The sequence below is a fragment of the Lipophrys pholis genome (genome assembly GCF_963383615.2).
Source record: "Lipophrys pholis genome assembly, chromosome: 23".
Taxonomy (NCBI): Eukaryota; Metazoa; Chordata; class Actinopteri; order Blenniiformes; family Blenniidae; genus Lipophrys; species Lipophrys pholis.
The window spans coordinates 949768-1093946 of record NC_137645.1 but is presented as its reverse complement, the minus strand read 5'-3'; the positions used below and the strand labels follow the sequence as shown (position 1 = coordinate 1093946).

At 48.6% G+C, this 144179-nt stretch overlaps 1 protein-coding gene across 1 annotated transcript; it reads left to right on the top strand.

The window, feature by feature from the left end:
• Positions 1–23397: 23397 nt before the first annotated feature.
• Positions 23398–143320, top strand: pard3ba (par-3 family cell polarity regulator beta a). Its single transcript, XM_080493013.1, has 23 exons — positions 23398–23804; positions 30749–30850; positions 46448–46625; positions 53409–53515; positions 57618–57700; positions 61676–61762; positions 61972–62097; positions 63708–64171; positions 65380–65519; positions 65768–65896; positions 71039–71224; positions 73007–73177; positions 77925–78027; positions 78996–79146; positions 80532–80626; positions 82859–82903; positions 89956–90171; positions 90545–90740; positions 105505–105615; positions 105947–106195; positions 114050–114161; positions 129274–129341; positions 141976–143320. Exons 1-23 carry the CDS (start codon positions 23688–23690, stop codon positions 142298–142300), a joined length of 3561 nt encoding a protein of 1186 aa, XP_080349139.1. The 5' UTR covers positions 23398–23687; the 3' UTR covers positions 142301–143320.
• The last annotated feature ends 859 nt before the right edge of the window (positions 143321–144179 follow it).

The following is a 144179-nucleotide window of genomic DNA, read 5'->3' as shown; positions in this document are numbered from 1 at the left end:
AGCTTCTACCTCCACACACACACACACACACACACACACACACACACACACACACACACACACACACACACACACACACACACACACACACACACACACACACACACACAGCCCCTCCCCTCAGCGCCTGCTTCCAATAACCCTGCTGTGTTTTTCAGAGGAGGGCAGGACGATGCAGGTGAAATCTCCCGTGTTTAGACAATAAACACACATTTTCACACGTGTACATATATCTCACTTCTGCCAGATGGAAAATCGTCAACCAGGATGGCACAGCGACGACGACGCAGATGCTCAGTGACAGTAACACACACACACACACACACACACACACACACACACACACACACACACACACACACTTGCGTCCCTCATCACATTTTGCTGACAGCACAAAGTGGTGGAAACAGCTCGACTTGGCCTGCGCCGCTCCGCACCATACGGATTACGGTTATGGAGGCTCATTAAAAACATGTAGTGGGAGATGGATTAGCTGCAGCCTGCTGTTGTGGTGGGCGAGCCGCGTTCGAGATCAGCGGATTTCTCCACATTTTGTCGGCTTTGCGTGGGATGGGGACACTCTTGCTTTTGGCCACGTGCTCCTGGAGGCGCTGCTGAAAACTACTACAACTTTTAAGCAAGAGCAAGGGGAAATATGCAAGAAAGTGTGAGAGGAGAGGAGTGTTCTGGGGGGGGGGGGGGGGGGGGGGGGGGGAAAGTGAAAACAAAGAAGAAAAATATGGCCGGGGTCAGTGACCCTCGGGGTGAGGATTAACAGACAGCAGCTCGGCGCGTCCCGGTGGGAGCAACATGAAATAACAACACGCTGGGCTTTGATTCACGGCCCATCAGCGGCCACATCCAACACGTCTCCATACAAGGACACACACTCTGGTCTCCACACACACACAGGGAGCTAATGGACTGTTATTAAAGGCATGCATCACACCGCGTCACCCACCGACCACACACAAAGCCACACACACACACACACACACACACACACACACACACACACACACACAGGCGGGATAATGATCTCCCAGCTCTGCAATAACCATCTGATGTATCATTTAGTGACACGGACGCACTCCGTACTGCGACACCGTGCTGAACAAAACCCTCTTCCCCGCCGCCGCACACCCTCCACACACGGCCCGGCGTTTTTGAAAAATAATTTTTATCACAACATCCGTGACATTTCTCATGGAGGCGTCGCCGTCTCGCTCAGTAGACCGAGAGTGGCCTTTGACACGCTCATAAAGGTCTGTAGCGCCGCTTGATTGACAGGTGTCATCGCCCCGTGCTGGGGAACAATGCTGCTGCAGGAGAGGCGGGTGGTGACCTTTGACCTTCGCACCGCCCCAACACCACCGACTGCTGAAGTTTCTCTCGGGGGAGAAACTTTTCATTTCTGCAGCTTTCTGGTCTGCATGAAAAAGAAAAGATAATCTGATGACATTTCTTCTGTAAATCTTGATCTGTCTTGGTGAAGTTGTGACATGTTGTGCTTGAACCTGAACATACGGGTTCACATTGGCTCACAGGTTGACGTTGCAAATAGTAGAAAGAACAAATGAAGCAGTGATATAGATTTTCAAATTAAAGTAAAAACTGTCTCGAATGTGTTTACTGGGATTACACTGTCTAATAGCATAATATTCATCCACGTGGGTGAAATTTCGGTCTGAAGATAAAAACTGTCGGAGTTGCCCTGGTAGGAACCCTTGTTGTCTCTCACAGCAGGACAACCGGACACTTTACCTGCCGCACCACTGTGTGCCACATAGTCAAATAATATTTACAGGTAAGATGTAATATTTGAACAATTCCACACATTTAATCATCATAAATATCCCGCGACTGTATATATTTAGAGAAATTTAATATGTCTAACTGACGTTATGTCAGTGATTATTATTTTAGCATTAGCTAACCTATTTAGCCCACGTCATAAACTCCGCTCCAGTATAGAAACGTCTGTCGTGCTTTTTATCACGCGATAAAGCAATTTCATTAAAGCCTGCTATCAAATAATTTGGTTTGAACTCGCGGTGAAGTGAATATTATTACGAATGTTGTGTTGTACGTCAGGTTAACAGCTAATTGGAAACGGAGTGCTGCAACGGTGTTACGTATTAACTGGTTCCTTTGTTAACTAGTGACCTGCTTCCTGTAGGGTCCTGTTGCTGCTTGTAAATAAAAAAACATAATTTCATGAATTCACAGGTTTTTATCATTAGATTTTCTTCAAGCCGCACTTTCTCATAATTTCCTTCTTGCTTGCAATCAACTGTATTTATTTTATTGTATTTTATTTTTTATTTGTATTTTTTTTTTTACCAGATATTTATCATTCTGTGAGCATTTCCTTTGGGGATTTCATAAAGATATAGGATTAAACAGCTCTCAGGAATTTCAGATGCAAATATTTATCTTAATTCTTCGCTTTCACTTTCCCCAAAACTATTCTTTTCTGACATTTTGAAAAAAACAAAAACAAAAACATGAGATCGATCCACTTTAAGATGTCCACAGTTTGACGGAGGAAAATGTTTTAAACAAATGACTCTGCTTGAAATTAGTTTATAAAACAACATTTTTATTTATTTAATTTTTAAACAGACAAAATCGAGACAATGATGGAGCATCCAGCCGGGACTGAAAGTTTACCCAAGGACACTCCAGGCTGTCGGCAGACAAACTGGAGGACGCATTAGACTGTTACACCTGCAGGTATTGCCTTACCTTTTTGAGTTTTTACAGATTTTACTTGAACGTTTTAACTTGTCTATGTTTAGGAAACAGATATTTAACAAATATTGACTTTTTCAGGGTTTTTTCATTGAGTTTTTTCTTACCCGAGCAGTGCAACATGCATCATGTGAGTTTTCACGTCTTTCCGGCCTCATCCTCACACTCAGAGTGAAGATTTATCCTGACGGGTTATGTGCACCGGTTTTCATTTGTCCTAGATGATTCAGACACTTTTTTTTCCCAGTGGTAATTAAATGTTTGCCTGTTCTGTGAATGCGTCTCTCAGGGTGAAGCCTTCCTTCGTTTCCCCGAGTCGATCATTATCAGGCTTTTCAGCCCCCACCTCCCCATCTCTGTCCTAAACAGCAACGATTCCAACCTATAAACTGTGGCTTGCAGCACCTTTCAGCTCTCCTCCAATTATATTTTGAAAACTTGTTTTCCATTGATTTTTTTTGAAATCCACTTTTCGAAAGAAAAAAAAAAAAAAAAAAGGACAAAAAAGTCACTTGTTTTTTTATTGTTTCCTCGGTTTCTTTCCACAACGATGAGCAGAGTGGGACTGCAGCGGCGTTGTGTTTACACTCTCCTCCCCTGGAGGCAGCGGCTCTGCGCTGATCTTTAACATTTCAGCGAGATGTGGCTCACTCCGCTCGCCGCCATTGACATTTTGACTAACAACAGTACTGTGATTTACCGCAGCAAGGAACCGACTGTTTCAGTCCGGCTGGACTATTTATTACTTGTGGTGGACTTTCAAACGAGACTTCTAGCTGTTTCATCTCAATCTCAGGCGGCGTGACGCTACTCGGCATGCAGGACGGCGTTCTGCCCCGGACGAGGGAGACGAGAGGCCACAAGTCTGAACGCCGACATGCAGACGGTCACAAGTTACAGACAGGAAAAACTTAGTTCCGACCTTCCAGTAGCAAACCAACCCGACCGCTGGCACATCCCTCCAGTTTAAAAACAATTCTGTGAGATAACAATCTGTGGATTTTAGAAACGGCACAAAGGAATCTCTGTCATGGGAGATTATTTTCATACAAACCAATTCAACACAAAGAGCTTTACAGCAGGAAACAAACACATTTCACTTCAGGGGCCACGTGCCTCGTCTTGAGTGGTGAAATCGCAGCATGATAATCTTTAAATTTAAACTTTAGAGTTTTTCATTGATGAAAACATTAAGAAACTCCACAATCTGAAGATAAAGCAGATTTTAATGAAACCTTCTGGCGTCACTGTTGTGAAAAAAATGTGTGTTTTCTTTGAAAACTGTAGAATTTTCTTGGAGATTCAGGCAGATTGGAGCCTCTGACTGGACGGTTTTGGCCCACTGGCCTTTTGTTTGCCACTCCTGATCTACACCGTTAAAATGAGGATCTCGCTGAATAAGAAGCTGAACGAATCGTTGCTTCGGCTCCATATTGTCCAGACAGGTCACGTGACTTCTGCCTCATTTCTAACGACTGAACTCTACGTTTCACTGAAAATAGCGGCACTTTGCTGCATGATGAAGGTTGTTTTCGTTAAAAAAATCCTTTCCAGTGACATGATTCCGACTTCCTGTTTGGCCGTTTGGCTTTTCTTCACTTGACGACGGAGGACGTTTTTACCCAGAGTGCCTCGCTGTGCCGCGGGAACGTGGGTGGCCCTGCCGGGACTCAAACACTAGCGGTGTTAGCGGCGGTCTGAGGACCGCGCTCTGCTGGCGACCTCGTTGACATTGTTTGATTCCAGTGTTTATTTCCTCGCAGAACATTTGGAATGATGGCGGTGACTCAGGCTGCTATTGTAGCAGAGAGACATAAATGGTGTGTTAGTGAGGAGCATAAAATCTGTCTTCCTTACATGGGCACAACACACACTCACATTAACCCCCCCCCACTTCTCTTTGTCTCCTGAATCTTCCTCAGTTATGCTGCAATTCAAGCCTTTTGTTTAATAAACAATTTGTCAGTGATGCATCGAACGCCAGCTCTAATTTGATTGTCTGTGAAATGTGCATGGAGGTGGCTGCCTGCTCTGTTTCTCTCTCTCCGTCTGCACAAGCAGCACTGATATCCTCCTTTCTTCCCCCTGCAGGTGTGTGTGTTTTTGTTGTGTGTGTGTGTGTGTGTGAGAGTGTGTGCGTGTGCAGAGATGAGGATGGAAGAGCAATCCTTGAGGGTTTGCAATTACATCTAAACGGCATAATCAGACATGATGGATGGACGTTGCCTTTGCACAATGTCTAGACCTCGGCTCTGCTGGTGCAACCAGGTTATAAGAAAGTGGGAAATGATGGAAGATTTAATAGTTTTCTTCTGTTTCTCTGTGTAAACCCCCCCCCCCCCCCCCCCCACCACCACCACCACAGACAAATCTGCTGCTTTTCTCTGTAAAATTGCTTGAATAACTTAACTGTGACATTTTACTGCAAATTCAAGAGGAAGCTTCAACCCTTGTTTTTCTCTCTGAAGGAAAAGTAGTGCAAGAATTAACCTCTGATTTATAATCCAGACGAATGTGCCTGGAAAGGCGCCGTCGTGTGTCACTGTAAGTGGTTGTGCTCGTTTCTGTCAATAGGGGGCACTGTGGGAGCGAGAGTTCAGGAGGACAGACCTGGTGGCAGTGACTGCAGGGCGGCGGGAGGCTGAGGATTCATCTCCAGACAGAACGACACCGTCCACTCACACACTCACTCACCGAGGATCCCTCCAGGACGGCGAGGTAAGAGTCACAGTTCTCGTCATGTGACCTTCCGGGAGGAAGGATGGTACGTACCTGGCAGCGGGCGAAGGAAGCGTAGAACCTTTACAAACTGAGAGGTGAATAAAGAGGTAGGAAAGCCAGCAGGCAGGAAGAGCAGAGGAGCGACTGTCTCCCTCCAGCCGCCGTCACTCCTGACGAAGACACGGCGCTCCGCGTCCCGTCAGACGCATCTTGTTCGCTTTGGAAGCGTGACATCGCCGAGACGATGGCGCTCCCGCGAGAGCCTCGTTACCCACAAGCCCAGAGGTTGGCGGAGTCGTTGTCACCACGTGAAACGCCGCCGTCTCTCTTCTTTCTCCTGCGAGTCTCTCTGCTCCGCCGAGCAGGCAGGCGAGGCAGGCGAGGCGAGGCGAGGCTGTCGCTCGGCGGCGGCAGATGTTCTGTACGGGAGGGGAAAAGAAAAGGATTGAAAAAAGACCCGATCCTTGTGGAAACGCACACTTTTGTCCTCGTTTCACGGTGGAACGGAGAACAAGATGCTCCGAACCGACCGGCGCTTCCTGCCCGCACGCCGGCCACGGGCCTCTGACCAGAGGTGCAGATTTCGTGTGTCTCGGCTCAGACGAGACGACGCGGCGGCGGTTTGACCCCCGGCGGCCCGTTGAGCCCGTTGAGCCCGTTGAGCCCGTTGAGCCCGTTGAGCCCGTTGAGCTCACCTGGAAGGAGAAGCAACGTTGTCCTGAGGCAAAACGAATCCGGTGGTTCTTGATCTCGGGTCAGAGAACATCGACTCATAGAGTCTGTGCTTCTCACGTGTTTCGACTTTTTGTTCTGAGGAACATTCTTAGTTCAAACTTCCAAATTTCTCCGATCCATCAGCTGGGATCAAGATGAACGAAGATCACACTCCAGAGTTTGAACGCATTGAGTTTGATCAGTGGAACAAACACATTCCCATCAACCTCAGCAGCTGATCTGCGAGTAGCTTTTAAGACGAGACGCTCTGGCTGTTCAGGAAACACGTAGAGAAGTGACGTTATAGGCCTATCAGCCTTTGTTTCCGGGGGACGATATTGTCGGACGGACCACTTTAATCACAGGGGAGTTTAATGAAGAGCTTCTTTTGTTCCGTCTGCACACTTTGTAGTGTGTTAACTGACGTTGTGGCTTTTGAAGTTGCGTTGCCTCTTCTGGGCCACCGTAGGCCGGCGACACATCGAGATCAAATCCAGGTTGTTGTTGTTTTTCTTTTGGATTGTTCAGGCGGAAGGATGTCAGAAGTTCAGCCGTGAGCGGGCCCTCTGCTCACACTCTGGTTTAATGTGTCGCACAGTTAACCGGCGCCGCCCTGACGTTCGTCCTATTTATTCTAAAAGTTCCTCCGGTGTCGTGTGAGAATACAAACACGTTACATCATTGGAAACGCGGCAGAAACAAACGACTGTGCGAAATAGCCGGCGGCCACGTCGGCGGCTCTCGACTCTTGACAGTGAAAAGCAGAGCGGGGAGGAAAAGTAGTTTCACCCCCCTCGACTCGCCCCGTGACATTGGCAGAGATATTTACCTTGTAACGATCTTGACATTTGGCTGCGTGCTCTAATAACGTCCTGAAATATGAATCAGAGTGCGGGGAGCGGCGTGGAGCGGCGGGGAGCGGCGGGGAGCGGCGTGGAGCGGCGAGGAGCCCCGCAGAGCTTTTGTTAACAGGTATTGATTGGTACTGAAGGGGAGGAAGGAAGGAGCGGGGCCGCGGGGAGCCGCCACTCTTTACTGATCATCTCTTAACCTTGTCAAAAGATCTGCGCCGCTTACCTCGCGGCCTCCCGGGGGGGGGGGGGGGGGGGGGGGCGGCGGCTATGGTGGTCATCACAGCGCCGCTGATTTCATCCTCAAAGCAAAAACCCGGCTGGAGCATTAATTCTCGCGTCAGGCCGAGGATGTCGGGCGGCTCGATATCCTGACGGCGGCGAGGCGAGGGAGGAGCAGTTCATACGTCTCCTCGCCAACACGGGACTCATTACTGCGGGAGAGCGAAGGTTTGTGATGCGAACACAGCGTCTCTCTACTCAGAGAAGGGCTCGTCGTAGTGACGCGTTGGAAGGCTGCCGATCAGCCTCACTCATTAGGATGTTTACGCTCCATCAGGGTCAGTGACCTCCGTCTGGAGGCTGAACCTCCCCAGCTGCTCCGTAATTCTGTTTGGATGAGTAATAATCCCCCCAAAAAAGGCCTGAGACTGGATAATCTGATGATTTTGTGAAGGTGTGTTTGGAGTGGAGTTCTTTATAACTTCATTTGTTTACGAGGGTCGTTGTTTACCTGAGAAGTGAATGTTGATATTCGATAGATAAATGGAATCGAATGTCACCAGGTTCATTCACTTCACTTCAGGTCATCCAGAACAACCTGAGGAGACGTTGGTATTTTATCACTTTTATAACTGCTGGAATAATGCAAACAGCTCACATGTCATCATCAGAGGTCTTCAACGTGTGACCGATGTGTCGTTTGGTTAAAGTGTGTTGTGTTTGTTGTAGTTTTATTTGGTCTGTGAGGACGAGTTAATGAAACATCTGGAGTTTAGTTTCGTTTATGGATCGTCGTGCTTTCATAATACTGGTGTGGAAGAACTTCATATAAACGGGTTGGAGAAAACCCTGATAGAAGAATTGTAATGAACTCATACAAACTGGTTAGAGACAAGTTTAGGCTGTTTAAGTCGGGTGATTAACTGGTTGTACCGATAGTTAATTATAGGCTGGTTTAAGGTTGAAGACATGTTATAGACCAGTGGTTAACTGGTTAAAGACATGCGATGGACTATTTAAAGACCAAATATGAGCTGGTTCTGGATTAGTTAAGCTCTAGTTAGAGACTGGTTCTGGATTAGTTAAACTCTAGTTACAGACTGGTTCTGGATTGGTTAAGCTCTAGTTAGAGACTGGTTCTGGATTGGTTAAACTCTAGTTACAGACTGGTTCTGGATTAGTTAACCTCTAGTTAGAGACTGGTTCTGGATTGGTTAAGCTCTAGTTAGAGACTGGTTCTGGATTGGTTAAACTCTAGTTACAGACTGGTTCTGGATTAGTTAACCTCTAGTTAGAGACTGGTTCTGGATTGGTTAAACTCTAGTTACAGACTGGTTCTGGATTGGTTAAACTCTAGTTAGAGACTGGTTCTGGATTGGTTAAACTCTAGTTAGAGACTGGTTCTGGATTGGTTAAACTCTAGTTAGAGACTGGTTCTGGATTGGTTAAGCTCTAGTTAGAGACTGGTTCTGGATTGGTTAAACTCTAGTTACAGACTGGTTCTGGATTGGTTAAACTCTAGTTACAGACTGGTTCTGGATTAGTTAACCTCTAGTTAGAGACTGGTTCTGGTTTAGTTAACCTCTAGTTAGAGACTGGTTCTGGATTGGTTAAACTCTAGTTACAGACTGGTTCTGGATTGGTTAAACTCTAGTTAGAGATGGATTAATTAATCACAATAGATTTGTAAAGGTAGAAGTTGTATTTATCTATTTGTCCTAATCTTATACCGTACTTTTGTACAATTTTTTTTTTTTAATTCTTCACTATAATGTCACTAGTTCATATTTTCATCATTTATTTATTTATTTTTCCGAGGACCACAACAGAAATCCGTCTTATTTATGACTTTTTCTGTGTCATCCTCTGTTTTTTTCTACATGTCATCAAAATGATTAATATACATTTATATGTTTTATATTTTATGCACGAGTAGAAAATCCAGCTAAATGCATCCAGTCGTTCTGAGGCGTGTGCTGGACGGGTTGGAGACGTGGCTCGGTAGCGTAGCTCCATTCCTCAGGTTGGACCAGAGCAGATGACGGATGAAAAACCCGCGCGGAGGACAACATGCAAATTCCTCACAGAGACGCCCGACGCCCCGGACTCGAACTACAGATGTTTCCAGCTGTGAGGCGGGAGGGCTCTCCACTGCACCCGCGTCCACGCGCTTCTGTCTGACGGTGCTTTGAGATGCGAGCCGCTCCGCCTCTCGCTCACACGGAGCCGGGCGGCTCCGTCCGACGGTGATGATCGCCGCGATGAAGAAGAAACCTCGGGGAATTCAAGCCGAGCGCATACATTATACTGCGCTTTATTCAAAAGCTGCGGCGGCTCGGCGACGAGTGCATACATTAATATATTTTATTTTAATGACATGTAATTTGTTGCACACAGCAGCTCGGGATAATCTCCCCTTCCATGCTACTAAAAACCAGTTGAAGGTAATTAGAAGAGATTGTTTTTAATGGAAGATAAATGTCTGACTGCAGGCTGCAGCTGAATCAATACTTTACTGCAGTTTGAGACAGTGCTGCATCATTTGCTGAAATTACCACCATGGATTGGTTGCGATCAGTCATTTTAATTTAATTTGAAATGACTGGAAGCAAGGTTGGGAATCTGACTGGGACATTTCCTCATCTGCTCGTCCGGCGACGGAAGACGGAGACAAACAAAGTCTCATTTCTGAACCCGAAGCGTGAACGGGGGAAAAGCGAGCCTCGGCTTGGGTTTCTTCGCCGTAACGTATCGACGGCAGGGTTGGTTCTCCTGCTTCTCCTCAAGCCGTGTCGGGTTTGATTTACTGTGCCGCCGTGTGGCGAAGGTGTCAGAAACTGCTTTAATGAACCGATGAGTCGGTTCAACCAAACAATTTCTCCGGAGCTCATTACCCGTCGGGAAGTTTTGAGCGCGCTCTGGCTTAAAAAAAAAAGAAAACGGGGGCGAGTGGGCCTGCCGGCCAAAAAGGTCAAGCGCCGGAGTCAAGCGCTGTGCTAATGAGCTTGAATGGTGCCACTGACCACCCACACACTGTTGACTCTCCAGCGCTTATTGATTCCTTTGGCTCAGACGCGCTGCTCGTCCTCTGCCCACCTTCCACACTCGTCTTCCTCTTCATCCTCCTCTCATGTTTCCACTGACCTCACTCTTTTTAAACCCCGGGAGTGAGGGGAGGGGGTCAGACAGCAGGAAAGCTGCTGATTCAGCAGTTCAGTCGGGGATCACCTGCAGGCCAGTCGGTCTCACCGCAGCACTGCTGAAGTAATCAGGCGTAGCAGGGACGGTTCCTCCAGAGCCTCGGCTACACCCTGACCTCTGACCTACAATGAAACGAGTGGCACTGAGTGTCCCCTCCTGTTAACCACTGCACAGCGTCTCACGCTCCCAAACCACAGCCGGGTCTGATGATGGGGAGTTTTCATCAGGAGGGAAGCAACGGAGCAGCCGCAACATGTGACGGAGACACAAACACAAACATTTGGACACGCCAAACGACCTCAAACACGTTTTTAGAATCCATCAACTCAGTCAATCACTCAGATACAGGAAGAACATGCAGACGCCACATCGGACAGGAAGCTCCGAAGCCTGCTGCTGATGATACAACAATTTAAAATACCACAGATTTTACCTCTGTCTCATTGCCTCGTGTGTGTGTGTGTGTGTGTGTGTGTGTGTGTGTGTGTGTGTTGCTGTGACAGCCTGATTTACAAGCCACTGGTGTGTTTAATGGAGCCGATGAAGCAATAATCGCTCTTCCCCCCCCCCACACACACACACACACACACACACACCATCTATGTAACACAAGAAGGTGGTCCCCCCCCCGCCCCCCCCCCCCCCCGCCCAAAGTCTCCCCACACACACACACACACACACAAATCCTCCTTTATAGGGGATAATCCAATGACAGCCAATTTGCTGGAGGGATATACTTTTTTTTAAAATTTCATTCTTTATTTATCCATCGCTTCTGCTTTTACAAGGCAATTTGTTAGGTGGCCAGCTGGAGGAGGAAAGTATTAACCCAGCCTTCCATTACCATGGTGCCCCCCCCCCCCCCCCTCCTTTCTTACTCTCCTCCGCCCCCTCGCTCGCTCATCCTTTTAAGATTAAGCCGCCACCCCCCCAAAAAAAACGGTCCGGTGTAATCATGAAAGTGTCACATTTCAGCTGAGAGAAGAGGAACCGGTGGCTTCAGGGTCACTCCAGAGTCCTCCACTGCTCACTCTCGCCTCCCACTCTTTTCTCCATCTCTTCATCTTCTCCCCCTGTTCTCACACCTCTTCTTTATTTATTCCCCTCCGAGTTGCTCCTTCCCTTCCCCGTCCCTTGATTTTTTTTTTTTTACTCTTCCTCGCCGGGCCTTGTTATGCCTCCACCTCCTCTCCCTCTGACGGTGGTTCAATACGCTGGTCTCGCTCAGTCAGCGGCCAATTACCCAGTCACACCGCCCGTCCTCCGGGACGGACAGGATTAGCTGGATCTGTCGTCTGACCACACACACACACACACACACACACACACACACACACACACCTGGACACCTGTCACTTAGACATGGACAGACAACCTGTGGGTTGTTTTTTTGTCCTTCCAAGGGGAAAAAAAAATAAAAAATCCCAGCCTCTGCCATCTTTTTTCTCCAACGGCCAATTTGACAGACCAGTGAAGAGAAGCACAGGGACGCTGTGGAGAGCAGGAAATATCCGCCACATCAAATGCATAAAGGCTCCACCGGTGCCGCTGCTCGACACGCCGGCTGCAGAGCGGTAAAGCAGCACTGAGGGACGGCGCCTCACCTGGAGCGGCTCTGCAGCCTGACGGCCGCGGCAGTGCCGCCGCTGAACCTCATGTCACCCACCGCCTCCCCGCCGAGGCTCAGCTCCTTCCTGCTCGTAAGCGTTTCACTGCTGTTCAGGCGTCTCACTTCCTACCTGCGGACCAACAGGCTCATGGAAACCCAGGAAGACTGACGATTGGTTGGTTGGCAGGAAGGCGAAGCTCACAACACATAACCTTCTGTTTCGTGGCCTCGTCTCGGTACCTTGATCTTCTCTTACAGAAATAAAGAAAGACTAAACACCACAGCACCCTCTTGTGGTAGAAACCGGCACCTCTGAGTTTATTTCTAAGCAGAATGGGGTCAAGGATTGAGGTCAGACGCCGTCATGGAAGGAGACTCGTAATGGTTTTCTAAACACTGTGAAATTAAATCGAATTCATTTCCCTTGAAACACGGCGGAGGAATAAAACACTCCCGACACGCAAATAAAACAGCAGAAGACAGTGCAGGTGTTGGTTTTTTCTATTCTAAATTGGGTGATCTGACTCTTTAAGATGTACCCTTGTTTAGTTTTCCCCGTAAATGATGAGTATCGTCAGATCTGGTTCCGTGGAATATCTTTGTTTTATAAAAGCTTCTTCTCTGAATAATGGCTGGTTGATACAGTACCGTGGCAGCGGAGCAGCAGCCCATTCTTCATCGCAGATAAAATCACAGCTTCGTCTCCTCCGTGACCCCGAGCTTTCACGCAGTATCCGTGCCCCTCAAACCTTCCCAAACACTTGTGCGACGGTTGTAATGTTTTGTTTCCAGCAGAGAAGAATTGCCAGGCTGCCTCTTGGCTTAACCTCTTCAGCCCACACAGATTTTGCCGGAGGGAATCTGCGGTTGAAGCATATGGTGCACAGCCAAGCTTTGTTCAAACATCCTGGACTTCATTCCGAATTCTGCTTGAGATTCCCAAAGTTTCCAAAGATACCAAAACATGTCGGGCTGAATTACGGAGAAATGTGCTCCACAACGATCCTCAAGGCAGTAAAACTTTAAGCCCTCGTGTGTATTTCTTCTCCTGGATATTAATATTTCACAATACTTCTTCCACCGTTTGGTTTTCTGACTTTAAAGGAGGAATTGAGACCAGAGTTTAATAATCTGATGAACATGTCCAAACACCTGTTGGATTGTGAGCTTCCGGTGAGCAGGACTGTCCTGTGATGTCCTCCAGAGACGTACCGTCTCCTCGTCCTCGTCCTCACTGGCATCCAGACACAATAAATCCCTGAAGTTCACTTTGCCCTGGTGGGGATGTTCCATTCCTCTTTCTAAATTCTTCTTTATCACTGCAAGCTTGAGAGAAAATTCAACTCAAGCTTGTGTTTTTTTTTTTCTCCTCCATTTTAAGAACTGCCTGCTTCTTCCTGTAAAAGCATTACCATATTCAAACTCCAGGAGTGCACCAATCTCCCTCTTCTGTCTGAATTTCATTTACAATTTAGCTTTTTGAATCCAATGAATGTAAAGTAAATTGCAGCCATCACAGGTCTGCACAATGGCGGAGAGACGTTAGACAGGCTGAAAGATGGGATCAATATTAGCTATTTGTACTATTAAGGGATGTAAAGTGTACTTTTACTGAAGTCCTCACTTCTGAATCACTGTCACTGAGTGAAAAAGGCACAACAGACGTATCTGACAGCCTCTCATCTATAATCAGTTTATTGCTCAGGGGAGGAAAAAAGAAAAAGCCGGGCCTCTTACGAGCATCGAATGGGAACCAAACAGCCTCAAAATTACTATCATTGCCCACCTCTCTTCCAGAAAAGGCTCTTTTTGATATCGACTGAATCAGAGAGGCGTCTCTGAGTAATTAAGTAAATTATGGCTCAGCAGAATTGTAGACTCGCTGGAGAAACGACGGCGTATGGATTCCTCTCTAATTACAAAGGAGAGCGGGGCAGAAATAGCTCTTCCTTTCATCCTCAACCTTGGTGCAGTCTACATGAGGCGGCTGTAAGCCCGGGCTTAACCCAGCCATCGACCTGCGAGCCCAGAGACGGGGCCAAGAGTTTATTTCCATGCTCCGGCTGCTTGACTCCATCCATATTTATACCTCCGCTTGGGAAAGTCTGCTTCGGATTTAGAGCGATGAGAAAAAGGGAGATGGAGGACAGAATATGATTGAATTAATGGGGATGCTTGAGATTGGCGGGGGATTGATAGTCACACGGCAACATGTAGCCTTGACTTTACTGGAGGAGCAGCAGAGATTTGAAGAATTCCTGGAGCTGCGATCTGAGCTGACCTCGGATCAGAGGCTCCGTTTCATTCAGAAAGTCTAGCCGTCATCTTCCATCATGGTTTTAGGCAGAAATCAGTGTTTTGGGTGTCCCATCCCCCAAAAACTAGGTGTCCTGTACCTGTACCTGTACCTGTACCTGTACCTGTACCTGTACCTGTGGCTGTGCCTGTACCTGTACCTGTACCTGACTCACCTCCCTCCTGTAGTATCACATTGCTTCTATCTTCACCCTAACCTGAGCAGCTGGAGACTCTATTCTCCTCTCATTAGTTTCTAATTGAATCTTAGATCTTATTTGTTCTCTGCATTCCTCCTAAAGCTCATTAATAAACTGCTGAGGGAACAAGCATGATTGTCAATACTTATAGAAAAATGACGGCAAAGAATATTTTATTCTTCAGTGAAAAGCATGAATGATGTGCAGTTATTCAAACACGTGTCAACATGTTGGAAATGAAAGATTAGATGGATCATAGATCTATAGAATTAAACCACCTGTGTGGATTCTGCAGATAGAATTCCTCCTCTCTGCTTCAGCATTTGAAGGCATGAAAAGGTATAGATCACATGGTATCAACTGACCAATCACGTTGCTCGTTACTGGGCCTAATACAAACAGGAAGTCAGTTGTGAGTTGTTCGCGCGAGACGATAATTCGCTATATTTTGACGAAAAAAAGATAATTTCAGGCAAAATTACACGGTGACACATAGAGATGAACGTTCTAAACATATTTTAGAGGCTTTGAGTGACACGTCCACTGACGGCTGGACGGCTGGCTGCCTAAAGCCGTGTCTTCCATTCTGCTTTACCAAACTGACGTCAGTTCACCTCAAACCCTGGAGATCAGCCGTGCATGCACAGGGAGAACATGGAAACTCTCCACAGGAAGACTCAGACCGGAGGTTTTCTCACTGTGGGCTGCTAAACACCAGTCCGCCGTGTCAAATTGATTTATTACTTCAATTTATTTCTGCAGGGAAAACACTGAAACAGCTATTTATTCCTCATACACTCAGATTTAAACGTATTGAGAATAACCACTGGAAACCTGAAAGGCCCATCTCCTCAAACTTATGTTTATGTTCCTTTAATTTCAGCGCTAAACGCACTCCGACGTCCCACTTATTTAATTATTTACTCATTTCAAGAAAGATTTCTTTAATGACAGCCAGTGAATGTGTGTCTTCCTGGGTATATTTAGGCTCTTAAAGCCGCGAGTTAATCTCCTGCCCTCACAGTGTGTGTAGGTGCACAGCTCTGCAAAGCTTCTGCTCTGCAGCCTCCAGCATCCGTCGTGATGAGCCGTGTTTCTTCAGTATTTACGATTCAAAGCATCTCAGCAGTCTGACGCGTGGCCTGCACACCGGACATGGAGGGAAAATGTTGTCCGTTCCCACGGAATGATGTCGTTTTTACGTTGGTTGGCGGCTCCAGAACTGCCGTCACGTAAACAAGACAGAAATGTTAACGGCGATCAAACCGGGGATCTTGTTGCTGTGAGACAAAAGTGCGAACCACTCCACTATCGTGCAGCATGTTTTCACCCCCCCCCCCCCCCCCCACCCACATCGTACTTTACACCATGAGGTGGCGTAGTGAGTCTGATCCGTCCACAGTGTGGAGAGAAAAAAAAAATCAGGTCAACAGAGTAAATGTGACTAAAGATGCTCTTGTGACACACACACACACACACACACACACACACACACACACACACACACACACACACACACACACACACACACACACCTCTTTAACCTCACGCGCTGCACCTTTAAATGTCCTCTTTTCCTGTGTCTAAAAACAGAAACATGTTCCTGACAGCCCTGAAACGAGCGCCGGTGATGAGATTACTCCCCAAATAATCGAATATTGTGTCAACTGATTCATTTATTTAGCACAAATTTACTTTTAAGTTGATTTTTAGATCCACTTCTGCTCCAAATTAGGTTAAATTAAACGGGTTTCACAGTGGATGAGCCTCTTTGCCGTTAAATAATGCTTTTCCCAGAATCAGGAAAATGTAAATTAGCTCCCCCCCCCCCCCAAAAAAAAAGCATGGCGCCACTCAAATAGTGCGGTTTCCATGGCGACGGTCTCTCCGAAATCAAATGGAGTAGCAGCGAGCGACGCAGCCACTGCTGGGTGGTGTCTGTCAGCGCACACAGCCATTACCTGTGCCCCCATCTCTTTGTATGTCATGCAATCACAGTCTATTCGCCGTCTGCAGAAAGCAGGATTTTCTGAAAGAAACCCAGCGTGACGCTCTCCCCCAGCCACAAGTTCACGCCGCTCTCCTCCTCCTCTTCCTCCTCCTCCTCCTCCTCCTCGCCATTGATCAGGGGCTTCCTGTCGCCTCCTCGCTGGAGAATCAGGTCCGGGCTGGTCAAGTGAGTAACAGCCTCGGTCTGGCAATCAGGACGCCGCTCTGTGGCGGCGGCAGAGACACCCTCATATCCCAAATCTACACCCGTGGAGGAGGATTCAAATTGGGGGCGTTTAGGTTAAAAAGAGCGTTATCGCTCAGCGCTGGGCCATAGCTGAAGGGATGCAAAAGTAATTTCTCCACTTCCCGAGCCTCCATCTTCCCCCTGAATCTCCCCGCTAAAGTTCCAGTACCTGCTGTGATTGAACTCAGACGTTTCTCTGTCATCTCGGCCTCGTCGAACCGCTCCTCTCACCTCCCTGAGTGTCCGACCTGCGGGAGGTTTCCTGCTCAAACCCGGCTTCTCGCCGACCCAATTCTGCATGCAAATCGAAGTTGGATCAATCTGGGATTGTCTGATGATCTAATTATGTGGTAATTGTTCTGGTCTAGACCAGTGATCCATTGTATGGGAGGGAGTCTTTGTGTCTTTCCTGTGCTGATTTCGAATGATAATTAGCTTTTTTGATTGGCAGAGGGGCAATTTTGATCTCGCTTTTCTTCTTTGCCATCTCCACATGTACACACACACACACACACACACACACACACACACACACACACACACCCTCCCTTTTCACGCTCCCCTCTCATCACACCCTCCCTCCATTCATCCTCTATTGAATGCCGGAGACGGATCCATCCTGCTACGTGGGAAACCTTTCAGCGGGTTAAGTGATCAGGACGGACCGTAACGCGCACGCAATTAGCACATTTGCATAATTTAATTGAGAGCGTCTGCAGCCGGGACGGCGGCGGCGGCGGCGTGTCCATGCTTCATGGCGTCCTTTACCCAGAATCCTCTGGGTCATTGAACAGCAACGAAGTCCTAAACAATCGCGAAAGGTGGTCATACTCTGTTTGACCTCTGACCTCAGGGCCAGTGAGGCAGCAGCATGCGGCGGCGGTTCATAAAGCTCCCCTTACACAAGTCTCACTCACATTTCCAGCCACACGGCGTCTTTTCTAGCCACACACTCATTCTGTTACTCTGAACTTGGAGTGTGTGCGTCCCACGCAGACTAAAACGCCCCCAGCAGAAGAATTTTACATTTGATGCGCTTGGGAAAAAAAAAAAAGGCTAAATCTCCTTTTTTTGAAATCCTCGACGCAGATGTGTTGGATTTGAGGACAAGGGAGCCTGAACCTGAGGTTACAGATGACTCACTGTTTTACATGTGCATAGATTAGCTCTGCATATATTGTTTATACGTGGAGGTTTTGGGGGAAAATAAGCTGTTATCTAACGGCTTTATGCGTTAAGAAGATCACATATTGTGCCTCACATCCTGGCTGCGTGATTCTGTCCTTTCAGAGGAGAAGATCTGCTTCTCTATAACCAGTTCAGCTGAAAATAATCGGCACACTGTAAGAAATGAGCTCATTCTCAATTGGCTCATTTGTAAATGACGTTAAACTGCTGAAAGCATCAGACGAGGCTGCGTTTAAATACTTTTTGCTCATGTTGTTAGGATTTGTGTGAAGAATGAGTCAACAAACACAAACTGATGCATTTTGTGACGAACTGTCACATTATATTTAATTATACTGCAGTAAAGTAATGCTCAGTAACATCCAAACACATTTTCAAGCTTAGAATGGTAAAATATGTATAATTTTAATATTATATTACTATCAAACTGCACAACATTATGCAAATTCTTCCCCCAATTTTGTGAGATTAGTAGAAAATGGAAGTTTTGAAGTATCCAGATTACAGTTTTTGAGTTATTGTGAGCTGTGGTCAGCCGGCTGTGGTCCAAACCTGAACAACGCATGAACAATATTTTACAGTGGATGGAACAGACACTCCCTGCACGTGTGATTTGGATAAACGGACGAACAAATACTGACAGGGGAGCGAGTAATTCTGCTTACTGGTGAGTGTGGAAGTCACCAATATGTAGAGCAAATCATCACCTTGAAGAAATGTGCTTCGATGTCACTCCCAATGAAAAATAATGACATTTTACAAACTACAAGACAGGAAAAAGGGACCAATTTGGAGCCATTATACCTTTTTCGAAAGACTTGCGGCCCCCAAGCCGCCTCTTTCCCCCCCCCCGGAAGCACTTAAGTCTCACTTAGCCTCGGTCCCAGGCTCACCTTTCCCCAACATTTCTTCTGCCTTGTTTGCCTTTGTCGAAAATGTAGCCCCATAATTGTCCAAATCAACGTTCAGCAGTCTCTCTCGCTGTGATTAGCTGGAAAATGAGTTTATGCAGCAGTTTCCATGGTTTCAAGGCGGGTGAGTTTCTCTCTTAAAATAAAAAAAAAACACAAAAAAATAAGAAAAAAGGAAAAACCTGGCGACCGGCACGGTGTAATGAACTTAAATTAAAGCAACTTTTGTCCAGATTTTAATTACGCCGCGAATCGTCTCTGACAGAAAGAGAAAACGAGAAGAAAAGGGAGCGAGAACAAGCGAAGGGGGTGAAAGAACGAGTGGAGAACAGGGTTTATGTGCCAGAACACTAATGTGATCCATTAAGAAATGTGTGTGTGTGTGAGAGTGTGTGTGTGTGACGTGCTACTACCTGCCTGGTGAATATAAAGTCTCATTCTCACGCGGGGCGAGAGTCACGTCTTGTTAAACGTCCAGCTTCAGCTGAGAAAAATCTAATTAGTCTAATTAGGTGTGAGCAACCGTCGCAGATGAAGCTCCTGCGCGTCGGGAAAAGTGATAAAAAATAATGTTGTAACCCCCCCAGATCGTGGCTGTGATCACCTGCTCAGGAGACACTCACACACTCCTTGCTTGTCGGCGGCTCGTCACGTCAGGATCCCACCGTGCGCTGGTTTGGGGGTCCTCTCGTCCCGGAGCTTGCAGGCGGGGTTAGCGGCAGTAAGCCGAGTGCTTCCCGGGTCACTTGTCGGTATGAAAAAGGGTTTAAGAGATCACGTCCAGCGCGCCGCAGACAAATCCTGCTGGCAGGCGTGAGACGTGAGCGTGACGCCGGGCTTTCACCGCTCAGTTCTCTAAGTGATGCTGCAACACTTCAGGAATGGGATTGGAGCTTCTCACCACCGCAGCTCACTTCCTATAAATCACCTGCTCACTACTTCTTTCTTCTTCCCAGCACTCTTCCACTTCCTGTTTCCTGTGTGCAGATGTCATGGTGGATGTATTTAACACTGAAGCCTCTTGACTTAACGTAATCCCGTATAATTGACAACCGCCGCCAACGTTTCAGTCTAAAGAATCACCAAGTTGACTTTTATTGAAATTCCCTTTTTGTAAAAACCTCAACTTTTCGGAATTTGCACAATTTTATAGAAATATAAGTACAACTTCTTTTCTTTTCGTCGGAAAATACCCAAAATATAGATACTTACAAAGAAGAAAAAAATCCCCCAACTCACCCAAACCACCACCAAAATAAGAATAAAATAACTGTGACGCCGCTTTTCTACATTATTAAAAAGGAAAAACCTTCATTCTGTTCAACCAAACAAATGTAAATACATCTGAAGTTATTAAAATGTTATTTTATGTTAAGGTTATTAAAATACCTCCTCTACATTATTCTTGAGTGTAACACACACACTCTGCTGCTCATGCCACAAATGCAGGTATCATACAAAATACGTCAACATTTAAAATATATAATAATGAAGTGAGGAAAAAGTTCACGAATAGAAAGAAAAATGTGACGTCTGAAGTTTCTGTATAGTTTGATGACACTATGAGGGGGACTGATGATGATGATGATGATGATGATGATGATGATCACGACGAGCTCTTAAAGTGTGCAGTGTCGGGCTGCGTGCCCGCCGCTGATCGCTGCGATTACTCCAGACAACAATTACTTTTTTTTTTTTGTAGTAATCCACAGGCCTTCAGCTGCTGATTGGAGCTTTTTCAGCACAAAAGAAATGCAATTTTTGCTCAGTGAATATTATACCTGAGGTCTGAAATGAAATCCTCACGCTGAATGAAAGTCACATTTTGTGATTGCAAACACACACACACACACACACACACACACACACACACACACACACACACTGGAGAGCAGGTTTTTATGGGTAATCCTTGCTCCTGGTTCGGGGCCGGTAATTGTAAGCAGCGCAGCAGGAAGTGGAGCAGGTCTGGGTTATTGAGCGGCTGCAGTCTCACACTGAGCTAAAACACAGGGGTGGTGGCACCGCCGCTGAGAACATGTCAATTCTGCTCTTTAGAAAAGGGGCACTGCTTGAAGACTGAAAGCAAATCAACACGGCGATCGACCCAGACAAGCCAACCCTGTAAATTGCACTCAAAGAGACGAACAAAGCAACAAAAACCATCAGTGGGCTTTATTGACGACCGACTCTCGCTCGCTTTACTCCCAGACGAGGCTGAAAAGGCTTGACAGGGCGTCGGGAGGCGTTACAGTATGCCGCGGCTCAAAGGTGACCGCAAGACAAAGGAGCTCCAGTGGGGGCGCGTGCTCTGCTCAGACAGGAAGTGACATCACAAGGTGTTGCGCAAACGCCGTTCGTCCGACTCGTCCTGTGGAAAGTCTTTGCTTGTGGACTTGCGGCGCCGCATTCCCCCCCCCCACCCCCCACCCCCCCGTGACGGCTCATCACGCCGAGTCCAAACCTCCGGCACGGCGACAGGAAGTGAGCCGGTTGAACCAACAGAGCAGCTTCCTGTCGTGCTGCAGGTGACGGGAAGGAAGAGACGAACCTGTGTGCTCACTTTAACCGTCCCCGTCCTCGGGAGGAAAAGATTTACAAACCTTCACTCTCACTCAGGATTCTTTCAATGAGACGCGTCACCTTTAACCACACCTGTACCGTTTGTCATCGGGTTTGTCGTTCCAGGCGTGGAGACGAGTCGTACAGTTGGAAAACCTTCAGGGAGTTAATTTATCATAAAATGACCCTTTAAAAGTCCAGATTCATCAAACCACATCTGATGTTTGAACACAGACTTTTCTATGACCTCACCAGGACTTTTTCGTCCAATCATGGAAGAATCATCAAGATTTGCCACGTATATATATATATATATATAATTGTATACCCGAAAGATGACCCTCAAAGGGTTAATTCAATTCATCTTAACTTTATTTCAGTAGCGCCAATTATTTTGAGTCCCTTTCACAGAGAAAACCCAACAAAGCGAAGTCAGTTTGGCTAAAATAACAACAGGATAACAAGGAAAATGTTGTAATTTCCACACGCAGGCCAAAGTTCCAGTGATGAGCGAAGCATGAAACGACGTTTTGTCCTCAAGGCGCGAGGATCATGGACACTACTGAGAGCTCACCTCATCCTCTCCCCGCTTGCTTCATCAAACTCCCCCTGCTGATGAGCGGAGATGAAACGAGAGGCAAAAGAGACTGTCATCCCCTCATCGTTACGTCTCCTGCATTCGGGATGGATTACAGCAGCGCTGGAAATGATTGCTTGTCCCAATTATGAATCCATCTGCCGCGCCGGCCTTCTGATGTGACGGGGAGGAAATTCCCCGAGAGCCGAAAGCAAACAATGCGAAGGAATAAGGCAGGGGAGCGTGTCGGCGGCCATTAATATCCATAAAGGCAATTTCACAACACACCTAATGACATAAAATGACAGACAATAACAGTTGGGTAATTAGTATGTGAGGTGTGTGAGTGGAGGTGAGGCGGTGTGTGTGTGTGTGTGTGTGTGTGTGTGTGTGTGTGTGTGTGTGTGTGTGTGTGTGTGTGTGTGTGGGTGTGGAAGTCGAGCTAATATATTTCTCTGTAAATTCATGCAGACAGTTTACATCATAGTTCTTCTGTATTATCCAGTGAAACGACGGGAGTTTAAACGAGCGTGCAGCACTAAACACTGCCCGCGGGAACAATATACATGATGGTGGTTGGGCAGTGGTTTGCACGCTCGTCTCACAGCAAGAGTACCCTGGTTCAATTCCATTCAAAGCTCAAGATGTACTCAGTACATTCAAATATACTTGCATGTATGCAGTTAAACTTTCTACTTATTCTAAAACAAGTCAAATCCTGACTGTATTATTGTCTTAGTCCTGTTAATCCTCGAAATCACTGCAAGTAAATATGATAGAAAAGCACAAACATGAGAAGTAAATATGAGGATTTGTTTCTGCCTTAATATACAAAACAGTGATTTTAATCCCAGAAGTTACAAACAACAAGGTGTTGAAAATACAGGCTAGTTATACGTTAAAAAAAAGAAAAAAATATATCAAATATATGCTTTAAATGTGTCATAGTCATGTTACTTTTATGCAAATTTAGGTTCCCCTCATCACATTAAAGGTGTGATGAGGGGAACTGGCCATGCATGATGTTTCAGAGATGTTTTAAAGTGATAAAATCTTTATGATGTTGCAGAGATGAGCTGTGGATGAGGGGAAATACTCATTTATGATGTTTTAAAGGTGTTTTAAGCTCTTAATGTGTGGAAATGCTGAACCCTCGGCAGTCTGGGACTGACTATGTGACGCTTTAGATGTAAACTGGAGGTTTTGAGGGGTGGAAATGCTCATGCATGATGTTTTAGAACAGTTTTAAACTCTTATTAAGGTGAATATTCTCCAATGGGCTGGACTCTGGCTGCCTGCAGCGGTTTCCTGGAGAGAAGTCGTGATTCCTTCCGGGTTCCTGCGTCGGTTTGTTTTGTTTGGGAGAATCAGCGATCAGCTCCACATGACATTAACTCTCCTCCTGTGATCTCCTCGTCGCCTCCTCTTCATCAGCCTCCTGGGTGAAGATGTTCGGTGTGTTTTAGACCGGGGGCTGCGCGGTGATTTGACCGACCGGAGACACCTGTTGCTCCGGTTCCTGCGGGCGGACAGGTGCGTCTCTGCTCGGGAGCAGCTCCGCGCCTCCACCGGGGACTTTTGGACTTTGGATTATTGTTATCTGAATTACTTTTGAGAACTTTGCGGGGAGTTTTGTTGAGCAGAAGATGAAGGTGACAGTAACTTTCGGGGACACCTCGGTGGTCGTCCCCTGTAAAGCCGGCTGGACGGTGCGGGATTTATCGGAACAAGCCACGCGGAGGTACCGCAGGATCCTGGAGCAGGTAACGTCCCCCGCAAACTCCACAAAACGGCACCTTAAACTCCGTTCTACACACGAAACGACCTCTTTTAGTACTTTATTCGGCTGGGGAGGCATGGGTCACGTGACACGGCTGAGTTCGGGGTTTGTCTCTCGTGACGTCACACCGAGATTAGGGTTTTTTTTGTAAATAAATGGTTAATAAATACTTTATAAACATTTAAAATCTTCGATTAAGTAAAAGTAAGAAAGCACAAAAGCAATATGTGATTTCACGCATAAAAACAGCTTTGTGGTTTCCATGGTAACAGCAGTGCCATTATCAGTAGTGACAAAACGTTTGAAAAGTCACCGGCTGAAATATATAAAAATAAATACTAATATTCCTCCAGGTCTTTCTGTTTAAGGTCTTTTATGTTTGAAAAGTGCTATTTTATCATTTAGGTAAACAACTGATAACAGGAGACAAGTTGGAAGCTATTAAATAGATTGAAGATATAATTAGAACAGATCAGACAGTTATAAGTAATTATCAGAATAACAAAGAAATATTCATCTGCCACCTCTGCAACTTTATAATGAACAAGAAGTGAAGAAAGTCTACTGACATTAAAATGTTGACTCGGCTTAAAATATCAAAAATGGAAGAAAATGTGAAGAAAATTGGAAATATTAAATCCAAAATACACAGAATGAAGTTAAAAGTGTAAATCCAAATAGTTCCTGGAATAAGAGATGAAAATAGAAAATTCTGTCATAATTACATAATTATGACATAATTACTGCTACAAAGGTTTTTTTATTAAACTTGTTTTTAACTGCATTTTTACCAAATAAATAAAAAATTATAATTATTATTGTAACCTCAAAATGTCAGAAATACAAATCTAGAAAAATAGAGATACTGATATCCTAAATAGGGTTGAAATGTCTAAAAATGTAACCAGCATCCAAGAAAAATAGGAAATGTGAATTGCTTTGACTGTTCCTGCCACATGAATCATAAAGCGTTTCAATCAAATGATAATTAAAGCCATCTGAACCTATGAGGTATTAGAACGTTATTACACTGTATATTTGACTTTTATGACATAAAGGCCAAAATTAGGAAGAATAGACGTGTAATACCAATGTAAGTTTCATTATTTGAGGTATATTATGGGAGAATAAAGTTTTACACACATGGTTTGAGTTGTACATTGAAAATTAGTGTTTGATGAACGTTTTTTTAAGTAATTTTGTTGCTCACAAGACGTTAGAATCCAGCTGTTCTGTTGTGTGAGGTTCAAGGTTTTGGTTGATATTTGTGAACAGGTGAAGGATCCACCGGTGGACAAGTGTTTTCTCACGACACGCCGTTAAAACCTTCATGTACACGGAGACGCCAACCCCCGGCTCCCCGATGCTGCAATCACTCCACCATTAATCATCCTGCTGAAGTGACCTTTTTATTAATCAGCTGCTGGTGCGCACGCTGTCCCGCCGTGATAGCGCGCTCGTCAGGGTTTCGTCTCTGAGCGGCGCCGGCTCCAAGCCTGGGCTGTCTACCTGTACAAAAGCTTCCTGTTTAGGGCGTCGTATCTCGGCCGGGCAGGTGGGAGTTTACTGTTCGACGTCCTCCAACGTGGACGGCGGGCTTTGTCCTGTGACTGATTGGGGATTAGGATTGGTGACAGGTCCTGGTCTTATCAGTGGGCCTCCCCCTCCAGAGGCAGGCAGGCAGGGATGGATGGACGGATGAGTTCCCCTCGGGGATGAGGCCCACACGAACCACACAGAGGAGCTGCTCTCACTCGGTCACCTGAGTTGAGCCGTCCAGCCGCCGGGCGGATTCCCAGGAGGCCTCGGAGGCTAAATGTGTCTGGTGATTAGAGTGCAGCTTGATTGCTTTTCACAAAGCGTGTTAATTAGGAGCCGCCGTTGGCCGCCGACTCAGCAGTCAGACTCTGCGGCCCTCTCCTTGGTAATGGCGGCGGCTCGTTACGAGGACTGTCCAGCTCCCGCCTCTGCCAGAAGAGACCCGATGGATCCGAGCGGAGAGGCTGGCCGGCCGCTGCCAGCACGTTCCACTTATCGGCCACATAAACCACACATTTCTCCTCCGCTGACAGCAGCGACTCTGTCACACACCGGACGGCATTTTACTTCTCGCGGCGTGTAGACCTTCCTAATTAGCATTGTTCATCTCCTCTGTGGACAATTACCAACAACATAGCATTGAGCTCTCGGAACCGACTGCTCGATATGTGAGTGCACACTTTACTATGTTGCACTGAAGAAGTTAACGTTATTATTCCTTTTACAGCTTCCAAAGTCAGCAAATTAACCGTTCAGCTCCAGCCGGAGTAGACTTGCATTCCTAGTTTGCGCCACAAGATGGTGTATTGAGTCACATAAAGATTTTACCCACCAAAAGGTACAAACCCATTTCTACCAATCGATGTACTTTGATATCTGCAGGGTTTCCACATCTGGATGAAAACTCCAAGTACCAGTTGTAATCCAAAGATAATTCAGAAAGTTTGAGTGACGCCTGAGCACTAACTTACCACTACCACCACTCGACAAAGTCATTTTCTAAACTGCAATCATTCCAAAACTTGGGTCTGATGGTGCCGAGGTGCAGGAGTGGAGAGTCTTAATCCCAGCTGACTGACTCCCTGTTGTATCTCCCAGTGAGTCTATTGGAAAAGGCCCGTAGCCCCGGGCGCCGCCATGGAGCCTGTGAGTTTTGTGAATTCTCAGGGGAAATGGGAGCTGCTGTCGCTGTGTCAAGTCTCTCGTGGTCCGTCGGTGCAGGTTCAGCTCAGATTACCGCCCGTATGCCCACTGAATGCTGACAGCTCTCCAAACAGAGCTGAGAGCACTTTGCCCTCTTCGTGGACTGTGCAGGGTGTGTGTGTGTGTGTGTTGTTTGTGTGTGTGTGTCACCAGGGGTGTGTGTAGAGACTCGGTGGGCCTCGAGGAAGAGGCACCCTGAGGGACTGCCAGCTTTTTATTCAGGCCTACAAATGAAAATTGGTCCCACAAACATGGTGCACACACAGCAGACATATAGTGATAGAATATAATGCTGTCACCTTTTACGTAGAGAAGCTTTTCACTCTGTGTCATTTAGATTTTGTCAGTTGAAGGTGTGGTCAGGACAATCATAGACCGCCACGAAGTGACGTAACCACATCTTACAGCCAGCAGGGGGCGCTATGAGGGGTTTCAAGCTGTGTCATATTTGATTTATTTTACTAGAAGTTAGTTTTATGTGTTGCGTATCACAGCACCGTGTTTATATATTAATACATCATCATATATTTTGCAATAAAACGCACTTTAGTCTGTACTCTTTCTACCGATGTACATCCAATGCTCTCTTCCTCCCAGACGATCGTGAACGTGAGAAGGAACTTAATTTATATCCGATAGTGTGCATTGTTTTCACCCGTTAATTTGGCTCGAAACGCAGGTGAGAGCCAAGTGGAGACGTTCACAGCTTTCCTTCTCTCCTCTCACCTCCATCGATAAATCCGACGTGATGACAACGCCTCATATTTTTTTGGGCTGTTGTCACAGTTAAATCCACACTGTGCAATTACACTTTCTTCCCAGGATCAGAGTGTGAAATGTCACCACCCAGCTCCCCCCCCTCGCTGAATTTATCTTTTCTAATCGACGGCTCTGGAGGGGCGGGAGAGGAAGAGGGGGGGGGGGGTGATTTTGCTGTCAATGATTGGAGACTTAATAATGTAATTTTCAGGGAATTTGCTCTCCTGACTGTCACGGTAATTCTGCGCCGTTGACTGACTGACTCCCAACTCCTTTTGGTGTTTATTTCACATGAAGACTGAGAGGGAATTACAACCAAGGACTTCAGAGGAACTTCTTCTCTCTTCCCCACAGATTACTTCCGCTCTGGAGTGTCCTACATTCATCCCCGTTAGACTGTGTGTGTGTTTCTCTGTTGTGTGTTCAGGTTAAAGCGTGCCACGTTCTCTCAAGCTCATTAACATTCGGGTGTTCTTGTGTTGGCATCCAGAGGAAATCTTATCTCATGTAGGAGGTATGTGTGTTCATGCTGGCGGCGTGACATCACCTCCACCGGCCCGTCCGCCGCCGTCCTTCCTTTGACGTCTGAACACACAAACAGCGTGAGTGAGAGGCAGAAGAATGTGTGCGGTGGCTCCGGTCGGACCGGTTCGTCAGGCCACCAGTAAATACTTCATGCTCGGTGTCTCCACGCCGCCCGTGTCCACGGTTCAAACTCCTGTGGCTTCGCCGCTGTGCGAGCTCATGATGAACCGAGCTCATGTGGAAAAACTTGAATATATGATCCAAAAAGAAATGCAAAACAATCTGAAGTAATCCCCATGAAATGACCAAACTTCATGAATAATGACCAAATGTTACAGAAGGAGTTGATGAATGATGCAAAACAATCAAATTCAAACTAAAATAAGATGCAAAACTAAACTTCTAATCACCGAAATCTCAAAAAAAGGTTGTAAAAACCTTTAAAACATGTTTTATTATACCAATAATTTAAAGCACAGTGATGTAAAATGGCCAAGATATCATTAATAACGTCCCATACGTATTGAAACGTGGCTCATATGTGCTGCCTAATGACCAGAATGTTATGAAAGGAGGGAATTAATGATGCAAAACGGTTAAATTTCAGTTGAAATGACACAAATCTAAACAGGTGTTGTAAAAACCACCAAATTATGTTTCATTTGGGCAATTATATCATAATATTTCATATAAAACAGCCAAAATGCAGTGAAATGTGATGATTAATGTTGCATTTGTTTTGCAAAATGACCAACATTTCATGAATAATATTCTATATTAGGGTTCCACTGATTGGCTGATACTAGTAAGCAATATTGACCAGTTTCTATATATTTTAAGCATTTCCAATAATCTTTTGTAGACATTTTTTCACTGTTTATTATTATTATTTTTTTGTATGGTCGATTGATATATCGTGTATTTAATCATATCAATTTAGTCTATATTCATTAAAAAATTTGGCTAAATGTGACGCCAAATAATCAGATTTAAAGCCAAAATGCTCCAATTGTGATGCAAAATGATCAAAAGTGAAGAAGGTGTTTGTGCATCGAGGCGTCGGCAGCAGAAAAGTGTTCAAATGTTTCCTCGCTGGTGTGAAAGTGGGAAAAGGAAGCGCCGCGCCGCGTTGCCATGTTGTTCAGTTAGTCTCCTGCAGTGGAGCGCGGCCAGCGCTGGGAGCAACAGACAAACTCTCTTTTATAAAAAAAAAAAAACAACTTTCCTCGTGTGCAGCTTCAGAACGAAACACACTCCGTCTTCATTGAGGTGCAGAGGAGGGTGTGTGTGTGTGTGTGTGTGGAAGTGAAGTGCTTCCTCCGACAGCTCGTGTGGTTTCGTTTCCTCTCAGATCGTTGCGTCGTTTTGCCGCCCCGTCTCTCTGGCGCTGGATCGTTTGTGGCGGTTCTGAAGAAAGTGAGGCTCAGACTTTATTCCTCTGAGTGAAATCCCCACCACTCGTTTCAGGAGAGTGGACTTGGTCCCTTGTAAAAGGCAGACACCCTTGTCTTTATTTCTTTATTTCTTTGTCTTGTCTTGGTGCTTGCCATCGGGATGCAGCAGAGCGGGACGCAGGCCGCTGGCGGTGGCTGATCCAGCAGGAAGCTGCTCTCTGGGTCTCAGCCAAACTCATTCCAGCCTCCCAGGCTTACGGCCTGTAGTTGGTAATTCCGTGGGTAATGTAGTCTTGTGTTGCTGTGGACAGATTGCTGATTGGTGTGGGCAGCTCCTAATGGGCCATTTTCTGCTGCACACGTTGTTAGGGACGATAAGACTCGTCAAAGACTCCCCGCCTCCGCCTACCAACGGCTCCTAATAGAAACCGCCGCTCGCAAACCGCCAGTGCTTCTCCCAACAGGACCGATTCAGCCCCTGCAGGAGGTTTAAGTTCTGTTGCATGCAAGTAGTTGTCTGCAGCTCCGTGTGTGTGGGGGTAATGGGGGGGGGTAGTGGCTCGGTGAAAAGTCCTCGTGGTGTTTGGGAGTGAGAGGAAGCTGCAGGCTCCCGGGGTGAGGGCGGTTCACTCTGACCTCTGACCTCTTCATGCTGACGGACCAAACCGGGCTGGAATGTGCCCACCGCTCCCCGACCAGCAGACAAACTGGAAACGTTTCCACACACACACACACACACACACACACACTGAAGCTCCACAGAAACCTCTGAAGACAATAAAACATGTCCAAACAGCTGAAAACCACGACTGGACGTAATGACGTCTGATATGGAAGTGAAACATGTTGTATCTCAATAACCGATGGAGACTTTGTGATTTATAAAACTTCCTTTTCAGAGCAGACGTAAGAAACAAAACACAGAATAGAAACGTATGAATGCTGAAGAACTGTGTGTTTTCATTTTCCTCACAACAATTCCTCCTATTCCGTTGAAAAGTCATTATTTTCTTTTTAAGTAGCGCCAAATCTCTAAAGAACATCCAAACAGCTTTTTCACCTGTTTTTCCATCACCTCTGCTGCTCATCCCACAAATGCATGTTCCTGAAAAATAAGAGTGAAAAACGTTGACTTGGTTACACCAGACACACGCCTCCTTATTCTGTGGTGCTGTAATCCCAGATTGTCCTCAGGATAATTCAGATCCGAGGGATATTAATGTGTTTGTCTCCTTAAATCTAGACGAACTGTAGTGGGGCTCATCGTGTGATCAAATCAGATGTTGTGTCTCCAGGCGCTCGGCGTTCACACCAGGGGTTCACACCGGATTGTGTTTGTGCACTTTTCCCCTCAATAGCTGCTAATTAACCCCGCCGGACGCCCTGCTGCTTTCTGCTGCTCCAACCTCGCTTCACTGCGAGATCGTCTGACATAGAGCGAATCCAGCAGCTCGGAGAGAGTGTGTAATGTGTGTGTGTGTGTGTGTGTGTGTGTGTGTGTGTGCAGACCGGGGGCAGCCAGGTGAAGACGCACCACTTGGAGTACAGTGAAGGAGGCATCCTGGACATGGACGACCTGCTCGGTGACCTGGTGGAGGACCGAGACAAGGTGAGGAAGAGCTCCTTTTACTCCAACAGGAAGTGAGGGACTAATAAGGTCAAAGGTCGCCCGCATCAGCTCACACTATAGTGAGCGTTGTGCAACATGTGTAAAGTTGATATTGCAAAAGACTGAACCGCTTTAAATTCTGCCTCCATGAGCTGTGTTGACGCTCTGCATGTGTACCTGAATGGGTTAACAGCAGTAATCATCTAGTGCTGCTTCTCTGGTGGGACGAGATGGGAAATAATTCAGACTACAATATTCAGTGACCTCGCACTGCGCCGCAACAACCGGTGAGCCAGTTTTTAAAAAATCCTCTTTGTGTGAAGAAAACATGGACCGAGCGAATAATAGACGTGAGAATCTCCAGTAAAGAACAGAGGCTTCGTTTCCCGGCGATGATGGAAGAATAATCATCCGGTCGGCGTCTGATTAGTGCAGAGGAGCTGTTAGCGACGTGCCGCCGCGGCGTCTGTCCCGGACCGGGTTGGCTTCACTGGAATCTGCGTCACCTCAGTCCTCACTTAGGTCCTCATTTGGGCCCTTTTGTTTTTCGCGGCCGATTGAAAGATAACGTGCCGGTCGCTCGACTTATCTGCAGGCCTCCAAACGCCGGCGGCCGCGGCGCATTAATGAGCCGTGCCTGGCGGCGGTGATTAGTCCGACTTCCCTCCGTCGGCGTCCTTATTGCCTCGCCGCAGCTGGCACCGTCTATCTTTAGCCTCTTTTTGTGTTGTGTTATTGTGGCCGGCGCTGTTTCACCATCAATCATACAGGAGTGGTCCCATTGTGAGGCCCTCGCCGCACCGCGGGGGGCCGTGTTAGCCACGGATGCTAATGAGAGATAATGGCTAGCTATTTGTCCGCCTAGTGGTTAGCCTAGCCGCGAGTCCAGACCTCTTTATCTGGACCGGCCCCCCGACTATTATTCAACACTAACACACACACACGCACGCACGCACGCACGCACGCACGCACGCACGCACGCACACACACACACACACACACACACACACACACACACACACACACACACACACACACACACACACACACACACACACACACACACACACACACACACACACACACACACACACACACACACACACACACACACACACACACACACACACACACACACACACACTTCACCGGGGCCGGTTGGTGTGCTGAACCGCAGGCGAGCGTGTAGCAGCGTGGCGTGTTGGCGCGTAGGAAAGGAGCGCCACTGGTGGTTGATGAGAGCGGAGATGAGGGGGCGGCTGTGATTTGATTACAGTTCTGCCCCCCGCATCTGCGACGCCGCGCACGCCAGCGCTCACACCAACACGCGTTCATTAGCCCCCCGTCTGGAGACGCCGGCCACCAGCCTCCTCATGAATATTAATGTGGGGCTGATGAATGTGGGGGGGTGGGGGGTGGGGGGGGGGGGGGGACCCCCCCATAGTGCAGAGGCGACACTCAGACACAAAGAGTAGAAGTAGTAAGAGTCACAATGATCCCGCCTCCCTGATCGTGCACTCTGCTGGCTGAGCCCTGCAGCGCCCCCGCCTGGACAGGTGGAGTCACGTCGTGATGCTCTGCTGATGGTGGAACTCAACTTCCTGCTTCCTCCTCTTCATCTTCATCATCGATTACATTGATTATTTTCCTTTATTTCCTTCTTTCCTTCTTTTTTCTCGTCAGTTTGTTCAATCGTTTGTTCCTTTCTTTCTTTCTTTTTCTTTCCTCTCTTTCTTTCCCTCCCAGTGTTCACTCATTCATTCGTTCCTTTCTTTTGTTTGTTCCTTATTCTTTGTCTGTAATTCTCTCTCTCTCTCTCTCTCTCTCTCTCTCTCTCTCTCTGTCCTCACACTGTGAAGTAGTCAACCTTGCTGTCCTCTGCACACTCAGCCCTCCTTGCAATACACACTATACTGACTATACTGACTATACTCACTATACACTCTTTACACACTTTACAAACTGTACAAACCACGAACACAGCTGCTTACAGACACCGATTGACAAACCTCATCCCCCATCATGCACTGCTTCGGCCGCACGCAGCCAAAACGTGAACGTTGGCCCGGCACCATCACGCCCGTGTTCTGCACAATGGGAATTAAATCCAGAGAGCATAACAACTCCTCAGGAGTGGACTGTCAGTCCTCGTCACACACACACACACACACACACACACACACACACACACACACACACACACACACACACACACACACACACACACACACACACACACACACACACACACACACACACACACACACACACACACACACACACACTCCATCCAGTGCACGCAAATGAAAAATCTAATTTCATGGGAAATTTAATAGGAAAAATAAAACTGGAATGATTTCCTCCATCTCTCTTTAATTAGCCCTTTTTAATCACTGTGCCCACAAGGCGTCCGTAACCCCCCCCCCCCCCCACACACACACACACACTTCATCCCCTGGCTTCATCAGTGTAAATGTTCGCCGTTCATCCCAGCTGATGTCCTGCTGAAATGTCAGCCGCCAGATTAGGAGGCCATTTTCCCATGGTGCACTTCTGCTCGCCGCCGGGCAGCAAGTGGTCTTCATACGTCTTTGAACTGACGTCCGACGAGTTTTCCCCGAAGTGAAAACAGCTGATTTCCTTTCCCTGCGCGTGGCCGTGCGTTGGCGGCGTGCAGACGGGCAAACACCTGAAGTGGCGGCGGCGGCGGCTATTTTAGGACCTGCAATATCTCCTGCTCAAATTAAAAGCGGCCCGTGAAGATTGTGAACAACAGCCTTTAGCTCCTGCTCTCAGGAGCAACTATGAAATGAGATTTTCTTTGCGGCGGCTGCAGGAGAACGCTCCAGTAAATTAGGTGTGGAGATTCACTCCCAGTCATTTATAGCCCGTCAGACGTCGGCCCCTGCGACAGGCCGCGGTGAGGCGTTACTGAAAACGTGCTAATCCGCCGGAGGAAAAGTTCCGTGAATGGGACGTGATTGCGAGGCGCAGACGTGGTGATTAGCCTTTGACGCCCGGTGACATCTCGCTCCCTCGCCGGCTTCTGATTGGCGTCTGAATAGTGGCGTCGCTGTGCTCGCCGTCTGAATGGCCGGTGATGAGCGGGGAGCATGAGGTTCAAGTGTGCTGATTAGAAAATGTCACCGGCCTAATCATAATCTAACCCTCCCCACTCCCCCTCCCCCATCGCCCCACGTTCTCATCATGATCCTAACCTAAGAATACAGATACTTTGGTGTTGTTAAGTAAAAGCAGTGAAGTACTGGGTACTCTGGCTGCTTTCATTTCATTTATTAGCCGTGCATATTAATGAACAGGCCATCTCTTCACCAGGTCACTGTTAATCTGCTGGATTTAGCACAAAAGGCTCATTTCCGTAACCTTCCATAAAGTGATAATATTAAAGTGCTTACTCAGCAGTCTGACATAGGTAAAGTGATTGAAGTGCATGATAGTCCTAATGATCACAAGGTTGGTTGTTGATCAGTCACATCGTGTACAGTTTTTTTTTTTAAACCGACAAAAGTGTGTTGCAATAAGTATTCCCATGTTTGATTTTTTTCTATGCCCTTCATGACATCATCGTCATGTGATTCGACTCCTGCGTCATAATCTACAAACTCCGTGGTGTAGTCCAGGGAACACAGTATACCGTGACGCACCACTCGGCAGAATATACGAGCCAGATTGAATATTTTCTTTTCGAGAGGATGATGAAGCCATGACCCGCCCTGCCCTGCCTCTTGGCTGACGAGCCAATCAGAGGCAGAGTAGGGCGGGACAAAAGAAATTATACCACAATTATGTGACAATGGGCAAATTAGGCAGATAGTCGTCTTACATGTGACCACCTGTACCTGTATAACCTCTGTAGGTATGTAGACCCAGGACCGGAGGTTAACCAAGCAGATTTTCTCTGTGAAAATGATCAAACTTTATCTTATATCTTCTTGCCACTGAGTTCTTCCTGTTTGATCTAATCTGTAACTTGACCACATCTTTAAAAGTTCTCAGAACAGAACAAATACTGCATCAGCTCAGCTTGGTAGAACCTGATTAACGAGGTGAGACAGGTGAAACGTCCGTCCTCTGTCATTAAACCTGGTTTCTGGATGCTGCTTTGTTGTTGTTGTTGTTGCTTTACACATATGAGAACTGGCTGTAGAGCAAAGTGCCTTTTTCCCCATGAACTTGAGTAAAAGATGAATATATATTCAAATATATGCAGCAGACCTAAAGTACATTGAATAAAGTTGGATTATCTCTGTGACAGACTCTTGCCTGCCGATCAGATGAGATCAGATGAGATCAGGCGGCGACGCTTCGCCCGACGGGATTCGGTCACTTGAGCTGATTTGATCATATCTCATCAGCCTCGACCTTGATTCAACCCTCCCATCCGAGCGCCACAACAGCTCTTCATCTGATTATATTCAATTAACAATACCCCCTACACACACTCTCGCATGGCGCACACTCACACACACACACACGCCGCAGCCAGACCTGGCTTGATTGTAATTACGATGAGGAAGCTCGACGAAGGCTTAAGGAGAAGTGATTCTCGCTGTGCCCGTCTGCTTTTCATTTAACTGCACGCGTGTTGATTTTTCTCATAAAGTTGCACTTTGGAATTTTAATTCCCTCAGATGATCCATTGCTCTACCTTTTGACGTTGAGTAATGGCACCTCTCCAAAGTGATTTGTCAGTTCAGTGAAGCAGCAGACGGGGATTCGGCGAGGATAAGGCCCCTCTCTTCTTTTCTTTGCATAAGTTTGTGTGACCCTCCGAGTCTGCAGGAGGTCATCGCCCCCTCGGCTCTTGTTCTGCTCTCCCTCTGTTAATCACAGATATTCAGTGTTGCCCTCTGTGTCGCCGTCACGCCGGCCATTAGCGTCTAACAGAGCGAGGCGGTCGGAGTGTAACCTGACCTTCCTGCGCCTGCCGCGGTCACCACCAGAGGGCGCCGCGGCTCAGCGCCAAGTCAGCGTTCCAATGATGTGGAAAACTCTCACGTTCAGGATTTAGACCTGATGTGCAACAGTTCCTCAGTGTCGGGATTTGGTTTGATCGCTGTAATTGCATTTTTTTGGGGACAAGAATTAGGGACGTACCGATACCAGTACTGCATCTGATACTTCACGGGGTACTCGTACTCGTGAAAGCGTCCCGACACAACCGGCCAGTATTACGTGACGTCATCCGTCAGCAGCAGGTAGACAAGATATGAAGAGGAGGAGGAAGATAGTTGGTGCAACACGTTTCCACGTACTCAGGTATTTCACACTGCCCCCTACAGGTGGGATGGGATAGTAGGGGTTCAGACAACCGTCTAGTATTGAAACTCCTCAGTATTCAAACGAGTACGTTCAAAATATCTGTACGTGGTGAGTCGTCGTCCTCAATGCTGCTCGCAGAGATTTGTTCCATTATAGATCAACTTGTTTACAGCAAATCTACCGTCTGACCTCACCGGACCCACTCCATCTGTTTACCACCAGACTGTGTGTGTGTGTGTGTGTGTGTGTACTCCGCTCAGAGTCCCTGCTAATAACTCAAATCAGCCGAAAGTCACACTTGCGTGTGTGTGTATGTAGTTGTGTGTATTCATGTGTACTTTAACTGGAGGATAAATGCTTGCAAATGCAGAATCCAGCTCATTGAGGTTAAATATTTATTGATCCCTGCTGCGATTACACAGCTGTAACCACGTCGTCGGTTGCCACGCACACGCTCTCCACGCACGCGCTCTCCACGCACACGCTCTCCACGCACGCGCTCTCCACGCACACGCTCTCCACGCACGCGCTCCGTTGTTGTTGCCACGCGCTGCATTTTGGCTGATTGGCCTAATGAATGGAGCTGGGAGGACGGTAATGTGTCTGAATAGGCCACTTGAATTATCAGCCTGACTCTATGTGACACCAGAGGAACATATGGGGAGCAGCAGGGGGTTTTATCGTCTTCACAATGAAATACTTTCATCGGTAAAGGTGGAGGAACAATGCAAATGTTTGTTTATTATTCAAACAGGAAGAATAACTGTAATGAGGAACACATTTACAACAGCTCACTTCTTATTTAACGGAACACGACTCCGGCCAGCTCAACATAGATTTATCAGGTAAAACACGGGAGTTTCCCTTTTAAAATGCAGACAAGGCCATTCATTTTAATACCGCAGATATGAATTATAAATACTGACGAGAGAACATCTCAGCTGGTTTTTAATCTTGTAATCCCCACAAAGTTGCTTTCGGATGATTACAATCTACTTTTCTCTTGGTTCTATATTCTCATAAAAATAAAGAATTTCTGTATAAGTGCCTTACATTAACATATTACAAAACAACAAGATAAAGACAATTGAAAGTATGAAAACAATAAAGATGGTCACTATGTGAATTAGTCGACTGGTTGAGACTATCCTATTGTATTTACTGACTTTACTGACTATAAGTGCTGTACTACAACTGACATCTTCAAAATTGCGATATAATTGAACTCAAGTTTTTTCAGAAACACAATGAGTTGGTCAGCGAGCTTAGTCTTGCAGTACCACTTTGTGCCACAAGATGTTGTTGTGAGTCAGTGTCAGTGTTTTGAGTGTCCTCAGATTCAATGAAAAGACGAAATCCATAAATCGGAAAGTCCACCAGTGATGGAAGCCCGATGACTGAAACTAAAGCTCACTGCTCCCCCTAGTGCTCAAAAGAGGGAGAACTTCCTTCTTATTTCTCGGCGCTGCTGTCCTCTGGTGTCTTTTGTTGACGTGGTGAAAGTTCTACCGTCGGTGTCTGTCGTGTAATTAAAGGGAGAATTGTTAATAAGTTTGCCATGCATTGTTAATCAGACGCTTTTACACACTGATTTAATAAGATGAGTGTTCTCGTGTCAGACGAGTGCTCCTTTACATGCATTAAACAGCACGGGCACACACACACACACACACACACACACACACACACACACACACACACACACACTGAGGCCAGCAGACGTATCATGCTGCACAAATCACACTTTTCCCCCTGCAGGGTTTCATGTTGCGTCAATAACTATCTAATAAGGCGTGTTGGTGGGAACACGCATGTTGATGGGTGGAAGGAGGAGAGAAAAAAACAAAAAAACTGCAGGTGAGGCTTTTTTTTCTTCTTTCTTTCTCGTAAACACCTTCGGGCTGAGTGATGCTGGCTCTCCATGGCAACAGCCGGCACCAAATGTCAGCGACGTATAGCTCATATATCCATGATCCCGGCTCAGCAGAGGGAGGACAGAGGGAATCGTGGGACTTTTCACGTTTTCAAAGAGCTCAGAAATTGAAAACGTGAACCTGAAAATGTGTTGCGTAATAATAAGAACCGTGGAGGTGTTCTTCTGAGAGCATCCACTTCAAAGCTGTGTGTGCACAAAGAGGGAGGGGGGAGGAGGAGGAGGAGGAGGAGGAGGAAGGAGGGAGGGGGAGCCACAGGTGAGAGGGCGCCGAGCCTCGCAGCTCCCAGTTAATCACTCCTCCTATTTCTCCGTCAGATCTCCGGAGGGAGTCGAGGCGGGAGGAGGTTGGCGGGAGCAGCTGGCCTCTCCGTGGCCACGGGGAAAAGAAAGCTGATTATGAGCCTGTGATGCAGACGTTTTGGGGGGAAAGAGAGCTGGTGTGTTTGTGTGGATGTGTGTGGGGTTTTTTTTTTTTTTGTTTTTTTTTGCACATTTATGAGGAAAAGGGTTCTGACTTTGTGTGCGTGAGACTTCCTGTGTGTGTGTGTGTGTGTGTGTGTGTGTGTGTGTGTGTGTGTGTGTGTGTGTGTGTGTGTGTGTGTGTGTGTGTGTGTGTGTGTGTGTGTGTGTGTGTGTGTGTGTGTGTGAGATGGTGTCAGATGCAGAGCAGTGTATCCGCTGCTGGTGTGTTTGGCGCTGTGGGAATGATGAACGAGCTGGTTTGATATTTGTGTTGCAGACCTGAGAAATACGAGGCCCGGAGCTCCCTCGTCACCCGCCTCCCCTGCACTCCCTCCTCCCCTCCCTCCTCCCCTCCCCCCTCCCCCCTCACTCCATCTTTCTCCCAGCCTTTCGGGCATGTGTGATTTATGAAGAGTTTACCCTCTCCCTTTATGAGTGTGCATAAATAATAATGTGGCCTGTCACTGAGCACAGCCAGCAATGCAATCCCTCAGCTGGTGGCGGCTGCGCTGTGTGTGTTTATGAGTGTGCACGCTCTCACGTGCTCCATCACTGCGGCCGAGCAACTCAGCTTTTTCCTCCCCTCGCTAAAATTACCTTTTCACCTTCTTAAAAATGCAGATCTGCAGAGCTTCACCATTGTCCTGTGTGGCCTGCCATGCTTACACTATTCCAGTGCAGCGGTCCCGACCACTTTGGGAGTTTATAATCTGTGAGTGTCGTCGGAACAGTCGGCCACTCGTATGCAGCTCATGTCTCCTTTAGTTCCAGGGTTACGCAGAGGCTCCAAAATGCTCAATAAATCATCACTTAATGCTTAAAATCGCACGTTTTCAAGCTAATTTGTGAATCTAAAACTCTCATACTGCTTTCTGAGTTATGATGCTTTAAAAAGGGTTATCCGTGTCCGTTTAGTCCAGCAGAAAACAATAAAAGCCTCAGAAAGCAGCTATTTAAAGTCGTGAGTGTGAGGTCAGTACCTGGAACCGAATGACGGTAATTCAAGTTTCTAACTTGGGGTTAAGGTTTGTGTTTGTTTGGGCCTTTTCCTCGGCTGCACGGCTCAGGACCGCAATTAAATCAGCTGTAATTTCAGAAAATGAAATGTCATGGAGAAGCGGCGTCTGTTTTAAGGTCTGTGTCGAACAAATCCACTCGTTTGTTTGGAAATACGTTCGACACGTCAGAAGTGATGGTGGAAAGCCACAACAACAGTCATTCTTCTAATCATCTTGTATTGTCAAAGGCTCCCAAAATAAAATCGAATAAGAAATAAACAGCCAGCTTTCTTGTGTAAACTTTTCAAAAACAATATTTGGGGGAAATTCTGGAGCAGCGCCACAAAACTTTACTGAGTTTTACTGTGAGCAGCGACATCTGAAACGTCTCGGTCACAGTCGTCTGAACTCCGCTCTCGCCGTAATGCAGAGTTCGGTCCCACGGCGTGTCTGTGAAGCTCCGGCCACCGGGGACGTCTTGTATCTGGACGTTATTCTTCAACTTTCCTCTGATTTCTGAGCTCGACCTGCTGTGATTCACACCCGGGCCGAGAAACGACTGAGTTTCTGCACGGTGTGTGTGAACTGGGTCACCGTGTGTGTGTGTGTGTGTGCCGCTGCACGAGCACTCGGAGGCTTCTGGCTTTGGTGTGCGAGTGTTCAGATCCGTCTGTCAGAGGCATCAAAGACACATTATGTTCAATGTGGACGCCGCCGCCGCCGCCGTTCGGAGCTGCTGGCGTCTCTTCAAACAGGAAGAAGGAAACATTTAGGGGTTCAAGTAGCGACGTGTCGGCGTGTGAATCATCATTTTTAAGGAGTCTCTTTACACAGACCTGACTATTTCAATTATACATTTGCTTTCTGTGCTTTAGTTGTAAGTGGGAGATGTGTGTATATGTGTGTGTGTGTGTGTGTGCCAGAGGCCCAGAGCCAGGTGTGTGTGTGTGTGTTTCTGAGTGGTAATCCCCCCACATCTGGTCCGTATGCTGTATAGATGGAACTGAAGCAGGATTAGCCCGGCTCTCACCGGTAATACAACCAATGTTCTCCTTGTTTAAATAACACAGGCCAAACATTCCTCTGATGGCCCCGACGCTGCCCTGGAAATATAGGAGTGTGTGTGTGTGTGTGTGTGTGTGTATGTGTGTGTGTGTGAGCGCATGCATTAGAGTGTATCTGAGTGATGCGGTCCTCTTGTGTGCAGCGAGTCCCACAGCAATGTGGGCTTTGAGTTAGAGAGAAGACCGAGGTGCAGTGTGTGTTACATTCAGCATTGTTGTTTGCTGATGTGGTTTTGTAATCCTGTGCTTGACTGACCAGTCATAACAACGCCGTGTCGCCCAGATACTCCAGGATGACAACTGGAATAGAGTCTGAAAGCAATCACGGGCAGGTGGTCCTGCAATCAGGCTGCATCCGTCCTCAGTGTTTTCACCCTCGTCTTAAACAGAAACATTTCAGTCGGTGCTGGGCTTCCCAACCGTTTGGCCCCTGATTGCCTCTCCAGCTCTGATTTCACAGAGTTTTACAGTGAAGCCAACAACAAGGTAGCAGGAAGGCTGAGAAATAAAATCTGCTCCTCAGTCTCTCTACTGGAACAATTCACAGCCTCACTATTACGACATGACCTTGTTCAACATGAAAACTACATCGTTTTCAGTGTTTCTGCCAGTACTGTGGGAAGGGAGATTGTTTGTTGTTGTTTTCAAAGCAAGATTCACCTCCTAAAGGTTCTCCAGCAGTACTAATCGTCCCCATACCTGGACTGACGTCCCAGAAGTGAAGACAGTCTGTCCTCTCTGTCCCTGGCTTGTTTCAGGTTTTAAAAAGTGTGTTGCTCCAACCAGCCAATCAGAAATCAAACCCTATATAGTGTCATCGGGGGTTTAGCCAATCCCAATCAAGGTAGGCCCTCCCTTTGACTCCTCCCACAATTAGGCAGCTCCGCTCTGGCACATGGCACCACGAGAGGAAGTACTTCCTCCTCTTCCCAAGATGGGCACGTGTGGGCGGAGCCAGTCCAGCTCACACTGACACAGCAGATTCTGAATGCAGCTCCTATGATCCAATATTCAAATGAGGAAAATCAAGAAGATAGAAACTTAGAATACTGAAGGTTTAATGAAAATGTGAAAGATTTGAAAAGCTGGATAATATGACTTTTGATTAATATCCATGAACAAATCATCGACGTTCAGATTGTGATGGTGATGTTCCATGTTGTTCCTTGTTAGTCATTAATTAGTTTGTAGGAATCCTGTAGGAATTGGTACATTTCCTGTGATCTGTAATCGCGGTTCCCTTCAAAAACACCATGCGAGCGCCTCGTTCCTGATGGATTGCCATTTCCAACAGGATGTCATGGATACGAAGAGCCAGACTTCCGCTCAGCCGGTGACACACTTCACCTCTCGGTACCTGCACGCTGTCGGTATTCATCACACCTCACAGCCGTGGAGAAAGACATTCTCTCCGCTCTTTGTTGAGCGGCGTTTAATTCATACTCGGAGCAGAAACTGCTGCTGTTGCCAACCTTCCACTCTCGGGCGTCTTCGCACCTCCAAATTAAAAAAAACCCAAAACAAACGAACAACGGCAGACGCAGAAACGCACAGATCGGGAATAAAGTGTTTGTTTTGCCTGCGTCGTTCCATCGGTTGACCGTAAACTGTGGTTTGAATCCTTTCAGCGCCGATCATAAACACACACCTCGAGTCGGCTTGCAAGGTGGCGCAGGCTTTCATTTCCCGCTCCGAGAGTGGGAGGATTAGTCTTTGTGATTCAGGTTTTTAGCTCTGAAAAGAACAGCACATGTCTAAAATAGTCTGTATAAACCTGCACCTTAGTGCAGAAAGTGTGAATCAGGAGGCGTGTTAGTGTGTGTGTGGGGGGGGATATATATAAGTGTGTGTGTGTATGTGTGTGTGTGTGTGATGATTGGGTTACTACTGTCAGGATGCTGCACTCCCTCTGAATTATGCATCCCTCGTTCAAAGACCGAATGAAGAAGAGCGCGAGAGGAAGAAAACGCAGGGTGGGGGGGCGGTCGTAAGATAAATGACAACGGCACAAAGAGTCTCAATAGGCTGGTGCCACACACACACACACACACACACACACACACACACACACACACACCCACCCACTGGTAGACAACGATGAGAGAGGAAAAGAAAAATAGGTTGATTAGTACGAGCGGATGGAATAGGGGAGTGTGTGCGGGTGTGTGTGTGTGTGTGTGTGTGTGTGTGTGTGTGTGTGTGTGTGTGTGTGTGTGTTTGTGTTTGTGATGCTTATGTAAAGGTTGGGGGCTCCAGTGGGACTGGCATGCAGCAGTAGCGGTGGAGTAAAGAAAGGTGGCAGTGTTCATCCTCTAACTGCAAGCTTGTGTGTGTGTGTGTGTGTGTGTGTGTGTGTGTGTGTGTGTGTGTGTGTGTGTTTCACAGTGTTCTAGTTATTGTGATGTGTGTTTTTGAAGGAGTGTGTGTGTGTGTGTGTTCATGCTTATTACTCTATAATCTCCCCGTAGGCTCCATAAAGGACTTCCTGGATTAATTAATTCTTGGAGGGTAGATAAAATATGAAAATGACGGAGCTGAACTGTGAGTGTCAACATGTAAACATGGCGGACTGTTGACAGCTGATAGATAATCTCTTAACTCGGCTGTTCGGGCTTCAACGCGCAGCGACACTCGTGTAAATGAAGTCTCAGCAGCAGTAATGGTCGTCGGAGTGTGAAGGTATCGATCGTCCCGGCTGCTGTGAGGTCAGGCTGGGTGTCGGAGCGCAGGGCGGGGGGGCCCGGCGGGTCCAGGCTCCGGTCACTACTCACAGTGATGTAGTACATATGCCAGGCCTGTAAGTGGCGCTGCAACAATGAAGACACGGAGCAGGCAAAAATGGAGAAATCAACAAATCTACATCGGTTTCAGCGTTTCCATGGAAACCGACATCGTTTTCTTAGAGTGGCCGAGAAAAGTCTCTGCAATGAGACTTAGTGGTGTGAACGTGGTCTTAGTGAGTTCTAACATGTCCTCCATGTTTTACCGTCTTCTTCTCGTCTCTTACGGAGGCGTGACGCCACCTCGCTGAGCCGAGTGAAGTCACAATCAAATGTAATGATATCGTCTTAACCGAGTCTTGTGTGGGTGGATTCACGCTTGCTCGTCTCTTAATTAGAACCGCGGTGAGCTTTCGTCCGCCGCCGCCGCCGCCGCCACAGAGATGGTAACACTGGGTAAGCCTGAGCCGGAGGCTGGAGGAAAACACACCGACACAATGCTTATCTCTCGCCGGGCGCCACGCTCCGCATCCTATCTGGCTTTCATGTATGTCATGGTTATTGCTCAACGGCTGGCCGTACTACACACACACACACACACACACACACACACACACACACACACACACACACACAGGCTTGTCACGTTGCATATGAACACAGTAGTGATTTACAGAATATCGTAACATGACAAAATAAAGAATTCAGCTGAAAGACACTGTTTGTTTGCTCAGTTAATTAACTGTAGGTGCAGCGACACACAGATGACGATCGACTTATCGCTCTTTATTCTGGTTTTGTACCATAACCTGGTGAACAAGCGCAAGATATTGATAATCCACATCCAGTTTGGTGATCACATGATTTTATTTCATTAATAAACAATTAAAGAAGATAAAAAGATCTTCCAGGTTCTGATCTGAACCAGAGTGCGGTGTGGTGCCGGAGAGCAACGACACCTCCCTCAACCAAAACATGCGACCACTCATTTAAAGTGACAGACTAAACATGCAACGATATATATATATATATATATAATAATTATTTTTGATGTGGATCAACACCAGAACGATCGAAATGCACCAATTTTCATGACGATCAGCTCGTTAGTTTTTGAGATATCTTGTGAACAGATACAATGCAGGTGATTTTATAACCTCCGTGGCGGAAGTAAATATATCGTTGTAGGTTTCAGGTCGATTTCAACAACCTCAGCTGTGTGTAATTTGACACCAGCGTCGCCGCCTTGCTGGGTGCTGCCGTGTTTACAGCAAACCTCATAACACAATCTGTGATTGATGGTTTCTTTTTAAAGGATCTACAAAAGTAACTTCGGATTTTGTTGCTCATCGTTCCTTCACACCGCAGATTCTGACATTTCTGTGTCGATGTCAGTCTTGATGACTCAATGCGCCACCCTGTGGTAGATATTCATATTACAAGGCCACACAGGCTGAAGCACACAGAGATCAGGATTGTTGCTCTGAGCCTGGAAAGGTCCAGTCTTCTGTACGTGAAGTGACACGTGATGCGTTTTGTTGATCGTTGGTGTTTGACTGAGTGACGAGTGGAATCAGCAGGATGGCCTTCATCATCATCATCATCATCATCATCATCATCATCACTCCACAGAAAATAAACTCCACCAAAAGCAAATCATCATCACCTCCGCACATTAAAAGAAGTTGTTGTTGTTCATTACGGATAAACCATTTCTGTGTGTGTGTGTGTGTGTGTGTGTGTGTGTGTGTGTGTGTGTGTGTGTGTGTGTGTGTGTGTGTGTGTGTGTGTGTGTGAAGACTTCAGCTTTGATTGATGCTGTCAGTGAGTTTGGAGAAAGAAGCGGCGGCTCGGGAGGGAAGGCGATAAGGAGAGAAAGAGGAAAGCAGATAAAGAAGAGAGAAAGAGCTCGAGAAGCATCCATCAGCCGCCGCAATCAGATTGTTTTTCCTGGCGTTCCGTCTTTTCCTCTCTCTCTCTCTCTTCTTTGCGTCTGCCAGCCCCTCCACTCATCTCCGCCGCGCGCTCGCCCGCTAATGCTCGCCCGCTAATGCTCGTGCTCGCATGAACACCGTTGACGAATCTGCTGCGCGGCGTTGGCCAGGTGTCGGGAGGATATTGAATCACGGGGGGGCGAGGCGGCGTCACCACGTGATGGATGATACGTAGCTGTCCAACTTCCTCTCTCCTGCTTATTGTTTATACAAACACACACACACACACACACACACACACACACACACACACACACACACGGCCTCTGCGCCTCCTCCTCGTTAATTGACGTTCTCAACTCGTCCGTTGTTTTATTTCTGTCCCTCGTTCCATTGCTGTTATTGCTTTTCATTAAGTGGTCATTTCCTTCGCCGGCACCGTCTAATGAGAGCGTCACGCCGCCACGAGCCCATTTATCAAACCAGGAAGCCCCGATGGCGTGACCGAGAGTCCACACACACACACACACACACACACACACACACACACACACACACACACACACACACACACACACACACACACACACACACACACACACACACACACACCTTTCCTCTATCTGCCATCATGTCCCTGTCTCAATTAGGACTGTTTGTCGTCCCTCCTGCCCTCCATCCCCTGTTCATTTGCCCCCCCCCCCGTCTCCTCCCGGCCGCCTCATCCTGGCAGCCGTGACATTGTGTTTGACAGCTTCTCATTCTCGTGTCGGATCTCATTTGACTGTTAATTTCGTACATGCACACACCTCGCCTCCTCGGGCTTCAACTCGTCTGGACTCCGCCCCTTCGGCAGCAGGTCAGGTTTTTCCTCCTCTAAAGTTCTCATGCAGCAAGAGACTCGTCTGCACTGAGAGCTTAGAGAGCCTGAATCCAGCAACACACGCACGCACACACACACACACACACACACACACACACACACACACCTGCACAACTTGGCAGAACGAAGCAGGTTGCATCCTCACTTCTGGCAAGATAAATCACATAACGCCTGGTGTTGATGGCGTCTCAGAGGAGACGCTCTGGAAGCTGAGGTGTGTCTCCAGCCCGCTGGAATGAGGGGAGTCAATCTTCATCTCAGCTCCTGTACATGTGACATGTTTGATGCCTCGCTCTCACGCCGTGTGTCTCTTCCAGCTGGTGGCGGTGGCTCAGGAAGCCCAGTACGGCAGGACGGACAGTCCCAGAGAGACCATGTCCAACGGGTTCTCCAGCAACGCCCCGAGTCCAGAGCCGCTCCACTACTACCCCCACCTGGAGTACCAGAACCCCAACACCGGGGAGATCGAGGTCAACGAGGCCAGCCTGAAAGCCAGTACGTCTCCATCCATCCATCCATCCATCCATCCATCCAATCATCCATCATCACATTGAACTTTAGGTTCTACATACAGATCAATTTCATCTCGAGATAGATAAGATAGATAGATAGATCAACTTTATTGTCTGGCCCAAGCGGTGACAGAAATGTTTCTATTAACAAGGCCCCAAACAATATAATACAACATATATTTAAAACACACTTAACACACAAGTACACACATAAAGGAAATGTTAAATGGAAACATGAAACTGTAGCTGATTTGAAAAAAACGTTCATAAGGGCAGGACAGACCAGTAAAATACTGCCACAATAACCTTTATTTTGAAACTTCAGAGTTTCTATTTGTTGTGGCACGCAGGACACGTGATAGAAATGTTGATATTTTCACAAAACCAAACAATAACAACAGAAAGACAATTTTAATGATAACTTCTCTTGCAAATTTAAAAAAAAAAGAATGTTTTCTTTGAAATTTTTACAATTTTCTTGGTGGTTTGAGGTTTAGATTGGAGCTGAATGTTTGACTGTGTTTTTCACTGCAGTGGTAAAACACAGCACCCAAGTAAAATAGTGAAGTACAGTTGATCCATCCATTACTGTTGCAAGCCGACTCAAAGCAAAGCAACTAAATATTCAGTGATTCAGGACGACGCTGGTGACAAATCTCAAAGGAACCTGTGAGAAAAAAAAACACCTGAGGAACGAAGGCTGCGCTCAATCAACACATTTTTCATGCATGTGAGACACATTATGGTGAGGTGTGTGTGTGTGTGTGTGTGTGTGTGTGTGTGTGTGTGTGTGTGTGTGTGTGTGTGTGTGTGTGTGTGTGTGTGTGTGTGTGTGTGTGTGTGTGTGTGTGTGTGTGTGTGTGTGTGAACTGTACATGATGTAAAGCGAAACTACTGTACAAAGAGAAAGTTTGCAGCGTGTGAAAACAGATGTGATGCTGACGCAGCGTCTCTCTCTCTCTCTCTCTCTCTCTCTCTCTCTCTCTCTCTCTCTCTCTCTCTCTCTCTCTCTCTCTCTCTGAGTTTCGTTCTTGTTTTCACACGTCAGTCAGCGTGAGAGCCACCAAGTCTTTTTTTTTTTTTTTAATCCCCCGGATTAGACAGAGCTTCACGAAAGTGTAAATTACACGTCCGTCAGTTGTTTATGAAGCCCTGCTCACCTCCGTCCTCGTGTTTCACCATGAAATTACATTTTATTTTGAAGTCTTTTTGTGCGGATGGTAAAATGTCATTTCTCCTCTCGATTTGCTCAAAGCCATCAAGTGACGGCGAACAAACAAATCCAGCTCGTATGCTCGTCCATGTTCTTGACGTTGCAGCGATAACTCGGATAAGATGACGAGTGAACCCGGTAAAAGTGACGAAAGTTGACCCTGATGAGAGCCGACAGCTGACTAAGTTCACTGCAGGTTCAGAATCTCATCAGAATCGTGATGTGGAGAGAGTGAGGCGTCAGGAGGAGGACGTGTGCCGACGAATCCCAGAATATTCCAGCAAAGCAGCTTTAATCCGCATCGTTTATCTCCTCACTCACGGTTCTGCGTTTAAGAGTCACCGTGTAATATGTTTACTTCAAAACTTTAATCATGACTTTGTCTTGGCATGTCTTGTAATACCACTTCACACCAATAGGTGGTGTTGTGAGTCCAAATCGCCAGCAGCTAGACTATGAGTGAACAAGTCGGCCGCATGTTGTAGAAATCCAGAGAAGTGATGCTTTTCGTTGAGCTTCTGCTGCGGATCAGAGAGAGAGACTCTTCCTCTGACCTTCCTCGCTGGTTATAGTCCGACCCTGAGGGACTCCTTCTGGAAAAATCTGTTTTTCTGAATGAAATACGAGCTCAGGGACAGTTGTGAAATACATTCCTACCGAGGTTGCTGGAAGTTCATTGTATGTGTGTGTTTGTGTGTGTGTGTGTGTGTGTGTATGTGTGTGTTTGTGTGTGTGTGTGTGTGTGTGTGTGCTCTGTGCAGTGGACGATGTACAGCGCTGCATCCATGCAGTTGGAAAATGAAAGTGTGAAAGTTGCAGGGTCAGATGGCAGTGTCTGTATCAGGAGCATCATAACAAGAGTGTTGAGTGAAAAGCCCTGGGGGGCCCCGGGGAAATCTGGGCTCTGTCTGCTCCTCATGTAGAGTGTGATGTCTGTCTTCCTCGGTGTGATTATTTCTTGATTGACCAGAATAACTAACGTTAAATAAGTCAGATGTGATTTAAAAAATGTTTTTTTTTTTTTTAGCAGCAGGTCACCATGTTGCCCCCTTTCATTTCCCTCTTTCCATCTGTTGGCCAGTGAAGAACAGTCCCACACCCGTCTCACCTCGTGGCCCATCATCTGCCCCCTACTCTACTATTCAGCTTCTACCACCTGTCCCCCCGCCTCCCGCCTCGTGCCCCCTGCCCCCCACCCCCCGCCCCGTCGACCTTCCCCACTTTCTCCGTCTCTGCATGGCGTCCACCTCTAACCAGATTAGCCTGTAGCCTGTTAGCATGCCCACGACGCAGCCAGGCGTGAGCGGGCTGATTGTAGCCCGTCTTGAGCCTAGTGGGACCCTCTACCCCCCTCCCTCCACCCTCCCTCAACCCTCCCTCCACCCTGCTCTCCAGCCCTGTTCAACCCTGACTAACCCAGTTATGAAGTGACCCTGTGACGCCCCGAGACTGAGCCAGACTGATGCAATAAAGGCTGCTTTTGTCATCTGGACATGCAAGAACACACACACACACACACACACACACACACACACACCCACACACACACACACACACACACACACACACACACTGAAAAGAAGCCCCATTGCAAGTTAAACAACCGATTGCACTCCCATCATTCAGGAGAGTGTGTGTGTGTGTGTGTGTGTGTGTGTGCTCAGCTGGGTGTTGGATTACGGCAAGTTGTGTTCCTCGCCGGGTTTCCTGCGGCGGCGGCAGCCGCACATCACTCGGCCTCCCGGGTGTCCGGCAACACGATCCCTCAGCATCGGTCTGCACTGACACGGCGCGTGATGTTTTACTGGAGCGACGATGTAATGCAGCGATCTGCAGGAAGTGCCGACGATCCCGGGACAGTGGTGGAGAGTCACGGCATCTGGAACCGACGGGACCTGAGGACCAGACCGCTGGCTTCTCTGGTTACGACCAGACGTCACGCTCCCGACTCTCTGCAGCGTCTCTGGAGACGAGCGTTCAGGCCCCGCTGACACGTGGAAACACATCGTTCTCGTTGGTGTTGTTTGTTTTTGTAATGAAACCATATAGAGCTGCCAAGTCCAGGAGAATATGGACTGGAGGAAACGTTGAAGCGACTGAGCATGTGCAGAACGACCAGTGGCGACCAGTAGCAGCTTTTCCTACACGGAAATGGCGTTTAAGAGAACAAGTGGCCTTGCTTGCCTCTTTAATGAGAGTTCATGTTGTCCAGCTTCTTCACCAGGTTGTTGTGAGGGTGCGCCGAGGCTTCAGCTGGAAACACATTGTGTGGTTACTGCAACACAACTGTAGCTGCCACACATTAAGACCTTTATCGGCAGCATCATGTAAACTATGGTTACTGCAAACCACGTGAAGGGCTCAGGCTGTTCCCTTCCTCGGAGTCTTGTCAGTAATCTGGTGGCGGAGTGTAATCGCAGTGAGCGGCGGTGGACGGGACGAGAAGTCGCTCAGTAATCAGTCAGGCATCAAAGTGCTCCTGTGTCAGGTCGAGCCTTCTGTTTGAACGGGGTGATTGGACTCCACACTGCCCCAGTGGGATGATTAGACCTGCATTGATCGCCCGCCACACTTCTCACACACACACACACACACACACACTTGGAGGAAGAGAGTCCTTATCGCGTCCTGAGCCGGGCGTCCTGATCGATTGCCAGAGAAAACAAGACCACCCCGGCCCAAGGCTTGAAAACACACAAGTATGAATGAAACAGGAGCAGAGGGCCGTCGCTGACGAGAGTTCCTGCAAAGAAAAGACTGAAACATGGAGCGTCCTCGTTTCCTCCGGCGCTGAACTGAGAAACATGGAGCAGGACGAGGGGGCGTGGCTCCTGGGTGTGCTTCAGTGTGTCACTGTTTGCCTTGAAGTGGGCGCCGAGACCAGTTTAGTAGGCGGGGTCTATTTAAAGTACTGTGTGGTTGTGGGTGCAGGGTTCAGTCGACTCATCAAACTGAAATACATCCAGCTGTTTGCTGCTTCTGCCAGCGGGGCTGCTCTTTAAAGTGCACAAGTTCAGTTCAGTAACCCTGTTAGTTTACGTCTCGTGGCGGCCGATGCCACGCCGCCGCCATATTTATCTTTATTTTAGATTCAGCCAGGAATCGGCATAAAGTTAAAAAGCAAAGTTCTGCTCTGACACAGAAGCTCTTTGCTCTCAGGTCGTCGGCATAGATCAGTGATCCTCCCGGCCATCGGGTTTATGACCTGACAGAGTCACAACTGTCACTCCCATCAATTCCCCCCACCCTCAGTGACGCCGCTCCACCCTCCGGGGGTCGCGGCGGGTCAGAGGTCAACGCCGGCGACCCTCAGGTTCCTCCATGTCGCCGGGCCGGGCTCGAGGAATCTAAGTGGTGTGAGGATTGATGGGGTCAGATTAGTGGGTGCAGGAGGAGGAGTTATGGGCGGAGCTCCGGGTCACGGAGCAGGACCGTGACCGTGGAGCCGCCGCCGCTCACAAAGAGCCGACTGTGACATCGTAGTGACGCATCAGTGTGTGTGTGTGTGCGCAGAGTATGAGCTTAGGCATGCAGCAGTCAGGTGGGTCCAGAAGGGCGAGCGAGGAACCCCGTCATTAAAGTTTACCAGCTTCTATACACGGCTGCAGTAAAGTTGTAAACTTTACGAAGGCGTGTGCCGGAATAGAAGAAGAGAAAGAGGCGGCAGGAGGATTTTCTCTGTGGTTCCACAGTTTAGATGAACGTGTCCTGATCCTGGTTGACGGACGCTGCAGCTGAGTAGTGATGGAAGTAACTTAAACAATTCCTGCAGTTGTTCAGAGTCCATGTGGCATCTTGAAAATACTTTAGAATATATATTAGTTTAAAATTGTTGTTGAACTATATAAAGTAAATTCCACAGATTGATCCAGTTTAAATCAGTGATAAAACCGATGTTACTTCCATGTTTATTTCTTAATTAACAACAATGACCAGCAGCTTTTCATTTGTCCACATCACATCTTTAAACTGTGTGACTCAGTGTGAGCGGCGCTGTAAAGACGCTTGCATGTTGTTGTTGTTTCTTCCAGAGTGGCTCTGCCAGCAGAGACGTATCAGACACTGTGACCTAGTTTAGATGCTACAAACCCAACAGATAGTCAGACACGGAGAAATAAAGAGGAGCATTGATACTGTGGAGGTTTTTTTTTTGTTCTTCTTTCTTCCTGATGTCTTTTGATGCAAGAGGAGAAATGTTATTGTTTTCCTCTGGTTGTTTCTGTGTTCAATCGAAAGACATTTCATTACTGCAAATCACACCGTTTTCTGTTTGGCTTCACAGGAATCGAGCTTTTCTGAATAAGATGAGACGACGTTGTGTTTATTCCCCCAGTTCAGTCAAAACAAAGTGAAGGGAAACTTGAGTTCTTATCAAAAGAAGCAAACGTCTCGGAGCTGTTTTGTTGGAAGTTGTGGCTCCGGTGATGGTGAGTCAGGTGGAGGTGGAGTGAAGGTGTGAATCGGTGACAGATGGAGGATGAGACCGAGGCAATAACTGATGACTCGTGATAATTATTAAAAAAGATGGGAGGAACCCGAACACAGAGTCGGAGGGCCGAACATGTGTGTGTGTGTGAGATTTTTTTAATTTATGTAGATATACACACATATACAAACTATGTACATACATATACACACATATATACGTACATGGATACATGTAGGGTGGCAAAGGACAAATCAGGGGAACATTTTAATAAAATAAAAATAAAACATACAAAACAGAAATAAAGAAACAAGAACAAAGAAAAGCTTCCTCCTCCATCACCATTTCTGTTTGTTTATCTCACACTCTTCCTCTCCTCCTCTTTATTTTCTCCTCCGTCCAGTTAAAGTTGAGAACCCCCCCGCTATGGGTTTTACTCCCACAAACACCCGCCTGCTCCCGTTGAAATTAAAAGTCATCACGAGGGTCCGAATGAGGTTGTTTTGAATAGTTCTTCTGTGGGTTTTCCCTCCATCGCCTCGGCTGCTCTGATTGGCTGCGGGGAGGAGTCTGTGGTGAGGCTGTGCATCTTGACATGTTGGCTTCAGGAGCGTGGAGGCAACAGCTGCTCATACGTACCCAGTGGGAGGGGGTCGGGGGGGGGGGGGGGGGGTTTGGGCCTACACCCCCTAAATGATGGGGTGGATGCTTGTTCCCTCTCAGGATCTTTGACTCAGACTTTAAGTTTCCCGCCAGACTAAACCCGGTCCTAAACTAGTTTAAACCCAGTCCTAAACTAGTTTAAACCCAGTCCTAAACTAGTTTAAACCCAGTCCTAAACTAGTTTGAACCCAGTCCAATATCAGTCCAGAGATCAGTATAATCCCAGAGTAAACCTTGTGGAGCTCGTCTGGAGTCTGTTTAACTCTGAGTTTCATGACTTGTTATGAGTCAAAGTTCATATTGTCGAGACGGAGGCGAACATCACAAAAACAAAAAGCCTTCCAGTCTCCATTCTTCTTGCGTTCTCCTCTCCATCCCGTCAGGTGTGGAGTTTATAAAATGGATTTTTTCCATTAAACTTGTGACTTTTGACACTTCACGTTTTTTTTCCTTTCACCCTGCAGATACACCGCTGCTGGTGAGAAGCAGCAGCGACTCTGCTGTGGCGCCGCCCTTCCAGATGACCGCCACACGTCCAGCTGATGACCGGCGAGATGCGTCTCCTGATCCGGTGAGTCGCATTGTTCCGTCATTTCTGTACCGCCGATGGAGACCGGAAACTCAATACTTCACAATGGATGCCTCGTCATTTTCCCTTCTTAAACTCTTGCTCCAGAAATGTCCCGTCTTGCGTCGCTGTTCTTCCGTAGACATTGATGTTTGTGCGCCGGGTGTCTCGGGCCTCGACGTCCGTCCCCCATCGACCAGCCTCCTGCTGCTCTTTCGGTTTGGACTGAATGAATAGCAGAGATAAACGTACAGCATTTTCAATCACGTGTGTTTTTGGAAATGTGTTGTGCTGTTCCCTCTTTGGAAAGGCTCCTCTCCTCTTCCCCTCCTCCTCCTCCTCCTCCTCCTCCTCCTCTCCGCCCCGGGCTGCACTCTGAAAGACTCGGCCTTTAAAGTGCTCCCCACCTCTTTCAACCACAGCCTCCATTAAGCAGGACTTTGTGTGCTGCTTTTCTTGTCCCTCCATGGGAGATGGTGTGTGTGCCGGGCATGGCCGAGGCGGCGTAAGGTCACACCAGTGTGCGTGTGTGTGGGCAGTGTGAGCGACGGGGAAGTGAAGGAGTCCTGCTGTCGGCCCCCCGCTGTGTCGGACTCGGCGGTGACGAGGCAGAACAGAGGCATCAGCAGGCGACATGTAAACACAGTGACACAGCAAATATTCCCCGTCCAGGAAACATCAGGACTCGAGGGCTTCAAGCGGCGAGAGCAGAGCGACCGGGCTCAGCGCCGACGCTGTAAAACATCCACATGACGTCGCCCTGCCGGCTGACAGACGAACCTTTACAAACTTAATGAGACCTAAAGGTGTGATGAGTTCCCAATATCATGTTCCCGTCATTCCTGACACAGTCCTGACATTCTCCATGTGACGTCATGCGTCTGATTAAGGTTCTAAAATGGTCGGTGTGCGCAGAATTCCTGATGCCAAAGAATTATACAAAGTTCTCCGGAGTTGCTGGATTCCTGACAGATTAATGAGAGAAGGTGACAGAACAATAATGGCGACGGTGGGTAATGACTTCTGATGATCCGCCACCGTTTTCTGCTCTTACTTGGAACTCATGATAACAGTTACCGACTGTCAGTGACAGCGTGACGGCGTGACGGCGTGACGCCGCGGCCCTGAATCCTATCATGTAGTGCAAAATAATGATCCGCGGCCACAAATTGAGATTCAAGCATTTCGTGATTTGTCTTTATGTATAAACGCACCTATCAAGAGACATTTTTCACTCTGAGAAGGTTTTTGTCTCTGCAGAATGAACGTTACAGTTGAATAAACCAGTTTGGTCCAGGGTCAGTTATTGACTCGTAGCTGCAGACCTGCTGATCGGCGGAGTGGATTCGGGTGACGCTGAGGATTGTGGGTCTGATTTGAGGTGCAGCTCCTGTTAAATAACCTCCAGCCGACTGTCCTCCTGGTGGGTGAAGCCAGTGACGCTCTGAGTGTGACGGTGCTGACGTGGTGGCCGTCACACCTCTTTGCCTTTTTGAGCCCCGTTCCGGATGGACTGCTGGTCACTCTGCTGGCCGACCCGAGCCTCCTCCAGCCCGAGCCTCCGTCACCCCGAGCCTCCGTCACCACACACACCCGTCAAAGCAACGCTCTTTGGTTTCTTTTTATCTCTTGAGTTATTGAAAAGTAGATAAAGTGTAATTCGGCCTGATACGGCGATAAATAAGCGTCCTGGCCTTTAATTGATTTCCCCGCCTGCTTTGGGGAAGGCCAAGGTTCTTCCACTTCCCTCTGCCTTTGTTCCACATGTAATCTATGCACCAGCCTCACTTCGTCTGCCTTTCTCTCTTTATCAGAGCGGCTAATGAAACTGGCAAAAGGCTGAGCAGTGCTAAACATGCAGTCAGCGCTTTAATTGATTTTAGCCTCCTGCCACGTTTGAAGCTAATAAATGAGACAATTATTGTTCGGCCCCTAACTGCACAAGCCGCCGCCTCCTTTTCCATCTCCCCGTTTCCTCCCCGCCTCTCACGCGCCCGGCTGATATTTCCAGCACCTTGAGCTGCTGTGATGCAATACGTGTTAACACGGCGGGAAGTTGTGACTTTAATATGTTGCAGCGTGTCCGGCGCTGATGGCTCGCTCAGCTGGAAGGGAAAGAGCTGTCGCCTTCGCCAGCGAGACTGCATTTTACTGGTTTTCTGCCTGTTGCAGTTCATTTCCCCCCTCGCTGGCGTGTGTGTGTGTGTGTGTGTGTGTGTGTGTGTGTGTGTGTGTGTGTGTTCCTGGAGGATTCGATCGTGCTTTCCTCACCAACATATGTGAAATCATGTGAGCACGGTGGTCAGTCCATGTGATGAATACGACCGAGGTCAGGGAGTAGCAGCCACACACACACACACACACACACACACACACACACACACACACACACACACACACACACACACACACACACACACACACACACACACACACGCACGCTATGAGGATTGCAGTGTGTACCTGTTCCCTGTACAGATTTTCACACAGGTTTCACTCGTTATTTGTGTTAATAAGCCTCGTTCACGTCACGCAGTAAATAAATAAATGACACGGTGCAGTTTGCGAGTGACGAAAGAAGTTTGTTCACTAAAGCAGCGAATACAGAATTTATATCACGCCTCTATATACATATATGAACTGTTGTGTGCAGTTTGAAGCAGCGTTAATATTCTGATACGTCTTCAGAGTCTCAGGAAGTTTGCATTGACGTGTGCACGAAGGTATTCCAGCAATATTCAGCAATGAGAGTTTGGTAATAATAATAATAATAATCATAATAATAATAGCGATCATGCAGTGAACAGGAATGCACGGCCATGCTGACTCACATAACCACAGTTAACGCTCTTCTCATATCTGATGTAGATGTGTCACTCTGTTTGTTGGGAGTGTGTAGTGATACTGTGTGTGTGTGTGTGTGTGTGTGTGTGTGTGCTGATAATGCCTTCATAAAGCTTTCATTCAGAATGATGTCGTGTTCCATCGATGGACAGATCCCGGTGTGTTTGTGTGTGTAGCTCCTACATAATACATGAGCTCCTCCTGTATAGAAGCAGCCACACAGCAGATTTAGTGTAACTGCTCGCGCCTCCTTCGGTTTCACGCCACGATCACGCTGCACAACAAGTGCGCCTGTGTTTGTGTTACATGTGTTCACCTGCCAGTCGCGTGTCCACACAGGCTGCGTGTGGCGGCGCCGCGGCTAATGGCGTTGCAGGAAGATGCACAGCGACAATGGAAGCCTGGAGCCTGCCTATCTGCCCCCACACACACACACACACACACACACACACACACACACACACACTCTCCATTGTGGGGTAATCTCACGCCGCCCAGATAAGTGGGTCACTGTTTGTGAGGCAGTGCTTGTGTGTTGTTGTGGTCTTGAATGTATGGTCTGCAGATGAAATGTGCAGGTAATAGCAGGGGGAATGTCTGCGCCCGTGATAAAGCATATATTTACCCAGCGTGAGGAGGAGAGAGGGTCTGCGGGGGGGCTGGGTGTGGTGAGGGAGGAGGGGGGGGGGGGGGGGGTGAGGAGCGGCTGGTGGGCGGGGGCTTCTGAGCCATTAGTGCTGGTGACACAATGAAAGTGACGGGGCAGAAGGACCTAATTGTCCCCTTCTTGTCTTCAGTGATTTGGGGCAATCTCCCGATCGCCGCCCCTCCACGGCGTCCGTCGCAACAGTTTGAGGACTCGGTTCCTCTCTCCCTGCTTGTCTTTGTCTCTTTACTCGTTTGCCCCGAGGTTGTTGATTTTTTTTTATTTTTTTAAATAGAGCCTTGGCTGACACGGGGCCGGGATGGAGGGAGGGGGAGGAAGGGGGAAGAAGGGGGAGGGAGGGGTAGATAGATAGAAACATCCACAGAGTGAAGGACGGGACGTGGGCGAGTGGCGGCGGGAGCTCGGCGTCCGGCGGCGATCCTCTTGTCACTCTCGGGGAAAGGTGATTGACGGCGGCGGCGGCGGATCGGGCGGCTAATTGGCGAAGGGGCCTCCCGATGCCGTCTGATACCGACGTCTGTTTGCCGAGTGTGTGTGAAGGTAGAACGATTCTCTCTCTCTCTCTCTCCAACTACTGTGGTTGTTTCTCTCCAGGATATCAGCGATGAACTGAAAGGAGCTTATGACCGACTGTCTGACGGGCAGAACTCTGAGAAGATGAGCCAGGTCAACTTCAGGTAGGTGTGTGTGTGTGTGTGTGTGTGTGCGCAGGTGTGTTTCAGTGTATTATGATGGTTCTCATGGCGGCAGACAGATGGAGGCTGGGATTAATATTCAAGTCTTTGTCTGACAGCCTGACAAACTGCCGGGATTAAACACCGGTGTGTGTGTGTGTGTGTGTATGGATACGTGTGTGTGTGTGTGTTGATGTACTTGTTGTTTCCTGGACACTTGAGGTGACTTTCCACTAGAAGTTGAGGGTGGATCTTCCAGCAGTTTCCCTCACATCCCTGCTTCATTAGAACAGACGTTAAGACGTGAGAGAATAAAAGTGTCTAATTTCAGATTTGTAGTCGTGGAATCATCCCGGAGCGCAGCGACACAGCTGTGTTCTCCAGTCCAGATGATTCAGGCACGGGGACGTGTTCCACCCCGGGCTACACTTTGAATTTAACAGCAAATAATCCACATTCTTCTTTAATTTCACCAAAGTGATTTCACATCGCGGCCCGAGGACGCTTAACTCGGCTTCGCCATGCGGATCCGGGACGTCGTCGGCGTTTCACTGAACCTTGTGTGTCACGTCGCATCATCAACAGGAAAGATTGATTTAGAAGACAATTAGATGAAAACAAACATCAGCGTCCACAGTGGGATTAAAAATGTCAGTTATTAGCAGAAAGTCCTGATATTGAATTTCTTATCTTGACCAGAGCCTCAGTAAACACTAATCTCCAGCTGCACAGTTCATCCTCACATTCCTGCCCAGCCGCTTCAAATTGACGTCTTTACTTCCCCTTCCTAACCCTTTTGAAGCGTGTCGACTGAAAGCTGTGCAGCAACTCCAGTGGCTGCTGATTAAAGGTCTGCGTTTGAGAAAGTTTGGGGGTAAAAAGTCAGATAGACCAATCAAGAGTTTCCATCGTTGCCTCTCTCAAGGTTCTGCTCCGTGGATTTCCTCCACATTCAGGAGGGAAAAAGGAAAAGAACTAACAGAGCTTAAGATAAGGTATAATGGCATGTCATGACACTTAGAGGGAAATATAAGGGAACATAACATGATGGAAGATGACAAGCAACGACACAATGTGACAAAAACTTCATACAGTAAGATGATATAACATGTCATATAATGTTGTGACATAACATGATGTAAAATCAAAAATAACATAACGTACAATGATGTAACGTAACCTATCGCACAATGGCCCAGATTAAAATAAGGTACAGTCACATAATACAACAAGATATGGCACAACACAACACGACACAACACGACACAACACGACACAACACGACACAACACGACACACGATAGTGCAACATGACATCACGATGTCATGTGTTGACGGAGCTCAGAGTGACGTTGATTATAGTTTTGCTGTTTAAGATGCAAACATTTCTGCAGACTCAGCAGAAACCGACCCGTTGGAGCCGGAGAGTCGATGACCCGACGGGCGTCTTGGTCTTTCTCCAGGACGCCGCCAGCCAGTTAAACGCTCCGTCAGACTCCTTCACCTGAGCCGTCCAGCGAGAGACGGCGGCGGATAACTTGAGGAAAAGAGTTCTTTTTAAGAATAACTCCTCAGAGAGTCGGCGCCGCGGCCGCGGCTGCGGCGACAGATGGTGATTCTTCAGCGTTTCACAGTACAGTGGTGTCTTGACAGCGCCGTGATGCAACGGGGGCTCGGCGCTCACGCGTAGTTTGCCATGGTAACAGATGGTTGGCAGTGGAAGAAACGGCGGTGAGCGAGCGGGGGCACGTTTTCAGGAGGCCGGGCCGCCACTTTGTTCAGCGCTCGGCCTCCGTTGATGTAGAGGAAGTCAACCAAGAGTGGGAGCTCCATCTGTCTCGCTCCTCGTTGCTCTTTTCATCCGTCCCACTGCCCCCCCCACCCCCCCACTCCCCCACTCCCCCACCCCCACGGAACCGCTGTGTTTGTTTGTTTGTGTCAGTGAGATGCTGAAATGGGTGAGCGGAGCTATTCTGCATATTAGCGTGAGGCGCTAACAAGCTACAGTTGCCTCTGATGAGCTTGTTTGTGCCGCTGTTTGTTTTTTATGTGTGTGTGTGTGTGTGTGTGTGTGTGTGTGTGTGTGTGTTGCACATGGCTATACATCATTCACTAGTAATTTTCTACCTGTGTGTTTTATGTGTACGTCCCGCCCACATCCAGAGGACTGTGTGTGTGTGTGTGCGTGCGTGCGTGTGTGTGTGTGTGTGTGTGTGTGTGTGTGTGTGTGTGTGTGTGTGTGTGTGTGTGTGTGTGTGTGTGTGTGTGTGTGTGTGTGTGTGTGTGTGTGTGTGTGTTGACTCGATGGTTTCATGTAATTTAGATGTAACTGTATTCTCTAATAGATGTAAATGTGATGCATGTGTGTATCTGTGAATTTTCAATTTGGAGGAATGTGACTGATGGTGTTGGTGAGCGTGCAATAGGCGCAGCAATAAGAATGCAAATTGGATGTGTGTGTGTGTGTGTGTGTGTGTGTGTGTGTGTGTGTGTGTGTGTGTGTGTGTGTGTGTGTGTGTGTGTACAGTACGTGTGTGACCCTGGCAGAGGTTAACGAGAGCCTGGTGACAGTGACAGAGCAGCGGTGGATAATGATCCCAGCGAGTCCTTGGGTTGGCGTGTGAAGCACATAAACCTTGAACTTGTTTTCTTTTCATGAACTCGTCCCAAAGACGAGTCGTCACTGTACTTTGGTTGCGTCGCGGCGGGAAAACAAAAACCCACACACACACACCCTCAGTGTTATCGGCCTCCGACTGCGCGTCGTCTTTTTGGATCATTTTCCTCTGTCCTGCAGTTGAAAGGATGAAGGAGAAGAGGATGACGATGCTGAAAGGGAAGGTTCTTTTCTCCAGATTTCAAACCTGCAGAACTTCTTGATGCTGCAGCTTGCATCACTTTCAATCGTCTGGTGCGGCACTGCAGAGCGGCGAGCTGCTGCTTCTCCTCCCGTCTGTCGCCTGATGACTCGGGACCCCCGGGGCGACTCGGACCCGCAGTGACGGAATAATCCAAGTGGAAAGACGAGCAGCGTCACCGGTCGGCTTCAGCCTCCGGGATGAAAACTCCTGGAGGAGGACGTCGGCTTTAGTTCAGAACTGCGTGTTCATGTTTTCACTGCTGCTGCTTATCGCGGAGCGACGCCCGAGTGCCTCACTCAGCTTGTTGTTTGTCCGTGTTGACGCGTGTCGAGCTGTTCCTCAGCGGTAAAGCAGATCGTTGTCCAATCCCGAGGTTCAGCGGTTCGATCTCGTCCCGGATGTGTGTCCAAGCATTCTTGTGGAAGACCTTCGAAACACAGAACTGCAATTTAAGGACACATTTTTCTTCAGGTTTTCCTGAAGCGTATCGTTCCTCTCTACGTCCAAGCTGAAGGATCATTTGTCCGTGTGCGTGCGGTTGATATTTGGTTGCATGTATAATAGAACATGGCTGGCTTCACAGACACGATCCATAAAGCAATCAGCCAGAGGTCTGCTGTGATCGTCCTCCAGCGGCCGGTCGTCTCGCCGCCAGCAGCCTCTCCCCCGCTTATCATCCAGCAGGATTGTCCTTGTTTATCTGCTGGTAAAGCCACAGTTCAGGGCTGCTCACAGATTATTAGAGAAGCTCATTCTGTTTCATCTCTATCGGCGCCTCCATCTGCCTCTTTTATCTGCCCTGCTCTTCTTTTGTCCACCAGCTCGATTGGCTAGTTGAGACGCAGGTAGATAAGAGGTGAAGTAGACACCTGCGTCCCAGTCTCACACACACACATACATACACACACACACACACACACACACACACACACACACACACACACACACACACACACACACACACACACACACACACACACACACACACACACACACACACACACACATCATCTGCTTTCGGTGCAGCCGAGAGGAACATGAGGATGTCGTTTGAGAAGCTCTCACAGAAATGTTTTGAATATTCATGTCATCAACTGTGTATTTATTTTGTTGGCAGAACCATGACGAGGTCGGTTGAAATCCCCGCTGACCGGGGGCCGCTGGGCATCCACGTGGTCCCATACTGCTCGTCCCTGAGTGGACGGTAAGCACACACACACACACTGAGCAAACACACTCTCCGTCCTCCTGCTGCCACATGCACTTCAATCAGCCACACAGTCGTGAGGAAAAGGCAGATGGCAATGTTGACTCATAAAGATGCAGAAAAGGTTCAAGTGTTGGTGTGTAATCATATACGTGTTTACCTCGGTGGATTCATGTTGACTCTGCTGTGTGTGTGTGTGTTGCAAGAACCCTGGGCCTCCATATTAAAGGCATCGAGGCCAACAGTCGCTCCAAGAGAGAGAAGCTCTTCCAGGAGGACGAGTGCATCGTCCAGATCAACGACGTGCCGCTGCAGGACAAGACCTTTGCACAGTGAGTGCAAATATGGATGTGAATCCAGGGTTTAAGATCATTTTCCAGATCTCAATGTGGCGTCGGTGAGGGAGGATGCAGGAGACACGGGATCTGCTGTGGAAACAACGAACAGAAAACTGCCAATAGAACAGGAATACTTTAGAAAAGTGTTTTTCCAGGTCAGAATTTTGTGCGACCTTTTAAAAAGAAAACCTCATTAAATATGAAAACAGACAATGTTCCTGTGAAACAATCGGGCAATTTAAGTATTGAGGCTCAACATGTAATGCTTTAACTCCTGAAACTTTCACTTTTAATCAGTTAGAATCGCAGGAGGCAGGATCGCAGTGTCTCTGGGGGAAACCATATGGGATCGGCTGCGCTGCAGTTTTCTTCTGACACGGCCTTGTTTTCAGTTTTTACATGCAAATCCTAACAAACCACATTGGTTGTGTGAGAGAACATCTCTACACCTTCCCTCTGAATTACTTTTTTGGAAAAAGATGTAGAAATATCTCATTTTATTGAGAATTGTATATGTCAGGATGAATTCATTCCGTCATGTATTGAAAGGGTTAATTGTTCAAACAGGGTTATTTCTCCTCGATTGTTCTCTGCGTGAGTTTATAGAGCATTAGCAGTTGCTTTAGATGTTATTAGACATCATTATTATCATTATTAGTGAGCAGGGATCTATGACTTTGTAATCATGCTTAGGTGACTCACGACACCATCTTGTGGCACAGAGCGGTACTGCGAGACATTCCATCACAAACCAATGAAATCGTTTTCTAACTTTTACATCACAACACACAGATATTGTTGAGATGACAACTTTGTTCATCTTTGCAATTATGCACCAGAAAATCAAAAAAAAAAAAAAGTAATGTCAAACCTGGAACAGTTTTTGGTGAAACCAGTGCAAAATGGCCACGAGCCGAAGTGTCCGATTGTCTGCTGTGCATCCGCCCACTCTCCCCGTCACGTCGCTGCACTGTGGAGATACCCCACCTGTCACTCACTCTGCTTCCTCTATCAGCCACACAGATCCTCCACAGTCTGTGCCATCCTATCTCTGCAACACATCTCCTCTCCATAAAGTGAATTTCTTCTGTCTCTCGCTCTCCTCCTCGCAGACTCCTGTCCCCGTTCTCTCTCCGGCCCCTTCATCCCCTCTGCAGCTGAATAGGTCCATTTAACTGCCTCCCCGCCGTCTGTGGGTCTGTTTAGTGTGGCTGTTTTGCTGATGGCGGTCTAATAAAGCTCCAGTCGGCGCTCGCTGTAAGGTCGCTCCATCTGACGGGGACCGCCGTGTCCCAAACCAGCTGGAGGAGTCGCTCTGTTCTTGATCCAAGCTGAAATACGGCTCCATTAACGACGCACAAGCCTCATTCGCCCGCCTCATCCTCCGGCTTTCCAATTGCCTGTGTTCTCCGCCTGTGTGCTGCTGGAGTGCGGTGGCCGCTCTAGCTGGTTTACAGTTTAGCGGCGCTCCAGCGAGCAGATTGGCTCAGGATAGACTGATCAGATTGTTCTACATTTGGAGGAGACATGATGTTCTCCCCCAGATGTCTTCTTCTGTCGGTGCCAAAAACCTTAAACTGATGGTCTGTCTAATCTTTGCTCAGGTCTCAGGAGGTGTTTCGCCAGGCGATGGGCTCTTCCTCGGTGCGACTCGAGGTTCTTCCTGCCGCCAACAAGTCGCGCTACGAGAAGAGCGTGATCGGCCAGCTCTTCACCAGCGACCTCAAAGATCCCAACGCCAGGACCAAGAGTCCCCTGCTGACCCGGGCTCAACTCGACCTGCAGCCTGAACCCAAAGTCGGGTCCAGACCGGAAGTGGTCCGACCGGGCTCCGGAGCCAGGACCCCCGAGCCGGTCCTGCAGGAGGCCCCCCCAGCAGACCCCCGGTCTGGACCCGGCGCCATCGACAGATCTTCTCCCAATGATCCTGCAGGCGACGCCCGCTCCTCTCCCATCCTCACCAGCAGCAGCCAGAACCAGCCGGACAGCAAGAACCCGGTTCTGGCTGCTCTGGCAAACCTGGCCACCAAGAAAGGCGGCAAGAAGATGAAGATCGACCTGAAGAAAGGTGAACGATTTATCACGTGTCATCCTGTTGGGTCGTAGCTCAGACTGACTCACTCGTGTCTCTTGATGATAAAGATGGTGTACACACACACACACACACACACACACACACACACACACACACACACACACACACACACACACACACACACACACACACACACACACACCAGAGAGAAGAACCGATGGAACACGAGGACTTGTTCAATTTGATCTTAAAACACAGTTCACTTCCTGTCTTCACCTCACATCTTCCTCTCCGCCTCTTCCCTCCATCCTGCTTTTTGTTTGAGTCTTTTTCTTTCTCTTCCCCGTCTCCCTCTATCCCTTTCACCTGACGCAAGATCAGAGCCGAGGATATTATGGGGTTTTTAACACCGTCTCCCCCGGCAACAGACTCTTTCTCTCCCGTGATTGACAGGCGGCGAGGTTTAAGGTGCGCTAATGTAGGGCAGGCAGGGGCTTAGCTCGCCGACCAGATAGCATCGCTCACCGCCTTTAGTGCGCCACGGCGGCTTTGCCAAACTCCCCCCCCCGCACACACACACACACACACACACATACACACCCACACACACACACACACACACAGAGCGTGGCACATTTCACTCATGGCTTGGGGCTTGTGAGGCTGTGAAAAAGGGAGAGGGTGGAGGCTCTGGGGATTGATGGCTCATGCATGCAAGTGTGTGTATGGGTGTGTGGTCTCAAAACACACACACACACACACACACACACACACACACACACACACACACACACACTTGTAAATGAATACACATAGAAAGTAAATGTAGGCTCACAAGCAACAGTAAAATCTTAGAGAAGGGAATGATATCTCTCAGGTTCTTCTCTCTCTCTCTCTCTCTCAGCCCCCCCCCCCCCCCCCCCCCCCCCATCAGCCACCGCTCGGCCTGCTCACACGTGAAATTAAAGGCAGAGTCTGTCTAATCCGGCTCTGAGAGAAGCCCTGAGCCAGGCAACCAGCCCCCAGAGGAAAACAGACACTTAACAGTAGTTAATGTGGAGGATGATGCTAAAAGCAGCGATCGGCTTCAGCAGGACAGGACAGGAGAGGAGAGGGAGGACAGCAGAGAGACCAGGGGGAATTCAATTAAAAGAAGTTGAAAAGTCATAATTAAGTCTTGTTTTTTCGGGGCTTGAACGTCCCCGCGGTGCAACGTGACTCCAGCCTCTCTGCTCCCGCAGGCGCTGAGGGTCTGGGCTTCACCGTGGTCACCAGGGACTCCTCCGGCAACGGGCCTGGACCCATCCTCGTCAAGAACATCCTGCAGCGCGGCGCTGCAATCAAAGATGGCCGCCTGCAGCCTGGAGACCGCATCCTGGAGGTAAGAGTCACCTGAGCCACTGAGAGGAGGTGTAATCGAGGCAGGTGGATGTGTGTGCCCCCCCTGCTGGGCAGACGGAGTAACACACCGCCGACACCAGGCTAGATGGGATAGGCTTCAGCCCAGACGACTGTAACCTGGATAAATCCGGGATAGTAGACACAAGTCGACTGTTCTGACGTGATTCGTGTTAGCGGCACGCAGCCCGTAGACTTAATCCACCCCCGTGTTTGTGTTTCCGGGTGCAGGTGAACGGAGTGGACATGACGGGCCGCAGCCAGGAGGAGCTGGTGGCCATGCTGCGCAGCACCAAGCAGGGCGAGAACGTGTCGGTGGTGGTCGCACGCCAGGAGGACATCTTCCTGCCCCGGGAGCTGGTGAGCGAGCCAGAACACACAAACACTCCTGGGTCTTTCTCGGCTGTCAGGGACGGGTTAGTGCCCCTCTTCATCCCCGCCTCTCCTCTTCAAACTTCCTCTTCACATTGTGTCCGCTTTCCCCTCAAAGAAGAGGAACCTCTTCATTCCGATGCCCTCTTGCACCGCACGCTCACAAACGCAGTGCGAGCACGCTCCGGCCTTCCTGTCGCCGCTCTGCTTTGTTGACACAGTGATGCCAGAGGAAGTCGCACACACAGCGGCGGCGGGGCCCCGCAGGAAAGCATGAGAGGGGCCCTGTCGACATGCCGCCGGTGGTAAGTGACCATTTACCTGCGGCAGGGGTCACGAGACGGAGTCTAGGCCGTGAGGCTAACACAGGCTGACTGCACCTCGCGGGGGAGCCACATCTCATCAATACACACACACACACACACACACACACATACACACACACACACACACACACTCACACACACACACACACACACGCGCGCAACAAGGCTGCTCTTTGGAAGTCACTCACTCGGTAAATGATGTTTTCGCCGGCGCACCTCTGTTGTCTTTCTTCCGTCCTCTGTGGTCGTTCACGTTATTCCCTCTTCTTCTCTTCAAAGCGCCGCGAGAAAGACATGCTTTGTAGTGAACGACGCATATTCACACCCTCAGCGACCGCCTAAACACCGAGGACTTGATAAAAAACCTCGAACATGAGGGCTGAGACACACACACACACACACACTCACACACTCACACACACACACACACACAGCTCGGCACGCCTTTAAACAGCTAAGTTACTGCTTCCGAAAATAGTTTGCCCTCATTAATGGCCCGGCAGTCTTGGCATAACAAGCACACTTTGAAGAGCCTCTACAGTCTTCATCTAACACTTGCTTGTATTTGTGCTTTAGAGAGAGACTTAAAGAGGGGGGTGGGTAGTGATGGGGGGGGGTAAGAGAGAGCCTTCGCTCCTGTCTCTCTATCGCGGCTGTTGAAGTTGTTGTTGCCCCCTGAGATCTGGCCCTTATCTACAGCACAGTCCTCCAGCTCAAAGGACGTTTTGATGTCCCCTAAACACTAAACACTACACACACACACACACACACACACACACACACACACACACACACACACACAGGAGACTGCCATTTCCTTCTGTGTAAACCAACCGACAACCCAAAGTTCTCGCTGAAGGTGTTTTGTCCGCGTGTGTTCAGAGTTCTTCCATATACGACACACACTTCATTATCACTGTCACCGCTGCACACTGAGATGAAAGAGGAGATTAGTGCTCACAGCGGTTTGTTTTGTATCCAAAATAATTATGAATCCAAAGTCTGACAGTAGCTGACACCAAAATAAACGAGCTCACGCCCGGCCTCGGCAGGATGACGCTCTCCTATTCAAAGTTTATTTCTTCTCCTTGATTTTCCTCCATTTGAATATTGGATCATAGGAGCTGCATTCAGAATCTGCTGTGTCTGTGTGAGCTGGACTGGCTCCGCCCACACATGCCCATCCTGGGAAGAGGAGGAAGTACTTCCTCTCGTGGTGCCATGTGCCAGAGCAGAGCTGCCTGATTGTGGGAGGAGTCAAAGGGAGGGCCTACCTTGATTGGGATTGGCTAAACCCCCGATGACACTATATAGGGTTTGATTTCTGATTGGCTGGTCGGAGCAACACACTTTTTAAAACCTGAAACAAGCCATGGAGAGAGAGGACAGACTGTCTTCACTTCTGCTGCCGGGCTGCAGGATTCATTTTCTGTCCTCCAGCTCTCAGATCGTCCTTTTTATCTCCCGCATACAAGTAAAGTGGACTTCTAGAGAAGGCGATTGATTAGTTTCAATAGAGAGACATTGATGTTTGGTGTGGTTCTGTGGAGGCAGACCGCTCTCCTTTCAGTCAAGAGAATAACAATAAAGCCTCATTATCAGGATACAAAAAGACGGTGATTTTCCAGCCCGTCTCCTGCACCCTCTCTCTAAGTAATTAAAAAGTGATAACTTCTAATCACACTTTCATTCCTGTCAGCATTTCTGTGTCTCTTCCGCCCGCCGCTCTCATTACTTCACAGGGCCTCGTTTTTGTTTCGGGTGCAGATTAGAATTATTTAATTTTTTTTGATTTTGGTGTGTGTGTTAGTGTGTGTGTGTGAGAAAGTGTGTCTGTAGCAGAGTTATTACAGGATGGAGGGTCAGTCTGCACATGGTGACCCGCTGCCTCCGCCAGCTCGCAGGAAGAGGAGTCGTCCAGCAGAGAATCAGTCCTCCGTGTCGTCTGTTTACTTTCTCCCACCCCGAGTTCCCCTTCAGTCGCTCACTTTAGTTCCCCCCCCCCCCCCCCCCCCCCCCCATTGCGAGGTAAAGGTGTAAAGCTGCGAAGAGCCAGACATTAAGGCGATTAATTGGCAGCTCCGTCGCCGCCGCCGAGCGCGGCGAGATCTCATCTTAATTGAATGTCGCTCTCACCGCTAATCCCCCCTGCTTTGAAACCCCCCATTTAGAAATCCTCAGCAACAAAAGGCTCTGTGTGTAATCGCTGCCCCCCCCCCACCCCCCATCGCCACCCACCCCGGGGAGGGAAAAGGCTCCTTTTTGTCTGCTCATTTGGGTGTTGAAGAGGGTGGTCTTTCCCCCGGCTAAAAGCTTGTTAAAGAGCCATTGCTGAGGGCCAACAGTGGGGGGTGGGGGTGGGGAGGGGGTCGCAGACTGGAGCCAAGGGGTCTCAGTTGCCCCGAGGATGCAGCTCGCTCCAAGGAAAGGGCATTAGTGAGATATCTGAGAGTGTGTGTGTGTTTGGACCACCGCTGAGATTCACTTGGTTGTGTAAATACATGCAATAGATGCAAATCAGCAGCCAGATACCATAAATAAACATGCTGCTCTTCGTAATAGCTCCCCGCGTCTCGTCTCTCTCCTCTGATTTGGCCACCTTCACCTCGCGTGTCGCTGCAGCTTCATCACTGAAGTATTTCAAACCTCCCAGGTTGCCACCCGACGCCTCTCAAGTGTCTCTCAAGCAGGAAGTGGCAGATTGTCTTTGTAAGTCCTCTGGTTTTGAGTAACGGCGCTCCGAAAAACGCCTTGTTGATAAAAATAAGCCTCGACTGAATATTCTCAAATTACACTGAAGTAGGAAATAGACTCGCTGACTTTTGAAGGACAGCTCTCGCTTCATTTAGCTCGTCATTATCACGCCGTGGAGCTGAGGGAAGAATAGACAGTCATCTGGAACCTGCGGAGAATAAAGGAACCAGTCACCTTAGCTTCATGTAAAAATCCCCGTTTTAGAACATTTCAGTGCGGCGGCTTGGAGGATTTTTAAATATCTCCACCACCTGCGCCTGACGAGTGTTTAAACTTTAATCCCATGCCATCAAGCTGAATGAGAAAGACACTGAACCCCAGCACCTTGCATGGCAGTCGCCACCATTAGTGTGTGAACGTGTGTGTTTGTGTACAAGCTTTATACAAACAAGTCCATTTACTCTTGAGCATTTTTTCCACGAAGCTGCAGCCCATCCAGCTTCCCTCCCACAGGATGTAACGACGCTCTCAATAGCTTTCATCACACTTCTGGACTGACAGGGGATTCCTGGCTGACAGTAATTACTGTTACACCGTCGCTTGTTGACGGTGCTGCAAGAAGAAAAAAGCATGAATTTTTCATCGTAATAAATAAAGACTCGTGGCACCGAAGCAGCCACTGTGGGCCCTGGATTCAAACCGGCAACCCCCCAGTTCAGGCAGGCTCTTCCGTCCAGGCCGGAGTCACTGCTGTGAAAGCTGGAACCGAGGTCACGTCATGATGTCAGTCGTTGAGGAGGACAAGCCGCTGTGTGATGAAGAGGCACTTGGGTCGGACGGAACCATGGATCCAATGTGCTGCTGCTCCTCCAGGTTCCCAAGGCCTCAGAACACACACACACACACACAGACACACACACACACACACACACACACACACACACACTGGAGGACTCATTCGATTGCGGCGGCAGCGTGCTGCGGAGGAAAGTGTTCCCCGACTCCTTGAAGGGCAAGGCGCCTGATGTAAGGCCCCAGCAATCCCAGTGCGTAGCCTCACATCTCCGCCGCCGTGACAAGTGGTATGGCCGCCATAATGTACATGCAGATTCCTGTAAAATTCTCTTTGACGTTCCCTCACTTTAATGCGTCGGAGGGGAACCGGAGCCTCTGTTGTCTTTGTGGTTTTGAACCTCTGAGGTTCTTTCACAGCGAGACGAGAAGGATTGTTGAAAAAAAGATAAGATGTGCGAACACGTCACACACTCACACTCACACAACCCCTCTTAACCTTCCATCCCTGCTCTCAAAGAACCCCCCCCCACCCCCCCACCCCCACCCACCCACCATAGGCCCTCCTTTCCCCGGGTGACTGAACCTGGCATTTCTTCTCTCCTGCTCCGTTCTTCCAGCTCATAATGGCAGGTGTTCTTCTTTTGTTGCCTCTCTTACCTCCTTCTTTCTCTCTCTGCTCATTCTTTAAGGTCTGAGCATCACCGTGGTCATTTCTCTCACACCAGACGCCGGGTGGGTGGGTGCGCTTTGGTGGGTGGGGGGGGGGGGGCAGAGCAGCGACAGAAAGGGGGAGATGCACTGAGAGATTGAGAGATTATGGTGAAATGTAAAGAGTGAGAGAAGACCTGGGTATACCTCAGGGATGGGTTATTACTTTTAAATGCTGCGCCCCCCCCACACACACCCCCACACCCCCACCCCGCGCTCCTGGAGGGGGTATGAAAGGGTTATTATGTTTTCTTTAGAAACGGCTCGCTCTCCGTCTGCGCCTTTCATCTCCAAATGGAATAACCTCTCTTCTTCTCCCTCGCCGCTCCTTCATCTCTCCTTCCAGGACACGACTCTCCCACTCCTGTCGTCTTCCTCCCTGTTTCATCCCTGTGGTCCTTCTCCTTCCACGTGTCTCTTTAACCCCCCCCCTTGGGCTGTTGCCGTTGAACGGAACCGCCTCACTGTAGGAACCGTCTTTATCGCCGGGGTCAGTTCGATATGCTGCTCTGAGCTCGTCATCATCAGCGTCATCTCACACCGGGGTCATTATGTAAAGTGTGCATTCGTTTTTAACCGGCCGGCCTGTCTCTGTTCCCGCCATCAGAAAGGGGAGGACGGCGGCAGCCTGGTGCTGGAGGACGGCCGTGAGCAGCTGATGTACGAGATCCCGCTCAACGAGTCGGGCTCTGCCGGCCTGGGGGTCAGCCTGAAGGGGAACAAGTCCAGGGAGACCGGCGAGGACCTGGGCATCTTCATCAAGTCCATCATCCACGGCGGGGCCGCGTACAAGGTAGGACAGACGTTTAACTCACTGTTTTACCTCTGAATCACTTCAGTAGAATAGAAATACTGTATAAATCCCAGAGAGAAATGCTTGTTTCTCAGACATAGTAAGGTCGAAGGTTTGATATGACAGTGAGGTTTGAGCACAAGCAGGAACTCTCTTCATCCCTCACATGTGCTGAGCCTTGTAATTTGACCACAGCATCATTTCCTTACTTATTGGTTCAGTTGTTCTAGTTTTATTGCCTCCTTCCATTCCTCTCTCTGCTCTCGTCCTTTCTCATTTCCCGTCTTCCTCTCAGGCTCAAGCCTCTCCCTCTTTGCTTCCCTTGACCTCTGACCCCCGTTGACCCCGAGTGGCCTCGTCACAGGCGCGTCGCTGCAGTCTTATCTCTGCAGCCCAGTGCTCACTTCAAGTTGTGAGCACGTCGGGAAGAAAAACATTTCAGCACTTTGGAGATTCCTCCACTTGGCCTCGAGCCCCCCACCCCCCCGACATGTTGAGCCTCGCCGCCGCCCTCCGATCGGCTCGGTACGACAAGGAGGCGCAGAGACGAGTGTGGCGTTGTAGATAAACGGTCGGTGTGGGATACCGGCTCTGACAGAACGGCCCGGTAAGATCTGAGGGACGAGTCTCGGAGACGAGATAAGACCTGGGGAGACGGAGCGGAGACCGACAGCAGCCAGGGAGCGAGAGAATCAGCCGCCGCACAATGGAGGGCTGGAAAGAGAGGAGAAAAATAAAATTGAAAAGTGGAGACACTCGACGTGACACAATGAACGGCGTGTCGGCGCCGACGATGCATGTTAATGACGGAGGGCTAACCCCCCCCCTGACACATACAGCAGGCATGAAAGGGAGGGGGGGTACCCTATATTCATAAGAGTTTCTATGGCTGTCAATTAAAAAAAAAAAAAAACAATCTTTGACTTCATCCCGTCACATGAGCGACTCAAACTAATTAAAATTACATGCAGAAATTAATCTGGAGTATCACAGACGCCCGGCGATGTTTAGCATAAACATAAATTTTAAATGACTACCTCGGAGAAAGCCCTGGTGTTCTCCCAGCATGCATCTGGGGTCAACCCAGACGGTGCCTGGTTAATGAGGCGGAGTCAAAGGTCAGAGCTGACCGTGATGAATCTGTCACGACTCCACACACTCAACCAGTGTCAAAGTCTCTTCATCCCTCTTTTTATCCTTCTTTTAGCCTTATTTGATCCCTCTCTCTCCCTCTCTCTCTCTCCCTCCCCCTCTCTCCCTCTCTCTCTTTCTCTCTCTCCCTCTCTCTCTCTCTCTCTCTCTCCAGGGCACTATTCTGCGTTGCCTCTCCACAAGAAGCTGCTATTTAAAACACTTAGAAGTGATTTAGTGCCCACGGAGGCTTTTCCATTAGCTGCTCTATGTATTTATCATGGCTCTCCTACTCTCACTAGATTGCTAACTCCACAATTTCCTTGCCTTCCCTCTTCTTCCATTTTCTACTTTCTCGCTCCCACTATCTCTCTCTCTCTCTCTCTCTCTCTCTCTCTCCCTCCCTCCTCTAATATTGCTGTCCAGCAGCCTTGTGTCTTACTTTATGAAACACTTGGTTTCCTCTCTTTTTATGTTGTTGACATACGTAGTGACATTAACAGAAATGGTGTGAACTGCCGTCTTTCATTCTTTCATTAGTTAATCAATGAAGCGTTACTCGCCTCACGGTAGCCGATGGACGTCTGGTGTCTGTCTGCAGAGCGTCTGTTTCCCGTCGATGACCTTTAACCCGACTCCCTCTCTCCGCAGGACGGCCGCTTGAACGTGAACGACCAGCTGATCGCGGTGAACGGCGAGTCTCTGCTGGGCCGCTCCAACCACACGGCCATGGAGACGCTGCGGCGCTCCATGTCCTCGGAGGGCAACGCCAGAGGAACCATCCAGCTGGTGGTGCTGCGAGCGCCCAGACTGGGCCAACAGGTACCAGAACAACACTGAGCCTGTTTCCTCCAAATATAGAAACGCTTTTAATGATGTTTAAAATCTTACATTTGTGTGGATGTGGGGCGACGAGTTAAAATTCATGGATTCTCTGAGTTTGGTTTTGATGAAATTGGTGCCATGAAACATTCAGGGAAGCTTATGCATTATGGAGTCTTGGCTCAGCCCGCAGTACGTTGACAGATCTCTCACACCGCGAGTCGTTTCTGCACGTTTGACGGCAGAATCACTGATCTGTATAATTCCTGCTCCGATGGCGGGAGCGTTTCAGGCTGCGTGGTTTCTCCAGCGAGGATCCGTCCTCCAGAGAATCGTGCCAAAGCTGATTTAAACTGTTGTGAAGTGTTCGATCCTCTCGTCTTCCTGCAGACGGTCAGTCCTCCCACCTCGGCTGCGAGCGTCCCGGCCGCCCGCCAACCCAGCAATCAGGTACAAGCAGGCGCCGCCTGCCGCCCCCGGCAGCCGCCGCCGCCTCGCCGCTCCTCCTCGCTCCTCCCCATGCTGAGGAGGCGAGCGTCCGAGCCGCTGCAGACGCACACCCGGTACACCTACGGGTTGGCCCGGAGGGACCGGCGTGGCGCGTACTCGCTCGGCTGCAGCGAGGACCGGCCCGCCGCCGCCGCCGCCGCCGCTGCCGGCTACAAGTTTGGCTTCGCCTCCAACAGCCAGACGACGGGCAGCTTAAACAGACGCACAGAGGGAAACTTAAACGAGTGCAGATACGCGCACAGCCACACCGGCCGGCGCACGCTCGACAACGCGCAGTCCAGACACACACGCAGTTACACAGAAAACATCCGAGCGATGGCGGGGCAGATGTACGGGGAGCCGCCGGCGCCGCCGCACAGCGGCAGGATTCACACCAGCAGGCACACACACACGTACGCAGAGGCGCACAACTATTTACACGATCGCGCTCTGACCAGGCAACACTGGGGCCTCTGACCGTGTGTGTGTGTGCGTGTGTGCGTGTGTATGTGTGTATGTGTGTGTGTGTGTGCGACCCAGAAGTGCGAATTACATTTCTTCTTTGTCGAAATCGACAAAAATCAAATAATCAGAAGCTAAAAATTCTCAGGAAAAAACACTCCATTTCTAAAGTTTTTTGAATTCCTAGATTTTTTAATATTTCTACAGTTTCTCTTTTTGCTCCTGATGTTAACGGAGTACGTTTCTCCTGATCGGTGCTCTGGAAGCTTATTAATCCCACTGAGAGCTTTCTCTCTGCCAGCATCACTAACTGTTAATGCTTTTTAAAAATGACTCCACTAAAGTGAACGGCTAAATCCTCCTCTGCTCCGTCACACCAGTGAAACTTTCTTCCTCCAGCCTGAACCTGTGATTCTCTCCTGCTTGTTTTTCTGTAACTTTTCCTTCTGGTTTTATTTAAAAGTGTGTACTCTTGCCTCCCTGCCTCACCTGCCTGCTTCCTCTGTGAAATAAAGCTGATGTGAAAGCTCCTGCATGCCTGTCTCACTTCTTCTCTTGGCTTTTCAGCTGCTTCTCCTGCTTCTCTACTTGGTTTTGCCTCAGTTTCTCTTTTCTCTTCCTCTTCAGCGCCTCTTCACACCAGTGAAGACGAGTCTTATAAAAAAATAAAAAAACGCGTGCCAGCTTATCAGAAATGTAAAATTAGCCCTGTGAGTGGCCCTCTCCACATCACATATGGAATAATGAACGCATTTCAAGAACATCTAATGAAAATCGTCACGGGAGCAGAATTATTCATGAGCGCTGCTGTGAACTCGCTCGCGTCTTCCAGTCGTGATAAACGTGTTAAAACGTCACGCGACGCATTAACCTTTACTTATTTTTGCCCGGTTTTTTGTTGGGAGTGCCGTCGTGCAGAAGCGCTGCAGTTCTGGTGGCGGCAGATTGAGTTTAATCCCTGGTGGTAAGTGGCTGAGCGGCGTTTCAATCAGAGTCACGCCACAAGTCACCACTTCCTGGATGGGCACGCTGATGAGCGAGATATTAACGCCGCCAAGACGCCTTTTGTGTCTTTGTCTTGCTGAACTCTGTTGAACCTGCGGCGATGATTTGAGAAGCTTAACGAGGAGTTGGAGTGAAGCAGAAGCTCGGCGGTGGTGCACCGAGGAGAGGCGGAACACGGGAGTGCCTCGGGGTTGATTATCGCTGACCTGCTCATTGTGGCATTTACATCTCATCTAGTGTGTGTGTGTGTGTGTGCGCATCTTTATCCTACCATCAAGCACAGTTCAGAGATCAGTCCATATCTGCGTGGTCCTGCTCCTCTTATCTCCAGCCTCTCTGTCTGCACCTGATTCCCATCTGGTCACAAATTATCACCTCCTCAAATCAAAGAATTACTGTTTCAGTGGATCGAACCTGTGAACACGGTTCAGCAGGAATGGAAGTCAAACATCAGAGTCGGGTCATATTCTCATTACTCTGTCGAGGATTCGTCTCAGAGCAGATTGAATCGTGTCATCTGGACCTGGAAGAGGAGAAGAGCAGAGATGCTCCTCAGTGAAGTTGAGACGAGGCAACAAAACAGCAGATCTGTTAAGTGATCAGATGATGCTTAACCCCCCCCATCCCAACTGTTTGGGGAGCTGCAGCTGCCATGAAATTCAGGATGAGCTCATAGCTTCCATGGGATGTAGAGTTTTTATGTTCAATTTGGAATCAAATGTTTGTTGGAGAGATTTAAGTTGATGTTTGTCCGTCATTCATTCATCCTGATGATTAACTGCTTCATGTTCGGCTGCTTCTCAGGCCTTCGGGACGCTAATTTGACATTTTTCACCGTGTTGTGGCTTCTTAATGAACAAATCTGAACAGCGAGGAGGTGATCTTTAGAGTAAGATGAAGAAATGGTCACCAGAAGCAGCTTGACCAGTGCAGCAGGTCAGTCACTTCCTCGTGAGGCTGGTGACACGTGAAGCCGAGGCAGAGTTAAGCCTCTCACAAGCCTTTTGTGTGCAGCTGTAGGTAAGACTGGCTGCATAGATCCCCCCCCCCCCACACACACACACACACACCCCCCAACACCACCACCGCCACCACCATCACACCCCCTGTTTACTTATTGTTGTGGGATTAAGATATCTGACTGCCTGTCTGCCAGGCTGCTTCTAAAGCCTCCGGCAAACTGGAGGCCGGGATGGATGGATGAATGGATGAGGGAGGGGGGGCAGGAGGGGGGGGGGGGCTGTGATGGGATTTATGTGTCAGTGACACATGCGGCAAGCCTGTCAGAACTTTGCAGATTCATGTGACACAAATATATGGGCTCAAAGTGATTGACAGCTGTGATGTGGTGACATATTAAGACGCGTGGCGGCGGCGGCGGCTAATGATCCCCCGGGGAGCGCACGCCCGCCGTGGATACACCACGCCCGCCGTGGATACACCCCGCTCACCACGGATACTCGCTGCGGATACACCTCGCTCGCCGCTTTGATATCAGGAGGCTACCTTCCATTATTATAAGCTCCTGCTAAGAACCGCTTCTTCCTTACACCTAAACAAGGGTGTGTGTGTGTGTGTGTGTGTGTGTGTGTGTGTGTGTGTGTGTGTGTGTGTGTGTGTGTGTGTGTGTGTGTGTGTGTGTGTGTGTGTGTGTGTGTGTGTGTGTGTGTGTGTGTGTGTGTGTGTGTGTGTGTGTGTGTGTGTGTGTGTGTGTGTGTGTGTGTGTGTGTGTGTGTGTGTGTGTGTGTGTGTGTGTGTGTGTGTGTGTGACCAGAGGAAGCTTCTTTTATCCTGCAGCTCTGATTCCCATCAGCACAGTGGGGGGGTTGGGGGGGTCCTTTGTAGTGCTGCATGGCTGTTCAATAACATGCCTGTCAGTGCTCTCAGGATTATCGTAATTATCACATAAAGAGAAGCTTGTTTTTGTTATAAGCATATCTGAAAATGTATCTGCGTCAACGTCTGTCAGTATTTTAGACGTAGAAAGTCTCAAAACGTTCCCAAATTTACCCCCAAACACAAACCTGCATCGAGTAGATATCAAAGAGTTTGATATCCGAGATGAAACACGTCTTCTGGTGGACAAACCTGCTTCAAAAATATAATAATTCAGAATATTTTGTGGTGGTTTGTTTATCCCCCCGTGCTCGTTCTCTGAGGTGAATCACAATTGATGCAAAAATCCTCCGACTGATTCAACTGTGATTCTTTTTTTCCTTTTATTTTTTTTGCACACGAGAAAATTCAAGTTGGATGATCATCTCAGGGGGTGCTTTTCACACTTTTTGGGTTTTGGTGAAGCTTGAACAGGCCCCGTCTTATTTTCCTTGTCCGCTTTGGTTTGTCATTTTGTTTGTTGTGTGAAAGCGAAGCTGGAACTCGCGGGGATGTGATGGTGGCGTGGAGCCGATGGCTCTCCGGTGGGAGAGAGAAAGAAGAAGTGACACAGGCGGCGTGTCGTTCGTTAAAACTGTATGGCACCACTTCTCCTCCTGCGTTTTTACCTCGGCGCTCATTAGTTGTGAGGTTTAGGCTCCAGTTCGAGCCTGACGAGCTGAAAGTTTCTGAATAGATCAGAAGTAAATGTCCCTTTAAGAGCCAGGTGCACAGTGACGCAAAGATGGTGGACAGTAAGAAAACATGGTCTCACATATAGACCCTTCGCTTCCTGCCTCGGACGCAGTACAGGGACGATAAAGCTCAAGTCATCGGGTCGCGTTTGATTCTTCGCCATGTCCGTTTGCACGTTCCTGCAGAACATTAACCCCTCACGCTCCTCTCTTCATGCCAGGACGCCTACCAGAGACCCCCAGCGTCCAGCAGACCCCCCAGCTCGGAGCACAGCTATAACGGCGCCAGCTATAACACTCCGAACTCAAGCAGCTCCAGAAGTGGTGAGCAGATGTGTGTGTGTGTGTGTGTGCTGCAGCCTCCCGACATCGGGGGGGGTTCTGTCTCTCTAAGGTCACACTAAAGAGTGGCATTACCACGTCGCCACGTCTTCTTCTGCAGCTCCGTCTTTGTATCTCATTTCACTCCCGCCTCTGCATATTTATAGCAGGAGAAAGAGGAGTCATTAACTGTGTTTTTCCGAGCGCCACGCTTGCTTTTCATGTGCAAAAGATCTGACCTTGGAATCATTACGCTGATGAAACGGCTCCTAAGTGGGCCGGATTTGCATACCGGGTATTGTGCAGCATGTTGTGTTAAAAAAAAAAAAAAAAAAGGAAAGAAACAAGAAAGACTAACAAACTGTTTTAAATTCATTCTTTATCTCGCTCCTCTGCCTCACCCCCTGGGAAGCAGGAAGCTGGAGATGCTTTACTCACACACTCTGTCAGCTCTCCATCACACTCCATCCCACTGCAGCTTCCCTTCTCTTTTTTTTCTTTTTTTGAAAGAGCGGCGGTTTTGTGCACAAAGGGGGTTTACAGTGGGGAAATGATGCATGCCGTGGGTTTACAATTTATGGAAATGTTGGGGGAAGAGTTGCCAGGAAGTTTGAATGTGTGGAAATGATTATTACTGTGTGTGTGTGTGTGTGTGTGTGTGTGTGTGTTTGAGGTAAAGTCATTGCTTCTGTATTGATCCTCAGCTAAAGGACAGACTATTCTTCACTCTCTCACTAATTAAATGTGTGCAGCCTCTGATTCGTTTAAATAATGGAGGATATTTAGAGCTTTGCCACGTCTAAAAGTAGAACTTATAAATATTCGCCCACTCCAGTGTTTATCAGGCTCCGGGTTCCTCGGCGATCGATGTTTGATTTAATTCAGATTCCAGGGTAATCGAGGTCAAACCAACCGAAGAGTCCTCCCCTCCCGTGTGTTGGCGTTGATACCCGTGTGCTTCTTCTTCTCAGCTCCGCATCCCGCCGCCGCCACCAACGGCAGCTACGCTTACTACAGCAACGACGAGGAGGATCTGGAGCAGACCTTCCCCCCGCCGCCCTCCCCCGGCACCATGGAGGGAATATACCGAGAGATGCCGTCGATGAGTCCGCCGCGACGCCGGTACCCCCACAACACACACACCGTACACCGCACACAGCCGCACACACACTCCATTACAGCACGCAGAGGGCCGCGGTCATTATGTTCTAATGGGGCTCTTAATACGGCCCTCTGCGTTAGGAGATAAAGAAGAGTCATTACGCCAAATATTACAGCGCACATATGAAATATTTAGATTATACGGCCTAATTGCAGCAGCCTATTTGCATTATGCATAAGTAATTATGGCGATAGCATAATAGTGTAAATTCTGTGTGAGTTTGAAGGAGCCGTGACACTCGTGTTGGTTTCCCGCTGCACAGTCTGATGACAGGATCACTCTGATAGAATAAATTCTAAACTGCGGCTTCCTTTCAGGGTCGTTAGGATCATTTGTTGAGGGAAACGTTCAGCGAGTGTCTGACAGGGCCTTTGAACGGAGCTGATTTGAAGTTTTATACATAGAAACCACTTTTATTAATAGAGTTCACCTTTGTTTTGGGGCAGAAAGTGATAAAATTGCATCAAAAATTCTAGTCACAAGTCAAAAAAGATGTCACATGTAAAAGTATTCTGATTAGTTGTGTATTAAGAGGGATTAATATCGGTGAGTATTTGGGGGAAGGTTTGTCCTTCTGATGGGTTCTTAGTCGTACAGGTTGGAAAAGCCAAGCAGCCGATTGACAGACTGACATGAGGGGGTACCAAGAGGAGCGAGAAAACATGGAAACTCCAAACGGCTGTCAAAGTGAAGTTGTAGTGAGAGTGGGCGGAGCTTAACGTGTTCAGATAAATCACTGGAGTTATGTAATCTGTAAAACACGCCTCACCCAAACAGTACAATGGATGTAATCAGAGGAAAGTCTTAAATCACGACTGTTTGGAAATCTGCGGGGTGTGTGTGTGTGTGTGCGTGTGTGTGTGTGTGTGTGTGTGAGTGTGTGTGTGTGTGTGTGTGTGTGTGTGTGCGTGCGTGCGTGCGTGCGTGCGTGCGTGCGTGCGTGCGTGCGTGCGTGCGTGCGTGCGTGCGTGCGTGCGTGCGTGCGTGCGTGCGTGCGTGCGTGTGTGTGTGCGTGCGTGTGTGTGTGTGTGTGTGTGTGTGTGTGTGTGTGTGTGTGTGTGTGTGTGTGTGTGTGTGTGTGTGTGTGTGTGCGTGTGTGCGTGTGTGTGCGTGCTCTGAATCCATTGTTTCCCTGTAAGCACACTGGAGACAGTGCACACTATTGTTTTACTGAATCATTCCATCTGGAAGGGAGGAAATTAAATGATGTGTTGTCTGTGTGAGTTTGTTTCTGTTTACCCTCCGTCGTGTGTGTGTGTGTGTGTGTGTGTGTGTGTGTGTGTGTGTGTGCGTGTGCGTGTGCGTGTGTGACGATTGACTCACGCCGTTCTTTCCTTCCTGGCAGCGGCTATGAGACGCTTCCCGGCCCGGCCGACGGCCGGTTCGTGAGCGACGGCGACAACGTCCCTCGCAACAGAGCGTCCAAGAGCATGGACCTGGGTGAGCTGGGGGGGGGTGGAGCTGTGCTACACACACACACACACACACACGCTTCTTATCGGGACGTTTCTCTGTTGTGATATGAAGCCGCCTCCTGTTATCTCGGCCTGACGGGATCTGACCTGCTGAACTCAGAAACCCAGTGTGTGTGTGTGTGTGTGTGTGTGTGTGTGTGTGTGTGTGTGTGTGTGTGTGTGTGTGTGTGTGTGTGTGTGTGTGTGTGTGTGTGTGTGTGTTTTACGTGTGCGAGGCGAGAACCAGAGGACCGATTTCCTGGCATTAACCCGCGCTGACCCGTCTATACCTCCGCTCCCCTCTTCTCTTTCTTCCTTCAATCTTTTCATCTCTTATTTTTTGTTTCTTCCTCCTGGTATTTTCTTTGGGGAGTCGTTTGTATTTGTTTTTGTTCTGCGCTCCCTTCATCTTCTCTTATCTCTTTGTTTCTCACCTGAAAGCCGAGGAGTTGGTGGCGCCCGCCCTCCTCCTCCCTCCATCTCTCTCTCTCTCTCTCTTTCTTCTCTCTGATTTCCAATCCCGGTTCATTAGGTTGGAGGATTGGCTTTCTTCCCTCGGCACACGTCTCTGCCACCCAAGCTGATTGGCTTTCATTATGGACCGGACACACACTCACACACACACACACATTGAAAAGCCTCTCCAATACCGAGCGCTATCAGTCTCCCCTCTCCGGCTTCTCTCGTCCTCCATTTCAATCTCTTTTTTTTTTCCTCTTTCTTCATGTTATCTCTGCTTCTATTCATCTCTTCCCTCTCCAAAGTGAAACAAGGTAGTTAGAAGTGTGTGTGTGTGTGTGTGACAGAGATTGTAGCTGTGAACACATAAAGCTCACACACACACACACACACACACACACACACACACACACACACACACACACACACACACACACACACACACACAGCTCCTATTAAACACCACTTGACAGGAGGAGGTGAGACGCCGGCGTCGACCCCGAGCTTCACTCTGTGTCCAGACACGTGTCCAGGTGTCGTCCGTCCCGGGAATACCCGGAAGCAGCAGAACGGAGCGTGAAAACACAAAGCGTAACTCCTAGATTATCTAATCTGGCGGCGGGCGTCCGTGAAACATCCGTGAACTTCTCCGTGCCGGGATTTTGTGTGACGGGACGAGGCTCCGGACGAGATGATCTGGTAACGCTGCTGGAGAAGCGGCCCGTTGACGAGGTCCGATTAAAGCAAATCTCACGAGGCGCGTGAACCGCCGACTCAGCGTCGTGTCTGCCTGCTGCCGCGTCACGAGTCTGAACTGCGTTGAAACATTACGTCTGGACGATGAGACGCCATTAAGACTTTTAAAGAACATTAAAAGAGCTTTAAGCTTGTTTGGTTGGATGTGATGCGACGCAGTGGGACAGATGCAGCAGCAGCGGTCCGTCTTTGCGGCCGCCGTCGTGTCGTCACGCCGGTTCCACGGCGGGAAGCTTGAACATGTAGAACTTTAAAGACTTCCTGTTCTCCGGGGCCGCCGGCCAGTCACACTTTTATCTCCCCGCCACAGAGAAAAGGGACTTTTCATTGTCTGCCAGGGTCATGTGGCCACTTTTCTCTTTGGAAAGATTTAATTTTTATTTTATCTGGCACATGTTCCCCAAAAGGTATTTCTGTGTCTTGGTGCCGCCGCCGCCGCCGCCGCCGCCGCCGCCGCCGCCGCCGCCGCCGCCGCCGGGTTTTTATAAAGAAGAATTTTTTTTTTTTTGATTTCCGCTTCACTTTTATTCGTTGTGGACGATTTTTTATATATTTTTTTTATTCCCGTGTTTCTCTGGCGCTCCGTCGCGCTGCATCGCTCACTTTTCTCCTCTTTTTCTTTGTCCCTCTCTCTCTCTCTCTCTCTGTCTCTCTCTCTCTCTCTCTCTCTCTCTCTCTCTCTCTCTCTCTCTCTCTCTCGCCCTTGACCCCATAATAAAAGAAAAGGATTATTTAAGAGAAATGGCAGCGTAATGAAAACCTGATTGTGTCCCGTGGTGCACTGCCGGCGGTACACAGCCCTACTCAGATGAGGCGGCGGCTGTTTGCAGTTGTTGTTTTATTATTTCTCTCATTGTCTCACTTCTTTCAGTTCTCATTTTCTCTCAGCATCACAATATCTCACTTTGCTCTGCTTGGGTTTCATTTCCTCTCTCATTTTGTTTCTGGCAGCGGGAGGAACCAGAGGACGTTGTGTTTTGATGATTTCCTCTGTGTGTTTCAGTGGCTGATGAGAGCAACGTGGGCTCGCTGATCGGCCCCAGGAAAGGTAAGACCGGCGCTCTGCCACCGACTCCCAGCATCCACCTCACCAAACAAACGTTTAGACAAACAGTGAATAAACAGCCCAATCCTGGAGATCGTGACTCGTCGACTTCGGGGAAAGTATTGAACATGAAGTACTCATGTTGTAATAGTTTGGGAATTTCTTTCTTCTGTCAGTTTGTGGTGATTTTCTCGGCTCTGATCTTTGGAAAGCCATGTGCCGCCTTTAAAAACAAAAAACAACAAATCTTTAACTGGAAACAGCCCAGCGTTTACTGCCATGCCAGTAATTTGACACCTGCCTCGCCTCGTTTCCAGCCCGTGGGATGTGAAGAATGTGAAGATATTAGAGGTTGTGGATTATAAACCTCATGTTGCTCACATCGTCCAGCTGATCTCTGGAATTCTGCACCTCAGAAGGGCTGCAAGAGACACACACACACACACACACACACACACACACACACACACACACACACACACACACACACACACACCTGCAGCAGCCTGTTGCCTGTGGAATACAAACGACCTGCGTACCTCCGCTCGACCTCAAATCCCCCGCACTCAGCATTCCCACAACTGGACCCTCCTTCCTCCTCTTCCTCCCTCCTCTTCCTCCCCCTCCTCCTCCTCCTCCTCTGCTGGCTTGACTTCCTTGGCAGTGCCGGTAGCCCTCACGGTCCCTGATAAATAAAGCGATCCATTTCTTCGCCGCAGCGCTCCTTTCTTCTCGTTTTTTCATCTCCTCTCACAGTTGACGTCTGGGCTAATGCGTATTGACGGAGCTTTTGCGTGTTTCTCATTTTTGCTGATGCGGTGGATTTTCCCCAGCTTCCTGCCCCCGCCCCCCCCCCCCCCCCCACCCCCCCTTTCTAAGTGGCCTCAGTGTTTCTTTATGGGCTTTGACATATTTCATTAGTGGGATGGTCTTAAGAGGCCTTCTTTAATCTGGCTAAAACCTTCTTCTCTCTGGTCGAGGTGCGCTGCACTCCTCCGCCTCACTCTCTCTCTCTCTCTCTCTCTCTCTCTCACTCCTCCTGTCTGCCTCCACTCTCCAGTTTTAAGAGCCCCCATCTTCAATGGAGCTTTGAGTTCTATTTCTTCTCTCCCCGCTTTCATCTCGGCCTGCACTCGTCCTTCCAATCGCCTGTCCCTTGATTATTCTCCGTCTCCTGCTTTTTGTTGCCAGGATCATCCCGTCTTCAGCCGCCGCTCAATCCCAAAACTTCATCCCTCCGTCTCTCTCAACATCCAATTCTCTGCTCATGATCACTCAGTTATTTTCACTCTCTCTCTCTCTCTCAACAGGCTGATCCCCCCTTTTTCTTTTTAGTCTCTCTCCGTCTGTAATCTTCACTTTTCTCTTTCCCGCTCAGCTGCAGCCGCGTCTGTTTCAGCTTTATGTGATTATGGTGAACAAGCTCCAGCCTCCGAGCTTCCTCCACCAGTCACACCCTCCCAGTGTGTGTGTGTGTGTGTGTGTGTGTGTGTGTGTGTGTGTGTGTGTGTGTGTGTGTGTACATGCACCCCGCAGACAGCTTGGAGAGTAATGGACAGTTATCCCTCCGTTCATCCCTCCATTCCTCTCTTTTAGAGTCTTAACATCTCCCCTGGCAGCGAGATACCCTTTCTCTTACAACACACCTGGGAGCCCGTCCAACACACACACACACACACACACACTGCAGTGGAGCCTCCAGCAGGACTGTCGTCGGCCATGTATTCCTCTTGTACCATATTGTGAGTTAACCGCTGAACCACTGGGTGTCAAACGTGACACAAGAGGCTCCGGTCCGGCCAATCACCAAGCAAATGGTAAAAATATCAAAGAAAACTGATGTTTCTTAAAACAAAGTTCTGACACGACACGACCCTGAGACCGGAGCTGAGATAATAAATGACAAGACTTTGTAAAAACACCCAGAATGCAACAGTTTTCTGGTCAGTTCACAGTATTTTTAATCATTTAAATAGACTTTCTGTCACGATTGGAGTCATTTACTGTAATAATTGTTCTAATATCATGTGTACTCTGCCCCACGACACAAGAAAACTTTATGATGGCACTATTTTACCACTCAGGATGAAGTTGTTCTGCATGTGGCCCCTGAGGTGAAGTGTGTTCGACGCTGCTGGACTAAGTGTCTCCAATTTATGTTATGAAGGAGTGATGAGCTGGATGGGAAGCTGAAGTGTTTTCTAGTCGAGGTGTAAAGTAAAGGCGCTTGCTTCACTGCACAGTCACCGGCCTCACATTTATAAATGGCGCCTGCCCCCCCCCCGTGAGCCCCCACCCCCCACGGCCCCCCGCCGCCCTCGCCCGTACGCTACCACCCCCGCGGTAATCCAGCAGAAGGAGGCAGTAATTATGAAATGGCCTTTTAAGTCCCCTCCAGTTATTAAAGCCATTCATCTCGGTGCAGGCCAAACACAAACAGCCCATACGTCCCCTCGCCCTCGTACATCTAAACAGCTAAACACAATTACTGGCCGGGGCGCCGCCTCCGCCCAGCTCCGTCTTCTGCCGCGTGACGGGGGGATTCTTCATGATGGAACGGGCCTTTAATTGAAGTCGAGCTTTGATTGGCCATAACATGGATTGGATTTGCCTTTACTGGCTCTCCAGTAGTTTGGAGTGGTTTGGTTTGAAGGCAGGTCGGTGGGATTATTAGGAAACGATCGCGGCTCTGCGGCGGATAATGACCATCAGCGTTTTCCTTCCAGTCGCCGAATCCAGTGAATAGAGATATTAGGAGGTGCCACTTTTCAGTTCAGAGGTCAGGCCTTGCGTCATGATGCTTCCGTCCTGTTTCCTCCAGTAAAGGTTTTAGGGTGTGGTGGTCGTTCAGTCTGAGATGAAGCGTCGGCTTCATCAGGCCTTTGTGTCCGTTTGTCTGGATTCATAAACATTTGTTGAGATGGAATCATTAAACCCTCTGCAGATCGTTCAGGCACAGAGCGGAGAAACTCCTCCTGCCTGTTTGATGCTTCTGTGGGATTGAATTCTTAAACCTTTATGGCTCCGGGTGACGCAGAGACGACCTGGCTCTTCACTGGTGTGTCTGTTTCTGCAGGTGTATAGCAGAGTGCAGGTCAGGGCCTGGTATACTCAACAGTGTGCGTGCGTGCGTGCGTGCGTGCGTGCGTGCGTGCGTGCGTGCGTGCGTGCGTGCGTGCGTGCGTGCGTGTATCTGGCTCCTGTGTGATTGTGAACCCAATTTAAAGAAGTACGGCCTCGAGCTCTGAGCCGCCGTCACACCAGTGGCTGAAGTGTCTCCTTGACAACAACTCAACGTCACACACACACTTTGCCCCCAGCAGTTTGAATGGGGGCAATGCCTTGTAACCTTGGCAACATATCTGCCAGCCTCCTACGACGCCGCTCGTTGTGCAGCTCACTGTCGTCCGGCTGAAAGGTGAGTGCTCAGATCCTGCTGAGTGTGTGTGCAGTGTGTGTGTCGTGTGTGTTTGCAAACACTCAAAAAGTCTGGAAATTAAAATAATTATTGGGGATTGAAAGTGAAAAATGCCATGAAGCTGTCGAGGTTTAACCCTTCGATTGGACGATGACCAAAGTTCATCACAATGAGGCAGAAAAATAAACAATCTGGTCTCGAAGATACTGAGGTCATTTATCATTGATGGTTGCAAAAGTTCTTCCAACTTTAAGGTTGAGAACAAGTTCTTTTATTGTGAAATAGCCGACTGTTCTTGAGTTCCAGCTACATGTGTCCAGATGTTTTCGGTCTTTGAAGATAGTTTGATAAAGATCCACTAAAAGTAGGGAAAGGATATTTCATTAAATGTGAACTTCTTTATAATATATTAATACTTTAGCAGATTTAGATTTTAGTTCCTTTATATATTATAAATCTATTACTTTACCTCCAGTTGAGATCATACTTTGCTCTCTGTAAGTGAAAAGAGTCTGACGCTGCTGATTTGAAGCCAATAATGTTAAAACTCTTCTCCAATGATTACAAACCTTTTTTCAGTTATTGACAGAAACCTGGGGAAACGGTCAGTCCTGACCGTGAGCATGAGGTTTAGTTCAGTGTGTGGTGGATCTAGAAAGTTCCAGTGTGTGTGTGCGGGGTGGATGTGCACACAGGCGTGGCCTCTGCAGTGGAAGTTGATGTGTATGTATTTAGCGAGGAATCCAGGCTTTTCACTGGTAATTGGCACGTTCTGCGTTTCTCTCCATAAAAGAAATTCACACGTTGTTTCGTAACAAACAAGTTGCTGCTGGAAATGACTGTTTTCTTCTGATCCCCGCCTGTTTTTGTCATTTCCAGCCCTCTTATTGGCGTGTCGAGTCATATTGTTCAAGGCAGAAGTGGATGTAGAGATCAGGAGAGTTCAGCGTGATTACATGCTGATTTTATTTAGTGGATTAAGAAGAACCTTCAGCAGGTGGAGGAGTTTAAGTGTCTTTGGGTCGTCAGGCGTCTGTGAAGGCTGAGAGCGGCTCGGCCCGGCCCGGCCCGGCCCGGCCCGCTGCAGCGGCGGCGAAATGGAAGCGCACCATTGTTTCTCGGCTGCAGTCAATTATGTAAAGAGGACAAAGTGAAATAAGATAAAATGGATTGTTCTGGCTGATAATGCTGAACGGAGCTCCCGGTTCTGGAATGAGAAAAACAAACACAGACACATTTTTGTGTTCGGGCACAGCGGGACAGGAAGAGGGAATAAAAACTACCAGCTGCTGATCAGATATGCTGGACAGAGCTGCAGGGAGTGTTGTTTTGGTATAAAAGAGGACGTTTTTTAACATCAAACTGCTTCGAGATTCTTCGCATGTCTTCAGCTTCGACCACAGACTTTTAAGTTTGCGGCTGTTTTTAGATGCGCCTTGTTTTTTTTTGTTGTTTTTTAAACCTGGCTGCTTCCAAATGTCAATTAAGGAAAGAAAAGTCTCTTAAGTTTGAGTGAAACATTAATAAATGTGTAAAGATGTTCATGTGATTAAACAACTTTAATGCACAAGAAGCAATGCAGGGAGTTTGAAGGTCTGGACTAGAAAAAGCAGGTTGAATGAGTCACATGTATAAATGATGATGTCATCAGCATATAGAGTCGCCTGCATCCCATCCTGCATACACACCTCGACTGTGTTGCTCTAAATTCAAACGTTTGAAGTTAAATAGCTGCTCTTTCTTCTCCTTACATTGTCGAAAATCGTCTCGTTACTTGTTACGACTGAGTGGAAAATAAACCCTGTAGAGAAAATGAGTTTAGTGAGAGCAAAGTAAAAGAAAACAGCATGTTTTTACTGAAATCATTGCGTTTTTTATCTTCTAATGCTCTTACCTGCTCTTATATTTCTCCTAGTCAGCTGCTGTAAAATCATTGTCCTGCATTATGTTTTCTTTCTCTATTGGCCCAACACTTCATTATGAAATATAATAGATTTTACCCTTTTATTTAACTGTGCTATTGTACTTCTACTTAAGAAGTAAAGTCCTTTGTTTATCACACAACAATTATACGTAGAATAATGTGCAGTGAACTGCTCTGAGTACATGTTCTGTACCGAAACAACAGTTTTTATCTGATAGAAGAATAAAAGAATAAAAAAAAACTGTAAATTTATAACACAAATAAATTTGCACACTGTATTACAATATTTAGAATAACAAAGGAGATAAAGGTACACAAAAGATAAATAGATAAATATCGGTAGTCCAGTGTCAACAGTACAAATACACAGTATATACAAGGAGAAAGGAGAATATATGTACGTAAACTTGTTCTGTTTTCTTAAACGGACTAATTGAAGTGTTGAAGTGTTTTTCTGAGCTCAGTGAAGGAGGATGAGGTGAAGTGGTCCTTCTGTCCTCTGAACCCGACATTATTGTTTGATGTGGGATGTGATACAGCTGTGAAGGGCATCGCCCGTCGTCCCGCCACTTTTCTTGGCTGTTAGGCTGTTTGTCAAATCTGTGCAGCAGCTTGAATCAGTGGCAATCAGGCGGCGGCGCGGCGAGCGGGTCGGCGAGAGCATCTGCTGGCACGGCGGGCAGCGGTATGTGATAAACGCTGATTTCACCCTCCATTGGATCGAGCTGGCGATGATAGCCACCTCTCCCCCGCTCATCCATCCTATTAAACCCTCATTATTCATTTACCTCCGCCGCCGGACGTGCTCGGGATGAGCGGCGCTCGCCGGCCCGCACGCAAACACACTTCCTGTGAAAACGGTGGCTCGTGTTGCCTCTGCCGTTTCATCCCGGGCGGTCAAGGACGCACGCCGTTATCTCAGACCGGCAGTATCGTGACTTTTATTTCTTAACTTGGAACAGAATTCTCACATTTTGCCTTAAACACACACACACACACACACACACACACACACACACACACACACACACACACACACACACACACACACTCTCTCTCTCTCTCTGCACTGGCAGGGAGCTTAATTCTATCAGGCTTGGAGCCGGACAGCCGTAATTACATTTGTGACACAAATCCTGCCTCTCAAATTGAGCGTTTTATTCCTGAGCGCCCCCCCAACTCTCTATTTATAACCCCTTATTCCCCATAAATCCCACTTCCTCTCAGAAAGTCAATTTGGGACTTAAAAGGCAGCGACGCTCTGCTTACTTCTTCCCTCCTCCTTTGACTCGCTGCTTCAGTTTCACTTTCCCCTCTTTTATTCCCTCGCTCCTTCCGAGCTTTGAACCATCTTGAAGAAGTCTGAAGCATCGAGAGTTTGAGGAGGAAAACCGCCCGGGTCCACCAGCTGACCCGTTTGTCTTCGGGGTGTTTATCAGGTCGCACTGTCAGAAAACAACCGTCGCCATAGCAACAGGTTGATTGTGTTCCCCTCCTTTTCCCCTCCTGTCTTCTCCTCTTTTCCTGCAGTTGTCTTTCCTTCCTTCCTTCCTGCTGACTCAGCTTTGGCCTTCGCTCCCCCGTCTGCGGCCTTACCAGAGCTACAGTACGATGGCAGTTCATTTACCCTCCTCATCCTCCTCCTCCTCCTCCTCCTCCTCCTCCTCCTCCCTCAGTCCTCACCTGTCCATGTTTCTCTCTCTCCACCACCAGCGCCGGCAGCCGGAGGCGCTCTGGGTCCGACCCTGGGCCTGTGGAAGTCCAGCTCCCTGGAGAGCCTCCAGTCGGCCATGTCGGAGGCCCAGCAGAGCCACGCCCAGGCCCGGGTGCCGTTCCACCGGCCGAAGCCGCACATGGTGCGCGGGCGCGGCTGCAACCAGAGCTTCCGCATCGCCATCGACAAGTCGTACGACGGGCCCTCGGAGGACGGTGAGGACACGCCTGCTAATGCACAACTGTTGCCGTCGGTCCAGATTGAGGCTCTTTCCTTCACACTGCATCCATTTAGAGCGAGCGCTCGCTGCCAAGGCACATCCTTCAGGTTTATAAGGCGCTGGCACTCAGGAGGAGCCCCGGCCTGCCAAGGGACAGTGCTTAGCCTGAGTACCTTAATGAAATGCCGCGCCGTTTCACCCACTCAGCAACTTACCACAACAACTTTATTCCTTGCAGCAGCATTTTTTTGTTTCTATGGTCGAACTCGTAGTCGTACAGATGTGAGACTAAAACCTGCAGATTGTGGTTTTTATTGTTTCATGCATGCGGCTGCACTAATCGTCGTTCCTCCGTTTCCTCTCGTCAGACGACGACCTGTCGGAGCAGAGCTCCGGCCGCGACACGCCGGCCAGCAGCTCCTCGCGCCAGGACCTGGACGGCGAGGACGACAAGAAGAAACCCAAAGAGAAGAAGACCGGCAAGAAGGGCAAAGGGAAGAAGAAGGGGGATTCTGCTGAGGACCGCGAGAAGAAGAGCAAAAAGAAAGGATTTGGCCTCCTACGGTAGGACTTGGTCTAAACTTTGGTTTTCTGGGGAAACTGAACAAAGTCTTCTGCAGCTGTGCAGTATTGGACGTAAACCGTAGAGACGAGGCGGCACCCGGCCCTACTTTCTGACTTAGGTGCACAGATGACCCCACTAAGCACTGCAGGATTATGGGAGATATGGGATTATTGGGTACGAACCCCACCTTCCCAGTAATGGAGGGCATCCATTACTCCTCAATCGAAGCAGAGTCCCCCGGACTGGGTACCGGCCCAAACCGCTTGTCAGCCCTTTATCACCGTGTCCCCATCATGATTGGTGGTGGTCTCCATCCCCCAGCAGCCGCCCTTATCTGTTGGCAGTGACACGGTGTGGTCAGTGTATCACCACACTCCCAACACTTGAGATTCAATTAGGCTGTGACGAGAGATAGCGCGGGCCGAGCGCCGGCCCACAGATGGCAGATAAGAATCCAATCGGCCGCAGTGTCAGGGGCAGTAATGGAAGAGATGTTCACACGGCGGAGAGGAGGGCGGCGACAGGAAGGGCGAGATGAAGGACACGCTCGGAGGAGAGCGTGTCGGCGGGCCGGCAGCTTAAATTCAGTCGCCCCGCCAACGTTGCTGCCGTTTGTCTTGCAGCATCTTAAGTAGTAGAATTCCTTCCACAGGAGACGCTGACTCGGCTCGCTGTGTGACAGATTGGGTCTGTATCTGCACCGCACCGCCGCCACTTCTCCTCTCTCGGCTTATATCCTGCCTTTTCTCACCCTCCAACCACAACATCCATGAAGTAGTGGTACTGGACTTCAGGCCAAACAGCTGACGTCGCGTTCACTTCGTCCCATTCAGTAAAATAACCTCGATGTTTGTGACGTTACTGACATAAGATATTATACGAGTCGAAAATATAAAGGAAATGCACTTTATCGACTCTGTGAGGTTAAACGATGAGGTGGTTCAGCAGCATGAGGATGTAGAAACACAACAACAAGCAAGAGCACAAATCTTACTTCTTGATGTGTTTCCACAGTCTGCAGCCTTTCTGAAGCAAAAATAGAATCAGTTTGTAAAATCAGCCTGTTGAGAAATGATTGAGACCCTGAAACCTTCCTATCCTTCTCTCTCTCCCTCTCTCCCTCTCCCTCTCCCTCCCTCTCTCCCTCTCTCTATCTCTCCCTCTCTCTCTCTGGCCTTTATCTGGCCAATGTGATTGTTATTGAACTTGAAATATGACTTAATTATCTGGAGTATTGCTCTGTTCAATCTGATTGTAGCCCTCAAATGTTATTTTACTCCGACGGCAGCATTAGGAAAAGGGCAAATCATAAACATATGACCTCAATTTGGCTGTGCAGAGAACGTGTGCACAACAACAGCTCGCACAACAAATGTTGGAAGTGGGCCTCGTCCTCTCAGTGGCCGTAAATATTTGGTTTCCCCGCGCCAGTATTTGAGGAACAAGTTGTTTTTGGCGGCCGCACGCCGACACCAGCTGGGTCTAAGGTGACCTGCAAACCCAATATTTGTTGTGGGAACATTTGTTTTGGGTTTTTATTTTTTTGTACTGAATCCATATGTGATCCTTTTTATATGCGGAGGAACGTTTCCTCAGAATACAGGTCTGGATCCTCTGCTCTGAGAGAGTCGTTGTTTTATATTGTTTTTATGGGAAAGAAGAATCTGGAAGAAACAAACGTTATATTGATCTTGGGCCTCAGCTCCCCGGCCGCCTCCTTAGATCATCTACAAGGTCAACTGACCACATGTGAACCGAGTCCTATTTGAAATTATTGCTAAATATTAAGAAGGACGATATATTTTCCTGACAATATATGCAGCGTTTAAGTTCTCTGCCTCGAACCGCCCTCCAGCTAAAACAAGCTTTTATTCTGCTGCTTCCCTCTGATCGCTCACTGAATGTGTAGTTTGACACCAGCATCGAGCCTTCTTCAGCTTCATTTATCTGATCGAAGACTCGTGAATCGTCCCGGTGTGATGTGAACGTGCTCCGCTGTCCATGTGATCATAACTCGTTTCTCTGGTTTGGCGTTACTGTCGCAGCGTCCGTCTCTTTATTGGAGCGCCGCCAGTTTTCGGCTGAATTGTGTAAAAATACGACTCCAATGAGATTACCCATGATGTCAGGTAACGGCCCAGAAGGTGCAGAATGTTGTGTCTGTGCAGCGACTGGCCTGGTTCCCATCAGCAGCCTCTCCAAGCCCCGCTCGCCGCTCACCGCCCTCGCTGCTAAACAAGCCAAGATAAGTGGCAGCGGCCTGCAGACCTTCCTCGCCGGCGCTCGGCAGCTCGCCTCGTCTGTATGCAGCAGGCGGCGGCGAGGACTCGGCCTGGAACGTCGCCTCGGGGGCCTCGCCACTGACACACCGCAGAGCGAGCGGCGCTGCCGCTCTGTTCCCCCTCAACATCGCCGCCACTCCCTCGTCTGCGGCGTCTGACCTGCTCAGCGTCGCAGATCAAACCTCTTCACTCCTCGGTTCAACTGGAGACGTTTTGCTTCTCGTAAAACTAAATTCTTCTTTCCCTTTTGGCCCCAAAATGCTGTTTTTACAAGTTTTCTCCTCCCTGCAGCTCACACTGCGGATTAGATGTCATGGTTTTATCCAACTTGACTTAATCGTGAGGTCGGGGGTTTGACGGATATAGCTTGTGACTAACATCCTCTGATTGTGTCATCAAGCCAGCGTCTCTCCGGAGCGACAGCCGCCGTGCGGCGAATGGTGATCTGCTGGCGTTTTTACACGCTTTCTCCTGGCGTGTCGTCGCCCAGCTGCCCCTGCCGGGCAGCAACGCACCCCTTCTGCCCCGCGTCCCGTCACTCACTCACCGGAGAGCAACGCCGTCGGCACGCCGCCGCCCCTCGGCCCTTCTGAGGAAACATTGACGCCGGCGTTTTGCTGTTTACAAACCCGCGTACATCCGACACCCCCACGACTCCCAGAAATCCGACAGGGAAGCAAGCCAATTAGCGCTATCCGTTCCGCCGCGCGGTATCGCACCGCAGCAGCTGAAAGGTGGCGGTGGCGGCGGACTGGAGGAGCGGCGCCGCTGCCTGATGGCTGATGGATCACTGCAGCCATTGTGCTCACCGTCTCCTGCTTCACTTCGTCCTCGTGTCTCCAGTTCCTCTGTGGGACAACGGCTGTGCCCTTGTCTCTTCTTCCTCCGTCTCTCCACTCAGTCTCACACACTCCAGGCTTTCTCTGCCACCTCCTTGCTCTCTGTCCTTGAGTGAACTATTGATTTAGCTCGGCGACATTCGACAAAATGAGCTGTCAAGTCCTGCATGAATTCACACAAGTTCGCGATTTTCTGCAATTAAGTGTGCTAATGTGTGCAGCGCGAGGTCGCCGAGACCTCCTGCCACTTAGAGCGGAGACGGGGCGACTTAATCCTCCTTTCTTTTGGAATCCAACTGTCTCGGATACAGTAATTACTCCGTTTACGTTGCGTCGTCTCAAACTCATCAACTTCTCAGTGACTTCAAACGCCTGAGACCGGGGGAGCGAGGATGCAGCGCGAGCAGACCTCTGCTTGTCACCGCAGCCAAATCCCCTGACATGTTTGTGTGGGTGCCTCAGCAGTGAGTCTTAAGCTGCGACGGGGGTAAACTGGAGGTGCGCTACCTAATCCCACCATTGGTTAATGCACCGCAGGTGGATTGCTTTGATCCAACATCTCGTCTGGCATTTAAGGGCCGTTAGGAGTCTTCAGCAGAGCGGTTATTAATATTCGCCTATGTAAAATATGCATTAGGCCATACATTTAGCTCACTGGATTGGCCCTGCTCTCGTGGATAAGCATTATCTCTCTTAATTCATCTCTTTATCGCCCCTTAAATAATATATGCGAAACCACAAATCACTGTCTTTGCAACACATGACATGTCGGGAGCCGGCGGCCGCGGCTTCCTAATCACTTGTGCATTAAACACAAGCTCACAGGGAAGGTGCAGGATGTCCTCCTCCCATCAGGTCGAGGTTAGAACACCTGGAATGGACATGGAGTCTTAATATCTGCAATTACAGCAGCTACAGATTCACTCTTTGTGCAAAGATATTCATGAGAGGAGTGTTTGGTTTGCCTTTGCTGGCACTTGAATGAAGTCAGTGGTTGTTATTCGGAGCTGTTATGTTGGAGAACATCACAGTACAGCAGACTCTTTCTCTCAGACCCTGAAAACGTCCCGTATCACCGAGATGCTTCGAGCAGCAGGCGGTGAGTCGACATTTATGGGGGAAAAAGCAGCCTGGAAATGACAGCCATTTCCTTTTTCTTTTCATAATTCAGATTTGTGTGCAATTTGCTCCCTGCAAGACTCCTGACACCCTAAATAGAAAAAGCTGCCAAGTATTTTCATCGCCGCTGAAAATGAGCTCCTGCGTTTGCAGCGGCGGCTTCCTGTACTCGCCATTGAGGCACAATTCTAATTTACAACTTTGCAATGGAGGCAAACAGACGCTGTCGCTATCAGCGTCGGCAGCCGCCGGAAAAACAAATTAAGTTTTTTCCCTCCGTTTCTCCTCCTCCGTTCAGCGCGATGGGCAGCTTCCCCCGAAATGATGTGCAGGTTTATTGGTGTTGATGTGAGCTGTCAGTCAAATATCAGAGGGACGGGGAATTGACGGCGGAGATGATGAGGAAATCCTCATGCATATATATCAGCTGATAAAGGGCCGGCCGGCCGCCATCGCTTCCCCGCCCCTCCCTCGGTCGTTCTCGCTCTCCCCCTTGAAATCCCTCCCTCTCTTCTCACGCCGAAGCCTTTTATGTCGCTCGCCCTTCATACAGCGGCTCTGAGCCGCTCTCTCTCTTAGTGACGGCGAGCTGCAGCCTGAAACTCTGGAACTTCACTTAATTTACTTGAATTGTGATTCAGCGTCCTGGTTGATCTCAAACAGCCTCAGCGAAGTGGAAAGCAGCAGGATGAAACAGTTTCTCTAAAGTTAACGTGGAAACCTCAGCAGCTGCGTTCACTTCTCTGCTGCTCTGCTCTACAGGGAGAACAACAGTCACTGAACTCCAACCAGCTTTTCTTATGCAGATGACACACACACACTCAAAACACACTCAAAACACACTCAACACACACAAAAACAAGAAAGTCGCCTCTTGAGAAGCCGCCTGGTTTTTGTTCTCGTGCACCGATACGCTGAAGATGAGCTGCATGACGAGGCAAAGGGAACTTTACTTTATTACCGTCTAAAACTATGAAGGCTTTTATTATGGTGAGCTTAAGTGTCATTTTATTTAAGTGGTCACGTTCAGCCAGTTTCTCCTCCAGAGGGTCGGCCTTATAGAGCAACAATAACCTTTAAATATGAACTTTTCTTTGTTGTGGCGCAGATTCTACATCATCTTCCTCCTCCTTGTTTTCTGAAAACAGTTTAAATCGAATTACTTTGAAACGTGAGTCATGTAAGAAACTTGAAAAGAGAAAAATAGTTTTTGAACGAGCGTAGATGTGATTAGGAATCCGTTCGTTCATTCTTCTTATCGTCTGTGGAGAAACACGATACCCTCATTTGGACAGTGAATCATCCTCCGCACTGTAATTATCAAACGAGACAGGCTGCGACTTCCATTTGTGTCCATCGGTTTCCCCATCGATCGGTCGGTGAAGACGTTTGGATTGACCCCGAGAGACGGGAGCGTTTGAGGCGCAGACACGTTGGACGTCTCGGCCGCCGTCCGGCCATCAGTCACCGGCCAATTAAAGCTTATCAAGGAAACGGTCACGACGATTATCATGTGATGTCACCTGTCGGCGGACGCTCGGGGCGCCAGGAAGCCATTACACCTCCGCTGGCCGCTCGGTCCCGTCCAGTCGTCTTCACGTCCGGCGTGATGGACGAGCTTCCTCTGTGGTTTAACCACACTTGACCTCTGCGTTCCGCCGGGTCAAATGTCTGTTGTCTGAGGTTGTGCGCCGGGCCGGAGGAGACGCCACTCCAACCTTTCCCAGCACGCCGACGGCTCCCGTCTGGAGACGAGACGCCGGCTGGAGGACGACTTGAGACGCAGCGTCGCAGAGTTCACACTCAGCTTCATCATGAAGCATCAAACACGCTTTGAAAAACACATTTAGTGGTTCATTTCTCAACTTTACCTGGAATTAACAGGCTTGTGTCTTAGAAGATCCATTTTACATTTTAAATGGATGAAAACGTTTCTGGTTTAGTGGGACACGTAAATAGACTTTGTGGAGGACATGTCCCCTTTATGCTTCTAATCCAACATCTACCTTCAGTTCAGAGGCGATGCAACACCGACGAATGGAAATCAAACATTTTGAATTAAAAATATAAAGCCATGCAGATAAAACAATGAGGTTTGAGGCTTAAATGAACTGACTGACAAGAACAGAGGACCTGAAGGCTTCATGAATGTGGAGTGGCGAGGTCTTTGAAGGAGCTGTGATGGAGTGTTCAGAGGTCAGAGGTCAGCCTCCGCTGGAGTATTTACTGTCTAGAGAGAGCGAGAGAGAGAGAGAGAGAGAGAGAGAGGGAGGACGAGTCTGTAGCCCGCCGCTCTCCTTAAATATTAATGTCTTTCCTGACAGTAGTGGGGGGGGCGGGGCTAAAGACAAGACAAATGGCTGCAGGCGACGGGATTTTATGTGGAATCACTAAAGTGTGCCACAAATCAGAATGCAAACAATTAAAGAGACGCTGCGCTCGTCTCCCCCCGCTTCTTCCTCCTTCCCAGAAATCACTTCCTTCCTTTTCTCCTCGCTTTTTATTCCCTTTCTTTGCATCTTTAATGTCCCTTCTGAACATGTGGAGAATAGGAAGGTGAGATTTTTGCAGCTCAGAATATTGTGAATGTGAAGAGAAGAAACACCGTTACTTTGAAGTAACTCGTGTAAGAAATTACTCCAAACCTACTTAAAGTTTGAAGTACTTTTTAATTTACAAATGAATCCCATTTCAGACGGTGAAAGATATACAAGTAGAAAACACACAAATCCTCAACATGAAAATCCTCTGCAGACATTTGGACTTAAATTGAAGTTGTGAAGGTACTCGACAGTTACTTCTGATTTAAAAGTAGATTACAGATTGTATTTACATATGAGTAACGACGACACTGCGTCTGAACAAAGCATACGAGACGTCGTTCTTTGTTTTCATCTGGATTCTCCTCGTTACTTCCTCCCTTCCTCACATTGTCCTCTCTCTCTTCCTCCTCGCTCCTCTTCATCACGCCGTCTCGTCTGACAGCAGTATCGTTACTCCAGGGACCGGCGGCCGCTGATTAAGACGAGCTTTCCATGAATCCTCTGTTCTCCTGGGAGAACAACCTGCTGTGTGTTTATACCTCTTCATCTCTCTCTTTCTCATACCTGTCTCTCTCTCTCTTTCTCATACCTGTCTCTCTCTCTCTCTCTCTCTCTCTCTCTCTCTCTCTCTCTCTCTCTCTCTCTCTCTCTCTCCACTAGCTGCTAAATTACACTCATTTAAAGAGGAAAGTAAAGCAATTCCCCCTCTCTATTTTGTTTTTTCTTCCTATTATCTGTCTGAGCGTTCGGCTGCTCCGCTGCTTCTTTAGGAAGATGAATTTGCTAAAAAAAATCACTTTGGATTTATTGTAGAACTGCCGGTCGTGACACTTCCTTAAAACCAGAGTGAGTGGATTCATCCTCCTCCTCTGGCATCTTCCTCCCTGCATTATTAATACGCCCTAAGTGAAGCTGTTTTAACCACCATCAGCATCATGGCGCGGCAGTTTTACCCCTCACCTTCTTCTTTTTGCATCGTTTCTCCTGTTAATGGACGCTGATTTGGAGCAAATGGAATGAATATGGAGGGAGAAGCAGGATGAATAGATCCAATCAGACCCGGTGGGGAGACCTGTGTTCACGCTGGGTGTTACAATAAAAGAAGAGGCTGTTATTGGCTGGCCGGGGTGTCGGTGGGTAGCGGGCGGCGGCGGCGGCGGCCTGGCGTGACCCCGCCGCCGCCGCCACCTCCGGGCGACCATCCACTTGTAGCCCGATCCGCACTTCCCCGAGGAAACCTCCCCGCTCTGGAAGAGCGCCCGTCCTCTATTTTCTGCCCGACTGTTCCTCCGTCTATTTGCAGCCTGGAATAGTTTCCGAGCGCCGAGCCCCGTGACGTCACACTCCTCCGTAGTGTTAATCTCTCACTCCTTTCTTTTCTTCGCTGCAGAACTCCAGTGCGATGCGAGCGCTCGTCTCCAAATACATACAGAGCAATCTAATTACTGCGATAACAGTTCTGCTGGGCTGATTAACGCTTCTCTCTGAACGCAGCGCCGCTCCTGCTCCACGCTTCCTAAGCTGCTTTCTCCTCCCCGGCCGAGCTCCGGCGCTCCTCTTCTTCTTTCTTCCTCCTCTTCTCCTGTTCCTCCTTCGTCCTCCGAGGCTGATCGGCCTTTTTAACCAGCTCTGCCTCATTTAATTCTTCCTTTCTTTTCTTCTTCAACATTTCCTGTCTTCCGTCTCGAGGCGTTCGGGGCAGTTTTTCTTCTTGTTCCTTCAAACTCTTCTTCTTGTTGCTGGTTTCCATCCTGAGCTTCACCTGGAGGCTCGTCCAATCAGCTTTCAGCACCACTGGATTATTTAAAAGACGCCATTCCGGTTCTGAAGACTCTTTTTGTCAAACATGCAAACAATCAGTCGTTAAAAACTGGGCTGGACGAGGTGTTGGTGTATTTCCTGTTTGTGTACATGAGGTTTGTGTACATGAGGTTTGTGTACATGTTGATAAGCAGCTGTTATTGTTTACGTGCTCGTCAATATGTACCTGAGCGTTTGAGGGCTTTTCCTTTTCCAGTAGCGTAAGAACTTAAAAAGTGAGAGGACGTTCAGATCCACTGGATCCTCGACCGTCAGGAGCAGCTTTGGGTTCCATGTCTTTCTTTCCCAGGATGATGGGAGGTGGATGTTTGTCAAACTTTCCCCCCCGAAGGGAAACGAGCCGCAGCCTCCCACCACCTGGACAGATTAGCAAACAGCTTCTTCTCCTCTTCACGTTGAAATGTTGGCAAAACGAACGTGAGTGATGCAACGTCTCGCCAACGTTACACATGATTTAGCATTAATGTCTGAACACTCTGCTGCGCGGCTTCAGCGCCGATTTAAATGCTCGTGCAGTTTTACTCGCTCAAGTCCACCTTTTGGTATTTTAATGTGAAATCCTTGCCGCAGTAAGAAGAGATAGAAACCAGTGGAAGCAGCAAACATAAGCTCACTGCGTCTTTATCAGAAAACATCACTGACGTAGTAGATGGTTCATGTTCAGAGGAACTATTTACTACGGCGGCGGTGCACATGTGCAGTAGCAGCATCGTTGTGTAAACAGACACAAACAGTTTTGTGTTTTTACTTGAAAACGGGGACATAATCCCACATCAGAGACTCTGGATTTTAACCCTTACTGGTCATTTTGAATATGAGATTTCTGTAGCGTCAGGTCCTCAGCTCAATGTCATATCGTGGAGCCTCGTAGCGGCGACCTCGGGGGATCAGGTTTCACCTGCTCCATCACATCAGGAGTCAGAGTCAGTCCAGAGCAGCTCGTCTTACTTCCTCTTCTGATTTCATTCTGACCACAACGCTTTCTAATATTGTTTCTTCATCCCTGTAGATGACGAGATCCTATAGTGTGTGTGTGTGTGTGTGTGTGAGTGTGTGTGTGTGTGTGTGTGTGTCACCTCACGCAGCGTATGGCGAGGTGTTCACGAGTGTCACCAAGTGTGTGAGCTCACACAAGTAATGTACACACACAGGTCAATTATATCCTTGTCCTCCAAGCAAAAACAAGACAACACACACACACACACACACACACACACACACACACACACACACACACACACACACACACACACACACACACACACACACACACACACACACACGATGCTGGTTCTGTCTGGCGATAACCGTACCGAGGCTGTGAAAAGGAACACAGTGTAAGAGTGTGTCTGCTACATCCACCTCCTGTCGGGCTAATTGCCCCGGTCAGGTCTGTGACATCACCACCAGGCCGGCTCTGATCTCACTGGTACATATAGAGCCTCATTAGAGAACCCCCCCCCCCCCCCCCCCCCCCACCCCCCCCACTATAAAGACAATGACAGCAGCAGCAGTAATTACACTCAGTCCCACTTTCTTTCCTGCTGCAGCAGATTCCTGCTGCGTTTTGTCCCGCTGCCGTTTGTGATTTTGATGAAGTGACTCGTCGTCGTTGATCAAGGAGATTTGGGCCAATAGAAGGAGACGAAGAGGAGCAGAGGAAGACTAGCAGAGGAAGAGGAGCAGAGGAAACGGGCCTCTGACAGTAAAATAGCTCCTGACCTTTTTAACCCTGGAAAAATAGTTTTCTTCCTTTTTTTTTATTTCTTTGGGTCAAAAGACCATTAAATTGCTTTTCAAAATGACAATTTAAAAACATATTATCTCGGGACATTTTTCAGTAAATGGCTCAATCAGATGAGTGAAGTTCCACAAGGTACGAAATGTGGTTCCAACAAAAAACAACCTTCATATACTTTCCCGATCTCCTCGTTTCCATCCAAACATCTTAATCTAACACCAGACGAAACAACCCGGCAGGTGTGACTGAGTCCGTGTGAAACCCGTAAGGTGTGTGATGTTATTGTGTGACTGTCGGAGCCATTGCTGATGTTCAGTCGTGACGTATTTGCAGTGTGTCTCCACACCGGGCCAATAAAAACCCCACATCTTCGCTATACGTTACATAAAATGACACGTCGGCTGCTGGAGGCTCCCGGGCCCGACGGGGTGACGGCAGGGCGACGGCAGGCTAATGATGACAACGCCACGGTAATAATGGTTCCCAGTAGCTCACATGACAGTGGGGAGTGTATTAAGTGGGGCACCAAAGCAGCCGGAGTCACCCGGACCCCCGACTTCCCCTAATGAGAGTTTGATGGAGTGGCTGTGGAGGTAGATAATGCTGAGGTAATGAGATGTCCTCCTGCAGGAGACTGTTTGCAGCTCCCCACAGACTTCCTGTGTGTGTGTTTCCTGTCTTGATGTATATTGCTGTCTCTTCAGTGTGTGTGTGTGTGTGTGTGTAGCCTGTATTTGTGACGATCCTGTTTCTTCCTGGATTTCTGTGAATGTGATGCGTTTCTATCCAGCTGCAGAAGAAGAAACTCGACAGGAAATTAACTGTCAGATTCCTGAAAGAAAGAGGAAAAAAAAAAAAAAGTGTCCTGAGAAGAGACGGAGTTAATAAACAGAATAATAAAAATGAAAAAGAAAAGGTACGCAATGCGACATCTTTAACAAACATGTGGCTCCCAGTGGTGTTATGGTGAAGAAGAAGGTGGGGGGGGGGGGGGGGGGGGGGGTAACCGGCGCTCTCATGGCAGGTACACGTCTCTAATTGGGAGTCCCATCTTCTCTCCTCCTCCTCCCCCTCCTCCCTTTCTTCATCTCTCCTCAAGACAATGCAGCGAGAACCAGAGGCTTTCCTAATTAATGCAGATATAATGATCGGTCCAACCGAGGACCTCTGCCCCCTCAGAATGTTGATGAAGGGTGTGTGTGTGTGTGTGTGTGTGTGTGTGTGTGTGTGTGTGGACTCGGGCTAATCTATTTACCATAATCATCCACGTGGAGCTGCAGAGACGATGTTTCTCCTGCAGATCCTTCAGATTTCTTGGTGGTCGCCACCGAGCTAATTGCTGCTCTGCTGTCATGTGGGGAGTGTTTAGAAAATCCAAACAGATCCAGGAGGGTAGAAAAAGGCGATGCCGCGGCGGCGGCGCTCCCACACTGGTTCTGTGGCTGAAGGATCTGGAGGTCGTGAGGTGGAGAAACATTACAGCAGCTCAGGAAATGAAACGGCGACAGATTTAAACTAAAACCGGCGGAGACATCACTCAGCCAGCGCCGCTCAGAGGACTTTACTCACCAGGCTCGTGAGCTCTGTGTATAACGTCGCCTGGGACCCCAGTGGCGTCTCACCAGATAATCCTCCAGGAGGTGAGGAGGGCGAGGCGGCCTCCTCTTCCTCTGTTTGCTCTTCATCGTGTCGATTAAACGTCTGCTCAGGTTGAAGGTGGCGAGGGCGACGGGAGGCTCGCGTGTGAACGACACCAGTGTGGTTTGTTCTTTCCTGTCAGATACAACAAATGTAGAAGCAGATCATGTGAGTTTAACCCTTTCAGAGTCTGGGTCGATGCTTCTGTAATGTCACTGTGAAACGCCACAAACACACCAGTCCCTCACTGCTCTGCTTCCTTCTTCCACTGATCACACCACGACCTTTTGAAATCCGTTTGCGTCGTGTTTTAAGGGAGGCTCATGTCTCATTAAGAGGGACCGAGCCCCCCTGCAGTTCACACCCTGGATGTCTGTATTATGGAGACTGTCCACCTACTGAGCATGTGCAGAAGAATGTGTTTTCAGTGACTTGGTGTAAACGAGGCCTGATAGTGGAAGGAATATTCTGGTAAAGACTCGTCACACACACACACACGCTGCATGTTGTCTAGCTGTTGTCATTCATGTCAAATACACTTCAGTACTGAGAGGACGTTCCTCCTGATTGGCTTTGTGCAGAGAAAAGAGTAAGAAATATGGACTGTGCTGCATAAAGCTTCAGGAACACCCAGCGGGGGGCCACGTAAAGGAAATGTGTCGATTAAATACACCTGAGAGCAGGTGTAATCACCCAGCGTGTGCGTGTGTGTGTGTGTGTGTGTGTGTGTGTGTGTGTGTGTGTGTGTGTGTGTGTGTGTGTGTGTGTGTGTGTGTGTGTGTGTGTGTGTGTGTGTGTGTGTGTGTGTGTGTGTGTGTGTGTGTGTGTGTGTGTGTGTGTGTGTGTGTGTGTGTGTGTGTGTGTGTGTGTGTGTGTGGTTGTGTGTGTGTGCGTATTAAGCTGCAGTAATTTGATTTGCCACCTTTATTCCTGCGTTCTTCACAGCCAAACACAAGTAGCGTGACTCTGCCCTGCTGCTGGTGACAATGACCCACGCAGGCAGACGTGAGGCGGTTAGATGAGCTAAAAACAAGACTAATTGCTGGGTGGACGGTGCCAGGCCGGTGTGGCGTCCACGTCCAGGTCTCCACTTGGCCCGGCCGGCGGGTTGCCATTCAGGCCACGTATCTGCCTGGAGCAGTAATGAGAAGTGCCTGGCTGTTAATGAGATAAACACAGACATTAGATTGGCTCAGCGGGGGAACGAGAGGGTGAGAGAGAGGGGAGAGGAGTGAGGTGCAGGGTGAGACGGAGATGAGAGAGATGGAGGGATATGAAATATTTAGAGCAAAAGAGGTTCGGTTAATTCCTTAAAAGTGTGAAGCGGCTTCGTTATAACTGGAGCGGCGGTGACGAGTGTGTTTCTGCTGCCGGACGGCGGACGAAGCTCCTCCAGGTCCTAACGACCAGTTGATAGGAAAAGCTTAACACACTGAACACAATGCTGAAGTATTCATTCTCCATATGCTGTGTGACGGCTGTAGCCCACACACACACACACACACACACACACACACACACACACACACACACACACACACACACACACACACACACACACACACACACACACACACACGGTGCAGATCGTCAGCGCCTGCTGTGACATTATAACCGTATCTGTCATTAGGAAGTCTTTTTCCAGGCGAAGCCGCTAATGAACGCAGGCGGTGGCTGAGCGTGAGCCACTGTGTCAACATTTGGAGAGCTGCTGCAGTGTGTGTGTGTGTGTGTGTGTGTGTGTGTGTGTGTGTGTGTGTGTGTGTGTGTGTGTGTGTGTGTGTGTGTGTGTGTGTGTGTGTGTGTGTGTGTGTGTGTGTGTGTGTGTGTGTGTGTGTGTGTGTGTGTGTGTGTGTGACATAAACCAAACAATATCTTTGTAACACGAGCAGAAAGTCCATTATTGGCCACCGGACGGTGTAGTGGTTTGCACTCCGACCTCACAGACAGAGGGTCGATGGTTTGAGACCCCTGACTGGGGGTTTAATGTTCTCCCTGTGCATTCTGAGGTAGACCGCCGACTCCAGAACCTCATTTTTTTAAATAAAAACACCAAACTTTCGTTGCGTTTAGTCGGTTTACGTGACATTGGTGCTGAAAACCGTCTCTCACACAACTTCCCTGCCACAGCTCATGCAAACACTGCAAATTTCAAATATACTTTTAGTAACTGAACCTTTCAACAAATAAAAGTCACACAAACTCATTTCTCATTCTCTTCAATTTGCATTTTCATAGTCCCACGATGACCCACTGTTACGTTTTCTTTTGTGTGAAAACTTCCGTTTTATGAACTCTTTTAGTTTTTCTCTCGGCAACTTATTGAAGCTGCTTCTGTGCTGAAAACTCCTGTTATGTTCTATCGTAAAGGTTTTTATCTTGACTACGTTGTTTTCATCAGAACAAGTGTCTGATTACAAAATATTCAACCGTTATATTCATCCATAACAGCAACAGATTTCTAGTTCTTTTGAATTAGCCGGTGTGACAAAACACCTTTAATGGAGACAAAACTCATTTTCTCAACATTATTGCAGATTTGCAATGTTTGTTAGCCGATAAAATCCTGCTGAGTGGAGGGAAACCACGAGGGGCTGCAGCTTCTTTCTGCAGACAATCAGCTGCCGCTGCTGGCTTCGTTCTTTGCATTTGAATTAAAAAACACCGGAGATAAACATGAGCCTCACTAGTCCGGCGTGGTGTCGGGGGAGGCCGCTGGCAGCATGCCTGGTGTCCGGTGCTCCGGGGGAAACTCCTAACGTGTCCTCCGTGTTGTCCAGGTTTGGCAGGAAGAAAGAAGACAAGAGCAAAGATGCAGCGAAAACATCCAAGAACAAACTGGAGGCTCTGAGTGAGGAGGAGCTGGACCGGATCCCGGGACGCCTGGACAGGTGGGTGGGAGAGACAGGTGTGAGCTAGAGAGAGAGAGAGAGAGAGAGAGAGAGTGAGAGAGAGTGAGAGAGCTTGGAATACTAATACTAGTTATCTGATGTCCTTTCCATGAAGTGCTGAGAAAGTTTGACGTTCATCCGTCACAGTGGTGAAGAGCGGTGAAGAGCGGTGACAGGCTGCTTCAGCTTCCCTGACAAGCTGTGAATCATCCTGTCGCCGCTTCCCGCTTCCGCCGGCGTCACTTTAGCGCCGCCAGTCGCACCACCAGGATGCGCCGTCACCTTGTTAAAACTATGACGAACATGAAGTTTTCCTCTTCGTCTTCCTCAGCTACGACCCGCGGTACGCCGAGGTCCGGTCCGGGCACGCCACGCCCGACATGGAGGACGACGACAGCGACCCAAACTACGCCCGCATCAACAACTTCCGCACGCCGCCGTCACCGCCGTCGTACCTCACCCGCACGCCGTCCCCAGCAGCGCCGATGGGGGGCGGCAACCCGACTCTGGCGTCCGCTGACGAGCTCGACGGGCTCTACGCCAAGGTCAACAAGTCCCGCCCGCCGCCGCAGGCAGAAAGGTGAGAGACGCCGGCGTGGGAACCAGACCTCAGTTATTCTTTATCAGCTGCTCCCGCATTGATTTCAGCTCGTAACACGTTTCTGTGTTTATACATGTGTGGAACTTGCTCGTATAGATAGAGTCTAGTGTGTGTGTGTGTGTGTGTGTGTGTGTGTAGCTGTGTACACACAAGGTCAGCGACCGTGACCTGCCTGGCATGAGTGAGACAGTGTTTCCTCATATCTGCATTCACGGTCTGCCAAACAGGATGATGCATTAAACATCAGGCCGCGGTTCCACCCTCGTGCTGCGTGACGTCCTCACTAACAACATGCATGATTCATGTCACTCCTCTTGTCCGTTTACACCTCTGTCACTCTTTAAAACCTCTCAAATCATCATTGAACTCTATATAAGATCCACTGGTCAGAACAGATTAAAGAGGTTATAAAAGTAGACTTTGTTTCTCTGGTTGAGATGTTGATCTATATATATATATATATATATATATATATATATATATATATATATATATATACTATTACATAGATCCGCGTCATGTAGAGTCCAGGTGCAGCAGCACAAATCCCTGAAAGCACAAGGTTGCCTCCATTCTGTGGAGTGTTTGAGTTTCAAGCCGCTGAATCCTCCTCTGTGACTCCAGGCAATCAGCCGCTCACAGCTCAATATACACACACGAAATGTAAACAATGCGAGAACCCTCGACGCGTTCCGAAGCCCCTGGATGTCAAACGGAGACGGGCTCCATGTTTTTCTGTCAGCTCTGAAGAGCTCGACTCTTCCCCTGCAGTGTGCTAATGCATAAACATTCGTCATCTGATGTCGTGGCTGTTTCCGCATTCCCAATGCAAATGTGGAGTGCTGAGCAGCCTCCATTAACGGGGTGGCGTCCCTCCTGTCATGTCCTCCACATGATACAGTCCAAACATGAAATTGCATCAATATCTGCCAGACGAGTCTGCGTGGAAGACGTATCCAGGGTTTGGTATGGCGGTCATGTGTCTGAGCCTCCGTTTCTAAACGAGTAGTCATTGTGTGACTTGGTCATTGGATCGCTCAGAGATCCTCCACCTCCACCTCCGTCACCCAACCTGAACCAGCACTCTGTCTGGAGGAACGTGCTGGAACTGGAGTCGGACTTTGGCCTCGGGATGGTGGAGCTCCTCTCCACGGTGCCTCCTCACGGTACGGAGAGGCTTTTTAAAAACCTTCTGAGAGAGAAGAGGAGAAAATCTGGAGCGGCTTCGGATGCAAATGTTTCATTTCCCACATGGAAGAAGACGGGCCACATTAAAACTTAAACCCTCCTCCAGAAGACGAGAGGACGCAGAACGGGAGGCTGGACGTGGAGACGAGGCAGATGGAGATGTAAGGAGGCGACAGACGGAGGAAAGCGAGACGAGAGGGAAGGAGAGCCAACGTGGAGGGAGAAGAAGAAGAAGAAGAAGTGACAGAGGAGAGGATGCAGACGAGAGAGGAGGAGGATAATTAGCCAGTCCAGGCTGACGGAGCTGCTGGACCACTTCAGCGCTGGCTACTTCATTACCGGGATGTTTCCTCCGCCGCTCTGCGGCTCTCACTGCTGACGCCACACAAAAACACTCATATCTCTTCAGCTGGTTGCAGGATGGTGGATCTGCACGTCTCATCATCATATAATCCATGAAATTAACAGGCAGCAGTAGAATCTCAACGCACATTGAAGTCAGTATCCACTGAAATGACACTTTTATAGTTTATTTCAAGCTCAATTAGTATAAAGACATGCACCCTGACTGAACTGAGAGAAATGAAGGGTTTATTTTAAGGTTTCGATACAAATCCACTGTGTTTTCCTGTTTAAAACCGTGTGACTCAGGTTCAGACAGTAGTTTAAATAATCTACTTTAAATCTCTGGTTCAGAAATCAAGAGTGAATGGATCCCATTGGTTGTTTCTCCAAACGGCTGTCGGACAGAGATGAGCTCCACAATGACAAATGACGAAAGACGACAATAAATAAGAACATAAGAGCAACAAACATGTAGAAGCCAGGCGGTAAACACGGGATTAGGGAGCTGGCAGTGCAGGGGGCAGCCGAGCTCCGCCTCCTGCCGCCATCACCGCGAAGACGGTGGGGAAACCCTTCAAACCCGCCGCAGTACTTTCAAAACACCTACAGATTAAATTCTAATTCACATGAACGGAGGAGAAGTGGCAGTTTTTACCATCTGTTTCTAAGATTGACTCCTTCAACTGGGGCTCATGAGCTTCTCAGCAGAATTCGCACCATCGACAGCTAATTGTAGCGTCGGGTTGTAACGAGCAGGAGTTTTCTTTTTTCGTTTAAACACCAAGACAGACCCCGGTGACATCGTTCACACCCTCGACGCCGTCTCCTCCCTCCTTCACTCCGCCACCTGCGGCTTGGACGGCGGCGCTCATTCACAAAGTCCGTGCATCTGCTCAAACACATGCGGCTCGCCGCGAGGTCGGAACCTCCTCGCCTTTCATTCACACACACACGCACACGCACACACACACGCACACACACACACACACACACACACACACACACACACAGTGGAAATGGACACACGCTGCCACCCACATGTAATATTTCAGTGAGGAAGCCCGGCGTAACCTAGCAACTATTCTGTGTGTGGTCCTCAGAGATTTATGGGATGGCACAGGAGAAAGTAGGAGGCGCACGCTCACCGATTTGTCTGTTTTGTAAGAAACACCATGTCTGTTTTTGGACTCGGTTCATTTTTAATGATGCTGCTGAAGAAAAAGAAATTATTGTCTCTTCTTGCATTGATGCGTAGCCCCCCACCCCCCACCGCCACGCCCTCCCTCCTGTCAAGGCCTCCACAGTGGACTTCCAGCTCTGTCTGCCTAATTTACTGTCGGACATTTTCATTAGGCCTCCTATGGCAGGTGTGCGCCGTGATGAGCGTCACATTCGATTAGAGCCGTGCGAGACGCTGACCTGTGGAGAAAAAAGGTTGGCTATGCTTGTCAAATTTTATTAGCCAGGAGGCGGCGTTTGTAGCCGGAGCAAGAAACAAGAGCGAGGAGATGAAAGGGGAGCGAGGGGAGCGGGAGGCCGGAGTGCACGGATGTGAAGTGCGCTCTGGAAAAAGAACCTCGGCGCTCAGAAAGAGAAGAAAAGGGCGAGTCGGTGACACATCTGGGAGCGCCTTCCCGGCTCTGAGGATTACATGCCTCTAAGTTTGCCTGACACCCACAAAGTCCGGCTCTTTAATCGCCCCCGACAGGCCTGACTAATTGTTGAAATACTCTGTAAAGATGCAACACGGTGTATTTTGGTTGTGGATTTGTCGGGTCGTCTGCTGCCTCCCGACTTCAGAGGCAGAGCGGAGCAGGCGCGGTGTCGAGCTTTAAAACAGACGCTCTAATGCACCTCCTCGGTGCGGCAGAGAGAAAACACATCATCCTGTTTTCTGCCCAGGATTTCACAGTCAGACGGCTCGAGCCCGAGGACGAGCTCAAAGACAGCCGACATGTTGTTCCCTTGAAAACAACACATCATTAGCGCACGCTCCACATTAAGCCGGTTTTGTCTCCGGCGCCTTGAAAGTGTCTTTTGCTGGAGCTCTATCTGAGCAATTAAAATGTTTCTTCTCTGTGTTCAAGCAGCTCGCAGCTTTTCTTTCCATAGAGGAGCAGCGAGCGACGGCAGGCTCGCAGATAATCAACTTATTCCTCTTGAACGACGGAAAACAGACGCCGGATGAGTAATGCGCTGCCTTACATTGCGGGGTTCTTCAGGTCGAGTTGAGCTTTGGGATTGGTCGCTGTTAAAACGTTCGGAGCCATGGCAGGAGGGTCTTCCTGGATTGAACTGAAGTTGAACTGTCTGGCAGCCATCAAGGTTCTGTGTGTGTCGTTTCACTGGAAAAACAACCAGCAGAGCCAAGTCCCAGCCTCGCACGCTCATTTTTAGTTTATCGTTTTCAAAATGTTACCGTGTAAATGGGAATTTTTTCTGAAATGAAAACGTGAAGACGATGCGTTTTCACTTGAAACTTCACCTATTTCTTCATTTTTTACTGTTTTTTCACTTCCAGACTACTTCTTCCTCTCTTCTCATGTTTATTAGGGTGACATAGATGCTACATAAACTCCAGACACCATCTTGTGGTATAAAGTGGTATTGCACACATGGATTAATCCAGATATTTTAGCTGTAAGTGACAGAAAAGTCTCGGTTTTGTCACATTTTGGGTGATTTTAAATCATTTACACCAGGTTGTGCCTTTCGGTGGATGCACCCGGCTGTACTCAGTCCTGTAGGTTTCAGCGAGCTCTAAAAATACTGATGACATGCTGGAGGATGAAGCGGTTTTTCCTCCTCCGTTTCAGGTGGGCAGCAGTAAAACGCTCTGTGTTCTCCCACTGCTTTCAGTTTGGCTCTCCACTGAGCTTCAGTCTGAGTCCGTTCCCCACAATGCACCGGGAAACCAAACATTGACCGTGCACTTTGATGTGTGCTTACCTCCAGCGCGCAGGCAGCAAAGACAAACCTGCCTGAGCGAGCGTCTCCCCCGGTGTGTTGTGTTTAAATCAGCTGGCCGCAGCAAGAAGCAGTCGCCGGAGCAGCCGGCGGCGGCAACACTTCCTAATTAGTCTGCCCTCACACCGCCGAGCTCCGCAGGACGGGAGCTTTCCTCACGCCGCTCTCAGACGCCACACACTCTTGTTCTGAGGCTCCTTCTTTCACCCTCTTCCAAGTTTCCATCTTGTGTCTTTCTGTTGCCGTTTTGCTCTCATTCTGTCTCCCCATCATCTTTCATTTCCCGCTCCGGCGTCTCATCTTCTCCCTCTCCTCCCTCCATCTGCATCCTCCTCCGGTTCGCCTGCTCTCATTTCGCCGCCACATCAACCTGCATCAGCAGAGACTCTCAAATATGGATGAACTGGGTCGTTTCAATGAAAAAACATCTCTGAGGCTGAGCTGATGTGGCAAAGTAACAGCTGATAGATTTTTGGTTTAGTTGTCGTCTCTAACATTTATACGTCTGGCGATCCCACTGTGAAGAGAATCACTACGGAGGCTGAAGGAAAGCTGACTTTCTACAGGAGATTAGATGGAGTCTTTTGTTTCAGTCACTGTATATATTCGCGCTTTGTTTCCTCAGTTTACACCAGAGTTAGTGATCCCACGCCGTCCTGGTATTTTCTCCAGCTCACTCAAAAACGTTTGAGCTGTTTTTTTCCCGCCCGGGGGGAAATTGGCTGCATGTCGTCGTCTCCGTTAGTCTGAGCTGATGTGCAGAAGAGACGAGGATCTGAGATGTGCTGTGTGTTCGGCCTCCGCTCTGCAGAGCCGGTATGAGCTGCTGATGACAGCAGGGCTCGCCATACCTGTCTCACACACACACACACATATTCATCCCTGCAGCTACAGTTTGGAAATCGTCCCGCTGCACCGTCAGACCCCCCCCCCCCCCCCCCCCCATGTCTCATCCAGCATCAGCTTCTGTCTTCAGCCATTAATATGATAATATTTGGCGATGTCAGTGATGGAGGCCGCGGCATAATGAGATAATTACAGTGTTGTTTCATTTGGAGAGCGACACGCACGCTCAATCAAAATGGCAGGCTTAATTACGGGCCCCGGGATTGGCTAATGGGATCTCTAGAAGAGAGGTGGCGTGGAGAAAAAAAAATTAAAATCCTGCAACTTGGCTGCGTGAAGGCGTTCTCTGAGGGTTTGTCTTTGTGTGTGTGGGGGGGGATGGGGGGGGGGGCAGTGGACTGCAGAGGGTAAGTCATAAAAAGCAAGTGGATGAATAAATAATTCAACAGATTAAGTGTGAATATCTTAATGGAGAAGTTGTCTGCAGGACTCGGGAGGGGAAGCGGAGATTAGTATTGATTAGCTGTGCGCCGAAACCAGCCATTACACCGATGTGACGGAGCAACAATTAGCACGCCGCCTCACAGATCCGTCTTTATCAATCTCGCTGCAGCGCTGCAGCTTTCAGCGGAGATTCACTTTTTAACGTCCCACATCAGAGGTGTCAAACGTCTTGTAGTTCAGGAGCCACATGCAGCCTCGTTCCATCTTTACTGAGCCGCTCCGCTGAAATAGCGTCATAATGACCTTCAAATTTACACTTTTCTTTGTTGTGGTGCAGAGATGACGATGGAAATGTCCATATTTTCACAAATATCGTTGCAATTAGTGCAGAAAAAGACTCTAATCTCAACTTAAAATCTTTCTAGTTTTTACAAACAAAAAGATTCTTCTGCTTCCATTTGTTCAAACTGTGCTTTAAGTTGTGTTTCTGAAGTTATTGAAATGTTCTCAAGTGTTTTTCTTACTTTGGTTCCACTCTTAACTGGACTTAAAATACATAAATGATTTTTTGTCATTGAAATGTTAAACTCTGGGATTATCTGGGATTAGCTGTACTGATTCTCATTCATTATTACATTTTGAGCAGTCACCCGTCGTTAATAATAAATGATTAAAGGGTTATAAAAGTCATCAGTTCTATTGCAAACATTCAGATTAACATGCAGATGTATTAAGATGCATGCATTGTGTTTCTGATGAGTAGGAGGCGCCGGAGCTGAGCGGGAAATAACAAGATCAAATTCAGAAATATACACAATCCTACCCGCCATACGCGCCGTGATTCACGCCAAGATTCAGGAGAAATGAAAAGGACAGGCAGTGGTTGAAGGTAAACGTTGGTCAGACTCACAGGTGAGAAAGCCTCTGCTGGCTGGATTAACCTGAGATTCAGTCGAGATCCTGAACCGTGCCACAAAACGCGGTGAGAATCACTTTATTCCAGCGTGAATTAGTGACACAGGAGGAACTGCGAGGCATCAACATGAGAAATACACAAACAAAGTTTGACCAGCAGAAATACACACTTTCTTCAGATTGTTTTCGCACACAGATTTTGTAATTAAAGCTGCAGGAGAGGCTTAAACGTGTGAGCCGTGTGTCTCACTAATGAAGCTCTGGACGGGTCGATACCTGCCTGTAGGTCAGGCCATTAGCCCGCCGGGCTCAGCGTGAGCGTGTTTGTGTGCTCACGATTCCCAGGCCGGCCGAGAAGTTTCCTTCATTTGTGTCTCCTGGATATGGTGCGTCCCCGTGTGGGCGGAGCCTCATATCGGTGTCAGTGTGAGATGGCAGCTTCCACTGCAGGCAGATCAACCGCGGCGCTGAGTCGCTGTGAAGGATTGTGTTCGCTCAGGCGCAGCCTGTTTGCCTGTTTTGCCTTTTGTGCGTCTGTTTGTCTGTCGCTTGTCTGACATTAAGGTCCAGTGAGCATGATGAGGTTTGTCTTTATGTTTTGTCCCCATTCTGTCCTCTTCTTTTCTCTTCTTCACTTTCACCTCCTGGTTGTTTTAGAGGTCGAGCCTCCGTCTGGGCGTCGATGTGTCCGTCCACATGTGATGAGACCCTCGTGAGAAAAGACACATCCATCAAGTGTTCTCCTCCTCCTCTCCTCCTCTCCTCCCTTCACCTCGTCAGCTGTAGGAAGTTCAGTGGAGGTGTGGATGTCTCCTCGGAGGCAGAGCTTTGTGGATATGATCTGTCTGCCTGTCAGGCCTGTCGAGGGTTGTCACTGTAGAGCGGCGGATTTAAGAGAAGTTCAGGGTGGAAACATGGTCTTCCTGCCTGTTGAGTCACAACTTCATCTTGTCTTGAAGTGATACGAGTTTGTTGGTTCTTCCTCTGGAACCTGGAGGTTCGTTTCCTCACTCCGAGGTGAACTCATCAGAGGGTCAGAGTTTCATGAGACACTAGTGGACGTGATGCAGGTTGTTTCAGTGCCTGATTGTCTCTGTTTGTCCTGATGGTGTCTTTTTGTCCCTGCAGTGACGATCGTGTCCAGGGACCGCGGCGGGAGTACCAGCAGCCGCGCGCGGCGCCGGGCTACGACGAGCTGGACGCGGCGCGGCGCCGCTTCCTGGAGCTGGACCCTCAGAGGGTGAGTGTTGATCCAAGACGGTCTGGAGAGACGACAGATTGGAGGATCCGCGGCTTTAAGGACTGAAATGTCAGAAGGAAGCCACTTGTCTCCTGCTATTTCCAGCTCTTGTTAACATTTCCCGGAGCCGTGTGGCGTGGAGGTGGCGCCCGCGCTCCTGCTCATTTAGTTTATGGAGAGATCTATTAGACCGGTGACATTTCCATCCTCCCGCCTGCTTTCGCTCTGCACCACGGCTTTATCTCACTTCTTCCACCGTCTCTCCTGCTCCTCTCTCTTTTTGCCTCAAACAGCCCGACCGTCATGGCCGCCTCGCCCAGCCCAGCCTTACTGCTCAGTGTCCCTGAACCGCTATTGATCCAGCCCGAGGAATCATCTCATTTGCCTTCGCGCACCCCCGAACTCGCCGCGGTAATCGATAGCCGTTCATCACGCCTTTTAAAACCGGATCTTCTTTAATCGCAGGAACCAGAGACGCAGAAAATCACACCTCGATCCAAATCAAAACGGCTGAATCTCGGCACGCGTGTTTGCGAAGGCATTTCCCCCGAGCCAGATTTATTTTTCATTAAGTAGCACGGCTGCACAACGAGCGAAGCGGAGGCGTCTGGGAAATACGGGACGGATTTACGACCGATGCCGTTCACCTGATGTCCTGCTGAGCTCGCCGCCTCGCTTATTGTGTTTATTGAGCAGTGAAGCTCGGCGAACCCGCCGCCGCCGCCGCCACGTTCGAGGCCCAGAAGGGCTTTGGTGCTCCCCGCGCGGCGCCGTCTGCGCCGGGACTCCGTCGGTACTGGAGGTCTGATGCAATTAAAGCGCAGCGAGCGAGAGGCGCTGCCTTCTGATCGGATTGTGATTCTTCAGCCAAGAAAACTGACAGCGGCGCTCGACACAGTGAAACCCAGCGTGGGCTCGTCCCCCGAGGAGCCCGATAATGAAACACTACACACACACACACACACACACACACACACACACACACACACACACACACACACACACACACACACACACACACACACACACACACACACACACACTCGCGCGCGCGGTGCAAATAGAAACACAAAGAAAGTAACACACTGAGGAAGTTAGAGGATATAAAAACAGATAATGGATGGTGGTGTTAGAAACACGAGTGTGAATCGTGACACATTCCAGACACTTTCAGCCAAACCAACACTTCAGGTCCTTCAACATGCAGATACAAACCAAACGAAGAGCGAAATATCACGACTGTACATTCCGTGATTGAGTACGTGAGGTTTGCAGGCGTCTTCCGCCTCCAGCAGCTTTAATCAAAGAAATGCAGCATCATGAAGACTCATTTTAACTGCGAGTGTCAAAAATCCAAATATTCTTTTTTTTCAAATTTTCACAGATTTCCTCCCTTTTAAATGACTGTTTTACTTTAATGGTGACAGAAGTACTTGTGAGTCGTCGTGTTCATGCTGAGGATCCGCAGCGGACGACGCCTATACGACTGAATTCACCTGATTTCTCTCTCCGGGCGTCGTGTGGGAAGATCCACTTGAACGTAGTACTCGCCCTCTCGCTCTCGTCGGCCTTGTTTGATCAGCCTTTTAGTCGCCACCTCCACAACGCCGCGCTGCTCTTTTATACTCCGGCTTTTCAGGAGCCTTGAATGTTTAAAAAGCTTTTCTTCCTCTGCGTGGCGAGCTCTCCACACAAGGCCAGGAGCGCCGCTCTTCCTCTGAGTGGCTTTGAACGAGACGATGTGTGTGTGTGTGTGTGTGTGTGTGTGTGTGTGTGTGTGTGTGTGTGTGTGTGTGTGTGTGTGTGTGTGTGTGTGTGTGTGTGTGTGTGTGTGGTGTGTGGTGTGTGTGTTGGGGGGGGGGCACTAACCTGAGCTGACATAAACAGAAGCTGGTTGGGATCTTCGTGTCTCTATTTATTCTTCTGGTGGTCGATTGTCTGTCTGATCTGCAGCTGCAGCTCTTTGTCAGGGTGTGACTCTCTCCTGGTTTCTGTCTGCGGCTGGAGCAGAACAACTTCACCTCCCTCCGTCCTTTCTTTCCCCTTTCTTTCCTCCGTGTTCCCTGCCAGTGGATAGGTCACACTTGTCGCTCCGGCTAGTTTCTCTACATGCTAACGAGCGACTCTCTAACGTCTCCATGGCCAATTAAGCCGAGTGACGTCTTTTGTTCTGTGGGACGAGCCGGGACAGTGTCCAGCTCGGCGTAAAGAGGGAACCCTCCGGGCTGGAAGACTTTTAATAAAGAAACCACGCAGGTAAAGAAAGTGCGGTCGGGTGGAGGCACCGGCCACAGACGTTCACACCTACAGGCGGTTCTGTCACAAATGAAGCCCAAACACTTGTTCATTAAGGGAAACAGTTTTCTGAAGGGTTTTGGCTGTTGGTCTGACTGGAGAAGTCTCCAGGTTAATTTAAATCGTTTTTATTGTGTTCTTACCTTTCATATCACCTTTAGTGAACATCCAGTGAATTCATTCCAGGAAGCTTCAGACACACTGTCGTTCCCCCCGCGGGTCTGATGGCGTATTTATTATAATGTAAATCCGGCATTATATCTGACTACGTGCGTGTGACTCAACCGGCCACAATGACTGATGCCACAGTGAGCCAGAGACACACACACACACACACACACACACTTTCTCACACACACACACACACAAACTCACGCATCTTATCTTCAACTCATTACCCTGTGAATCGTAAACAACAGTGGCAGCACATGCGACACCTTAATGAACACAGGAGTCAGAGAATCCAGGCTCTCTCTCTCTCACACACACACACACACACACACACACACACACACACACACACACACACACACACACACACACACACACACACACACACACACACACACTCCGAGCCATTATGAAACTCTCACACGAGTCCAGATACGACTTGTCATCCGTTGCGCAGCTGTTTTTTGTACTTCTCTCTAATGTTGTGTGTGTGGACATCCATCACCTTGATGATATTTTAATGTCACATCCTCGGGCTCTCTCAATAACCACCCCCCCCCCACCCCCCACCCCCCCCACCCCAACCCCACACACACACTTTCTCTCCCTCCATCCCACACGCCGGCCATCACTTCATAAATAAACCCCCACATCATTAAGTAAACACGCAGAGGCCTGTCACAGTGATAGATGGCCGCTGCGCACACACACACTGGTGCACACACACACACACACACACACTCGTTGGTGATCTGTGTGTGGTGCTTGGTGCCCACAGGGTACAGGCTACTGCCCCCACCCCCCCCCCCCCCCCCCCCCCCCCCCCAATCGCTGCTCTGCTTCCGCAGTCCTGATCGACACACACACCTCTTCGTCTGAACGCCGCGCCGCCGTGTGACGAAGGAAGTTCACTAGTTAATGGCGGCAGGTTTCCACACGAGGCGTGAACACACTCCGGAGTGTGTCCGCCGGCCCGTCCTGCTCACACATTCATACGCAGTTTGTTTAGCGCTCAGACTTTACGGCGCAGCAGTGAGGAGGTTAGAGCAAAAAGCTTACGACAACCAACTCTAGCAGATAGTAAGAAAAGACTGAAAGAACTGGACTTGGTGGGATGGACCAACACAATGGAGCTGAAGACACTGAGCAGTATACTCATGTAGTTTAGGAAGTTATTGCTTTGAAAAGGTTGTTTTAATATCTAGTTCTAGAGGAACAAAAATCCTCCCTCAGAGAGAAAACATTCTATTTCGTTGCCGCGCTGCCTCCTCCTGTGCATTAACCGCTCCAAACGCTGTTGACTGCATTGATAGAAAACATAAGTTTTGGCTCACGGCCAGTCAAAACATTTCATTTGGGATCAAGCAGTAAACATGGCGGCGGTGTCATTGGCTGATGGTGACACTGGCTCAGTGCCAAACAGCAGCCTGAGAGGAAAACACCCGCGCCGAATCAGCTTGAAAAGATTTCAAAGGAGCACATTCACCAGATAATGTTGACTTTAAGTTCAGTTCATGTGTTGAAACCCGTTTCTCCTCTTCTTGGACTGAGCAAGAGCGACTCACGACACCACCTTGTGGTACAAGACGGTTTTACAATGAGTTTGGGACTCACACACCAGCGATGCCTCCTGATCGACACGATTAAAGACTCTGCCTACAGTTCACGTCGCGCAGTGTGTAGATAGACGCTACGCTCTGCGTTATGTACTCGGTATGAACAAGTAGCTAAAGGTTACTACTCCCACTCGTCCTTTAAAAAAGTGGTGTCGGGGCATCGCCACTGAAAAACACTGAACAGTGTCTTTAATTGACGGTTCTCATCTCGCATCCTCTCGCAAACAAGATTAGTTAGCGTCAGTGCTGCTAACAAACGGCCATATGTCCTCAGCTTGCAGGATATTGTGTCTCTGCCCTCCCGCCGGCTCGCCTGTCAGTCACACACATTCATCAGCGCGCCCACTCCGAGCACACAGGCTCCTTTTGCCTCTCAAGTCTATTAAAAATACATCGAAGAAAATCACCTGCGTGTCACTGCTGAGTGATTTTAGTTTGATTTAACAAGAGAGAGAGAGAGAGAGAATGAAGCCAGAAATTCCTTCCAACAGGAGTCCAGCGTGGCGAGGCTTCGTCACACTTCTTTCTCTATTTCCTCATCATGTCTTCAGTCTCTCTCTCCTCTCTGGACTATTTTGCTCATTTAATGAGCAACTTTTTCAAATAAAAAGTAAAAAAAAAAAAAATGCAGATTTATGAAGATCATTTGGAGCGAGTGGGAAGCAGAGACGTTAAGTCGTCACATATGGAAGAAGGTGAGAGGGAGCAGCTGGTCCGGGGGCGTTTCTCCGAAGGAGGCCGCACTAATGTTAGTGTAACGCTAGTGTGTGAATCAGGTAACATATGCCTCATCTGCGTGTGTGTGTGTGTCTGAACGTGTGTGTGTGTGTGTGTGTGTGTCTGAACGTGTGTGTGTGTGTGTGTCTGAGTTGATTTGGGGTTTTCAGGGAGCACCTGCACTGTTTTAATGAGGAAAGGAAGAGAAAGAATAAGTGACCAACACAATATCACTGTGTGTCATCCTGTCCATCTCACTTCAGTCCTCTCTCACACACACACACACACACACACACACACACACACACACACATACACACACACACACACACACACACACACACACACACACACACACACACACACACACACACACACACACACACACACACACACACACACACACACACACGCACACACAATGTGCTCCTTTACATTCATTTCCTGCAGAATGACTCTTCCCTGAGGAGTCAAACACGAGGCTCGAGGGCCAAAACAAGAAGCTCCAATCCGGCCGAACCGCCAAGAAAATGTCAAAAATGTCAAAAAAACACATTGAGTTTTTTTTAACACATATAAAAATAAAAACCAACAACATAATGCAGCAGCAATATGGGAAGAGTTCTGGACATTTGACTGTATTTTACCCCAGAGGGTTTCATTAGAATTGGTTTTATTTTGCAATTGGAGTCATTTTTGGTTGTAATTTTCACAAACACACACTCTGAAAATCTTTAAAGTTTAAATTGAAAACAGTCGAGATGAAATTTGGCTGAACTAAGATGTATTTGACACTCCTGTGGTAAACTAATTCTACTAATTGCCTCGCCTTAACCTCGGCCATCAACACATTGACTTTCCAATTTTTACGATACGTAAAGTAGGATACGTTGCTATAATGTGAGTGTATAAACAGATTAAAGTCCCCACAACAGTATTAAATACCACACACACACATGAACCACACAGAATAGAATTAATCATTAACCACGAAGAAATGCAGAAACTTTCACACGAGTGAATGCGCTCAACGCTTTTTAGAACAGACTTTAAGAGGTACCATACCACAAACACATTACAACACACAGTCCACAGTCAGCCAGCACACACACACACACACACACACACACACACACACACACACACACACACACACACACGGCCGTCATCAAAGGCCTGCAAACCTCAGCTTTTGTCCAAATGAAATCCGTTTCCAGAGTTCAGTTCGCTGCAGGAGGCGAATCCACGCCGCCAGTTCACACGTATAAAAACTTTTTTCAGGAAAATCCCTCAAATTCTGTAATTACAAGAAATGCCGCCTCCGGATCCTGTTTCCTCTTAACCCCCTGTGAGCTCACCCTTGTTCCCTTTCATGCACGACACACACACACACACACACACACACACACTTTCCATCTCACACACACTGCCTGGTTCAGCCGCTGTGCTGATTACAGGCTGGCCGTTGGTCCGGGCCCGAGTCGGGCTGAGCTTTATTCCAGCCTATAAAATTACACAGGCTCCACCACAAGTTAGTGTTTGGCTCATGCACCCAGAATAACCCTGAACGAGCTACTGTGGGCCGCCGCTGCAGAGCAGCAGCGAAATGACAGAGGAGGAAGAAGGCAGGCGGGAGTCTGTTCTCCCTTTAATGTAAGGGTTGAGGTGATAATTATAAAGCACCAGTCCTGATGCAGAGATTGTCCGTGCTTACAAGCCATTTAGGCCGGCATTCAATCTCGCAAGATCATTTCATTCTGGTCCAGTGAGGGGAGATAATTTCATGTTTCGCGATGCAAATGTGATTGCTTCTCGCACTAATGCCTTGAAATGTTCTGGAAGGAACGGCATTAGCGGGGGAATGAATATCCTGGAACGCACATCGATTGAGCGTTGAAACGGGCGAAATTAGCTGCTGTTATTTGTGTATTGATTGTTTTGTCTTGTTCAGGTCAAAAATGCAGCAGAAATAATGCCAAACAAATGACATAGTGGAGCTCCTGCGGGCCGCTGGGCGAACCATGGCCGGTCGATGCAGCGGTTCTGTTTGGTTTGTGATTCAGTGAGAGCTACCAGGAGCCTCGAAGACACTCCCTTTGCAAAAAGCAACAGTTCCAGATGTTTTGGGGAGATTTCACTGGATTTAGCGTCATTAAAATTGGCCTTATTGCAGGTTGCAGTCGTTTAAAATTTCTGCAGGGAGAACATGCAAACAGCAGAGAGGAAGGCCTCGGTCCATTAGTAGTGAACAACAGTGTTCACTGCACCACTGCGCCGACTCACCCCTCAATATTCCATGTTTATGAGGTCGACTGACAGTTTCTACGTTCAAACGCTGCGTCTTCATAATGAAAGTAATGTAGATTTCTGAGTCGCCAGGTGATTTCTAGTGATGGAGGACTTGGTGCTTTTATTGGTGTGAATACTTGGAACGCTCCACCTTCAGACTCCACGCGGTGTTGGAGATGACTGCAGGTTGTTATTTGGTGATTGTTGGTTGTTAAGAGATCATCTCATGCCCGCCTGTGGTGTTCTCTGTCATGTTCCTCCCTCTTCCTCCACCTTCCTCGTCCTCCTGGGAGACGAAGACAAGAGTGAACATCTCTTCCCAGCATTATGTTTCCACCGACCGCTATCAAGAGTTTTCACACACACGTTTCACACCTTTCTCTCCCTTTTCCCTTTGCAAAGTCACGATGAGTGATTCCATCCACGGACTCCTCCTCTCTGTCCTTGTCTCTCCAGCTCATCCCCGAGGCTCTGCCTTCCTCTGCCTCTCGCTTCGCTTTGTTTTAAGTCACTTCATTCCAATGCTGCGCGGCAAGCGCCTGCTTTCTTTCTCTTTTTTTTTTTTCTACCCCCTTCCTCCTCTCCCTCCTCTCCCTCCTCTCCATCTGGGCCAACAAAGGCCTTCAGGGACTTATTTGGTGTCTGTCTTTATCCCCACAGCTTGTCTGTGGCCTGCGGGCAAACTGCAGAGTGTGATCTGTCTGCAAGTTGATAGAAATCTCCCTTTCTCCTCTTCGCTCCAGCCTCCCTTCACTTCAGAGCACCTCGCCGTGCTGCGTTTGGTTCGAAGAAGTTTCAGCAGGTCAGGCATGTATTCATTTGGATTACAAGAGCATGATGATCCCAAATATTAAGCTCTGTTCGTGTTTTCTCAAAGTGAGTGAATTAACGGTTTTATGCAGTTTACCAGTTGTAATCAATTACCTTGGACTCACTGGAGATGTCCAGTCTTCTGCGCTTCACTTTTAATCAAGTAATTATATTCAAATTGTTGGCTCATTTGCATAAACACAGCTTTATTTATGGGCCTTTGCTCACCAGGGTTTGATGAAGAAATGGCAAAAAGATGCAAAGCAGGGTGTTTTTCAGCTTTACGGCTCCTGTGGGACGATAGCAGGCGTCACATCTGAGGTGGTGAGCCAACACATCGGAAGGCCTGGCATTGATTCGGTTACAGCATCGAGAAAAGGGGGTGAAAATCAAATTCATTGGTTCTAAAACTCCAGTCAGACAACTTATTCATAAACAAAATGGAAAGTTTGAAAGATTTGCTCACACAGGAAAAGAAACCCTGTGTTTGACACACGTGGACGTTTTCCTGTTGCTGGTTCTTCAGAAAGTCAAAACGATGCCAGCGGTGAGCTTGGAGGCAAAGGGACCTCCTGGGCCAGAAGGCTGTGAGGCTGGAAAAGGTTTTCAAGAGCCGAATCCAGCGGAGGGAGGAAGATCTGTGAGAGGAAAATTGTTGGGTAGAGTTGTTTAGTTTAGAGACGAGCCGACTGCCAGCACCAGACTGCAGCTCTGTAACTACACCACATTTAAGACACGTTGTTCCTAAACAGACAAAAACTGACACCAGTTATTCAGAGCGCCACGTCGAATCAAACACTATGTCCACAATAAAATCACTGGTTTTTAAAAGGATGAAGAATTAAGTGAAACAATAAGCAGAATCAACAAAATGCTTCAGCTTGTTCAGTCTTGCAATATCGCTTTCCTCCACTAGTTGGTGTGATGAGTTCCTGATTCAGCCCAAACAGCAGATTCAAACAATAAACTGACTTAAAATTAGACTATTCAAATTTGGAAGAAAAAAAAACTCACACAGGATCCTACATAAATAGATAAAATATTCCATTAAAGAAATAATTATTTAGAAATACTGGTTCTTATATGAAAACAGCCAATGAAGATACCACACTAAATAACACTAAATGAAAACATGGAGCCTCGGGGTGTCAAACACATTTTAGTTCAGCAGCCACATAAAGGTGCAGGTGAGGGAAAAAACCAAACGATCACGACTGAAAATGATTACAATCTCAACATGAAGCCAATTTTAATGAACAAAATTTCTGGTGCAAAATACAGTGGAAAAAACTGTTGCATTCTGGGTGTTTTTACAAACTGCCCCTTGCAGCTTGAATCTGGGGCTGATAGCAATGAAGGAGCTCGCTCTCACCGATTCCTCAGCTCAGGTCTCAGCGTTCTGTTGTGTCGCTACTCTTAAGGAATTTCTTTAAAAAAAGTCAACGTCTTCTCTGAAATTATCCCATTTGCCTGTTGGTTTGTCCGGACTGGAGCCGGACTGGAGCCGGACTGGAGCCGGACTGGAGCCGGACTGGAGCCGGCCGGGTTTGGCCCACGGGCCTGAAGTATCTGAAAACCGTACGACAGAGAGCAGATTTGTTGTAAGAGGTTTTGTCACATTGCGCCTCGGCTCGCCGGGAGCTTCTCCAGTTGGCCGGAGTTACTTCAAAACACGTGAAGGTCAAACAGACGATCCTCGCGACATTTTGCAGCGGGCCGTTGGAGAGCGTGGCGAGCCGACCGCGCTCATCAAAGCCTCCGTCACTGGCGGTGGCGTCGACCCCCCGCGCACGCAAATCTGGGACTTAACGGAGGGCGCGGTGGAGGACTGTTTAACCTGTGGGCGGGAGACACTCGGCTTCGATGGGAGGAGAAAGAGAGCGAGCGCAAGGTGGATTGCTGTTTTGCAGTGTGACATCCAAGCTGTGCACACACACACACACACACACACACACACACACACACACACACACACACACAGCTTGGTAAAGAAATAACGCTGCACACCTTATGAGGTTCCTTTCAGGGCATCATAACCCGGAGAGGCAGGAATGAAACCTGCCACACGTGCAGCTCGACTCTCACAGGGGCATTTGGATGTTATTTCAGGGAACAGTGGGGAGGCAAACACACTCGCTCAGGAAGACAGGAACAGGGACATGGCCCCAGTAAATAAACAACACCCCATGGCCACTGCCACGGCCACACACACACACACACACACACACACACACATGGAACAGGTTTAGGTGATTGCAGATCGGTGCGATAACAGATTGCACACATGCAGGTTCCTGGTCTGACATTAAGGGCTGTTTTCCAGAAGTTTAAGAAGTCACAGTTTGACTCCGACGAGCAGTTTGCCTCCTATTAAAGCTTATAAACAATCACAGTCCTATAATAACGTCCTGTATGTGTGAAGAACAAGCCTGAAAGTTAAAAGCAGGGAATTTAAAAGCACCATGGTGAACTCTCTTATATCTCACAAGGTAAACAGTCTTTTCCCTCCACCGGATTCATCCTCGTGGACGGATTAATCCACGAGCGTGCATGTACGTGCACGTGCATCCAATCCAAGAGCGAGCCCAACTGTATGTAGATGTAGAAAGGCCACGCCGAGGTCAAAGGTCGAGACCTAAACAAACACCAACAATGAAGACAATTACCAGCAGATTGGCCTATTACCAAAATAGAGCACATTCCTGTGTGTGTGTGTGTGTGTGTGTGTGTGTGTGTGTGTGTGTGTGTGTGTGTGTGTGTGTGTGTGTGTGTGTGTGTGTGTGTGTGTGTGTGTGTGTGTGTGTGTGTGTGCGTGTGCGTGTGCGTGCGTGCATGCGTGCGCCATCTGCTGCTAACGAGCTCAGAGTGAGCAGGGTCCAGGTGTGGGAGTGTTTAGTGTACACTGGGGGGCAAGAGGGCCTCCTGTTTCAAACACACACACACACACACACACACACACACACACACACACACACACACACACACACACACACACACACACACACACACACACACACTAATTCCACATAATCACGTGCCGGCGGGTCGGACTTGACTGAGGTGCTTTGACCTTTTTTGAGTAGGTGTTAGTTATTTGACGGTTTCCACGGCAACAAGCCGCCTCGTAGGAACTGTGGAAACTTTGAATTTGGCCTAAAGACGTCGTCGTGGAGACGCTCTGGGGCTGCAGGATGTGGGAGGGTCGGTTACTTTAGTGAAGCATGTTAATGTGAAATGTTTACCAAACTCTCTCTGATGTCTTTCATCGTGTGAGACGTGATTGTTTGGATCCAGAGGCGAGGAAAAGAGTCCGATGGTCGAGTGGCGGGTGGTTCGATTCCCGTTCTCACCCTTTCCATGTGTCCTTGAACCTTCGCCGTTTGTCGTGGAACGTTGCAGAGTTGTGTGAATATAAATGATCTCCATCTATACATGACCTTTCTCATCTTCGGTCCAGTTTACGACAACTTTTTGTAGACGCTCGGGCTCCGTCTCCATGGAAACAGGAAACTCTGGCCGTAATAACTAGTAGTTGTGCACATGCTCAGGAGAGACAATCAGAACAATGTTTCCTCCAGAGTTGGTGGTTTTACCGTTGACGGCCTCAGAACAGTCGTTCCTGTGGAAACTGACGTGGTTTAGAGAACGATGCTGCGTAAACATCACGTTTTCACTTGAAACGTCGTCGCATCCAACAGTGGATCAAACCTTCAACCGTCCAAATGTGTGAAACGTTGTGAGTTTTCTCCAGCGTTCTTCTTCTTTGGTTTGGTTGTCCCGTCTCCTCCGTCAGGTTTCTCTCCTCTGCACCAGAGCGCTGCTCGCCTTGGCGTCGGGGTTTGTGTCTCCGCCCGCCGGGAGTCAGCACAAAATTCATCGCAGTCATTTTTTAGTGAGGGGGGGGGAAGAGGAAGAGGAGGATGGATGGGTAGCGGGCGGGTTCAGGCTCACGGTGCCAGTCGGATGCGGGGCATCGGGGGGGGGAGGGTTGCCAACCGGAGGTGGGCATGCGGAGCCAGGCGTAGGCGCCACACTGGGACTCATGCTTAATTAGCATCCAAGATGGATGGAGGGAGGAAGAAAAGGATGGATGGGTGGATGGATGGCGATGCAGGAGGGTAATTATGCCGTTTGAATAGAGATGGCAGTGTAGTGTGCTTTGGAAATCTCAGCATCTCAGTGGGAGAAAGAAAGCGCTGCTCAGGCATTGTGTCAAAGCACTTGGACTCTCATTTGGAGCTCATTGTATCTACAGTACCAGCATCACCAGTCTACAGCGCAGCCCCAAGTGCTCCAAGAAATTAATTTCCTCAGCTCTGGCAATACTTTGTGATGAATGCGGCAGCTGTGCTGCCAGAGCCGAGTGCTGAGTGTGAGCGTTTGAATGCGTATCATCTGGCACCGTCGAGGCAGGAGCTTTCTCATTTGGAAAAATGAGAAAGTGACACTCTGCTCATTCACACTCGCACGCGGGCCAGCCGTCCTGTCGGCAGTGACTTGACACAATTATGCACTTTATGTGAAAGAGATTGTTGTGCGAGGGCGACGCTCGTCTGCTCTGGTCTGAGGAGGAAAGCTTCAGAGCCGATGGTGAGGCTGCAGAAGAAACCAACTCTGAGATTAACAAAGTCTTTCAGCTCTACACTTTGACTGTGTGACTCCCAGCGTGAGACGTAGGAAACTCCCCGTCATGTGTGGTGGTTTGGCTTCCTGACAGCTCCCGCCTGCAGTACTCTTTCCACTGATACAGCACACACACACACACACCACCCGGTTCAAGATGAGGACGTGAACCTGCGTGCGGCATGAGGAAGAGCGTCTCATCACTCTCTGTGCTCTTTGCTCGCCGTCCGCCTCCTCAGAAGTCCCACCACTCGAACCTGGATGCTTTTCATTTTGACGTTTTACCAGTTGCCATGGTGAGAACGAGATGTGTTTCGTGTGTTTGTTTACTGGTGTGTGTGTGGGTGTGTGTGTGTGTGTGTGTGTGTGCAGCCACGGCAGTATTTCAAGACACATCATTTGGCACTAAAGCCGACTGCCCAATCTAAAGGAAATGGGCTACCATCTGAAATGTGTGTGTGTGTGTGCGTCTTAATAAAGGGATCATACAGACCTATGGCTGCAGGCCGTTATGTTAATACAATCAATGGACAAAAGATTTCCCTCGTTTTATCCAAACACATTCTCATTGTCCTTGTTTTTTCAGTCACGACTTCAGAAGATGTATTACACACACACACACACACACACACTGACACACACACACACACACGGTCTTCCACCTGAGTCCCAGCTCCTTGCTGAGACTAATGCCCCCTTTACCTCACATTATGCATCTCTTTGCATAATGGCCCCTTCTCCTACATCCAGAGATGGAGCACTCACTTTTTGACATCATAATAAAACTGCACACAAAGACACACATCCCTCATGACCGGCACAGTATTAGCATAAGTATACTGTACACACACACACACACACACACACACACACACTCACGCACACACGTGGAGGCAGGAATCCACTTCAGTGAATAGAGTCGTAGCTTGGGCCCAGACGCGGCTTCCTGGCTCCCATTCAGGCTCACATTAGAGCTCCCGACATCACAGAGACATGCTAATGATATCTGGTAATGCGCCGCCGCTCTGACGTGCAGAATGAGCTTCAACTCATACGCGCATGAAAAACAGCAATTGCTGGTCCTGCGTGGAGTCATTTAGACTCTCGATGTGTTTGTGATATTAAACACTGTGGACGTCTGCTGTGTCGCTTCTCTGATAGTGTGTGTGTGTGTGTGTGTGTGTGTGTGTGTGTGTGTGTGTGTGTGTGTGTGTGTGTGTGTGTGTGTGTGTGTGTGTGTGTGTGTGTGTGTGTGTGTGTGTGTGTGTGTGTGTGTGTGTGTGTGTGTGTGTGTGTGTGTGTGTGTGTGTGTGTTACGCTGCAGTGCTGCGCGGCGTGTTTGACCGTAGAAACGTCCGCTGGGTAAACAGCCTGTGTTTGTACGTGAAGACTCTGCCTCGACCCGAGATTACAGATAATTGAAACGGTATGTTCTCTCCCCACGCCGGCGTCTCCGTGTCCTCGGAGGGACGGATTCGTATTGTCCAGCGCTTCGCCGCGTCCCCGCGTTTGAAGCCGGACTTGATTTTCACTGTAGTCCTGAAGGTAACCCCTCTTCCCGATTAAAATGAAATGATCTGCAGGTCGACGCGTCGCAGGAGAAGACTTCACCCCGTCTTCGTCTTTATGTGCTGCTTTTTAAATCTTTCCAGAGTCTGTTGATTCTTTTTAAATATAGCAAGAGTGCAAGGTATTGATACTGACTCACTACACCACCTTGTGGTACAGAATTATATTACAAGACTAATATAGAAATTTGTCTTTGCAGGGACATATGTTTCTTTTCTTGTGAGTTATGATGTCATACAGCAATAAAATGCCTGGAAAGGTGAAGCCATGTTGGATACGCCTCAAATGTTTGAGTACAAATATCGCCTCAGGCTCTAACACAGTGCAGAACTTTACCGCTTTCTCTTTTCTACCTCTAGTTCCTCTCCAACGCAAAACGAAATGTATTTTTAGACCGTGCATCTTAAATATCAAGAGCGTTTTCAGACGTTTCACAGTCAGACTTTTAGATTTATTGCAATGAAAGCATGCGATATCGTACCTGCTCACAGATGACATGAACTGCACGCACACAACTCCAGTCTCTCATTACTTGTTGTTTGTGGTGAGAACATACAGGCCACATGTCAAAACATGCTTTGGAAGCCTTTTTTTTTTTTATGTGACGGGGTTGTTTTCATAAAGCGTACACACACACACACACACACACACACACACACACACACACACACACACACACACACACACACACACACGTTTCTGTTGCCACATGTGGTTCACTCACTCCGCTGCGTCTTCATTCGGATTCTACTGAAACCACACGGCCGCACATATAAAAACACGCGTGCTTTAAATACTTCATCCAGCCGGTTACATTTCCATTGGGCTGCTGAAATATTGCTGAGGTTAAACATGTAGCCTCGGGGTGTGTGTGGTCTCTCCGCTCAGCTGCTGGGAAATGACCTGAAACCCGCCAGCGCTTCCTCTTGCTGCGTTTCTTTTCTAATCTCCGCTCCACCTGAGTTCAGAGAGGAGTTGGGGAGCCGCTTCACTCAGGCCCTTTTTCCCGTCTCTCCTGCCAGGTGGCGCCGAGAGGAGCCGAGTCCCGACCCGAGCGCCGGTACGAAGACGTCGAGCCGACGCAGCCCAGGTGAGACCGCCGTGTGTGTTTTATGTGCAGGAAATGAAGGGGTACCTTCCTGCCACTCCCTCGTTTTGTGTCTCCCCCACTGACTCACTCTCTCTCACACACACACACACACACACACACACACACACACACACACACACACACACACACACACACACACACACACACACACACACACACACACACACACACACACAGGCTAATCCTCTTTGGAGCTTATAATTAAATCTGGAGTGTTTGCCTTGGGAGTGTCTACTCATCCCAGGAATAGGACTGATCGGCTCTCCAGAGAGGAGGCACACACACACACACACACACACACACACACACACACACACATGCACACACTCACGCACACACACACACACACGGAAGAGGGTTTGTGTAACCTCCAGTGTGGGTTTAATGAAACTGCACGTTCCCCCCTGTTTGTTTAACCAGCCTTCTTGTCAAATGGTAAAGCACACATACATCCAGCACTGTCATTTGCCACGTTCACGGCCCAGCAGGTAAGTGGAGCGTGGAGTGGAAAGTGAGAGGAGGAGGACGAGGAGAAGAGGGGACACCGGAGGAGGAGAAGTGAGGAAAAGAGAACAGTCATTTCACGGGTTATTGCCCCTCCTGATATGACAGGCACCAGGGAGCGCAGACATCAGCACCGGAGAGACGAGACTCTGGGAAAGAGGAGCAGAGAGAAGGACGGACGTGGTGGAGGGACGGAGAGATTATCCAGCTGTAGACAAACGCAGACAGGCAGGATGAAGGAGATTTGGACGACCTTTGACAGCTCAGAACCGAACTCCTCTGTCTTTCACACTCGCTCTGCTCTGTCACCGCCACTCTGATAATCCACTAATCGTTCAATTTGTCACGTCAGAAGGTCAAAGTGGCGCAGCCTCTCCCGTCCCTGCATGTTCAGAATCATGTTGCTGCAAATGGAGAATCCCGGGTTCAACCTTTCTGTTTGGAGTTTGCATGTTCTCCCTCGGCCTCGCGTCGAGGTTAACACACTCGCACAGCTCCGATGTGTTCTGTCAGACCGTTCTGGAGTTTAGACGATGGATGAAACTGGCCTAACAAAGTAGATCAGCTGATAACAAAGTTCTGCTGCTCATCCCACAAATACATGCTTTTTACCAACGTGTCAGCATTTATAAGGGAGGCTATGCGAGTCATTGAAGGCACCGTTACAACGGGTTAATAATCGACCATATGCAGCGTTCTTTCACGGTTCTTTACTCGGTTGCGTAGCTTTCTTCTTCACGTTGAGTTCTGGGCCCGGCCCGCTCCAGAGGAGATCCCTGTCTGGAGTCTTAGAAGTGGCGCGATGGAGTTTGAAGGCATGGAAGTAAACAAATTCATAATGAATGCATTAGTGCAGGTTAGTGTTTTCCAGCTATTGTTCTAATGCGTCTCCCATTATGTAAATAATATCGACAGCGTAAATGTTTTAAAGTAGCAGCCATCAGTGTCTCCGGCTGATGTGAGGAGACACCAAGACAACGAGTCGGCCTGAATAATGTACCTTACCTCCAGAAATTCCCTGCATTGTTATTTAACTGTTATTCATCTGCTCTTTGAAGTATTTTTAGGCGTGGACCCGTCGGATACGAGCCACTTGTAATGCATATAGCACAGTTAACATGCTTCTGGGGACATTCGCCTCAGCAGAGCAACAAAAGGCAGATAGAGTTAGAGCCCATTCAACTCCCATGTTTGTGTTCTTGTTTCTGTAAAGATAAATCAGCTAAACTCCCGACGATCTCCAGCATAAATACTGGAGGAGGAGGAGGAGGAGGAGGAGGGAGGAGGAGGGAGGAGGCACGATTATTTTCCGGGAATGTTTTTTTCTTTTCTTTTCTATTTTTTTTTTACAGAGAGGAGGGCAAAAACAGGAGAAAAGGAGAGAGCAGACACAGCAGTGAATTGAATGCATTTTTCAAAGTGGAGCTGAACTTTGTGCAAAATCCCCCCGGGGGCCGCCATCATTGAAAGCCATTTCCTCTCAAAATGAGTGCGGCTCCACCATTGGCCTGGCTCTCATTAGCATACATTTGGCCTGCCTTTGTGTGGAGCCGGCTGGGGCTGCAGCTGGATGTGTGTGTCTGTGTGTGTGTGTGTGTGTGTGTGTGTGTGTGTGTGTGTGTGTGTGTGTGTGTGTGTGTGTGTGTGTGTGTGTGTGTGTGTGTGTGTGTGTGTGTGTGTGTGTGTGTGTGTGTGTGTGTGTGTGTGTGTGTGTGTGTGTGTGTGTGTGTGTGTGTGTGTGGATAGTACAGGAGTTTTAGCATCTCCCAGATGGGAGCATATGGAGGCGGAGCAGAGGTAAGAGTTAGAGGGACGGGGATGAAGTGACGGCAGAATCGAGGGAGAAATGTGAGAACTGGACATTCAGGATCGTGTTGCTAATTGTCCACACATCATACTTTTCCTTGGGAAAGCAGGAAAGGAGGTCATTGTGAGCCTCGAAGCTTACAGGAACACGATACTTCCTCTATTCCCAAACAGTCAAACTCACTCAGTTTGCATTGGGAAACACTTCTTGTTTTGCAATCGGCACTATATGAAGGTGATCCCCCACTTCTCAAGTCAAGAGTTTCCTCTGATGATCTGTCTGGCCAAGGCAGTGGAGTGGATGAAGCGAGGAGAGTTGTCAGCCTGGGACACGGTGCTGAAGGCAACTGTACCACCGCCAACCAGCTGAAGTCTGAGAAAAAGAGGATTTGGAAGGAGGACAGCGGGTTTGGAGAGGGTTTGCCCCGGGGAGGGTGATAGTGCTACTTTGGCTCTTACCTCTCTCTCCACCAGCCATTAACGCCGGGGTGCAGCTCAGCCTCCGGATAGGCTTTCTGCTTTGGGACAAACACACACACACACACACACACACACACACACACACACAATCGGCCATATGGAGAAAATTAACATCATTACCAATTCAAAGCAGCAGGTCATGGGCGCGGCGACCCAGCCCCAGGTTATCCAATCAGAGGACCCCGTGACCCACTCCCCCAAGGTGATTGGATTAGGGGGCCAGGTTGGCTCGCAGTCTTTGCTGGCCGAGGCCGATAATTGGCTGATTAATGTGCAGCTGATGGCGAACAAGCCGGAAAGCTGGGAGCTCTGATCCGATGCCTCAAAACGCTCCTGTCACATCTGAACAATGGAAACGAGCCGCTGAGGCCGCGGACGTCCTGATTGGTTCCCTCTCACCACAACTCAACAATGAACTCTCTGGTTCCACTTATCTGTGAGGTGGTGTCTGCTATGGAGACTCTGTCATCTCTTGGTGGACTTCTTGTCACCTCTGACGACCTCCACCTCCAGCCGGACAGTTTTTCTGTTTGTTTGAATGTTTGATTGTTTGAAGTCTGGCAGGTTTCATTTCCCTCTTTTAAAAACAAGGGGCCCTTTGCGACTGTCCTCGGCATGTCGAGTGGCTGAAGGCCTTGTGAAGGACTCTGGACTGACCTTCCTGAAGCGTGCTGGCGTGCTCCTCCCAGACTTTGCAGCCACTTGGCGTTCTGCACCACGTCTCCACATCCAACCTCTCCACCCTGGTGGTGGTTGGCTTCGGCCCTAATGAGCCTCTGGGTCGCCAGGACACAGGACAGAGGAGGATAAATGGCTTTTAGACAGTGAAAGACATCATTTGTTTGGATTAGGGAGAATTTTTTTAAATGACAGATTTCTAAATGTTAGATTAACGCAGTCACTTCACGGCGGGTCGATAAAGACGCTCGATACACAGAAGGGCAGAGTTCGGGGGCAGTTTTTGGTCGGACTAAAGTCGACTGTACACAACATCTCTTAGCTTCACATCTGCTTCCACTCTGCAGCAAAAACTGTAAGAAATCCTCTTCTTGTTCTTTCTGTTCATCAACAGCTGCCAAACCTGCAACGAGCAGCCATCAAAAGATCTTCAGCATACAACCGTGCAAAGCTGAAAAAAGAATCCAAATATAGATATTATATAGATATTTAAAGGGCTCATGTTATGCAGCATTCTAAAGGTGTACCAGCAGTACTAACGGTCCCCATACCTGGACTGACGCCCCAGAAGTGAAGACAGTCTGTCCTCTCGCTCCCTGGCTTGTTTCAGGTTTGAAAGAGTGTGTCCTGCCCAGGACGTCACCTGAGATGACCTCTCCTCCACGGAGACCCACGGTTAGAAAAAGCAGAATAGAAGATGAGTGGAAAGTCTCCAGACCTTCCACCGGGACTGTTGAGCCGCCGTGTTTATTGCGGCGGTCTGTTATCGCTTTAGTGCAGTAATATTGTTAAGGCTTGTGTTTCGGAGCTCTGGATGAATTCAGATGGCTTTTTCAAGGTCAGCGGAGAAATCAGATTTTCTCTGCACTCGCCTCGTCTTTATTAAAGCCCAATCCGGCTTCTCGCGGCTTCATAAGTGATCCCCCCCCCCCCCCCCACCCCCCACTGCTGTCCAGCTGTCTAATGACTCAGTCCAAACTCCGCTCAACTCAGTTAAACTTATTGTCTCCGTAAGTCATTTCATTTCTCAGCTCAGTGGGTGGCTGTAGTTTTTCTGCATTCGGCCCGTAGCAGCTGGTAACGGCTCGGGGTCCCAGGTGATTGGTTTAAAAGTTGAAGTGACCCTACTTTATTGTCAAACCGTAACAATAAATAAGCGACTGGGGAGTTTGAGAGGCGCTCAGCGTGGAGTGCGGGTTTGATTTCCCAGGTGGTGCCATGACCCCGTCCTCTTTTGACGAGGCCTCCATGGAGGCGTGGGCCATGTTTGTCCAGCTAACAGTGTTTGTGCTCCGACATGGAAGAATGTGATGGAATCAGCGGTAGGAAATGAAAGGGCTTTAAGCAGCTCTGCTCCATGCACAGCTGAGGCTCTACCTGTTTACAATAACCCGCTCCCCCCGGCTTCCCTCATTCCATCAGTCCTTTTGTCAGCGTTTCTCTGTCACTTCTCTTTATATCTCTCTTACGTCTCTTCGTGTCTCGGCCTCCCTCCCTCCCGCCGTACGGGGAAATGAAATCACCGCATTATAAATAAAACAAAGGGAATACACTTTGAGGCCTCTGCGCTCCCGAGGAGCTCGGCGAGGAACACGAGGACTGTCGTGTACGGGTCTCCTTGACGTTCAGTACACAAACACAGGCGGGCGGAGATTCACACGTTTCACGTCTCTGCAGGAGAGTATAAACCTTCCTGGCGCTGGTCAGAAGATGCGGGTTTGGTTCTCGACGGTTCAGCATCTGTTCCAGTCATCACGTCTCGTTCTGCTCCCCCGGCACGGATCTGTTACACGGTTCCGTCCAGTGGGGAAGTCTGACCTTTCACCCCCTCAGTGACGGCTGCTTCGCCTTCGCTGGAGTGATTTGTGGGCAGTCCGGCGAGCGAAACGCGAAATCAGGGGAGAGGAATGAGGAGAAGGAGTAAAAGTTGAACGCTAAGTGACGTCGTTAAAGTGTCAGACGAGGGACCGGTGGTTTACTTGAACCTGGAGCAGGTCCCGGTGGAGGCACAGCACCGTGTGTGTGTCGTCCAGGTTCATGAAGCTCCTCCTCCTCGGACTCATTTTCATCAGTAATTGTTTGGTTTTGTGAAATTATAGACATTTTCAAAATGTATACTCTGAACCACGACCAAGAAAAACCCTTTATTTTAAAGTGAAAGGTTATTATGGCGCCGTGTTCCCACTCGGGGTGAAACTGAACAGGAAAGTGTTTCCAGCCGTGACCTCACTGTTACTGTCAGTTTCTAGAGCGGGTGCCTGTTCCCAGTTTACGTCCAGGTCTCTGTCCCCGGTGGCTCCCGTCTCTCCTCGCCTCCAGGCTCCCATCCTGCACTTTTCTACCCGCCACCGACACTGTACACGCTCCCCGCCGCTGCTCAGTGTTCGCTCTCACCCAGTGTAAACACGGCGCCATTCAGATGAAGCGCCAGCGCCGAGGTGACAGTCGATCTCCACTGCTGTTGTCGACATCGGCGGCTTCGACTAGCAGAGCGGTCCAGACGGCTAATGGCTTCTTCTGCAGCGTCTGGAGCCGCGGCGTCCTCGCCGCCCTGCTCTGTATCGGCGGCACTCGGCGAGCACCATTAGCACTCTGTGTGCGTGCGTGCGTGCGTGCGTGCGTGCGTGCGTGCGTGCGTGCGTGCGTGCGTGCGTGCGTGCGTGCGTGCGTGCGTGCGTGGCAGCAGGCTTTATTTCTTTCCCAGTGTAATTAATGTATTTTGCATGCGACGCCTTTCTGTCGGCCGACAGGTGAACTCGTACCAGGCAGATGTGCCCACATGTGTATCTGCATGTTTTTTTCATCTCTGGAATCACATTATCATGAACCCAGTCTGCAAATGACACTTAATTGATATTCATGTCAGTTAAATGTCTGAGTCTGTTGAGCTTCAGGTTGAAAACCTGCCTGCCTGTCTAACACCTCTGCAGTTCAGTGTAAATACTGCGCATTTATCCTGAAGTAATACCTGTTCCAGTATTTATTTGGGACTTTTGGTGCAGTTCTTTCCTCTTATAATAACTGGAAATAGATTTTTTAAATAGAAAATACCTAATATTCATCCAACATTAATGATAATAACCATTTATTATGATAATTTGATCAATAAACAAGAGCTGTTCATTAAGCTGCTTTAACAGACAAAATGTAATATATGTAGACCCAATTACATAATAACTTGCATTTTATAATAAATACCCTGAATATATTATGAAGTACATGTTCCATTTTGTAATAATCACATATCGTGGTGATTTCTATACATATATAAGACGTTATGATAAGTCACATGATATAAAATCCAGTGTTCATCCATTAAAATCAACAAACTTTACAGTAACTTTAATTGTGTTGATTCTCGCTGGAATAATGTTAAAACTCCTGTTATACCAGTAACTACATCACCGTGTCCTTAACCTGGATTCACCTCCACACACAACAATCAGGTTTATACAAATCCAACATAGAGAAGGTTGCATTTAGATGTTTTGACATAACCGCTGTAAAATCAAATCAAATCTAACTTTATTTATATAATAATAATATGTAAAGTTCTACTACAAATTGAAATGATTTCATATTGTGTTCAGGCCACTTATTAAAATTGGTGTCATTACCTAATAAAATGGACGTTCCTGATTCCCACAATGTTTTGGAGATAAAGAATACTTAAATGTGTGTAACGTCAGCGAGGGAGGATCTTCATTTACAACCTTCTTAATGCAACAAAAACCAGATCAGATGTTCATTCAAGACGCGTCTCCAGAGAAAGGAAGGAGTTTCTTTACATGTAAATGACGTCTGATCACTAAACTGGCTGCTAAACTAGATTTTATCCCTAATTTTCCAGGTCGTAACTGTTCTGGTTCTCCTCCGTCTGAGACCCGATTTCCCACTTTAACCAGTTTGCTTTCCTGTGTGTGTGTGTGTGTGTGTGTGTGTGTGTGTGTGTGTGTGTGTGTGTGTGTGTGTGTGTGTGTGTGTGTGTGTGTGTGTGTGTGTGTGTGTGTGTGTGTGTGTGTGTGTGTGTGTGTGTGTGTGACAGAGACACATGGTTGTTTTCCAGCTGGTTAGCGTAAAGCACTTACGAGAACTGGGGGTATTTGGGATCCGGGGGGGGGGGGGGGTAATAAGGAATCATGAGTTTTGGATTGGGGGGTGGTTTAGTAATTTCCTCCTTCCGCTTCCTAGGGGCAGGTGCAGGAACCCCCCCCCCCACCATACACAGAAAATTCTTCACTGTCATGAGGCGGAAGCTGTGCCTAAATGGCAACACACACACACACACACACACACACACACACACACACACACACACACACACACACACACACACACACACACACACACACACACAGGTTTTTCTTTCACCCTGTAATCATATCCCCTCCCTGTATATATTCACATGCATAGCTGTGGATGTAATATTGAGTCTATCATTTGCACACACACACACACACACACACACACACACACACACACACACACACACACACACACACACACACACACACACACACACACACACACACACACACACACACTCTCTCTCTCTCAGAGCTGTGTGGTACATGGTGAGTCAGACGTATTCACCAGCATGTCGCTGCAGCTCTCCGCCGCGGGTCCCGGTGGTCCCCGTCACACCTGCGCCGTCTCGACCTCGGCGGGGGCTCGTCTGTCTCTCCGCCCGTCTCTCCGCCCGTCTCTCCGCCCGTCTCTCCGCCCGTCTCTCCGCCCGTCTCTCCGCCCGTCTCTCCGCCCGTCTCTCCGCCCGTCTCTCCGCCCGTCCCTGGCTAAACATAGCTCTGGTGACTTTATGGTTTCCCTTCACACTGTCTCCTTTTTCCTCTCATGACTTCTGTGAATCATCGACTCGTCACTTTTCAAGTCTCACATGAATAAAACCTGCTTGTACCTTGAAACCACACAGAAATACTGATTTTAAAATAGATCCAAACTGAATCATTGAAATGTTTTGCCCTTGTGTCAAATCGTCTGAGGCAAATAGTAGTTTGATTAATACCAGTATGAAATGATAACACTGGGAAAAATAACTCCTTACTGATTCTCATTCTTTATCTGTCGTGGAAAGACTCATTTGCATGTGGTGTTTTAACTTTATTTAGTGTTTTGACGTGCATGTGAAACTCCACTGACAGCTGAATGAAAACACAGCGACTGTCTGCTTGTCTCTTGTTGTCATAAAACCTTTTCAAACTAGATTAGCGCCACCGGCGGAGCTCCTTTAATTGTCATTACCGACGGCAAACAGCGTTTTAATCCGGCAGGGATCTGCCATGTTTGGCATGTTTATTATGCGTCACATGTGGCAGCCGTGGAGGAAGTCGTTTTCGTCGACCCCCCCCGCCCCCCCCCCCACCCAGGAAAGTGTCTCACACTCCTGATGGTTTTTGGAGGTGATGAGTAAAACTGAAGTTGCTCTGAAAGCGTCTCTCGTTACGTAAGATAAGAAGTAAACAGAGTCGTGGATCTACACGCAGGAAGTCCTTCATTTGGCTCGACACGATGGATTTATGATTCATCCGATGTTTTTGCACACGTCGTGTTCCTGAGGACACTCTCACTCCGGTGAGGTGGAGCCGGCTGCAGCCAGCTGTGTGACCCCGAGAGGAGGGACTCCCCTCGGGGTCACCGGGGCCTGGGGACCCCCTAATCCCCCAGCTGCTCCGCCGGACACACACAGCTACACACAGTTACACACAGTTACACACAGTTACACACACGCTTGTGGCTGCAGGCTGTTATGCCTTTAGCCACAGAACCTCCGGGCCTCCTCGTGTCGCCATTTCTCCAATAACATCAGATATTAATCATTTTAAACGTTGCAAACAAAAGAGCTTTTATTTCTTAAATAAAACAGTTTTCAGACCAGCTGCTTTTTCTCTCCAACCTTTTTTATAATCATTATGTCTTTATAAAGGCTGATGCATCACAGAACTTGTGTCCCGTGTACACATCAACGATGTAGTTAGTATGCCAGGCCACTAGTTGGAGCTGTTGTTTGTTTTAGTACTGAAAGCACAAACACACACATTCAGCAGAGGACAGTGAGCTCTAAACATGAACACTGGGAGGACATTCTAGTGGACAGACCCAAGTTGGATTGTTATTATGGTGACTGTCAAAATAAAAGTACCAAGTCCAGGAGAATATGGGCTGAGAGTCATGACACTATGGCGGAAACATTGTTCTGACTGGCTCTACTGAGCATGTGCAGAAGAAGGAGTTCCTGCCAACGTAGTGACCAGGAGCAGCGATTCCAGATGTTTTCTCCCGTTTCCACGGAGACTGAGTCGGGAGCGCGAGTGTTTCTGAAAAGTTCAACCTCGGGAGCCATTTTCAAAATGTTGCGTTTTCACTGGCTCCAAGCTCCGTTGTCATGGAAACGGACCCCGAAAACGCAGTAAAAGTTCTACGTTTCCACTTGGGGCCTAAAAGCTGCAGCCTGTAACATTTACTTGATTCCACTTTGGCCATGAGAAGGCAGCAGTTTTAAACATTTCAGTGTTTTAAATGAAAAACATTCGACAATATATCTTTAATAACTTGTCCGGTGGTCTTAACCTGCAGGATTTAGTCGCACCCTTAAACAGTCAGACGTGAATGTGATGGACGACGCGTCGAGGCCCTCAGACGTCACGGCGAGAGAATCTGTAGTTTCTGGTTTGGGATCCGTCTCATCGTGCCGCCGAGTATCGCCTCACCTCGAACAGACGAGGAGAGGACGGGGAAGGCATTTAAATAAGAGCGAGCATGAAAAGATGATGAGGGGACATTAAGGAACGAGGTGGCAGAGGTGATGGAGAGACGAGCGGAGGGGAAGATGAAAAGCTGAGTGGAAAACGGAGGAGGATGATGAGAGAAGGAAAGAGGGGAACCGTGGTGGTTCCTGTCTGTCTGGGTGGCCCTGAGCACCCAGGTGTTCACCCTCTCTCTCTCTCTCTCTCTCTCTCTCTCTCTCTCTCTCTACACATCACTCTCTCACTCTCTCTCTTCCTCCCTCTCTGCCTCCCATGGTGGCCTTCACCCGTTTAATCTGGATTAATGAGGAAGTTGACCTTTGCCTCTCTCTCTCTCTCTCTCTCTCTCTCTCTCTCTCTCTCTCTCTCTCTCTCTCGCTCTCTCTCTCTCCCCCCCATGGAGGAATATATTGTTTCTATCCACAGCTGATTTTGTCTCCACACATCTTCAATTTCTGCCAAATCTTTCTCGATCCCTCAAATCCGCATTTTTGCTTCCTCCAGTCATTTTCCCTCCTTATCGCCAGCGTCCGTGCTCATGCACGTGTACGTGCACGTTTCCGTGCACGTGTCTGGACACGGGCACGTGCATTTCTTCATCTTCCTCTGCTGACTGACAGAGCGCTGCTGTTCATTGTTGGGACCACCTGTGTTTCCTGTCCTCTCTGCTCTGTTTGGGTGGTCAGGCCTGCAACCACACACACACACACACACACACACACACACACACCCATAAAGAACTTTGCGTCACCGGTCCATATATCCCCGGGGGGACGCCCGCGGAGGCCCGAGTACAGACGCAGACTCGCCGCCGAGCTGCGCCGGCTAATCTGCGGTGAGTGAGAGCTTCTAATTGGCCAGTCAACAGGTGCTGAGCCGGACCCCGGGGAGCGCACGCCGGAGACGCCGGGATACGATTACCGAACACGGGAGAGGCTCAGCTCAAAGCTTCTGTATAATAACTACAGTGGGAGCCATTGTTGAAGAGCGGGGAAGTAAACATCCAAATGTGAGCTGCTGATTGAGACACTGCAGACGTTTGATCCACTTGATATTGAGGCGGCGTCCGCTGACAGACGCACATCAGCCCCGCACAACCAAAACGTCTTCATATGCATTTAATTAGCAGCCGGAATCTCAATTCAATGAATTTTAATCAAGGAGCTCATTATCCATGAAGGGATTAGAGAGTTTTAGATATCGACGTCAGACATTAAACTATTTATGTTGCTCTTTAGAAACACTTTAAGGTGCTTTACATCATAAAATAACAAAACAATTCTGTGAAGAGATGAAATGTGAACTTCAGGAGACAAAGAGAGTTAATAGTGTATTTTAATAAACCTGATTCGACTGAGGACGAGACACTAATAAGGACATAAACAGCCCCAACAAACACAAAATACATATCGCACCCACCAAGGTTTTTGTGACATTTGACTTTATTTATTTCATTAAAATTGACTTTATGTTCAGATAGTTGTAATTTCTATTAGTAATTGTTTGATTTTCGTCACATATAGTCTCCCCCACAACAAAGGAAAAAGTTTAAAGTTTAGATTTAAAGCTTATTGTGGCTCGTGGAGATGAAACTGATCTGGATGTGCTGTGGTGACTCTCCGGCCTTACATGGTCCAAACAGGGAGGTGAGAGAGCCCCGGGAAGACGTGTGTCAGAAAAGAGCCAAACGTTCTCATTCATGATGTTGACATGACTTCTGGAGATCACCACTTTTATAAATAGGAGTGTTTCCTTCACGCTGATTTGCTGCCTTGCTTCAGGAGAGTCTTGTGTGTCACTCCACACTGGAAACAGCACACAAGACGGAAAACATTTGGGCCTGAATGAAAGGTGAGCAGCCCCCCCCCCCCCCCCCCCCTCCCCCTTTCTTCTCTCCTCCGTCTCTTCTCCTCCCTCACTTTCTCCCTCGCTCCTCCCGCTGCGTCTCCCCGAGGCCGGCGTGTCGCCTTACCCGGGGGTTTAGCCTCTAATCACCCACAGCGAGTGGGAGGAACCGGAGACTTCCAGCTGGCTGCCTCGTTACTGCGAACCCCCGGGACACACACGCATTCCGACACACACAAGCTAAACACACACACAGCCTCATATATGCTTACCAAGGCATTTGCTGTTATCTCTTGGCATCTCTCCATCACCCCCCCCCCCCCCCCCCACACACACACACACACACACACACACTCGATCCTGCCAAGGCCACGTAAAGCCAATAACAGACGGAGGCTTCCCAGGAGGGAGGGCCGGGTCTCTGGCACGTCCTCGGTCCAAACCGGTCCAAACCGGTGTCAGACATTATTCTGAAGCGCCTTTATGTGTGTGTGTGTGTGTGTGTGTGTGACGGTGTGTTTCTCCACCTCTTCCTCCAGGAGGGATCCGTACGACTACCCCACCCACTCCAGACCCGGCCGGCGAGATCCCAGCCCCTACTCCGGTGGCCGCTACACCGACCCTCCGGCCCCGGCTTACCACGGCCAGTCCAATCCCCGCTACTACCCCCAGCCCCCCCCCACGGCCCCGCAGCACCGAGCCGCCTCCAGGGAGGACATCCCCCCCTCGCCCGGCGCCGGCAGGGGGCGCCACTTCTACGAGGCGGCGGGGGGGCGAGTGGACGCGTACCGCCAGGCCAGCCCCGATCGCTACGGAGACGAGGGGCCGGCGAGGAGGAAGAACCCGGTGATAGGTGCAGTTTGAGAGGTAGCCCCTCCCCCCCCCCTCACATGACGCCACACTGGAGATCATCACGTGACCTAAATACACTTCTTTAGTCAGGTTTCGTCTCGTTTCATGTTTTCACTGAACACGTTTATGCGATTTGAAAACTTTTCTCATGTTCTCGTGATTAAACCTTCTTTACATCCAGTCCTCCCACCAACAATCACGTAAACGTCCATTTATATCACACGAAATGAAAGTTCACAAACCTGAAGAAAGTCTTGAACGATCCCGGCTCGTTGGTTTGACGCCGGCCTGAGGCGTCTGCGGCTGAACTGCCAATAAGATTCTTTCTTGTTAATTTATGTGATCATGAACACAGCTAGCAATGAGCTACAAGCTAAAAGATATGTACTAAATGATGTGTGCAATTTTTATATATGTTGGTACAGCTTGTAAATATCCGCAGAAGTTATAAAGAGTTTATATTATAATGCTGCAAAATGAAAGATGAATGAATGAAGCGGCCACGTCGGGAGAACCTGGTGCCATATTTAGTGCAAAGTCGTGGATTTCTGCTCGAGCCGATCAAACCGAAGGAAGCGAAGGATCCGATCGCCTTGACCAGGCGGGTGGTGTTCACACAGGACGGAGGTGGAAGTGGACAAACAGGAAAAGGAAGTAGCTCCTCTTCAAAGTGTCTTCTCCTCCTTCATGTTTTGTCGCTGGGACTTCCTTCACATCCTGCTGGGTTGTTTTGTTTTTTTTTTTTTTGTATTTTTGTCTGTGATGATTCAGATAAACTCGCTGTGCTTTCGTCATGTGTGCGTTGAAAATCACTTTGTTAATGATGTTTTCGTGGTGTTTTGAATAAAATGTACAATCCCCGATGTGCACACGCCGCAGAGCGACGTCGAGGCGTTTACCTCCATCCTCCAACGTGTCACTGCTAAAAGTCGCTGCACTGAAATCCGGACTTGTCGGTGTGCTCCGCGTCAACCAGCTGCCAGAGGATTTTTATACACTTGTTTTGCAATAAATAGAGAGATTGTCACTGTGTGCCGCGCCGATTCATTACTCCCTCAATCTTCCACGAGGACGCGAGTCATCACTTTAAAAAGTTATCAGCGAGTGCAGCCTAATCTCTGCCGTTTGCCCCGTTAGATGACTGATAAGAGTAGCCAGCATTCTGATAATGACTAAATCATCTTCAACAATTAGAGGCTGAGAAATCTCCTCCAGAAAATGATTACCGCCCAATTTGCTCTGCGAAGTAAAGATGGCACTGATTGGTGAAATTAGACTTGAAATGGGGAATAATTAGAGTGTGGAGGAGGCTTTTTCTATCAGTTAATGTTTAATTAGCGCCTTGGCCAATGGGGACCGGGCCTCCGCCGACGTGTCTGGTCTCTGCATATGGCCTTGACCCTTTCACTGTCCGAGGCAGAATCCACCGCATCCACCACCAGCCGCCGTTCAGAACGAAGCCTTTTCTCAGGGTCTGTCGGCGAGACGGAGGCTTTTTATAACACGTTCCATTCATACACTGCTGTTCAAAACAATAACAGGAGCCGGAGAGAAAAGGTGGATAAACATGTCGCGGCGGTCTGCAGACCTTCCTGTGGTGACCAATCCACACGGCGCTGCTGCTGCTGCTGCTGAAGCCTGAACTCACGAAGAAACACCAGCAGAACGCGGAAGTGTCACGTTTTCACTTTAAAACCTTAATCCAGTCACTGACTACTGTATTGAACGCTGTTTGATATCAAACTGAAGGTCCATGTACTAGTAGGCTCTTTGTCTGCACGACTACAACGACTGCATCTTACTAGAATAGTTTTTTTCACTACTGGTGCCACTGTGCTGCACTAGTAACAATACTAATACTACTAGTAGGCATGTATCACTCACTAGTACC

Bases quoted from the DNA above. Each gene is read 5' to 3' on its own strand.
- pard3ba (XM_080493013.1), top strand. From the start codon at position 23,688: ATGAAGGTGACAGTAACTTTCGGGGACACCTCGGTGGTCGTCCCCTGT. The intron at 62,098-63,707 runs GTGAGTGCAAAT...ATCTTTGCTCAG, and splicing joins CAGGACAAGACCTTTGCACA to GTCTCAGGAGGTGTTTCGCC. The intron at 90,741-105,504 runs GTAGGACTTGGT...CGTGTTGTCCAG, and splicing joins AAAGGATTTGGCCTCCTACG to GTTTGGCAGGAAGAAAGAAG.